This window comes from Cinclus cinclus, chromosome 13 (genome assembly GCF_963662255.1).
Source record: "Cinclus cinclus chromosome 13, bCinCin1.1, whole genome shotgun sequence".
Taxonomy (NCBI): Eukaryota; Metazoa; Chordata; class Aves; order Passeriformes; family Cinclidae; genus Cinclus; species Cinclus cinclus.
Window position 1 is genome coordinate 15903095 of NC_085058.1, and position 141619 is coordinate 16044713.

Genomic DNA, 141619 nt, shown 5'->3' on the forward strand with positions numbered 1-141619 from the left:
ATCTTCCCACGTGTGGTCCAAAATCCCTGGGATCCTGAAAACCTTAGGAGATCAGAGCAAAGCCCCAGCCGGTCCCCAGCCAGCGAGGCTGGTTTCCAGCACCACCAGTGCAGCGGGGTGTGGCTCCTCAACAGCAAGGTCCCTAACTAAAAGAGGCAATTTCCAACGACAAAATTAGAACAGTCTTTGAGGTCATTTTGTTTCAGGAAGGCAAGAAAATCAGAGAAAGAAAAAATGTGCTAGAAAGATACAAAACCCAGAGCACAGTCTTCTAACTTCTCTAGCTTTCAGCGATTTAAGCTTAGGGACCTGTGGCCATTTTGTGAATGAATTATCTGATTTCAAAGGTTTTTAAATGCCTTAAACTATATTCCTACTTTAGAAAATGAAATCCTTACTTTATGGAGATGCATAAGTATCAGTTTCAGTTATTTCTTTTATGTTTTCCAGATCGAAAAAAAATATAAAAGACTTCATACATAATTGTGCCATTTTCCTCGACTGCAATTTGACATCTAAACCTGATCTTTTTTTCCCATATATAATAGATGGTTTCATTCTTGGTTTTTTGGTTGGGTTTTTTTTGTGTTTTTTCTTTTTTTTTTCACTGTAGATCTGCAAGTTATTCCCAAAAGCCCAGTATTTATATTTATTCCATAGCAAGCATGTGACTGGTATGACTGCATAATTGTATCAAAATGAATTTGAGTTCCTTTTGTCACAAAATGTTCTGGGGCTACAGATATGTTTTGAATGCGTAATAAGCTCTGGGTATTGAGATTACAAGAGAAACTATCTGCAAAATCCTATGGATTAAGGTCATGCATGAGATATTTAATTCTCCCTCCTGTGAGGTTTGATTGCAAGATAGTGTGCTCCCACTGACTTCTTAAAATGAGAAAGCTTGAAAAATTGACCAGATTCTGTCAAATTTGCTTCACTGCTAGTGGAACTGGAGGTGTTGAAGAAACAAGGAACTGTGAGGAAAGGAAGAAGCAGAGACCAGGAGGGTCAAAATCCCTGCTGGTTCACAGCTTGGAAGTGAAGAAAGACACCAAGATGACATTTTCTTTTCCTGCCACAATCTGATCTACTATAGAATTCGATATATGAGAAGGGGCAGCTCTTCCCTCTGTTGCTGTGACTGCTGCAGTGTCTCAAGGCTGCAGTTGGGACCAAGGTTCAGTTGTGCTGGCCAAAGGATGTGTCCTTGAGGGTAAAGGATGCAAAGTGCGGATGGGAGAAATGCGAGGAGCCAAATGGAGGTCGGGGCGGAGCACCTCAGTCCTATGGAAACTGTCATATCTTCCCCCCCTGCCCCAAATGTGTGTATGATGAGTCAATACATCACAGAGACTACATGGAAGGTAAAACTGGGTACAACTCTCTGGGGTACAGCCAGTCCCAAGACCATTGCTCTCCTCCACATCTGCCAGGAGGTGGATTCAGTGAATTCTTTTTTTAATAGAGGCGGCTATTCTTCTGCCTTTTTTTTTTTTCCTTTTTTCTTCTCCTCCATAAATTATTGAAAATCATCTGATGGGAATAATTCCCAGTAACTAATTCTGTCATACAAATGGGGTGTATCCTTATAGAGAACAAACCACCCTGGGTTTCAGTTAAATATGGATCAGCAGCATGGACTCCCTCTCCAAAAAAGGTGCGGATGTAACAATTTCACCCTGTTGCAGACATGATTAGTCACTCGTGTCGTTCATGCCGTCTGTAACTAGGGCATCGCTGCTGCCTCACTGCCTGTCCCAAGGGACCTGGGTGGTGTTTGTGCAAACGCGATTGGGCTGAGGAAGGGGTGGAGAAATGCAGCTCTCAGCCCGGGATATATTTAGTGAATGCAGCTGTGGGAGGCAGCAGGAACAAGAGAGCTTTTGTATTGCCTGTGCTCTGACAGCTCACATGCCTAAATAATCTGCTAGTTACTTACCCATATGTTTCCTTCCCCTGGTTCCCAACGTTTTTAATTTGAATGTGAAGTTATACTTTTGTCAGGATCCTTCCTAGAGTTTAAAAGTGAGATGTGTTGTAGTGTCAGCCTTGGTACAGCACTTCAGACGGGGCGACCTGCAACTGTCACGGGCACTGGACTTTCTCCATGGCCACTAGGGAAATTTGACTTCATCTTTTAGGGAAGGCAGTGATGTTCGAATATGCCTTTCATGTGCACTGCAGAGCTTGCTTTGGGTGGGAGCAGACCTGCAGCGCTGCTGCGGCCCCTCCCAAAAGTCTGGTTCTTGCCAGGGCTGCTGAGCTGGGGTGCAAAGCTTGCTTTTGGCACCCTGGGCATTTCATTGAGCTGTAGAAACTCTGCTGGTCCTCCTGGCATCCCTGGGAGCCTGATCCAATATTCACTGGTATGTCATGGGACAAAAAAAAAAAAAAGGACAAAAACAGGTTTACTGACCCACTGGGTCAAGCAGGAGCAGGTTACTGTTGCTGTGCATTAGGACTAATTTGTCTTTGCTCTCTGGCAATGTTCAGACTTGTCCCCAGGGAAAAAGATAGAGGCTGAGAATTCCCTGTGCGTCTTTCCTCTTCCCTGGCTTCTTCGGTGGCACACAGGCCACGAGCTGGCTGGCCTCAAGCATTAAAGGTTTATAACAGAATATAAAAATAACTTTTTTTCTGGGGTCTTTTTCTGATGCAGTTAAGGGGTTGAAAAAACAGGACTAATGCAGGGTAGTGCTGTCTGGATGATGGAGACATCTCATTTAGAGGGAGACAGACTCTGCCATTGCTTTCCTAGATGTTGTCCCACCTTAGGGTGTTTTTTCCACCCGCAGCAGCACTGCTGGGACATGTTGTAGTGACACATCCGTTCTTTGGCACAGCAGCTTTTATCGTCCCACCACACTGATCCTGAAACGCTCCCTTAAAACTGTGTGGCGTACGTGTGCAGGATAGAGCTGCCTCACCTTTGCACGCTGTGCTCTAACGGAGTTGCAGTGGCCAGTTTGTCTATCGAAAGTATTTATTACTAAAGTATAGGGGGGGAAAAAATTCATCTGTGAAAAAATTTGTACGAACAGGATGCCTTGGGAGCCTACACCGTGTTTTCTGTCTGGAATGCCGCGGACTGCGTGCCCGGGACTGGCTTTGTTTCGGCAGTTAAATGGTTAACCGCAGCACTAATTGGCTCTGAGCGCTCCAGCCCTTTGCAGCAGATTATTGGCATGCTGGTAGGAGCAGCTCCCTTCCTTCCCTTCCCCCTTCATTATAAAAACATGTACTGTAGAGAAACCAAATACCACATGGCGCCCTGCGCCGAGCCCCGTCACCGTGTTCAGCACAAAAAGTCCTTTTATATTTGGGAAGCGGAGGGAGAAAATTCTGGAAAGGCAAGATCGTGGCGATAGCGGCTGAATCGGCACATTTATTTTATAGTGTGCAGGGGCTGGAGCCCACAGCCCCACAGCCGAGCGGACAGCAGCTCCGGGGGGCTCCCAAAGCGCAGGGAAAAGCCATTTTGTGAAGGAGAACTCCCCGCCACCTTTCGGCTTTGCGGAGGGCTCTCGGGAGGTACCGAGGGGCTGGATGCGAAGAGACAAAAATTAAAGCTTTGCGGGGAAAAACTAAACCAACAAACAAAAAGAAGTTTCGTTTCTGTTTTGCCGGGGAGCCGTGGGCGTTTTGAGGCAGCCGTCTGCAGAGGCAGGCGCCATTTCGTGAGGCGGCGTTAATGCAGCGGGAGGAGACGTGTTCCTGCAGTTCGGATTTTAAGGCTTTTCTCTTTGGTTTGAAGCAAGAGGCTTGTTCAACCCCCGTTCACCCTCGTTCAGTCCAAAGGGTTTCATTTGTTTTTTTAACTTGAAGGAAAAAAAGTAATGACAAGCGGGGAAAACATGGGGAAAGTTCTCCTGAGAGTTATCACAGTGTACAAGCAAAATCAGGTCTCTCTGCAGGAGACACAAAGTATTAGATCTGTACATGGTTCAAAAAATGCCACGAAGGGTGTAGGGAGGATAACCAGGATGACAACGTGGTTGTATACTCAGCCCAGGTGTGCTGGGAAAATGTGGTATATCAGACATGTTTTAAATAGAGGACTTTTTCCTGCTGCAAAGAAAGGTCTGACTGGTCTGTGCACACACGAAACTGGCCTGTTGTGATTTACACGAGCTGACTTACTTCCAGGTATCGAGATGCTAGTTTTGATCTAAAAACCCAGACTATTGCTAGTGGTGCAGAACTGCTCTTTTTGATCAAAGGAGAAAATAGGAATTGTGGCAGGAGTGAGCTCAGGCTGGTGCCCTTCAGTGCAGAACTCCTGGAGTAAGTGGTAGCATTTTCATTAAGGGCCTTTGGTATGGGAGTTGACTTTTTACCACTCTGAGGCCTTTCACTTGCAAAATGCATTATCAGGCTCATTTGTTTAACAAGTCTTTGGGAGCTGAGAGAGGGAGAATTAATGCTGGCATTTGGGAATACAGCTGATAGTGCTGCATTTGATTTTGGTTTCATGTCATTATTTTCTGGTTTCAGAGTCAGGAAAAGCTGCTCATTTATTTTTCATGTAGCTGTATTTTTTTTCCCCCTGGCTTCTTAAGGAGGCAGAGCTCATGAAATTTTGCTGTTGAGGCCTGGAGCTTTTTATCTGATGTACAGTTTCAACACATTTCTGTTCTAGAGGTTCTGCTCTTTGGGGAAGGCTGCATGTTATGGAGATGAATCAGTGTATCTGCTAAAGGAAGAACTACAAAATGAGTGCAGAGGGTCTCTGTTCCCTTTCCTTGCTGACCCATAATGAGCATGTCGTTGTTGGCTGACCGGTCCGTAGCGTGTAGCTCGGAAATGTTGCAGCCTCTGCAGGAATCGGGAATATGGCGTGGGATTGGGAATGCTGCAGCAGTGCAGCACGCTTGGGTGTGGGGCTGCTGACTCCCAGGAAAGCAGCCATCCTTATTTCAGCTGCTCACAAAAGACTTGAAAATTTCCAGCCACAGTATTCAAATCCCAACGAGGTTTGCAAGGAGTATTAGTCATATTTAAGACTCCTCCATGTTATGTGCAGCTGAATTTTGCAAGGTCTCCTCACTCTGGGTCTAAAGGTTCCTTTTCAAGCTTGTCACCTGCAAAGATTTCTTTGAGACAGTGATTCCTTTATTACAGAAAAGTCTCTTTGCCACCTTACGACCATTATTTTCTTGATTTCCCTTTTCAACTCTGCTAAGGTTCCCTTCCATCTGCAGTTCAAACATAACCTGGGTGTAATGCACCGATCACCAGCAATAAATGTAGTGAAGAGCTCTAGTGTGACATTCATGCATATCCTTGGTTTGTTTGTCTAAGACTATGCATTATAATGATAAGCATAAAATATTTTCCATACATAAAAATCCGTTTTCCAGCGTATACTAATGTGCCTTTTGAAACCTCTTAATTAGGTTATGTTTTCTCCTAAACTTAATTCCACATTATTAACAGCACTTGAGTAGACTTCAACATTCCAATTTTGGTTACAGTTTTCATTCTGTACAGTGTGTGTATATATATGTATATATAAGATAATCCTTTATTAATCTTTTGAGCAGAACAGTTTTTGTTTGTGCAGCAGAAGTCCTGTGCCTGAATGTTCATTATCAGCACCTGATTATGCTAGCCTGGAGCACAATAGCTTAATAATTGGAGTTTAAGAGGAGAAAAAAAAAGCTAGTTATTAAAGTCACAGTGTTTCATTTTCATGCATATTATGATTGTAAATTATTCAAGCATTTGCCTTTAGCTTCTACACATACGAACTCATGTTCCCCACAGATTTTTTCCCCCAAAGTGCTCTATGGTTTCCTTAGTCATACCCTAGGTTGGAGTATTCAGATGTATTGGTTAATACCAGTAGCATGTGTGGCTCGTTACAAGAAAATCTGAGATAGTTTCTCAATTAAAAGCATTTTATTTTGACCTATTTGCTTCTACTTCTGTCTAACATTTGGTCTCTTCATAGTCAATATTCTGTTTTATGGAAAGGTTTTAAAGGCGTACTGAAGGAGAGGAATAAGAGGAGAAGTACCTAGCACAATTTATATTCTTCCTTTTGCCATTATTAATAAAAATATGAAAGAAAAGTATTGGGGAAATTTAAAGGAATGGTAATGCAGTTATATCTGTATGTGCAAAGCTACAACATGCTTGCTCTTACTCTTGAAATTCAGATCTCTGCTTCAGGTTTTCTTTCCCTTCTACAGACTGGATTAGCTTGTCTCAGTTGCATTTTCCAAGTGCTACCATACATCCTCATCCCTAAATTCACTTCATGTGCTTCCCAATCCTTAGGACAACATTTAGTTTAGACACCAAGAAAAAATTGGAGTGATTCCACGGGCCTAAATGTGATTACTCAGCCCTGAATTAAAGGCACAGACACATAATTCATGCCCCATGTGTTTGGAGTAACAAGAAGAGATAAAAATCTCAGCTTTTGCAATTAAAATAAATGTTTCTACACTTAAGACACATTTGTAGAGAGAGGTGATAGATTCTGGTTAGATGCATGATTAAATCTTGAAGAAAATAAATCTTGTTTTGGGCACATAGAACCTTGTTGGGATCTTCCTCTGGGTGAAATGGCAACGAAGCTGGCAGTCAGATTTTTCAGGTGGTGATCAAGCACTGTGCACGTCTCAGCCAAGATATCTTGTATTTTCTCTGCTGCTTTAATTGCACAAAAAGCCGTTGACCTAATTTTGTGACAGGATGTACCAACAGTGTTTTCTAGGGCTGCTTACATTTTGGCGCAGCTCACCACTTAATACAAAACTTGGACTGTTAAAAAAGAAAGTGTATTGTGAGTGGTTTTAAGCTGAGACAAGATTGTCACCCTTAACGGCTTGGTTGGGGGTGGGGGGGGGTGTATATTTTTCAGCATGAAAATCTCTTGTCTGCAGCAGTTAAAGCTGGTTATTCCAGAGTTTATGTGCCTGACATGCCCAGAGCTGCTCTAGTCCCTGGGTTGAAGAGCTCTCTGAGTTGGGTAAAACTCTGGTAGGAGCCAGTTTATCATGAACTGACTGTAGGAAGAAAATATAAAAGCTCACAGGAAACATCAGCCTGACATAGGAGCTGTTTCTGTTCAGGTGACATTGTAATCCAAGTGTGTCGGTGCATCACTGCAGCAAAAATTGATTGGACTCCACATCTAGCAAGTATTGACAAATAGGAAGAAGTTTGTTTTGAGCTACTACCTAAGGGGTGTTTTATATATCTGGTGCATTACAACAGGGTGATTCAGTGCTTTGTCACACTGTCTATGAAATAAAAAAAAAGTATATGCTTGTAAGATTTCAGAAACAACAGGTACCGTTTCTTTTCCCTGCATGTGGCAATTTACTGATGTAATGCATAGTTTAGTCGACTTGTATATAGCAATCAATAAATGTCCTACAGTGCTACCTGCACACGGGAAACAAGAGTGAAGATCATTATGGAAACAGGCTTGAAACTTGCTTGAAATAAAAATCCCAGTTCTATACTTGCAGTTTTGGAGGCCTGGGCTCCTATTCTTTTCATTCTAGAGTAGCTGTAATTTATCTTGTTCAATCTGAGTGAAATTCCTCATGTTTTCAAGGCTGGTATGAAACCCTTCACCCCCAAAACTCCAAGGAGATTTACCAAGAAAATATAGTTGTTGTTATATTCATCATCATAACTTTCCAGTTTCACTAGAACTCAAATGGAGAGTGAGTAAAAAATTAGAGCTTAGAGTTGGAATTTTTTTCCCCTCGATTTTGACATGTAAACACATATATGTGCTAACCTGTTTTCCCTTTTCTGATCATATTCCTCAAACACTTAAACAATCAAGCTTTACTGGCTTTTGTTTGCAGGAAATAAGCTTCCAGGATGGTCAGGTAAATACCTTTGGAAAATGAGCTTTAAATGTGCATAAGGAAGTAATCATGCTAGAACTTCAAATTATTTGAGCTTACAAAAAAAAACTAATTTCATTGTCTATATCTTCTAAAAATATAATTTTGCAGCTACATTTAAAATAAAGGTATTCTGAAGATTTGACTTAAAAGTTGTAAAATGTCCTGACTCCTTATGTAACAATTCCATAACAAATTGGAAAATGGGAGAACAATATCTATTTTGAAATGTAAGATGGGATTAGGCTCCCTTAATTGTGCTGATTTTTTTTTTTTTAATGAACTCTTGATAAAACAATGACCACAAAACACTCCTCTGACTCTGCAGACTCTTATTTACAGCCAGAATGGTGAGATAAAGAACACTGCTTGCAGCTTCTACATTTTAAAGTGATTTTAAACCCTATCACCACATCTAATCCTTGTGTGGTCCCAGTCCTGCAAGTTTCCAGGCAGGGACCTTGATCAGTGCAGAGAAGTTCAAGTGTGTAAGCCAGGTCACAGCACCTGCCTTGGTGTGCTCTACCTCTGGCATTGCAGTCCCTGGGAAGGTGCACTTTAGTTTCTTATTTGCTTTCAAAGGTGGTGTCAACAGTAAGCAAAGTTGCGTCATAATTTTTTCATGTAAGGAGATATACAATACCTTGTTAACACTTTTATAAATTCCAGTATATAAGCGGAGGCAGGTAAAATGTTCAGTATTTTTCTTCCATGTCCCAGTCCTCTTATAAAAGTTTTCCGAGCCAAGCAGAGTAGTTTGTTACGTAAAAGGTGACCTTGAGAAAACAGAACATTGCATACAAGAAGAAGGGGCTAAAAAAAGGGGTAAAGAAACAGATTTGTTGTTCCAAGCTCCAGAGGTTTACTTTAAGAAGCAATTAAACATATTATTATCCAATCACCTACATATTTAAGTTTGAAACGGTCTAGAGTTTTAAATTCTCATAAGATTTTTTACAAAAATAAGGACTACTGCATCTTTCTGACTTTTCTGATACCTCAAAGGCTGCCATTTAAGGCAATAGCTGCGTGTTAGACCAAATACAGCCTAAATACCTTAACTGAGATGGTCTGTATTTCTTATATCCAGTTAAGATGGCAACAAGGGTTAGTTTGAAGATGATCTGTAACAAAAATGAGGAGCTTCAAGTCTCAAACCTCCTTAAGAAAAGTGGATTTGATTTCCCAAGAAAAATGTGTGTATATTCCCTAGTGGAGTTAATATAAAACATAATAATTAATCCTCTCACTAGACTATAGTTTCTGGTCTGTTATTTGCTTTATTGTATACAGGAACTCATGCAAAACTGAAACAGTGAGGTGTGTCGGTTGTTAAGGAGCTCTTTGATCTAAAATTTGAGCTCAGGCCACAAGATCACGTGTATAGTAACAGCACTGACTCTTTGATACATTGTGACCAACAAGTTAAAAAATTGCTTAGGAAAAACCATTAAATCCCACAAAATATGTTGAATCCATTTCTGACTTCCATTTTGTCTTTTTACTTTTTATTAATGACTTACTTTTCTTTGAAACCAGGAATAGAGAGAGCTGAATCTTGGTTAAAATGGCTTCATTCTGAATAAATTGAAAAAACACTGGGGTTTGGCTTATACTGAATTTTTTTTTCTTTACCGTATGTTTATAACACTGATAAGAATTTGTTTCTAATTATTTAGGCTAATAAATCTTTTTCTTGCTGCTCACAAGGTTCTTAATTTTGAACATGGGCCCCATAAAAGTGCCAGCAAACCCCCCACATTAACATAATCTCAGTTTTCAGTGTTAAAGCCTAGGAACAAAAAGGGCATATGTAAAAGTTTTCATTATGTGTGTCGATGTGTTTGCAATTACTCATTACCGGCTGGAGCAAAAGTCTGGATTGCAGTCCAGTTGGAGCAGAATGAACAGCACGAGTTCATTGCTAGAACTGAGTTTTATCCTTGCTGCTGCTGGGTTTATTGCTTGTCTTGTGACAGTAACAAAATGCTTTAGCTGAGACCAATCACCATCGTCATCTTCGCCAGTCACACAGGGAACGTGGTTCCATGCTTAGAGAGTGAATTTGTATCTACCTGAGCAGTTACTGTGATTTCAATAGTGAATTACTGAGGAAGGAAACAAAAGGAGGAAAAAAACCCAACAGATTGTTTGTTTGATCCAACATGTTATAGGTTATGTACAAAATATGAAAATAGAGCCCTTGCTTGATTCAGGACAAAGTGACAACTTCTATAAACACCCAGTTAACAGGAAGTTTAATTCCTCCCACAAGTAGCTCTCTGTGCTCAAAGGGCATTCCGTATCCTGTTTGAATATTCTCCGTCCAAGTAATCAAATCTATTCTGTTTGGCCTGAGAAATTTGCATTGATTTCTTCTGAAAAGTAAGAGTTTTGGAGAAAAGTTTGGTGATATCTCTCAGTCTTGTTCAGACTCCTGTTTTCTACTTCAGAAGGCGGAACCATTTTGTCCAATATTTGCCTTTCCAACAATTTTGTCCCAATATTTACCTTTCCATTACATTTGTGTCTCCAAAGATCTGTTGGCTACGCTGTATAACAAAGAATAACCTGCTTCACCAATCTTTTGGGCGTCCTCTGGTACAGAAGGCAGGTTGGGACAGGTGGGGAAGGGACACTGCCCTGTGGGATCACAGCATGCCTTTGTATGTTGTCCCTAAGGGATAATAACATGGGGCTGGGGGAAGAAAGAAAGGTACTAGAAGAAAATGGAGTACCAGAAAGTCAGGTTCTGTGCCTCCATCTGAAATTCCAGCCACAGATGCAATCTCAGAAAATAGTTCCCAAATTAGTAATGGAAACATTAACTTATGTCATTATTTTCAGACATGTGGTTCATAAAACATGGCTGAAGTGTTTCAAGTAATGATACACAAAGGAAGAGCGTGTGTCATCTGAAAGAAGAGGAAAGAACTTTCTAGAGGAAATTGCAGTATAGAAATACTGAATTTAGGAAGGAAAAAAAAATTGGGTAACTGCAGAGGCTGCAGGAATGAGAATTTTGTTCCAGTTTCATTAGGAAGAAGAATGCAAACAGTCTGTTCCTGGTAAGGAACAACAACACTGTGTGAGGGGAGCCATGGCTCTGCAGAGAGTGACTGTACTTGTGTTCACCTCCATGCAACTCGCTCAGGGCCAAGGAGCAGAGGAGGTCATGGATACTCATGTAAGGTTTTTTGGAGCTGCTTTGGGTCTTGGTGCCCAGGAAGCAAAAGAGCAGCGCTGCACCTATTTAATGAAGATACTAGACTTGGAGCAATTTTTTGGTTAAATGTAGCAGCAATAGAGTAAGGGGCTTCCAAAAACACTTGTCTATAAATGTACATAGAGTTTGTTGTTCATTTTTTAAGAGGAACAGTCTATTACACTAGACAGTCCAGTATAGTTCAAGAAAATCAGATAACAGTCTGAGCACAGGTTATATCTTGTTCAGGTATAAGCTTAAACTCTCCTGTCTGGAATCACACTACTTTTACAATGCACAATTATGTCTAGAAGTCCTGATCTCTTTTCTCCCTTTCATGTGGTTATTGCAAGTGATTACACATATATTCTTCCAGAAATGTACTTGTGTTTTTGGAAGAACCAAGAGAAAGGCTGGAAATTGTACATGGAATTTCTAATCTTGGTCCTTGCTATGAAGTTTTACCATGCAGGATCAGCTGAAAATGCTGACAAAAGAAGTGCTGTTGCTGCACCCTGCTTTCATCTGGATCCTGCCTCATGCTTCCCCTTTTTTTCACTGCTGCTGGTTTTCCAAGGAGGACAGCATCTGGGTTCTGTCCATGCAAGCACCTTTAGATACAGTGAGCAGTTCCACTGAGAGCAAGAGGATTGGCCTTTGCAGGAATGTAAATGGGAATGAAGCTGCAGAACAGACTTTCTGCTGTCCATAGTCTCAGTAGACCAGAACTTCAATAATTCTTGTGAGAGGGAAAAAAAAAAGGCCTTTTGCCCCTTTTCAGGAAGAAGCTGCATCAGCTCTTTCGTACCACTACTGATTCCTTGACTGGAGGTTCCTGTGCTGTAGCACCTTTATGTGGGTCACCACCATCCCTACTCTGAAGATGGTAACACCTTATCCCACTGTCTGCTAGTAGTAGATATACCCTGCTGTCCTATGCACAAGGTCAGCTTTTCTCTGTATTTTGAAAGGAAATGCATCTCTTGGCTTAAAATCATAGGGATTGATTCTTTTCAGCTGGCCACTTCCTTGTGATGTTTCCAGGACTCAGGAAAGAGCTACCAAAGTCCAACTGTGTGATCTCAAGTGCCAGACTGGATCCTGAGGCCTTCCATAATAATTTGAAGTATTGTTAGTTTAATTCTGTCATAATTACCCAGGTTCATTAATATGAAAAAGGGAGACTTAGACGATTTATTTCTGCTTTTAATGGAGTCACCTGGGCAAATGAAAGAAGGTGAAAGGTGCTCATACCATTCAAAGTGACTGCTGAAGTGTATAAATATCAGTTCTGTCATGTTTGCTGTGTGTGCTTCTTGCAGAGGAGCACCATAACGGGGGACAGGATTCATGACACTAACCAGGAATGTGAGGGATGCCTTTCTATCTTGGTTTCCATGGCTGTAGTCAAAATAGGAGACAGTGTCCTAGCGAGGCTGGCACACCAGAGAGTTTCTATGGTGTTGGCTGAAAAAAAGCAGGGTAATAGTTTTATTTGTGTGTCAGTGCTCTTTCTGAGCAGCAGTAACGGGGGATTGATGTGGCAGACAGGCAGGTGACTGGACTGTGCTGGCTCTGTGCTCCAGCCAGGCTCTGGAGCTGAGGGTGCACAACAGCGGTGTGAATAAGAATAGAGGGGTTCGTGGCCCCACTTCTCCGCGGGGACCCTGGCGGGTGAGCTGTACCTGGCTCGTGTAAGGGCTGGTAACAGAGGTGGCGTTTGTGGAATGGCGGCAAACGCGGCCGTGAGATGCGGGGCGCTAGCAGCCAACTCAAGGGGCTGAACCCCGCTGTTGGTCAGAGCAGGCAGGCAGAAGCATGAGGCGGTCTCTCGAGCAGGGTCAGGACTGCGCTGGGGCAGCACAGGTGGGACGGCCCGGCCAGGTGGGGCTGGGAGGGGGCGGTGGCCGCTCCAGCTCCCGCTCCCGCCTCCCCCTGAGGGGCGGCCGATGCGGCCGGCGCGCGAGGAGGCGGTGGGAGCCAATGGGGGGCGGCTGAGGCGGGGAGCGCGGGCCAATGGGAGGCCGCGGCGGCGGAGCGCGCGGGGCCCGGGCGGGGGAAGGCCAATGGGGAGCGGCGCGCGGCGCGCGCGCAGCCGAGGACGGGGAGGGGCGGCGTGGGGAGGGGCGGGGCGCGCTCGCGGTGCCGCCCCTTCCCCGCCGCAGTGAGGAGCGACCGGGCGGCCATGTTGTGCGGGGGGAGGGGAGCAAGGAGTTGAGAGGAGACGGCGGAGGCTCCCTCACACACACGGCATAAGATGGCCGGGGAGCAGGAGCAGCCGCTCGCCCGTCTCCCGGCGCTCTCCCCGCAGCTCGCACCGGGGACGCCCGGCGAGCGCTCTCGGTGCCGCTCCCGGGCGCCAAATCGGGCCCGGCGCCCTGAGGGCTCCGGGGCTTTGGAGGGCGGCGATCTGGGCTGCCGAACGGGGCTGCCGACGGTCGGGCAGCAATGGCGCCGGGCTGCGGAGCCCTGCCCGCGCCGCTCCCTCGCCGGGCGGGCGCGGGGCCGCCCTTGACCGCGGGCAGGGAGAGCCGGGAGCAGCGCCCCGTCCTCGGGGTCCCGGGTGCCTGCCAGCGGGGCTGCTCTTCGCCGGGTAAGTGCCGGAGTCTCCGGGCTCCTCATTGTCCTTTGTCCTTGAGAGGAAAAACAAAATGTCCTTGGAGCCGGGAGGGGGAGGGGGCGCTGCCTCCCCCTGCCCCCCCCTTCCACCCCCGCCGCTCGCTGTGGGGACCTGCGGATACACTCGGGGACCCCCGCCCGTGCCCCGGACCGGGCTGGGCTGAGGGGGAGCGGCGGGGCGAGGGGAGCCCCGGTGACCCTCGGCGGCTGCGGGCGCTCCCTTCCCTCTCCTGCAGCACCCGGGGAGCTCCGCGCGCCCCGTCCCCGACGCAGCCCCGGGGGCAGCAGCCGCGGGTTTTGGCTCCCTTGTGCAGCACCCAGCACGGGGGGGCGGGGGGCTGCAGACCGGTTCCCCCAGCGCAAGGGGGGTATCTGCAAACCAGCCTGGAACTCCAATGCAGCAGTGGAGGGAGGGGGGAGAGCTGAAAGCTGCACGACAGCATCCCTGAAATGTTTAGCCCCACGTCTGTGTAAAGAGCGTTTCTTGCCCGTCGCTGGTCGGATGGGGATTTGTTTTCGTAGTTTCTAAGAACAAAGACGCCATGTCCTTTTCTCTTAAAAATAAAACTTGGACTGTTTTTTTTGTGGGGTGTTGGCTTTTAACTCTTCGTAAACCAGTAAGAGAGAAACAGGCTGCGGATGAGACAGATTGGTACTTTATGAAACAATAGAGAGAAATTGACTTCACTGTGGAAACAGCAATTTAGGTGCAGAAGTTTAGAAGAAAACTCCTAGGAATTACGTGCAAAATTGATTTTGCAATTAGAATGGCAATGTAGAAACTTAAAAGCTTGAGAAAAACAAAGCTCGGTCATGCCAAGTCTACAGTTTAAAGTTGGCAAAATACTACAGTTGGGATTTAGACGACACTACAAAAAGAAAAGAGAGCTACTTAAATACGAATTACACAATAAGGAAAGGAATGAGTTTGAACTGACATTGAAAGCTTTTAACAGCATTTAATGGGTATCAGGTTTGATTTTATTATTCAGTTTGCAGGATTTTTAGAGACCTCACAGTTACTTCTCTTTACTAAACATTTTAATCGTTGTTTCGGTGTTCTGGTAATTTAGAAGTTGTACAACACCTATTGCGAGACTTTCTAAAAATGCAAGTTTAAATGTAATGGCTGACGTTTGTTTTGGGTAGTCTCGCGTTCAGCAAATAGCAATTTAAGGGTAAAATTGTAATTCTAAATGTATAAAAAAATCTCCGTAGCAGAGCAAGAGGTAAATACTAAAAACTTCGGTTTTAATTGGAGGTTGTGTATAGCTATATTTGTTGGAATTTAATGGTGTACAGTTCTGCAAGGTTATAAAACTCTGTGCCGATTTTAAATACTGCAGTTGGAGATAAATCTACGTTTTTCGGTACTTCCTCTGCAAATAAGAAACTGTCATTACAACAATCAAAGTTAGCCCTTTTTTTTTTTTGGAAATAGAAATACAAGTTTCAGCAACCATTGGACTTCTGTCACCTTTATGCAAAGTGTTCGGTGTCTTTATTTTAGATTTGGATTATGGTGGTTTTATAACCCCAGCAACAGTTCTGCAGTGTAGAACAGGTTCTGGCATACACACTTTGCCCTAAAGAAAGTTCTAGTTTTAGGTGGGTGTCTGCTGGATTTGTCTTAAGTATATTAGAGGATAATTTTTAAATAGTTTTGACTGGTTTGTTTCAGCAGCTGAATATAAAATATCAGGTAATGGTCTAGAAAATAAATCACTTGTAATTCATGTGTTTTATTTAATAGCTATGCGGTGGGTTTTTTGTTTTTAAGGTGTAGGGGTTTGAATTTTTATATATTTCAATCCAGCATTAAAATATTTTTTAAGTTGTATATTTACAGAATGGTTCTACACTTCTAGAGTATGAAGCAGTGCTGGTGATAAATATAATTGCTGTAAATAAAATGTTACGGCTTTTCACAAAAGGCAAGAAAAGTTGGCTAGAGGTAGTGCAAATATGGTGTTCCTTGTGTTAAAAGAGCATACTTTGAGATCTGATTAAAGGTTAAAGAAGCTGAAGGCTTTAAAACTGTATTCTAAAGGGCAAAAAAAGATGTTTTTTAGGAGATGAAGTAACTTGGGAGTTAAAATTCAGAGAAGCTGATGACAGAAGCCATTTTAAAATAACCTTGCTATCAGTAGAGATTTTATTTAATTTTGCATTGCATACTTCTGAAGACGTTAATGTGGAAAAAAAGTAAAAGGGCTGAGGGATATTTTGTGATAAATTACTCAGTTTAAAAAAAAACTAAAATTGTCATCTTAGCTTTAAGTCTTTCAAAATTAAAGTAGTGGGAGACAGAAGAGCAGACTGCAGTTATTCATGAAAAACAGAGCTCCTGCGTGTTGTATGTCAGTCACTCATCTCCAGTGGGTTTTTTTTCAGCCAGGAATGTACAGCCACTCATACTTTTATTTTTAGAGTTGATTTCAAAAGATAGTTACTGTGATCATAAGTTTTTCCTGACTTTATAATTATCTAAAGATTGATAGATTTCTGGCATATGACTTGAGCTGCCTTTCTAAAGCAAAATACTGAACATTTCCATACTTTGTTTTTTCAGGTAGACTTTTGTGAACAGAACTGTATTTCCTGACTGGCTTCCAGAGGATTTGTTCGTGCCTTATTTTTCTTAGGTAAGAACAGTTATGTCTTGCATTAATATGTTCATTTCCTTATTTTTTTGAAACTGGCATTTTTGGTTTTGCTACTGTGCAGATGGGAGGACAAAAAAATCTCATTGTTATATGGAAGGGGCACATTTGATAAATTGTCTGGACTTCTAAAAAGCTTTCCTTTGCAGTTACAGGTAGACTGTCTTCATAGAGTTCCATGTTTATGTGCTGTTTGGGTATAAATTTCAGCTTACAAAGACTATTTAATAGGTGGATTGTTTATTTTTATAATATATGGGTGTGTGTATATATATGCATACATTGTATTTGGTGGAAAAGGGCAGTATTTGCATGTAAACTGAAGTACTGTATGTCCCATTTAACCAGTAAAAATCTGCATTAAATTTTGAAAGTGATTGAGGTTTTTTACTTAATGAGTTTGTAGCCATTAATATGTGGGGAAATTGTAGAGTTTGTGTATGAAAGTATCAACCCAAGACTTCAGGGATTCATAGAGAAGGAGATTTGTGGGACCCATTTCTTGTTTTTGGGGACCTGGAGGCTAATGCTTAACAACGATAGAACATTGGTTTTGTACTGTTGGTAAAACTTTGGTTTATTCAAAAACATTTCTCTTGCGTATCTTCAGAAAGTTTGTCGGTCAAGAATGTTACGACTTAAAATGCTTGTCTGTACCTTGTTTTCAGACAAACCTGGTTTTGTTGTTTTTTCTTTCGTTTAAAGGGGTATTACTGGATATTGTTCTTCCAAAAATTCAGATGACTGGTTGGGCAAAAGACCTCGAGCAAAATTCTGCACTGTGCATACCAGGTATGTTACACTGTGTTGTGGTGGTTTTGTGTTTTTTAATTGATCCTGGAAACATTTTTCTTCAAAATAAAAATTAAACATTTAAGCTTCAGTGTTTACCTTGTTGAATTTATTTTCTTTCGAGCTTAGTGCATTTGGAAATTTTTCGTATGTACATACTGTAGGAATGGTAATATCTCTTGCATCTTTGAAGACTTTCATGGTCACTCACAAGTACAACTTTTTAACGATTTGTTATGACAGTGTTGACATGTGGTGAAGCCAAAGGATTGTCATCTCCTAAGGATACTGTCTAATCAAACTTCTGGAATGCCTTTCCTTAGTTCAAGGTATTGGTTCATTAGCAAGGAACACTTAAAAGCTTTTCCTTTTCAAGAAATTGTTTACACAATAAACTTAAAAATTCTGGTTTTGGTGTAAATTTTATTGTAAAAGCCTAAAGTGGTACCAACTTGTTATGAGGTATCTTGCTCTCCTCCTTGCAGCGTAAACAAAGCAGCTTTTTAATGTTTATTTTTTGATTCTGCATTTAGGATCAGAGTAACATGTTGCCTTTGAGTCAGGCTTTCACCACTCTGTAATTAAAAGTGGGGGATCCTGTTTCCCTGTCTTAACTAGCTCCTTTTCACAGCTTCCCATGCTCGTGTGCTTCAGTGCATACTCAGGACCTTGAAGCGTAAGGCGTCTTCATGAGGACACATGTATCAGGATTCCCAAAAATACTTTTGATGACTTGCTTTTTAAAGTTAGAGAACTCATCGTGATAACCAAAGAACACAATTGTGAATCTTCACCTGAGTGCAACCTTTTTTTGGCTTGGATGCAGCCTTCAGTCTGTTCACAGAAAAGAGATTGTATGCAATTTTCCATAAGCTTTACACAAATGTCTCTTCAGGTCGTAATAAACCTTTATCTGCAGTGAGTCACTGCTGATGTGCAAGGTAGAGTTCAAATTGTATTTATAGCTATTGGACATGTGCCACCATCATGGGTGTCCTGCAGCAAACACAGCTAACGAGCAAGGTGATACGTCAGTATGTTCCTGCAACTTCATCATGTGACTGTTTGATGGGAACTGTGAGAACGAGAACTTCGTGCTAGAAATTATCTCCTACCTTAAGAACAACAGGGCATATCTAAAATCCCACACCAACCTAAACTCTCAATTTAGAGGGTCAAAAATCCCAGATACTGCACAGTCTCTTTAAGGTGAAGGCAAGACCAGCCTGGGTCACACAAAAGTCTGATAATAGTGATGGGATTGTACCTGTCAGACTAGACTTACATTCCTGATACTAATTTCTGAAATGCTGGAATCTCCAATCTCTAACTGACCTGCTCTTAACAAAAGTTAGAAAAGTAAAAATCAAAAAACCACAGTGCTCAAGATCAGATCTTGGCTGACCTGAGCATTTTATGGTAACTATGAAATGGAGCACTTTGATATTAACGGTGTTGCATCTTTCCAGTATTGTCCTGATGTTGATTGTGCTGAATAGACATTACAATAAAAGCAGCTTTAACTGTCCCTTTGGTGAACTGTCCCCTCTTCAGCACTGCCTTTTCTTGCAAGATCAACTTGTTTTCATCTAATGGTGGCTTCACCTCTAGGTTAAGTAGACCTCAGTGGGTTAGATGCACACTACTGGGACTTGAGGGATGTTCCAAGCTCATGGCTACGCTACAGCGTGCTCATGAGGATTGAGGAGAATCAGGTTGGGTCCAAACCTTTTCAGAAGAAGCTGTTCCTCTGTGAGGATATGAACCCATGTCAAGTATTCTCATAGTATGCTGTCACTGCTACAAAAATCCATACATAGAGAAACATGGGTGAAGTGATATGCACATTGTCTTTGCCAAAATACTTTGTTAATTAAAAAACGAATACAGGAGAAAATGTGATAGTGTTTGGGTGTCTGACCTTGCCTCTTGCTGTAAAAGGAGATGCACTGTGCAATGGCTAGTGCCAGTCCCTGGGGGAAGGAGCCATGGACCTATGAGGCTGGGCATGTTTTGTGTGGCGTAGGCTGTTCAGAAGTTCAAGTAATTCTGAACTGTACTTGTGTAATTCTAAAACAAAAATAAGCCGCAGCTATTAGATTACTTAGAAAAAGTAAATTCATATTTATGTTTAAATAGGGGATGGATTTTTTTTGATCACCCAGGCTACAACAATTACAGCAAGTAGTCTGATTAAAATACTTAGATACAGGAAATGCAGTTGTTAACATGAGAGGTTAATTTTTTTTTCAGCCAAGAGTTGTATTTCCAAGCTCTGGTTTCTGTCTTGTGGCATAAACCTGTAGCTTTGGTGATTTATTCTGTAGTTTAAGAGAGAACATGTTTTGGATGTTAAAATAAAAATTCAAACTACGGGGGCATTTGAATGAAATGTAAAATCAACATCCCTGTGCTGCTTTTACAAAACTTCATTGTTTGGTTCATCCACTCACTTTGAAGAGAAGTGTCACTACTCTGTGATACCACTGTGACAGACAAAAGATGGCTTTTGCACAAGTGTGCCGAGGTCAAACAAAACTGGTGGAGTCTTCATAACACTGTCATTAGAGGAAGGTGCTTTGTGGTGACAGCTGTATTAAATACCCTCATTAAAGTTTCTCTCTAACTACTCCAGCTCTCTACTTGATGTAGAACCAAAGAAAACAGGAACGAGCTTGAAAAAAATGATGGATGTGTAGCTGTGCTGTAAATTATTAAAAATGGCTGAGAGCTGTAAACTGAGTCTTCCAGTCACTAACTTAGTACCTGTCTTCATATAGTAGCTTATAGTTTCTTAGTGGCCTTTTTGAGTGAAATGATTGAAAGGGCCTAAGTAACTCTGTTCCCCTGGTTCATTTTTCATGCCTTGGATGACTAGTGGATGCCTCCTGGCTGATCAGAGTTCAGCAGCCATGTTGTGTTTCTTCTGAAATGGTGGATGGGCACGTCACAGAAGTTCTGTGCTTCCATTTAATAGCAGCTGCTTGTGCACATTCACACAAATTTAAAAGCATTATTAATACAGTTTTAAACCTCTAAATTTCACATACATTAGGATATTCTACATGCTTCTGCCAGTCTACTGCTATGTTTTTTCCCCTTTTTAAAAGCTTTTTCCATAATAAGAGTTTCAAGTAAATTCCATCAACAGAGGAAATTACAGTCCTGGTCCCATCTTTCTTTCTACACGTTGGAGTAGCTGTCAAATGGAAGAGAAAAATTTACAGGATTGCACACTATGTTATCCCTGGAGAGGTTCATTAATTTTTATGTATTTTGGGCTATATTTCAATATAAGTAGATTCTGAGAGGTTACAAGAGAAGTGGTTTGCTTGTATGTGTGAGGAGGATAAACTTGAATGGAGAATTTCATGTAGTTGAAATTCACAGTAAAAAGGAGGTTCATGAGTTGTTTTAGGTTTTTAATCTTGCAACCTTTGCTTGAGGTAACTGCGGTTAAAGTTTATTGATACAGATTGCCAGTAGGCATTTTCAGAGTCAGAGTTCCACATTTGGACCTTGCCTCTATATGAGTAACTTTGAGATAGGGTAGATAATTTGTTCCACATAAGTGGGTTACAAAATTGCCCTGCATCTAGCTGATACCTTCTCTCAATAAAAAGAGCATTTTATTTTCTATTATGAAGGTCAAGTCAGTTTGCTTAAGCACACTTCCACTTCATGCCTGATTGTTCTTTTTCAAAAACTTCACAATTTTTTTTTCTTGTTTTTTTTTCTCAATGAATTTGTGGACTGGGTCTGAATTTCTTGGATTGTTTAAAGGTTCTTTAATAACAGATTTCTTAGTGATACTTTAAAATTTTTTCACAAAAATAATTTCTGTAGCACATGCTGTGAGCTGGGAATGCTTGGGGGGGGTTTGCATGATGTAATAAAAGCTAATGCTTGGTCTTGTAGGCCTTAAGGTCTAGATCATTTATTTTTAAATTTATTTTAATTGAAGTGTTTTAATATTCCCTTTTCCCTACAGATGTGTTGAGGAATTGATTTACTCACTGTAAGCAAAATAGCTGCTCTTGGTTGAAGTACTGGTAAGTTGTTATTCCTAATAACATTTACTTTTTAGCTTTAAAAAAAATAAACAGCAACCACACACAACTATAATGTTTAAGTGGCTGAAGGCTTTGGCTGAATACATTCTGAAGTTCATTAGTGTGTGGCCATGTGTGCATGTGTGTTTCAGAAAAGTTCAGTTAAAAGGGCCCCAGGATCATTCCTGCTGGGCTCTGGGTGAGTGAGCAGTACTTGGAGAGTGCTCTCTCCCTGTCTGGCTGCAGAACAGCTCTCAGATCTGATTCTAGTTCTGGGGGCTTCATGATTTGACCCCAGATTTCACTGAGAACTTTGATATCATAGTTCTGCTTGTTCAGAATGGTTTTTGGTATGCAGATGTCTGTCTCTAGAGAGATAATACACATAATTGGGATAACAAATGGTGTGGAAAGTATAGCAGGAAGAACTTGTTGTACAAGCATCTTGTGTTTGTCCTTATGCTTCTGTCAGGATCAGTGGGAACCTTTGAGCAGACAGTTACTGTCTCCTGCTCTACAATTGTTCTGTTCCTGTTCTTCACTCATAAAGCTCTGGCTTTGTACAAAGTGATAAATGCCAGTACAGTTTTCTGTTTATTTTTAAAAATTAAGCTGCTAGCTGATAGACTTTAAATCATTCCTCATACAAGCAAAACATAAAATTGGCAGGCTTGAGTAGGTAAATTAATTCAGTTCTATACTAGATGAATATAGGGACAGGATTTTTTCCCTTTTTCTTCTTTTCCAAAGGCATTTGGTCTTGACCTTTTGTTGTCTCTAGCACATTTTGTGAATTCCTTGAGAGTTCTCTGTGGAAAGACATAAGTCCTTTTCAGACTCCTTGATTTTGCATATTCAGTTAGGGCATCCATTGCATTTTGTGTACATGGATTAACTTTTTTTTTTTTTTTTTTTTTTTTTTTTTTGTTGGAAGGTCTATTCCTGTATTACTGTGTTTTGGAATATTTGCTTTTCTTTTAAGAGAGAGTTTCTTTTAGTCTGACATGCTACCTGATTGAGGAAGGCCTTCCTTAGGCTTCAGGTAGCTTGCGAAAATGTTGCTCCAAGATCAAATCCACTTATTTTAGTGGCTAGATGACAGTGAATTTTAGCTGTCCCATGGCTGTGTTTGTTAGCAGAGCTCTCCAGCAGCCACTGCCTTCTGCAGTGCCTCAGGTGCTGGGAGAGAAGCTGGTTGTGTACTCCAAAGTGCTGTGCTTCTCTTCACTCCATGGTGTGCAGACTAATGTAGAGCCCTTCTGTGGGGGTGAGGTGCCAACCTTGCCAGGCTGTCTCAGTTTGGCCTCCTGCTGCTTCTGAGTCCATTTCATTTTGGACCAATTTATCACTTTAAGTTTTCAGTCCTGAAGCATAAGAAGTAGAAAAAGATGTTGCAAAAGAGTTTATGGACTTCGAGGAATTAAGTTTTAATGTGTGTACACAAACTCAGTTTTAACAAGTATTTAATTTCTTTTACTACTGTCATCTGTAAGTTTTATTACTTTGTTCTTTCAGAAGTCTTAAGCTCAGGTGTGTGTCGAACAGCATGTTTCTTGGTATGTTTCTTCTCCAGCTGTTTCTCCAAACTCTTCCTATGCTATCCACTGGTGCCTTCCTAGAATCTCTAAACATGTTACTCATGTTCTGTTTTAATAGTAATCTTCATGTGATTCCTACATCTTCCTGTGTGCATTTTTGTTTTTTCATTGGGTTGTAAATTAGCTGTTGTCAGATGTGGCTTTGAGTAGAACTTTGGCTTTTCAGTTACACACTGAGTAATTCTTCCATCCTTTTCTGGTTTACAGTCCATCCTTAAAGAAAGACATTAATGTGAAATCCTTAAATAAATTACTTAATTGAAATAGTCTGCAAAGAAGTTCCTTCAAAAAGCAGTTGTGAAAACATTCAAATGGGTGGATCTTGAAAAATCTGGTGTTGCATTCTCTGGTTAACTTGGGGTTTAGTTGAAGCACTGACTTTTATTTTTAACTCTCTTTTAAGAAGAGAGAAAATACTGGAAAACACCAGGAGCTTTATTAAAGTTAGCATACTTTGCTTAATGCAATAAAATTTGTTATTTAAAAACAATACGCACAAGAGAGTGCATTTTAAGAGTTCCACATCTTACCTGGAATTAACCTTGAAATCAGTCAAACCTGGCAAATAGCCTTTCTTACCTAAAAATACCCAAACCTACATGAGTTGTGCTTTTACTGCTCTGCTTAAGGAATGTCTAATGGTGGCAAAAGCAGATTTAGGGCTGTCCAGAGCACTTAGATCCTGCTAAAGATGGTACAGAATAACCTAATGGACTTAACTGCCAATAAAGGACACTTCTTTCCTCCAGTGTGTAAGTTACCAGGGATGTTGTTGAGAATAAAATCTTGCTTTAATGAACTTTGAAATGTAGAACTTGAGGTTTGGTTTGCTCAGAACCTCATTCTGTCCATTCTGCTCCCTCTGTTGAATTCCCTTTCCCAAGTAGGTCACCTTGGTTAAAAGTTTAAGCCTCAGATTTCATTCTGGAATAGTTTGTAAATGTGGTGATGTCTTATGCATGGATGTTTTATGTGTTGGGCTTCGGTCTCACACTTGAAGGAATGCAGGGTTACAGTGGACCTGAAATAGCTGAAGCCATGGGTTTGGCCAAAAGGGATGTCTCTTACTCATGGCATCTTTTAATACAGCAACAACTAATTGCAAAAAGAGCTGAACAGAAAAACTTAGTGTAAACTCAGATGTTTTGTAATTGTTGCCTTGAACCTTTAGGCAGGTTGGGAATGGATGGCATGGAGTGTCAACATGTTACCAGTGGTTTGAGAGAAACTTTGTCAGTATTACAGGACTACCCAGGTCCCAGATTTATCCTGACCAAAGTACAATGCTTGGAAAACAAAACCAGTAACTGGTAGATGACAGAAGCTTGAAAAATGGGCAGATGCCCAATTCATTTTACAGAAGGAATGGTAGAATCATGTCATCTAGGAAAAGGGTTTTTTAATATCTACCTCAAGTGTAGGATCACTGCATATGTTTCCATGGAGGAGTGTATTTTTTTAACATTATTGAAATTTCTTAGTAAAATACGCCTTAATTCATAAGTAAACAAATGCTTTGAAATCTTTTAAAGCAAAATAAATTTCACAAGTGTAGAGGCTGCTATTAATATTTTGGCCATTCATGTGGCATCTTTTTGATGTATAATAACTTGGAGAACAAGAATGTTTTCTTAATTATAATAGCTCATCAGTTCTGTTTAGTGCTAATTATTTTGCAAGATTTAGAGAAGAGTTTAAGATGAACATCATGGGGTTACTTGCAAAGTTCTTGCTCCAACCCAGCATAGGTTAACCTAGCAGGGAAATTTGCCCTGAAATTGCTTTTAGCAGGTTCCGTCAGTGTGTGAGGCAGAGGGCTGATACCAACTGGAAAGAGCCTTTTAAGGGTGACTAATATGTAACTAAATTACCTTTTTTAGAGGTGGGGGAAGTTAATGTCAGTAACTGGATTTTTGTATGTCAAGCTTATTGAAAATAATTAAAAATTATTTTGATGGTCTTATTTATGGGGTTTCCCCTGTACATGTTAGTACTTCTGAGTGTTTGATTGTGTCAATAATGGACAACTTGGTGGTGCTTTTTTTCATGTTTTGATACTTCAGTCAAGGCATTACCATGAAAAAAAATTAATTCATCTTCAAATTCCTAAACAGACTTGAAATTAGTTTACTGAGAACTGGAAAAAATTCCAAAGCAACCCCAAGACCAGCTTAGTGTGAGGGAAAAGCACCTTTCAAAATATTTAATACATTGTCTTAAGTGAGGATGAGTTGAATGTTTGAAACAGAGCATTTCTTTATACCTGAAAGTTCTGTTTCTGAAAACATGAATGACCTGGGGTTGAATACTCCTGCAGCTATGCACATTTCACAGTGCACAGTGAAATTACCAGATCCCATATTCCACTTCCCTGTGCAGTACTTTGCCATTGTATTTTAAACAAGGAAGTCTATAGAACAGCATGAAACAGGACGCATGGGTACTTGTGAAAGTCAGACTGGGGCTTGTTGCACTGCTTCCAGTGCTCTTTGCTTTGCTGTAACTGGTTATTTTGAGATGAGACTGGGGAAGCTGGGATGCCGAGGCAGAGACCACTAGATGGCCCCACTGGTTTTTGCTGGACTGAGGGTAATTTCTGCATCCCTTGTCAGAATCTGCCCAGGACTATCAGGGAGCACACTGGTGGTGAAGTTGGCTTTCAGAGTAAAATGAGGTTAAACCTATACATATTCAAAAAAATAAATTGATGTTGGAGTGCAGATACTCAAAATCATGAGGACATTTTAAAACCTTTTTGCATGTCATCTTACAGTCAGCATTGGTTTCAAAATTATGTTTTTGACACTTAGTAACTTCCTGTACCTAAGTTTTCCATGTGAGGAGGAGTAAGATTTTACTTGAAGTAAATCGAGCTTATATTTCTTGGAAGATAGAAACGTTGGGTTTGTATTTATCCATGTGGATATTGCTTGCTCAGTTTGGTTTGTCACTCACCTTAGGGCTTGGTTGCTGTTCCATGAAACGTACAGTTGGAAAATGGCTCAGGAGCCTTGCTAAAGGCAGCTAGTGTGACTTGTGACCATTTTCATCTGATTTCTGACGTGTCCTTTCCCACCAGTAACTAAACCAGTCATTCCATTTGCTTGTGTGTTTGCTGTTACACTGTACATCTTTCATGAGCTGGAAAACTGGGTTAAGATGGTGGAATGTCTTGTGTCCAGTCACCATCTGTCTATAAGAAACCAGTTTCCATTGGTTTTGATGGATCTGTGTCTTCAATGAAAGGAGCTTGAACAGTACTTAGAAATTTTGGCTTGTTACAAGAACCTTGGTTCTACTAAGAAATATCAGCTTCAGGGGATGGGACAGTGCAATGAAAATGGTTGCAAGAGCAAATTCCTTAGATTGCCCACCACAGATTTCTCTGGTAGTTTAACACTGTGAAGAAATTTTGAATTCAATTCATGGATCCTGAAAGGATTCTTAGACTTCTAATAATTTCTCCCCTTTTTTAATAGTTTTGGTTAAACTTTCTGGTTTTGAGTCTTGAATTGATTATTTGACATCGTTTTTGATAAAAGTAGATATTGTGGACTGTGTAACATGGAATGAAGCATCAGTTACATGTTTAAATTATCTTCAAGGTACAGTAGTTGAATGTCTCAGTTTAAAGCAATGATGTGTATTCCAACAGCATTTTTCTTCTAATTTTTCATAAAGAATCCATTCAGATGAAGAGTGTCAAAAGGAGTCTACGAATGAGACACCAAGATGGCAGTTCCACTGGGGATTGAGAGGTTGAGGAAATGGACTAATGCTTGAGTGCTGGGATGTCTGTCCAAGAAAAGGATGTTAAAACGTGGACTCTCATGTTATTAAACCAGAGAAGATCTGGGTTGTGATCATCCTATCAAAGTGGACTTTGTGTTTGAATTAATCAGTCACTATCCAATGATGGATTTGTTTGAGGACTGGGTGGCAAAATTTTCCTTTTGGATTGTGCTTGCATGACAGGCAAATTAATTTGGTAAAAGATCTGTTGCTACCCCTTTTGAGAAAATGTAATTTATAAAGTGACTTTAAATAAAAGGTTTTGGTTTATTTCACACTTCGTGTTTGTCCTTTCTGGCTGAATATTTTTTATTGTGTTGATATTGAAGTGGTTTACCTTTTTGGTTGGTATTAAACTGAGAAATAATTTAGCTAAGTACTGAAGGCAAGGTAAAATTTTGTGCTATACTTGGTATCAAATGTGGTTTTCATTTGCAAATTATGTTCACTTTGCCATGACTTCCAATGAATTTTTATTCGCTGGCTTGTTCATTCAGGTGCTTAATATGAGGAGTTTTCAGTACTTGGCCTATTGTCAGGGCACTGCTGCTGAACTTTGTGAAGTTATTTTAAGATGGAATTGATACCAATTGAAGGCTGAGAAAATACGACAATAAAGGAGTACTTGAATGTTTTGTGTAACTTTTTAGGTATGTTCCTGGGTTGTGTGTGGGTACAGAAACTTTTCAACAGATTTCCTGGACTACAGACTTCCTGAACAGTTTCTTTGGTCTTAAAATTGTTCTGTGAAGTGTCCAATCTGCTTCACTGCTCTTGCATGTAGCTTTAGTGTCACGATACTGTGCCATGTGTTTGGTGAGAAAAAACGGAGTTATTTTTGATATTGCATATGATACAGATGACATATTAACCTTCGCAAATTAATTTTAAAGTGGTTCTCATATTCAAAGTCCTTATTTCCTTACAGGTTTCTAGTAATTTAACTGTAGGTATTTCTTCTCTGTATATTTCACCTGAAACTCAAAGCTGTCTTTGTTTTGTGCTGGAGGGCCAAGGTGATAAACCTGGTGCTAAGATAACCTTGAAATTATCTTTGAAAACCCCCCAAAAAAATCCTGTTCATTGTCTGTGTTTAACTTTGCCTTGCTCGGACTTTTTTGGAAATACCCATTTTTGCCATGATCAGTTGCTCATAGATGTTCCATCCAGCCATTTTGGTGGTACACGCTTGCCCCAGTTTGGTTTTGCCATGTATTTTAATGGTGGAATTGGATACTGGGACCAACCTGAAGGGTTTCTCATTCAAATGAGTGGATTTCTTGTGTGTTACCAAAAAATGCTTGGAATGGTCTTGCATTGGGTTTTTTTGGTTCTTGCAGTCAAGGTGCAAGGAGTCTTTTGTGAATAATTGGTAAAGTGGAAATTTTTTTCAATGGTTTGTGGCATTGGAGCGTTCCTAATGAAACCCCTTGTGGAAAGAGGCTGGATGGTTGTAGGAGATAAATGGCAGGTCTGTGGAGGAATTAAAGAGGATGGTGTTGGTTCTACTGGTGGAAGCCAATGATTTTGGGCTGTTGGGATGCTGTGCCGTGGATGTTCCCATGGAACCTTAAACTAGCCCATTGCCCCTTTGTCCTCCAGTGGTCCCCCAGCAGCTGATGCCTGTCCTCTTGTGATGCTTATGAATATGCTGAATGTCCTTGTGCTTTTAAGGCGTTGTTTTTGGTCATGGAAGACAACTGGCAGTCAGAACCAAGTGTTCAGGGAATACTTGGATCACATCCATTCCCTTGGTGATACATCCTCTCAATTCCAGGATGTTGTGTTGAAGATGTCCATTGATTGATTTGCAGTTCTGCAGCTTGGCTGTTGTGCAGCTTTAAAATTAATTTGTCGTGTTAAAATCTGTTAATGACCATGAATGGGTTAAGAAAGTGCATTAGAAATAAGCAGTTGGGTGGTGTTGGACTGGCTAGACCGTAGTGCCATGGTGTAGCTGATGGAAGTGGTGTGGCTGCTGGATTTGAGTTGTTGGGGAAGCCACTAGGGAGGCGCTGTGGAGCTGGAGGGCAATCTCAGCTCTGCAGGCTTGGCTTGGGAGCGGGTGATGCTCCTGTCCCCCCCTGCCAGTGCCAGCACTGGGGGGCAAAGGGGAGAGCTCTTGTCTGGGGATTCTGCCACCCAACTGGGGGGAAGCTGCCCCTTGGGTGGGGTGACCCCCAGGGTGGGCTGCTGCTGCCTGCATGGCTGTGAGCTCCACTTCCATGCCTTCAAAATGGCTTGTAACAGCACCACTTCCTGTCCAGGGAGGAAGTAATTTTAGCCCAGGCACTGAAATATTTAGCAAATCTTTAAAACAAAAGGCATAAATTCCATTTCTTTCTGGCTTCCAAAGGGTGCCTGAGCCACATTGGGTTAAGGTGCCCCTTGAGCTGGGGTAGTTGGAAGGAGCCAGGGCTGTGGGGTAGCGGGCACCCTTTAGGTGGAGGCTCTCTCTTTTTTTGGTAGAAATGAAGGGGTGGGTCTATGGTACATCACCTGAGTTGTGGGGTAAATGTAGAGAGTGTCAATCAAAGGCAGAGCTCAGAGCTGGGAAGGAGCTCTAGATGGCGGCTGTGCCTTAGAGAGAGCGCGCTCAGCTCCGTGCCTTCCCCAACACTTTACGCAACTTTCCCTAACTTTCAGGCAGCCTCAGGGGGCCCCCACAGCCCCTTGCCTCTCCTAGGCATTAATCGGGGGCCGAGCGGACCTTTTTCGGGCAGAAAAGCAGCTTTTGAGGGCTCCCTTTTCGTGCCTTGCTGGAAAGAAGAAGCCGTGGAGAGAGCCCAGGTCGTTGTTTTTCCAGCTTAGAAGCCATGGCGTACCTCCATTTTTGTGCGCTCTCCTAATGAGCTTTTTCCCCCGGACATTTTTGTACCAATTACCGCTTCTTTTGCTTTATCGGCAGCATATTTTTGGGATTAGTATATATATATTTTTTTCGTTTTCTGAAATTTGTATTTTATCGGTACAATTCTAAATATTTTGGATCTAATGTTTTTCCACTATCCGAAACTAATATCGACTTGGTCCTGGCGGCGGTGCATGGATCAGGTAGGTGAGCAATTAATAATAATAATTTTTAGATTTCTGCCCTTTTGAGTACTTTGATTTTCGACCGATTTGTGCTGTATTGGGATGACGCAATAAGATACAGAGAATATTTGCATCCAGTGTTACTTTGGGAAAGTTTGCAGGATGCTCCTCTCCTTGTTTATTCTCGGATTTTTCTTGTAAAAATGATTATTTGTTTTAAATCTCCGGTTTGCCGTGTTGATCAGTGCTGTGTATTGTTATAACAATATCATTGCAGCGTCAGGACTTTGTTCCTGATAATGAAAGCCAGTGAAACGAACTGGGACCTTACCTTTCTTTCAACTTTTGACAGTAAATACCTGGGCACAGGACTTCAAAGCAAACAGACACCCCTGACCCCCTTTTAATATTTAAGAATAAAAAGATGATGAGAAATAAGGACAAAAGCCAAGGAGAGGAGGGTTCAGTCCACAGCAATGCATCGAGGTATGACCTATCAACTTTCTTTTTTTTTTTTTTTTGTAAAACCTGTGAATACCCTGTTTACTTTGACAGCCTTGGGTTACTGTCAGTGCTTAATAGAAAACATTTTACTGATTTTGCTTCCTTTTTAAGGAATGACCTTGAGATTGTTAGCATGCCACACCCTAATTTTTTTTGGTAGCAATTTCTGAAACTTGTGTTGTGACTTAAGGGCCCATGTCCTAGGCAAAAGGTACTGTACCTTTATTCAGGGCAGCCCTTGCCCCTGTATGATGTTTTTCCAGCTTTTGAATTTCAGTTTTTAGGTTTTTTGTGCTGTGAAAAATGACCTTGTCGGTTAAGCCATTGCTGCATTGCACCATTTTACATACAAGGCAGATTTTTCTTTGAAGAATCTCAGAAGTCTAAACTTTAACTGAGGGCCATACAGAAGCCTGGTGTAGTAGTAAATTATAGTAAATAGGCACAAGAAAAAGTTACATGAATGAAAAAAAGCTTATTTTAAAATATAAACTGGAAAGTGCCTGTTTGTCAGATACCTCTTAACTTCAAATTTTATTTGAGCTTGTAGAACTTTGATTCTGTGGAGGTATTTTAGAACATTTTTATACAATTTAACCAGACTTTGCCCTGCTGGTGATGGCATTTTGTATCATAAAATATACACTGGGACTCTTAACAAGAGGCACCGAATTATTTGCTTGCTTTGTTTAGCGTATTTTTGCTCAGATTGTTTTTATTTACTTTTGTCAAGTAATGAGATTATTTACAGATTTTTAGAAACTTAACCTTGATGTGGGAAAAGTGTGAAATACTGAAAATGTTTGTTTGCTGGGAATGCAGAAGTGTGCAATTACCAAATTGCTCATTTTGTGTTTAAAAGGTCGGCTCTTCCAAAAATTGGAAATTAACCTATATGCGTTTTTGTTAGTTTGTAAATATCACTGAGTTTTTCATTCTGTTAATTTCAGTTGAATCTTGGCCTGTTTTTTTTCTTTTCTGGTGTTCTCTTCCTGCATTTTTAACCAACATTAATAAAAAAAGAACTCTGAACTGTCTGTTGTATCACATGTGCTCTATGTGATGTTCAGGTGTTTCAGTAGTATTTTTGATGTCCAGTATTTAGCCTTCTTAAGCACACGAACTTGAAATAGTGTGGCAATATATATATATTATCAAATTACTGTAACCTTCTAGTATTAACTTGGATGGTGTTCTGGGTGTATTAAAATGCAGTCAGTTTTCAAATTCTAAAATAAATATGGGTAAGATTGTTTAATTTGAAATTATTAATAACTAAATTAGCCTCAAGGATTGTTGAGACAGATCTTTTTAAACAGATCTTTTCTAATAATGCAGTCTAAAAACGCATCAGTTTTTCATACTGTGCTTTCTTTACTGTAAATGCACACAAAATAGGTAAAAAGTCACCGTTTATAAAAGTTATTTTTCAGGTTATATAAATTTTTATGCTTTGCTGAAGTGGAGATTATCAACAAGAGCAGCAGTAGACATTTGTTGAGGAAATTGAAAGTGTTTTATCAGTATTGGGAAGGAACAGGAGCTAAAATCTGAGCCATGTAGCAGGAGTCCCACAGGGGGTTTTGTCCTTAGGGGTATGAGATTTGCATAGTGTCTCGCGTGCTTTTGGGGTTTTCATTGAAAGGTTATTTATCATAATTGATCCATTTACGTATAACACCTGTTGTGTGAGGTTACCCTTTCCCCCCTTCACATCTTTTTTTTCTCAAAATAAACCTGCTGTGTGTGACACCAACACACCTGAAGTGTGGGAACAATCGAGCACAGGATATTTGCAAGTGAACCCTGTTGAGCTTATTTGTGAGTCAGCTCAATGTCATAAAATGGGCTTTACTTCCTGAGGTTGACCTGAAGTAGGGGAAATGATTTCTAGGAAGTCAAGCCACCACTTTGCTGTATTGTAACCCAGAAATGCCCCAGTGTCTGCACTTCACATGCTGCTGAGACCAGCTTGGCATCTGTGGAAGTACCTGAAGGAGGAAGTTTGCACAGTCCTGGTGGGAGCCCTGGGCGGTGGAGGAGGTGGATATGGCTGATGCCATTCACCTGGGCTGGAGAAGGGTGTTAAGAGTGGAACAAAATTACAGTTCTTGCATACCACTGTAGTGCCATAACTGAGGAACTGACTCCCACTTTCCCAGTTCTAAGGAAATGCTGAGGCCTGTGTGGAATAGACAGAAATGCCTGAGAATTGTCCCAAAGCAGATGACTGTTCCTGGGAATAGAGATGGTGTTAACTCTTTACAGTCTGTAGGCTGAGAGTTGTACTCCTGCCTTTCCAGGTGCCCAGCAACATCCGTCCTCTGTGCTTTGGCAGTAAACCGAACTTGGAGCTGAGTGATTATTTAATGTAATTTTGCCCAACAGGGAAAAGTTGCTCTGGGTCTGCTGCAGTTCCTGCTGACCCCCAGCTGCGTGCCTGGGATTTGCATAAGTAATTGAACACAATCTGCTGTATTTTGTAGCATCTTCAGTACTGTGTCCTTAAGGCAGGTGGTGTGGAGGTACATCCATGGTCGGCCCTCATGGGAAGTGCAGAGGCTGGAGGCAGGCTGGGGCCCCCCTGAAGCCCAAGAGCGAGTTCTGCGGGGATAGCAAGTAACAGGCGTGGGATACGTACTTTTCCCTTAACTGTATCTCCTGCAGTTGCTGTCCCACCTCTGAAGCACCCGGCATGGGAACGCTTTGAGCTTGCAGCCCCTGCAAGGCTGGACAAGCTCTTCTGTCTGTATCCAGCTCTGGGCTTCTCTAGCATTAAAACAGCTATTTTGAGGGAAAGAACAGCTTGCGGTGGGTTAGCTCCCAGGCCGTTTTCTGTGCAGAGCTGGAGCTCCGAGGTCTGAAATGGCGTGTTTTTGCTCGGCAGCCACCTCCCAGCGCAGGGCTTTGCGCAGCACAACACCCTCGCCTGACGCGGCAGCCATTTTACGGAGACGCCGGTGCACGCGAGCCAGCGCTCGGCGGAGCGGGGGAGAGGAGGGGAACGATCCCGTTAAGCACGAACGGCCCCCGGTGTGCGGCACCGGGGGCAGGGGGGGGCAGCCCGTTGTGGTTGCGGCAGCGGCGGGCCCGGCTCGGGGTGCCGCGGACGGCCGGCGCCGTCACAAAATGGCCGTTCTTTGTGCCGCACCGCTCGGGCGCCGCGGGAAGCGGCCGCGGGGTTCAAAGGCCGCCCTGCGCCGGCCGCGCCGCCATTGGCTGCGCGCGCCGCGCGGGCCCCCGGGAGCGGCAGCGCCGCCCCCCCCGCTTCCGCTCTCGGCCGGGCGGGGGCTCGCACGGCCCGCGCTGCAGCCGCCTTTGGTTTTCATACTGCGAGCTCTTCTGAGCGGTCACTTGGAAAGAAGCACGGCTACTTTTTGCTGCGGATTCCCACCCCCCCCTTTTTTTTTTTTTTTAAGGAGGGGTACTGTTTTCAGTATCCTGAAATCACCAAAATTCACTTGTTTGCTTTCAATGCACATTTTAAAACTGATTTTCTTTCAGCTGAGTGGGAATATTGAACACGCTTGTTAAAATGCCTCAAACTGTGGGTTTCAAGTTTTTATCCAGAAGACGAGTTATTTTTTAGCTGTTGTGGCCATGTGCATGTGCGAGGCTTTCAGTTTCATTTGCACCGCTTCATTCTTCAACGAGGACTTTCTTTCTCCCTTCCTTTTTAAGCTTTAACCCTTTGTGAAACTGTGCAGAACCTTTTTTGAAAAGGAAATATGCTTGATCAGTGCGGGACATAAAAGGAGTAATGTTCAAGGAATTCATATGAATCATGATGTAATCCGTGTGCAGCACAAAGGAGATTGTTCTTGTTTTGCTTTGTTACTGTTTCACATTACCCTCGTGAAGGAAGTGTCTCATCTAATTACGCATGCACAGTTCTGAGGCTTTCAACTCCTCTGTTCCTTGTTTCGTGATTGCTGCCAGAGATGGATACAGTATATACAGTGCTATAAAAAGGGCTCACCAACTGCAAGAAGCTACATTTAGCTGAAATTCATTGTCTTCTGGATTGTTCTTTTTTTAGTTCAACATCTTAAGCTAATTAATGAAGTTTTAGAGATTCTCTAAAATGCATGACTTTTGCTGAATAAAAATCGGAAAATGGGAATAAAGAGCTCACCTGGGTAATTCTGTAACCCAGTTTCTGTGCTGGGGCAGGGGCATTGCCACGGCTGAGTGCGCGTGTGTGCAGGCGTGTTCCCAACTGCATGAGCGCCTTCAGCCGAGGGAAGGTGACGTGGCTCAGATCGCAGATTGCAGCCTGTCCCCCGTTCTGTCCGGCGGGTTGATGTTTCACCTGCTGCTTTCTGAAGGCAGCAGTTGCTCTTATCTGCACCTTCCCCCACTTCCTCCAGCGCTGGAGCTGAGCCGTGGCTCCGCGGTGGCATTTCCAAGAATGCGGATCCTGGCTGTGCCTCGGGATCAGCGCTGGGGCTGCCATAACCACACTTCTACCTAAAAACAAACACTTCCACTGGGAGCTTTGACAGGGTTCAGAAGGAGGGCCGGGAAGGCACCGATGTTTCATTTTAATCTCTCCAACTCGGTAGAGGGATAAACCAATTCCTGTCTTTGTTTTCATATTCCACGCCTCAGAAAGTTGCACGTAGCATTAGCCGGTTACTGAACTGCCAAACTTGTCTCTGAGGAATTTTTATACTGGGACGTCTCTTAATTCAGGTTTGTCAGTGCTGGTTTTGAGGAGCAGGTGAGGGTACCTGGTCCTGATGTGAAGTGCCTGAGACAGTGAGCAGGAGTCTAGGGACTGAACTGAAGCTTCTGATCCATGGACTGGCTGCTCTTGAACTTGAGACAGCCCAAGTAAACCTACTTTCTGTGGGTTTGGCATCTTACACTGTAATTGCATCTCCCGATACATAACCTGGAGGTCTGTGTGTCCACTGTATCTTATTTCATGTTGGACACAGGGGTCCCAGCAGGAATTGCAATATTCAATTAGGCTTCTAAGTTCTGGATATGGAGAAAGCTTCTAAATCACTCCTTGCCCCTAGCTGAAATCGAGCTCAGGAAGGAGCTGATAACGGCTGGAGAAGGCTTCTGTTCTGCTTTCTCTCCTCTCCTTCAAAGAAAATAAATACAAACAGCACAGCACTGGGGGAGGGGACAGCCTGGATGACCACAGCTAGATAAAAGCAGCCTTCTAGCAAAGAATGTGCTGTTCTACTGACATGGTGTCTTACATCAATCTTTCTGGTGTGCTGAAATGCCACGTAAAGATGCTCTTTCAGTGTGTGCCGGTGTGTATGTGAAGCCCACCTTCACATCCCTTAGAGGGGCCTTGATATTAAAGAAAAAAAGCCCAGAGAAAAAGTTCACCCCTAGTACCTGGCAGTGAAGCTTTTCTGAGTCTGTCACACTGTTAATGCCTCATTTTCTTAGAGCAGGGAGTATCTTTTGGAAATAATGAGCCAAATGTTGCTGAGTCTTTCCAAATGTGCAGCAGCTCATTTTACATTACAGCTTGTGTAGCACTGCTGGTAAATGATAATTTTCAATCTCCACCTTCTTTTATATTTACCTGTGGACTAATCTGTACTACATGTGCTTTTCTTACATTGACTAATAAGGGTTAAAAATTAAAAAGTTTTTAACAGTGATCTCAAGATTCCTTTCTGGTATTGTGCTGGAAGTGCTGGCATGGCGTTTGATCTTGGCGGAGCTTAGTGGAGTGTGTCTGCCAAGCTCCACAGACGGGATGGGATGGGATGCTTAACACTTCACTGTTCACCAACCTTTACCCCAGCTATGAACAGGGGTGTTGCAATGTCAAAAATCCACTGACTCCAGAACACCCGACTCCTTAAGAAAAAGCCGTGTTGCAACTATTTCTGTTTCTTGCAAGTGTTATTGTTAGGTATAGATGACTTAATAGAATTGCTAATACTTTTAATTCTAGGAGTCGCTTGCCCCTCTCTCATGGGGAGGAATCTCTGTGCTTCACTACAGAGTTGTCACCAGTTGAGATTTGAATGCCATGTGTTGTCTGTAAAACTTAGGCTTAGTGATGAGCCTTAAATCTCTTGGTTAAAAACAGCTTTTAAGAGTCACTTTGAATAACCCCCTCTGACCAGATCAGCCTCCCTTTTTCTGAACTACAGGTCACCTGGAGCAATAAAGGAATTTCTGCACCATCATGTAGGGACAGCCCTGCCCGCTGTCCGAGGAAGGTGTGCACCCCCGGGCCTTGGGGTGAGGAGGAGCCCGGAGCTGCCAGGAGCCAGCGCGGGTCCTCCCCTGATGTGGGATGTGGGGCCTGGAAACGCTTCCCTGCCTCCTGGGAGGGAGAGATGGGCTCTTTCAAACCCTGAGAACTGCAATTGTTCTCCCCTTTCTGTGCAGGGAGAGGGAAGGATGCTGCCAGACAGGTTTTGACTCCTTTTGTTGTCGCTCTGCTTTTTTCTTTTCCCCCCTCTCTTTTCCCACTAAACATCCCAAGCATTTTCAGCCTCTGGCTTAAAGATCAGAGAGGAGAGAGCCAGCTCTCCCCATCATGAATGAATTGCTCCTTTTGCTTGCTTATGCAAGCACAACATAGCGTCTTCCTAGTGGAGGAAAAACCCTCACCAGCTTTTGGAAAGTCTGTCATTCCGGATAGCCCAATGTGCTTTGCTGAGCTGCAGCAGAGTAGCAAAGGGTATATTTAGCTCTGCCTTTGGCATTTGGGAGTCCTGTGCCAGGGTAAGTAGCATGGGCCAGAACAGGCTGGAAAGCCTCACAGCCTAGTTTGGGTGGGTATTTTGGATCCCTCTTGGCTGCATAATCCCTCAGCTGGTACTGCAGCACCATGGCCCAGCTGTGCCCAGAGCTTTGTGAATGTAATTAACACCCAAGCCTTGCAAGCCAAGTTTGCAGGCACAGGTGGGAGAAGTGTGGATTCTCCATGAGAACTTCTCACATGCTGAGAAAAAAACAGTAGTTGCTGATCATAAAGTTGAGGTTAGGGAAATTTTTTTATGCTTCTTTCAAGAACATGGTAATCTGGAAGGGGCAGCCCTGTCACCGTGGGAGTTTGTTGTGCCCTTTTAAAGCTGACCCAGATTTGGACAAATCATATTTTGAGTATTCAGAGTTGTTTGAGACTCACTCCCAAACAGTATGAGGAGCCTGATTGTGTTTAGAATATTGTAATTTAAGTTCCTGCTCCAAGACACATCGATGTGTAAAAGTACCATGCGTAGGTATGTAGAGTAGAGGAGTATTTTTCTTCCTTCCCCCCCCCCCATTTCTACTTTTCCCTGCAGGAAATAAACTGGGAAAAGCTCTTTCACTGAATGACCCTTCTCAAGGTTTCTCACTCAGAAAATCTTTGCTTTGGGAGACAGGCAAGGACCAATCACTTTTTAGTAGACTTCCAGAATAAAATCAAGGGAGCTGAAAAAGCTAGGAATTTGTTTATCTTCAGTGTCACAATCTGTCCTTCGCTTGGCTCTGCTGCACACTCCATGTGCTGTGTCTGTATGGCCTTGTCTATGATTACTGTGGTGTTTGCTCAGTCCTCTGTGGTACCCATGTTATCTTTATCCAGTGATCTACAGCAAGAACCTATCTTGCATTCCTCTCCCTAGCTTGTTTAGCCTAAAGGTTAAATTTAGTTTAGTGCCTTTTTACAGCTAGACCTGTGACTTGAGTACACATAACAGCATTGATGGTGCTTGTTTGTGTTTGCAGTATATATAGACATTACACGTATGTTTATATAGAAACACAGAATGGGTGTTGGAAGGCACCTCAAAGACCATCTCACTCCTGCCTCCCTGCCATAGGCAGGGACACCTTCCCCTAGACCAGGTTCCTCAGAACCCCATACATCCTGCCTCAAATGTTTCCAGGGAATGGGGCATTCACAAACTGGGCAGCCTACTCCAGTGTCTCAGAAAGCTCACAGTAAGGAATTTTTTCCTAATATTTAATCTAAACCTACTTCATTTCAGTTTGAAGCCATTCCCTTATCCTGTCTCTACATGCTCTTGTAAATAGTTTTTCTTCATAATGGGGAACATCACATTTATAGATCAGATATTCAAAGGAAATGTTTAACAGCAGCACAGTCCTCATCTCGGCGTGTTTGTCCTTTATGTGGTTTGTCACTGTGCTTGTGTATCCCACAGTTTGGGCAGGTCACTTTAGGAAGACAGACCTGTTTAAATACTTTTAAGTTGGTCACCTGCACTGGCTTTGCTGTTCTGTGCTTTGGAGTAAATCTCAGGTTGGTTCTGCTGGTGGATGGGAGTGGCTTGGAGCAGCTGTCAGCCTGGGCTGAAGAGCTGTGGGGGCCCAGGAGCTTCTGAGGTAGAGCTGGCTCTGCCAGACACCCCTGATCTGGATCCTGCCATGGTCCAGCCAAGGCTAGCGGGGCTGTGGGGACAGGACATAGAGTTGGGCTGACCCAGCAGCTGCCTTCAACCCTGGGCTGCTCACCCCTTTTCAGGATCTGTTAGATTGGAAAAGACCCCTGAGATCATCGAGTCCAAGCTGTTGTTGCATGGTCCACTCTGCAACTCTGTTTCCACTGTTCTGTTACTGTAAAGGCTGGGTCTGAGTTGGGCTGAAGCCATTGCTGACCTGCTGTTTCTCTGGGCTATCCAGGTGTGCCCTCAGGAAGCCCGGCCGGTCCAGCCAGTGCTGGGTGTGGGGTGCAGGGTGAGGAGGGATGGGAGCAGGGAGGGTTTGTGTCCCAGCCACCTGCTCAGGGCATTTTGGTGTCAGCAAGCCGTGGATGTGCACCTGGGTGTCAGTTACCCACAGCACTCGTGATGCTGTGACCAACAATGCGCAGGAGTTAAATACAATGGTTCCTGCTGTCATCCAGCCCCTGATGTGATCCAGCCATGGGACAATCTGCCAAGGTCCTTCTCCAGCCTTCACAGGGTGGTTTTGGTGCCGAATCCCTGTGGAGCTTGAGAAGCCCAGTGGAATGTTGCTGTTTGGATTCAAACTTGTTTAGATGCAAAACACTCACAACAGTTCTTAAAGCTGCGAGGAGCTTTGCTTGTGGGAGGATCTTGGATTATTCATCCTCTTTTAGTCCCCTGTCTGAATTGAAATTCTCTCCCTCAAAATCCATATTCTAAACACTGGGACAGAATGGTCCAGTTAGCCTAACTGGTCCCAGATAGAGCCATTCCCCGATCAGTTCTTGGTTTCACAAATGCATATTTGGGTCATTTTTTCAGCTGTCTCACACCTTCTGGAAGCATATCTACTGTTCTTACTGAGTGAGAGCATATGATTTGCTCTTTGCAAAGATGATCTCCTATAAAATAAAGTCATATACGAAATGTTAAATGCAAAGTCTGGAGGCTTCGGGCACGTGGTAATTGCCTTTTAAACTCAAGATGCCTCACTGTAAAGGGTCTTATCGCTGCCTTTCAGCTACTTATTTCTTGGAAAGAACCTGTCCTTCTTGGTAAGGAATGATTTAGTTGTGCTCCCCCTCAAGTCAGGAGCAGGATCTTAATTAAAACAGACTTACAGCCTGAAGTTTTTCTTAGAAACCAGAGGAATGTATTTGGCTGAGTCTTTGCAGATCTCATCATTTTTTAGGAGCTTCTCACTTCAAGGAAGTTACCAATGGTCCATCTGTTGCTTTCTTTTGATGTTCGTGGGTGTTTTTGGAGGAGGGTGGTCTGGCTGAATTGTGATTTTGGTGACAATTAATTATAGCTTATTCCTCACTTATAGTTTAATTGAAAGTAGGTCTTGTTTGGATGCTAACTCAGGGGCATTAAACCAGGACAAGTTCCAAAAATAACTTCTGAAAAGAGGACTTAGGTCTCCAGGTATATACAGTGTTAGGCGTGATTTGACATCTGATGTTGCTAATACATTCTATTCTGTTGGCAGGTAAAAATGCTTCCTCATTGTCCCAGTGACAGTTAGAAAGGATTATTTTATGAAAATAGGCCTTTCAGTTACCTTTTTTATCTGATCAACATAGAAGAGAAGACAAACACATATTCTGCCTCAATAACAGGTTGTTCATTAAAAAAAAAAGAAAAAATACTTTCAGCAGCCTTCAAAAGGGATAACAACTTCTTATCTGTGTTTCTTTCCTTAGTAGGGGAAGCAGGTGTGCAGGCAAATACCTGCACATACAGATGTATATGTCACCAGAGAAGTCTTCCTCTTTTCAGTTAACACAGTTCACAGCCTGAAAAAAAAAGAAATACAGTGTTCAGACAATGTTGTGGATAAAGCACATGAATTATGGCTATTGATGTGCAGAGAGCCTGTGTCCCTGTGTCCTTGAAATAAAGCTTAGGGCTTTGAGGAACAAAGAGCTCCAGAGGAGGACACTAATTACTGTTCTGACTCTAAACAAATACTGTCGGAGCTGTCTGGCCTCAGTCTTGCCTGGGCTGTTAAAATTCCTTCCAGCAATTGCTCAGAAATCAGATCAAAGGAAGAACTGTCTTCCTCTTCCGTAGTACATCCCTGTGGGACACAGAATGCCAACATGCCTCAAGCAGAGCCTGATGCTGCCACTTACTGTTGTGACAGCAGAGGTTTGGATGCTTCCAGATCCCTTCCTTTGCAGAGGCCCAGTGGGATGGTGTCCTGCCAAGCCCTGGCCATGGACACCATCCGTCCCCAGAGCTGCTAGAGTGCCATTCCCAGGATCAGTGTGGCAGCACCGTGGGCTGTGGCACCATCGCAGGTCACGTATGTTGGCACCACCAAGAATTATGGCTGTGGCCCCACAGGTTATGGCCGTGGCACCACCACAGGTCATGGCTGTGGCAGTGGAGGGCTGTGGTGGACAAGGGGGGGACTGTTGTAGAGCCTGCAGAACAAGGGGTGTAGCGGGACACAGTGCGTGAGGCTGCACCTTTGGTTCTCGTGGACAACCATCCATGGACAGGGACAGGTAGGAGGGACTGGGCAGCCTGCGAGGGCCGTGGTTCAACCTGAATTTCCAGCCCTGCTTGGAGGATGCAATGTGATAACCCCGCTCCCTCAAACCCAGGTTGGGACAGAGAAACAGCAGCCGCGGGTTATGGCTGCCCCCGCTCCTTGCGGAAGGGGCTCCGTTTGTGTCCCCTGAGGCTCGGAGGACCGCGCTCCCCGCGGTTCCCCTTCCCCGGGGATCCATGCGGGGATCGGGCACGGCCCCGCGGTCGCAAGATGGCGGCGGAGGGGCGGCCGCGAAATGGCGGCGGCGGCTGAGGCGCGCTGGTGCTGCCCCCTGCCCGCTTCCCGGCCCACAGCCGCCGATCCCGGGGCTTGTCCCGGGGTTTGTCCCGGCCCACAGCCGCCGATCCCGGGGCTTGTCCCGGGGTTTGTCCCGGCCCACAGCCGCCGATCCAGGGGCTTGTCCCGGGGTTTGTCCCGGCCCACAGCCGCCGATCCCGGGGCTTGTCCCGGCCCACAGCCGCCGATCCCGGGGCTTGTCCCGGGGTTGGTCCCGGGCCGGGCCGCGGCTCCGGCCGGCCTTCCCCGAGGGCGGTCCCTGCCGAGTCGGAGTAAGCGTACATGTGCCCACGCTTGTTTTTTGTTGTTGTTGTTTGGGTTGTTGGTTCGGTTTTCTTTTTGGTGGTTGTTGTTGTTTTTTTTTTTTTCCTTTTGTATTACTACTTCTGGAATCGTGAAATCTGATCAAAGCATTTGATGTACTTTGTTACTTTTGTACAAATGCAGAAATTAAAGATCTGTTTAATCCCTCTGAAGTTTTCCTGACTCTTCTTTCATAGTGTTCTACCTAAGTGAATCCTTAAATATCACAAACACATCCAGCTAGCAGTGCAAAGCTGACTGGGAAAAAGGTGCTCCTTGTTACAAAAGTTTATAGCATTGTGCTTATGTTTGTGGCACTGGGGTTTGAATGCTGCCTTGCCAGTCCACCTGTGATAAGGTGTACTGAGATTTCAGTTTGCTTTTTTGGTTCTAAAAATAAAAAAAAATATATGTATGTTTGGAGTGATTGGGCAAAGGTACTTGAATATTTTTGCCACCTAAAATCGTTTGGCCTCTCACTGTTTTCCTGAGGAGCCTTTATTTAAGGGGATACTCTGTGTGTTATCCCATTTTTATATAAAGATACACACACACACACAAAAAAAAGAGGGAACTACACCTCCTTAGTGTTCTGCTGTCCCATTACTGGCTTGAGAGATGCAGTGTGCACAGCACTGGTGTAATCCTTTAAAGAGGAGCTGCCCCAGCCACAAGCCCATATAAGTTTTAATCTGCCCTGTTGCTGACTTCATTATTTTTGCAAAAACCATTGTATATTAACATCATTTGTGGTGTTGTGGGTATAGTGATTGATACTGGCCTCTTCCAGAGAGTGGATATCAGATATATTTGGAACGACTGGCCACACTGGGATGCAGTGGAGAGCCATGCTGGAGCAACTTCTTATCTTTAATTCAGCAGGATGGTCTCCGGATGCTGCAGCTCCCACTGCACCTCACTCTTCCTCGCTCCAGGACGTCCGGATCCTCCCAGCAGTACCTGTGCTGCTGGCACTGCTAGTGCTTCTCTTCACCTACCACCACTGCTTTTGTGCTGGTGATGAGCAGGAGATCCTGGACAGGGATTTTTGGGGCTGTGCTCTCACCCGTGTTCATTGCCAGTCCTGGGAAGGAATTGTCTCTGCTGCAGAATGCCATTGTGGGGTGTCTGGGCCTGCAAGGTTCACATTTGCATTCAGGCTTTTCTAAGCCTGTTGTTGTGGCCCCCATGTCTCAGGTTTGTTGGCTGAGTATTTCACAGCTGTGTCAGTGCAGTTAAAATGTAACCTCTTCTTTCTCTACCATTAGTCACTCAGCATCTGAAGAAGCCTCTGGCTCTGACTCTGCAAGCCAGTCTGAAAGTGAGCAGGGAAGCGAGTCAAACAGCAGCTCCGAGTCCTCTGAGAGTCAGTCTGAATCTGAAAGTGAATCAACGGGTTCCAAATCCCAGCAGACCCCTCCTGAAACCAAAGAAAAACCAGCCTCTAAGAAGGAAAGGATAGCAGATGTTAAAAAGGTATTACCCCTGCTGCTCTGCACAGACACGTTACTTCTGTACCCACCACGGAAGGTCAGACAGCAGGACCTCAGTGAAGCTGTGCCCAAATTCCTGGCCACTTTGCACATGGACCAAACAACCTCTGACCTTCATTGTCCCCAGAGTCTGTTTGGTCTGTGTGCTGGAGCCCTGCTGGTGTCACCTTTGAGAGCAGGAGCTGCTGTGTTTGTGGAACGACGGCTGGGGCACCAAGCAGATGCTGGTGGGAACAAGGGGCAGGTGTCTGTCATCAGTACGTGATCCTGTCATTTCATCCTCTCCCTCTGTCTTTCCATTCCTCTCTCCTGTCTCTCTCTCAGAAGTAGTAATGCCTCCCCATGTAATAAATAATCAGGAAGAAGGTTTGTTAAGGGTTTGAAGTTTGAACCACTTCGGGTTTTTTTATATCACTCTTCCTCTCAAAAAAACCATAGGAAAAAAAAAAAGAAGAATGAAAAAGCTATTTAACTTCTCTTATTTATTAAGTCCAGAGCATTGCTTCTTTGTTGTGTTCTTTTTTTTCCTCTGCAGCTTCCCAGCTCCTCCCTAGCAATACCCCTCACATAGCCAGGTTTTCCCTCCATTTGCTGTCCAGCAGGAAAGGGGATTGTGGGTGTTACTGCACATGGTAATCCCTCTGCACCCCACCCAGGGCAGAAGCTGATCTCATGTACCTGCTTTACCTGAGAGATTGGAGACACTTGAGTAACACAGGGCAGTGTAAGGTGAGAAAGAGGAGCCTAAATACCATTTGGAGACAGGAACTCAATGAACTGAGTTTGCTTGGGAGGAGAATATTCTGGTTAGGTCAGCTTGTTTGTTTGTTCATGGTATGTAACTGTCCTGTTGTTCTTAGCTGTGAGTTGCCCTGGGCATAGCTTGCTCCTGAGAGGGAGTTTTATGGAGGAAGGTGCTATGTGTGGTAAGGATAAGGAGGAAGGACAGTGCTTCCAGCCTGTGCTCCCATGGACCTGCCAGGGAGAAGCGAAGGACTTTGTTACCACCTTCTCCCTCCCACAAAGCTCCAGTCTGCTGGCTCAGGTCATGGCTAAATCCTCTGGTGAGTGGACTGGCAACAGTCCTTATAAACAGAGTTTATAAGGCAGTTCTGTTAACACCATATTAAAATTTATGGTGTTTTGTTGATAAGTGGGCACCAAAGGAAGTCTTCTCTCCCTCTGAAGGATTCTAAGAGCACGTCCCTAACAATTAATGTTAACATAACCCTGTGAGGAAGCGCATCTGTACACAGGGTGATAATTAGCATGGATGAAACATGAAAAGGTCAGGACACCCTCTAATAAGAAAGCCTCTCCCTTCCTTAATCTGCCTGGTAATGGGTGTCTTCCTTAGCTAAGTGTAATCTAGACATGTTGATACCTCTTCCCCTTGAATAACCAATGCAATTAATTATTACATTATTGTTTATTTGGTATTTGTCCATATATACCCATGAAGGGGAGGTTAATTTGTGTTAGGTGCTATAACGATTTGCCATGGAAGATGGTCCCACATTCAACCCATGCCATTTAAGAGATGAAAAGACAAGTTCTGCAGATGGTTTGGGGAGCATTAAATTTGAGAGTTCACTCTTTCATGAGAATGTACTTCAGTACTTGCAGGCCCAACAGATATGCACTGTCACACTGTCCCTTATCCCGTTACTCCTTTAGCAGAGGCAGAACAATTGCTGGGCTGTAACCTTTATCCATCACTCTCTCAATCCAAATCACTGCTGCATCTGGCAGCGCATTTTGATTTCCTTTTCCTGCCAGTGGCTTGCAGAGATATTTGAGGATTGGAGGCAGAGAGAATCAGAAGGAAATGAATAGATATAGACAACTAAGAGCTCTGCTGAGGGAGAGGGGAATTGTTGGTGTAGGAATTTGAGGGGTGTGGTGGTGGTTTGTGTCTTCCTTGTAAGTCTTGTGTCCTGTGTCACCAACACAGCTCTGCATTCATCCCCCTCAGGGCATCCATTTTTGTGTCCCCTTCTCCTACCCATCCACAAGAACAATTGCATGCTCTTAAACACAGTGTATTGAACTGGTGAGGGCCTTGTTTTACAGCAAAGAGCACAACCATTCCCAACAGCCACCTCTGCATATCCATATGTCCTGTGCTGCCAAACCACATTCCCATCAGTGCATTTGGGAGAGGAACTAGCTGCTGCTGCCTTGCCTTGCCAAAGGACAGGGTATCTTGCTCCATTTGCCATCCATTGACTGGGCCACAGAATTCACCTTTGAAGCTGCAGCTGGCAACGTCTCCAGGCAGCTGGTGGGGCTTTCCACCAGGAAAGGAGTTGTTCTGGAAGCTATTAGTGACAGAGAATTGCCCTGTTGAGTTGGTAGATCTGTTCGTTTCACATCCAAGGTGTTGCCTCCATTCCTTTGGCTGCAGAGGACTGGTTACCTCAACACTCTGTCCTTCAGCCTGAGCGAGCTGGAGAGTGATTTGTGCCTTGGTTTCCTTGTGCCTTGGAAAGATGGACCACTGTAAAGATAACACTGAGATAAACACATGCTGCTTTAGAGAGGTGTCATATATCCCAAAATAATAATAATATTTTTCAGCCAGTTTTTTAAACTGTCCATCTACTGGTTGCTGACTCCCTAATGGTTTTTTGTTCATTTTTTAAAGCCACCATCAAACTTCTCTAAAATGTCAAAAATAATTGGGGTGAAGCAGGCCTTCTGATGGTCTGTTTATTTTGCAGATGTGGGAAGAATATCCTGATGTTTATGGGGTTAGGAGGTCAAACCGAAGCAGACAAGAACCGTCACGATTTAATATAAAAGATGAGGTAAGGATAAAAAAAAGGATGAGGGATTACTGAACATATAAAACCAGCCAAACCCAAAGAGGAAAGGGAAGTCTCAACTGCATTGTCTTGTAAACACTGAGTCCCAGCTTGGTGCATGGATGTTGGAGCTCACAGTCAAGGTCCCAGTCCTGTAACTGGATCCTTGGCCTGAGACCTCTGGAGTGAGCAGGACACTGCGTGGGCTGAGATCTGCATGCACTGCTCTGATTGCTGGAATGAGGCGTAATGCGAGTCATGCTCTGCTGTAGGAACATCCTGGAGAGGAATCTGTGTAATAAAAAACTCTAGAATGGAACCAAAATGCAACACAAATCCAACCAGGAATAAAGGAAAGTTCCCAGAAATACCTCATAGCTACAAAACAGTCATTGTTGTCCACCCTGGAATGGATCCCACTAATAAATGTATTTGTGTGTGTGCAGCTTTATGACCCATCACTTTTCTTTGGTTGAATATTGGTGACTCTTTTATGCTTCAATTGAAGGTGACAGTGGTCAGAGCCTGGCAGCCAAATCTTCTAATTGTTCCTGTTTCAGAACACTGTTTGGGTTTTTTCTGAAGATGTAGAAATTAGGTGCCACCTTCATTTGCATCTGACAGGTTTTCTGCCTGGAGAATTTCATCTACAGGTCTTCAGGAAGGTGGAGTAGTTATAGCAGAGGGGAAAGAGAACCAGAGAGAGGCATCTGTGGAGAGCCTGGGGCTTGGGGCTGGGAATGTGAAGATAAGCAGCAGACTTTGAGCAGAGCAGGAGCCCAGTGACTCAGGCTGTTTGTGCTTCACCACCAAGATGTGCGTTTGGATGCGCTGGGTGTCACACGCAGGTCTCCAGCTCCTTGCTCTGGTGCGTTATTGCTGAGCCTTGGTGGCACCCCAGTGCCACCAGCTGCCCCCCAGACTCCTGTGCTGGCTGTCCCGCAGAGCAGAGGTCAGGAAGGGGCTCAGGGTGCACCATTGACGTAGCTTTTGTTTTCCTTTTCAAGTTGGCAGAGGCTGGGCTGGCCGGCCGCCCCTCTGTGCGATGCCCCGGCATGCACTGTGCCGGCGACCTCACACCCACCCCAGAGCTCCGCTGCACACCCCCCTGCCCTCTTAGGGGCCCAGGTAAGTCCCTTCTTTTTTTGTTTTACAATATTACGTGGTTTTGCAAATGTTGTTTTCTTTTTCAATATCTTTATTTCCTACTACTTAAGGTAAAATAAAAAAAAAAATGAGATGCAAAAACTTTGCTATACCACAAAATATTGTAAAAAACAAAAAAAAACACAAACAAAAAAAACCCCAACAAACCAAAAACCCAAATGCCCTCCAGATGACCCCCACTGCAACTTCTGTGAAACAGCTGAAATTTAAAAAATTGGAGCATCCCTGCCCCCTCTCTCCCCAAAGCAACTCTGACTGCTTCCCACAGGGCAGCTCCCATCTGCAGCAGAGTCCAATGGAGGGTGTGACCTGTCAGGAGCACAGTGCTGGGGCCTTGCAGAGAGCAGGAGGAGATGGAAGGGCTTGCTCTCAGAAGACACCAAGAGAGAGGAAATAGCATGGTTCAAGCCTTTGTGGTGCAGAGCGCTCCTTGCTGCTGCTGGAAGGGGCAGAAACCCAAGGCACATCTGAAGATGCTTTTTGCCTTCGCAGGGTTAATCCTGTCGCCAGTGACCTGCACCTCTCCTTGCTGCTTGGGACTTCCAGCACAGTCTCTGGGGGCTTGTCATTGCCTTCTTCCCTAATGCTTCTCTGGAGATTAGCTAAGAGCATCGTGCAGGCAGTGTGGCAGGCTCAGAGACCAGAGCAAGGATGAGCCATGGCAGCTCCCAGTGCTGCCCAGTGACTCACCTGTGCGGGGGAGAAGGTGCCTAGGTGGAGGTGATTCAGGTTTTGGGGCCCTGCTCAATGACTGTGTCCTCTTAAAGCAGCACTCTGGGTAGGGTTATTTGTGTGTTAGAAATTGTTACCTTCTGGGGGTTTCTGGGCTCGTTGTGTAGGTGTCCGAAGTGTGATCAGGGAGGGTGATGACTTGTGATCAATACCCAGGCGTGGGCTGAGCAATCGGGGAAACGAAAGTACAGCTTTGCATAGGAGCACAGATCTGCTCAGAGGCCCAGAGCTGTCTCCAGGAACAAGAGAACGTGTGAGTTTTTTTAGTAAAAACACAGCTTCCCCAGGCATTTTCTTTGCAGTTGATTAATTAACTTTAGTTTTCAGTCAGGGGATGTGAGGCATGCAGAACCAGGTGTCTTTCAGAGTATTTAAATTGGTTAAATTTAAATTGGTTAATTAACCAATTTAGATACTCTGAAAAGGGGAAGATTTAGGTTAGATATATAAAGGAAATTCTTCCCTATGAGGGTGGTGAGGCCCCGGCACAGGGTGCCCAGAGAAGCTGTGGCTGCCCTATCCCTGGATGTGTCCAAGGCCAGGTTGGATGGGGCTCTGAGCAACCTGATCTAGTGGAAAGTGTCCCTGCCCATGGCAGGGGGTTGGAACTGGATGATCTTTAAGGTCCCTTCCAACCCATAATTTTTACCATTCCATCATTCTGTGATTCTGTGCCACTTGAGAAATAAATGTGTCCCAACCAGACACAATCTTTTTACTATAAAAAGAATAGTTTCATATTGAAATCGGTGACAAATGTCAGTGTAATTTTTCTGTCAGAGAGAGGCCAGAAGTCACACACCAGTGTGTTCTAAAAATACAGCTGGTTTTCTTATTGGAAAAAAAAAATCTGCTCATTTGCATTTTTGGTTAGTGATTTGCCTCATGTATTTGCTGAAAATTCTAACTCTGCTGGTCTCACTGGGAAAGAGAAGTTCAGCAGACATAAAACTAACCTGGTGAACTGAGATTCTGCTCCTTTTCTGGAACATTAGTTTGGCCTCTGTTAAGCCTGAAATGAGCAAGTCCTCACTTTGACTTTAGTCTGAAATACTTTTGGCTCTGTTTAAGCAAGTCATTAGCTCTCCTAATGCAAGCTCCAGAGGCTGATTTGGACTTCCTCTCCAATGGCCTGGAATCTCCTTTTCTCCTGGCCTGGGCTAGTGGCAAGGGCATTCATGGATAATGTAAAGGAGCAGAACTTTGAATTGCCCTGTGTTGTTCTGCTTGGTGCTACATGTGCAGCATCATCATGTTTGTTCAGTGTTGCTCCACAGCAAAATACAATACAATTAATCTAGTAAAAGTGTGTGCACTTTATGTGCTGGGAGAGGGAAAGAATTGATGGGAAGAGTCAGTGAGGCATGGAGAGGGAAGGTTGATCCCTTTAGCTGGAGATGGGGGAATTGTAAGAGGCCAGATCCTAGTCCAGCTGGAAGTAGTGGTGCAGGATTAAGTTGGGCACATTTTGATAAGGGGGAGCCAGGATTGTCTTTTCCCTTGGCAAAAGGGAAGGAGCAGCACCCCAACAGGGCAGCCTGAGCCCAGCACTGGCACTTGGGCTCTGGAGTGAGCAGTGTGACCCCAGCATCTCGTACTGGGCTGACAAAAATCCCATTGGGACTGGGATGGACTTTGCCGGTCTAGCTTGTGTCATTTGGGGAGGTGACATTATTAAAATTCAATCTGCGTGTGATTTCCCAACCAGTCTGTTCTGCTGGTGGTGGTGGCGGACGGACAGGGCCTCGGGTGCATGCTCTGGACCTGGCACACCCTGGATCTCTGGCTGTCCTCTGTGCTTCCTAAAACAGGGACTTCACCATCAGGAGACATGAGGGAATGGGAGGAGATGCTGAGGATCTGCAGCACGGTGCTTCCCAGCACTCCATATTGGGATGGGGAGGATGTGGGAGCACAAGGCAGGCACATGACTCGGGGTGGGGACTGCCTGTGTCAGGGGAGATAGGGCTGGGCTTGACACCATCCAAAACAGACAAGGCTGTCTTTGAAAAATGTAAGAGAAGGTGGCTGAGCTGCAGTCACAAGTTACATTTTTCAGGGTGGAAGAGGGGAGGAAGAGTCATTTAGAGATAATCATCAGCTTTGTAGAGGCAGTGACAGAGCAGGGGGAGAGTACAGGCATTAGGAAAATGGACACCAGAAACTTGGAAAATGGGATTTTGGCACAGAAGTGGTGTTAACTTCAAAGAGCTAAAGGTTGTATTTGGTTTTCTTCCAATGTGATCTCTGACGCAAGGCAGAAGAGAAATCCACCTCTCTTTACTTGCGGCTTGCCAAAAAGCCAGCAAGAGTAAACGTGCACTGTGAGGCAGCTGTTAAAATTATGCCCAATTGGAATGGAAGAGTTTCAGAAATGGATAAGAGATTAAAAGAGAAAAGGAAAGCTTGTAAATTTTGTGTGTCAAAACTGAAATCTGTGGAATGCTTGGCTTGTGTTGCAAGGGTGGGTAGGACTCTCCATGGTGTTTGCCAGGCACTTGCTTCATGGTTGGTAAATGAGACAGGGATTTCATGCAGGGCTGTGAAACAGGTGGATGAACATGTGTTTGTAGTGAGATATGGTGCAAAAGGTGTTATTGTGCCACATGCAAGTCTGACACCAAATCCAGGAAAGCTCATGGTCAGACATGGCATCCAATATTTTAGTGGATTTTAGTGGGTACAAGTGAGACACTGATACGAGTGAGACAGAAGTTTCTGTGGGTGGAAGGAAAGCTGGAAAAGGGAATGAAGGATGCACGTTGCAGCTTGCACCATTTCACAAGGTCCTCGTGTGCACTGCTGTGTGAGCTCTGTCCAGGAGGGCAGGGTTAAGGGATGCAAACATGGTGATGGACAGACAGTGCCTGGACCCAAAACTGAATACTGTGGCAAAAAGCAGCTAGAAGTGGAAGATTTCCCGTAAGTGTGTGGAGCAAGCAGTCTTGGAGGCTACTTCTCTCATTTTAATACTTCTTTAGAAATCTCACATGGGTTTCTTCAGTTTTGTTCCTGCCTATTTTTGTTTTCTGGGGGAGGCTAAGGAAAAGTCATGTTATCTGTGTGGTGATCTGTTTCCACGGCTGACTAGTTTTTATGAAAATGGGGTTGTGTGAAACCAGCATAAAGAGATTAGCTATCTTGGTCTGTGGGAATTCATGATGCCCGCTTTTAAAATAGTACAGCAAGTAGTTAAAATAGCTCTAGATATATTTAGCCAGAAAGACTTCACTGGTGGAGACTGTAGGACTAGGAGGAAGGAAAGCAGCAGGACTCGGCTCTGACCCAGTAAGGTCCTTGGTGACTTTTGCTGTGGGAGAAAAATCCCAACAGCAAGAGAAGGACACTTTTGATGAGAATACTGCCTTTTAATGACAGTATTTTAATTTAATTCCTTGTAGGAAGTTTGTGCAGTGAAGGCAGAGATCATATTGCATTTGTGGGGATAAATTCACCTATGGGTTTGCAGTCCCTGGGGTGTTGCACACACTGCAGGTCTGCCTGGCCACTGCTGCCATGGTGTCTGCTGGGCACTGGGGTTGGTGCTGAGGGGTGGATGGGTCCTGAGCTCAGGGACTTCAAGACAGGTGATGTTCTAGAGCTCTCCAGGCTTCCTGCAGAGTTTTCTTCTTCACACTGAGAGCAGAGCAGCTGGACTGAGGTGGCTGTGTTGGGAGGTGACTGCTCTGCACCAAAGTGTCCTTCAGGCTGCAGGGAAAGGACTCCAGCTCATCCCATGAGCTCGTGTTTCACTTGCACCCTCCAGGAGCCAGTCCACAACTGAAGCCTACAACTTGATTTTCTTTCTTTTCAATTAAAGGCAAGTAGTGAATCTGAAAATGAGAGCCCAAAAAGAAGACGCCAGAAGCAGTTGAAAAGAAAGTAAGTTTCTAAGGAAAGGGTTTTGAGTGGTGATGCCTTGGTTTATATCTCAGAACAGTAGTGCATTGGATTGCTTGGTAGGAGTTGTCAACATGATGAGCTTGTAAAATAAGTACTTTAATAATACTTGGGATTACTGAAATTGAAGTATGAATATGAGTCTATAGATGGATGCAATTTTCCAACTTTTGTCTTTATTTTCCTGCTGTGCCTGTGATGGAATCTGAATGAGTCAGGTTCACTTTCTGTTGTCAGTCTTTCACTTTTCCATCAGGTTACTGATTCTCCTTCAGAGATACTTAAAACAGTTTAATCCCTTCTCCTCCCACCTTTTTGATTAACTGAGAATAAAATGCCAAATTATTATCCTCTTATCTTTTATAACCCTCTGTTAAAACAAAATAACTTCCATAAAGAATGCTTTGGATGTCTAAGCGCCATAACTTGAGTTCACTAACAGTAGTATTTTACTGCCTTTTCCCATCTAAGAAGTACCTTCTAGTTTTCCCAAACACTGAAGTGAAGTAGGGAACTATGAGCTGCCTGATGAAGAAAATCTAAACACATTATCCTTCTTGCTTTCTCCTGCATCTTGTCTTTTAACTTTTCATTTAGTTGTACCTATCAGTGTGGAAGGGAAAGTGATAAAGCACAGGGAGGACTGTGGTAGTATGGACCTATCCTGGGCAAGGGCAATGATGCTTGTGGACCCTCTATGTTCTCTTGGAGAGAGGAGGGGCTCCTCCAAAAGGCATTTTGGAGCTGCAGTTTTGTTCCTAGTTGCCCCCAGAGAATGTGCTTCCTTCCACTAATGGTACAATGTGACTTGGCTTCACCCTTGGAAACTTGAATTGGCAGGAGAATTTCGATGGCAGGAGACTCGTTCCATTTTCTGGGCTCCAAGGAGCTCATGTAACTGTGAACGTTGTCGCTCATGCTCTGTGACAGTGAGCAGTTCTCTTCAGATCCTTCCAGCCCATCTCAGAAATGCAGAAATAGAGAAAAAAAAAAATCATCAGTCAAAGCCCTTGCCCACCCAAGTCTGAGCAGTACAGCTCTGCCACCAGCTCATGTGGTAAGAGCTGCTCTCACTCAAGGCAATCCTGCCACTGTGTGAACAAAACCCAGGTGACTGAGATCCCCCTCCTAAGAGCAGAGAATCACAGCACAGCATCCCCCCTGTATTGCACTAAACAGACAAGGATACAGTTTTGAACTTCTTTCCTGTAATTATGGCTCTGATGGTTTGTTCAGCCCATTTGTATTTGTGTAGAAATATATCATTGCCCTTCATGACCCACATTTTTGACTGCAGAATTAAATGGAAAAGAGAGGTCTCTGCTGGAGAAGAGGATGAAGATGGAGGGGAGCAAGGCACCAGTGGAGAGAGTGAGCCTGAACCGAAGAAAATTAAAGCAAGAAGACCTGTCCAAAGGAGGTAAGGAATGGTTGGTTCAGTCTCTTTTTCTGCCTGTGCTGTGTGGAGAGGAAATCCCTATTTGTCACTAATGAATGTGTATTTTTCCTGCAGTATTACCTTAGTTTATGATCTAGTAAACCTAGGATCTAGTTACTCCCTCATCTCCCCATCTCATGCTCCAGTGAGCACTAGAGTGGTTTCCATGAGAGAGCAGATTACATCCCTTAGGAGTCTAATATTTGAGATATGTGCTTCCTTAAAGACGTACTAAAGTAGATATTTACATAAACCATGCTGTATTATGGCTTTATTAACTCTTATTTTAGAACAGTGGCCAAAACTGGTGTTAAAAAGCCCCACAAAATCCAGCGTGGGAAGAGGAAGAAACCAGACTCATCTGAAGATGATGATGATGATGAAGACGACGAGACACCCAAGAGACAAACTCGGCGAAGAGCAGCCAAAAATGTCAGGTGTGAAGAAGTGTGGGGTTAGTTGGGGGAGAGAGCTGGCTGGGGAAGGGGGCACTGGGGGCCCTGACTCCACCTGTGGTCCTGCAGAGACCTGTGGCTGAGGTGTGGCTCTGTTGACAGGTTCTTGCTGAGCACACCCGGGGTTTACCTCATTTTGCCATTTGTGAAGGAGGGATTGTTTACCAGTCCCTCTTAGAGAAACGTGAGGGGGTTTGCATAATATTTCTAGAGCAATCTCAGATGAGTTTAATAATTGCAAGCAATAGATGAAAATGAGCAAAAGGGAGCAGCTGTGCTGGGCTGGACCAATTGTCTTGGTCTTTGTGTTGAGCCGGGGTGGAGGTAAAGCTTTATCCATTTCCCTATGTACCTTCTCACCTTTCAGGCAGTCCCAATAAGGAACTTGCAAAGAGCCATCCCAGTGATATTTTGTGGTGGTTGTACATTCATCAAGGATGAGAAGTGCAGTTCCTAGGGCAGCGTAGGCACCCATGGAGCCTCTCCATGCTCTGCGACCTCTATAGAATAATCTTTCCTTCAATAATGGAGACTTTCTCTGTTATGGCCTTGCTTTGGCTGCAGGGATTGTTCCACCTTATGAATCATCTGATGCTGGCCATGGTCAGAAAAACTGTATGGGCAAGATAGAGGATTAGTCTGATAAAGTGTAGCTATCTAAGTGTCATAGGGAAAACACTGAATGTGTGTGCTGAATGTGCACTGAAACACAGATAAATGCTGGAGAAGGTGCTCCAGTCTGAGCCTTTCTCAGTGTTGGTGGGCTGGGAAGAGTCAAGGGTTTTATATCAGTTTGGTTTTGATCTTACTCAGCTACAAAGAGGATGATGATTTTGAGACGGATTCTGATGACCTGATAGAGATGACTGGGGAAGGAGCTGATGAACAGCAAGACAACAGTGAAACTATTGAGAAAGTCTTGGACATCAGGCTTGGAAAAAAGGGAGGTGCGTGGCTCTGGAAGAAGCCTTTATTCCTGAGGGCAATCGCGCGCGCTCACGGTTTCTCTTGAGCTGGTGCAATGCTTTTGCAACTTTAAAGTGGGGCCAAGGGTTGTTTCATTGCTTTTCATCTTTTCCTCTATGCCTCTTATTTACATCTTGTAATATGTAATAGCTTTTGCAACATATAATATTTAAATCCAAAAATCTCTATAGTTCATGTGCTCGGCAGCTTCCATTTAGGCTGCACACATTTTAAAGATGCAGCCGTGGTTCTGCAATTCCTGCTTTTCTCTGCTTTGAAATACAAAACAGATCTAAGAGAGTCAGTTTTCATAGCCCCATTGACAAAGCCATAATGAAAATAAAGCCAGTGTTTTCTTCTCAAAGCCTTACAAAAGTGTTTTTGTAAAACTGAATGGTTGTGAACACTTTCAAGAGGCCTTTGAATTATACTTAAAGAAAAGCTGCTTATGACAGATTTAAGAACATTCTGTTGTGCGGGAAACTTCTATGTGCCTGCCTTATACGGTTGCAGAATCTTTTGGATGTTCTTCGTGGTGCCAAAAAAGATGTATTAGAAGAGGTAACTCACTGCTCTAATGCAGTTGCTGTGCATGGTTGATAAGGAGGGTACCAAATGCAGGCTGGTTTCTCTTGCAGCCATTGGAGCTTCCACCACAGTGTACGTGACCGAGGCCAACGGCAACCCCAGCGCCAACTTCGACCCCGAGAAGGATGAGGGAGAAGTTCAGTACCTGATCAAATGGAAAGGCTGGTCATACATCCACAGCACGTGGGAGAGCGAGGAGTCCTTGCAGCAGCAGAAAGTGAAGGGCCTGAAAAAGCTAGAAAACTTCAAGAAAAAAGAGGAGGAGATCAAGCAATGGTAGGCTTCACTTCAAGCAGTAATTTGGCTTTGAGGAGATTGTTTTTATCCAGAAGTTTGAGAAGTCATGACTGAAAATGTTTGATTTCTTCTTAAAAAGTTTGTTTCATGTATACTCTGGTCTCTCTTTGCCTGCTGAGGAACATCCCGCCCCCCTCCCCAGAAATCATATCTGTGGTGTGGATGGAAATGGAGAGGACAAGGCATGAAATCCACACTAGTGCCACTTCCTAGGCTTAAGAATTGGGAAGGTTGACAACAAATAAATGATGCACAGTCTCACCTGGCCCAGGAGGTGCTGTGACCCTTGTTAATTATGGGCTTCGCAGTGTGCAAGTTTTTGCATCAGTTTATGTCCAGCTTCCCCAGGAACTGTTAAGGGAGCTACAGTGTCTTTCCAAAGTGCTAAAGCTGGAGTAGCAGCTTCCATCTCTTTTTGGTTCCTGTTTTGAGACTGATTCTTGCATCAGAATAAGGCAGCATTTAACAGGGCTGCAATCTGAACATCTATGACATTTGCTTCTCAGCAATAACTTGTAATTTCAGGAAATCTAAGAAACATGTCATATAACAGCAGTTTGCCCCTGTGACTTGTCTAAATGACAGAACCATATAGGAAAGTAGATTTTCTATATGCAGCATTCCATGAGCACTGTGACAGAAGCATTATAGTGTGTTTTTTTGTTCTGTTTTGTTTTGTTCTTTTGTTTTGAATTATTTTGTATCTAGGTTGGGCAAGGTATCACCTGAAGATGTAGAATATTTCAACTGCCAACAAGAGCTGGCTTCAGAGCTGAACAAACAGTATCAAATAGTGGAGAGAGTAATTGGTAAGTGGAGCCAAGACTTTGGTAAAGGGGTGAAGTAGGAATGGAAATTTATTCCATGTGACAGCAGAATGAGTGTGCAGCTCTCTCTTCTTCCCTATCCTCCAGTATCCCTGAAGAAAACCCCATGGTGTTTACTGTATTTCATTGTGTGGAATTTAGGAATTTGGACAGTAGAAATCCAGGTTTACAGATTTGTATTTACAAGCAATACAAATCAGTGACTCTCCTTGCCTGGAGTACAGGATGACACACTAGTTTCCAACAGCTTGCTGAAATTGTTGCTACTGAAGTTCTTTGTCTTCAGTCCTTCGGATGCAAGGTGTTTGTTCCCAAAGCAGCAGCATGGGCCTGGCTTTTGTGAGGTCCATTTTCTGTTGCGTGGTTGAGGGTGTGGTAAGGCTGCAAGGCAGCTCAGGGGTGAGATTTTCGTGATTAATTAATAAAAATCAAAACAGAATTTACTGAGCACTTCGGTAATATCGCAGTCACGTCAGTCGAGGTGCCAGCACCCAGTTGCTTTGGGAATTGGCTTGGAGAGCTGTTTGACCTATTTCCAATACAATTCCTGTAAAAAACGTGGGTGTGAGGCAGTGATCGCCTGCCCTGCTCCCTCTGCTGGCTGCCAGCATTCCAACCCTCCCTTCCCTTCTCTCTCCAAACACAGCTGTGAAGACCAGCAAGTCTACCACGGGGCATTCAGATTTCCCAGGTAAAGGAACATTTTTTTGGTCTCTCTACACTTTTCCTGTGAGCCAAGACCTGTATTGTGGCTGTCTGGACAGTTCAGCCTGTGAACCATGCTTGTGGTTCAGCTGCTCAAGCACAGGTGCTGAACTTTGGGCTTCTTTGCATATTTTACAGCAAACAGTCGCAAAACATCCTCGAATGACCCCGAATACCTGTGTAAGTGGATGGGGCTGCCCTATGCTGAATGCAGCTGGGAAGATGAGGCTCTGATCAGCAAGAAATTTCAGCACTGCATCGACAGCTTCAACAGCCGTAACAACTCCAAGACGATTCCTACCCGGGACTGCAAGGTTTGCTGGCTTGGCTTCTCTTCTCTCCTCTCCTTTGCTGGGTTCCTTCAGGCTGGGGGAAGATGCAAGCAGTGGGAACATGAGATTTTGTCAGGATAAATGTCAGAGAACATTTTCCCATCCTCCCACCTGCGTGTGAAGAGTTGTTTGCTGTTCTTGTGTTGTACTTCAAGCAGAGACCTGAACCCCTATGAGTTTCATTTACTCTGTGCACAGTGAGAACGTTATGTCCCCCTGGGGAGTGGGAGGTTTAATTAATCCTTGCAAAATGCTTTCTCCTCAGAAGGAGCTGCAGCAGTTTTAATATCAGTTGGATGAAAAAACAGCACACCTGGGAAAAGAGGAAGGCTGCAAGATGCTGATACAGTGAAGGAGAGGGACAGAAATAATGGGAGAAAAATCAAAAGAGGACAAAGAAGGAAGTGGAACTTGTTCCAACTCCTGTGTATTTTATGCAGCTTACTACACTCCTGGGGGACTCAGAGCCCTGATCATAAACCAGAGGGCAGCAGGCAAATCACAAGAAATGCAGACACTGCACTGGCTAGGAAAATGTGGATGGACTTGAACCAGTGAAGAGATACACACTCTTTGCTAAAGTCATAGATTTCATTGCTGAATTTTTAGCCTTTCAGCCCCTGAGAGGTCTGCCTTTCTGTTCAGTGGACTTATGGCAGCATGTGTTTCAGGTGTTGAAGCAGAGGCCGAGGTTTGTTGCCTTGAAGAAGCAGCCCTCGTACATCGGTGGGGAGAACCTGGAGCTGCGGGATTACCAGCTGGAGGGCCTCAACTGGCTCGCTCACTCCTGGTGCAAGTATGTACACAGGCTGGCATGTTCATTCTGTACCTTTTTGTCCCAGAAGGGTTTTGCACTCCTCCTTTTCAGTGAGGTCTTTACCCGCCCTCCTTCTGCAGCTTGGAGAATTTCAAATGTTTTCATGCCCAGCTGTATTGCAGATATTGCAAACAGGAACTACCTAAAGCATCAATTTAAGAAACCTTGTGTGAAAACAAGAAAAGATTTTCCCTGTCTGGGCCTGTTCACATGATGAATTTGGCTGTTGTGTGAGCCTGGTGCATATCAGCCCAAGATTTCATTGACTTAATGGGAAAAGTGGTTTCTGGCTCGGTGTGCTTATTTACTCGTTGAAGTCTTTGAGAGATGTCCTTGTAAATTTTGGCCACTGATTCCCTCCTTTGCCTGTTTTCCTCCAGTTGGGAGTCATCATAGTTAATTTTTGTACATTATTGTTCCATGTTCAGACTGGCTCTTCTGGGATCCACTTGGAAGTGTTCAAATAGCTATTTTTTGCACTGCCCCTCTCTGTCCTTGTCGTGGATTGCTGTTCATGTGGAGCACAGTAAATTAGTAGCAGCAGAAACATGCACTCAGCATTTTTGTTTGTTCTCCTCTTTCTCAGGAACAACAGTGTGATCCTGGCTGATGAAATGGGGCTGGGCAAGACGATTCAGACAATATCATTCCTGTCCTACCTGTTCCATCAGCATCAGCTCTATGGCCCTTTCCTGGTGGTCGTGCCCCTGTCCACCCTCACCTCCTGGCAGAGGGAGTTTGAAGTGTGGGCCCCCGAGATAAACGTCGTGGTTTACATTGGAGACCTCATGAGCAGGAACATGGTGTGTAATCAGAGAGCAAAGGGTGAGGGCTCAGGAGAAGCACTGGGTGCAAGGCAGCAGCTTGTGTGTGATGTGTGTGACACATAGTCAGCTGGAGAGGCTGGTGGGGAATGCTGGCAGCACTGCAGGCAGCTGGAGCTGGTGTAGCTGAGTGTGTGGGTGTAACTCCCTGTTGCAGGGAATTTTCTGTTGGATTTTGCCTCTTGGAGTGACTACAGGAGTACTGGCTTCTCTCAGAGTCTGGAAGCCAGTATTGATCTGGACTGAAACATGCAGTGAGAAGTCCAGCAGTGTAAAAGTGCTTGTCTTCAGTGTTTGGAACTATTCAGACAATGGAACACACAAGTGTAGGGACTCTAGTGGTGTCCACAGTGAGGTGATGTGTTCATTAACGTCACAACAGCAGATTAACCTTATTTTGTTACCTGTGCAAGGGCAGTTGAACCATGTGTGCTCTAAAACAAATTGTTCCTTGGGCACCTTGAGCTCATCAAATGGCACCTTGGAACAACAGGGATTTGGACTTGGTTGGAGTCTCTGGCTTACAGCTGCACTAAAATAACAATTGTTAACTCTTCCCTTTTGATAACATGTGTTCAAGTTAACTTTTGTCTCCCCTCACAGATACGTGAATATGAGTGGATCCATTCTCAGTCTAAAAGATTGAAATTCAATGCACTTATCACAACGTATGAGATCCTCCTGAAGGATAAGGTGAGTAATGGTCCAAGAATGTTTTTACTTAGACTTTCTCTCATTTTCAAAGGGGAAAGTTCTCAGCTAGTGGGTTTCACCTTCACCTCTGTGGTGATGGGAACTACAGCCACTATTTGCTTTTCCTTCCCAATAGTGCAAGCAAACGTTGGAATGTGGGACACATTTTTCAGTGTCTTCACTCTTGTACTGTACAGTTGGGTTGGTTTTTTTTACATGCAAGGCATCTGGCAGGATCCAGCAGTACCTGGATTTTTACCTGGTTTAATTTAGGCTTGTTAAGAGGACAAAACATTGCACTGAACCTCTGGCCACAGTGTTAACAGTATTTACATTTTTACATCTACAAGAAATCTATCTGCTTATTCATCAGCCCTGTCAGTGTATCACCGAGTCCTAGCAGAAAACAAAAAGCTTAAAAAAAAAGAAAAAAAAATTAAATCAAAATTCTTGGTTTACTTGAACTTTTTGGGCTTGTTCATCTGCTCTCCCGTTCTTTCTCCAGTGGGATTAGTGCTACCAGGGCCCCAAAGGCATGGAGAAAAAGGGGAATAAAGAGCTGGGGAAGGACTGTGCTTTCTGGGTAAAGCAAAGGAGGATTAGGAGAGGAGTACTTGCTGCAGGACTATTGAGATAGAGCAGGAGTGTTGTACAGCATGGCTGAGTCTCACTTTTCCTTTCTGGGAAGGTACCCTGGTCCCCAAATTTTGTTAGCAAGAAAATCCTGTGAGGGTCCAGGTGCAGAGCTGGCTCAGGACACCCTGGGCAGCACACACTGCAGGGCTCCCTGCCCTTGGAGAGAGACATTTGTGCAAGGTGCTTGGGCCTGTCTGACCCAGCCTCTCCTCAGCACCTGTGTTTTTCCCTTCTCTTCCTCCAGGCTGTTTTGGGAAGCATTAACTGGGCCTTTCTAGGCGTGGATGAAGCCCATCGGTTGAAGAATGATGACTCCTTGCTGTACAAAACCTTGATTGATTTCAAGTCCAACCACAGGCTGCTGATCACTGGCACCCCGCTTCAAAACTCACTCAAGGAGCTCTGGTCCCTGCTGCACTTCATCATGCCAGAGAAGTGAGTCTCCTTTCAGGCCTTCCCAGAAATGTCTCTGTCCTTTCTTGTCTGTTAAGTAGGCTCAAGGGAGTGCAGAATGGCAGAAATCCCTGAATTAAATCCTTGAATTAAACTCTGTGGTGTGACAGCAATGATAGGAGAACAGACATTCGTGGGGAAAATCAAAGGTTAAATAACTAACACAGGGAGTATTTCTGGCAGCAAACTGAATGGGAAAACCTGATACATGCCTTACAAATCTGTCTGCTGTCTTCCAGCCATCTCTAAAAAGCTGAGCTTGTTTTAAGCAATAATTTCAGCCATTTCCAGTACACTGTGGTTCAGACACTTCTGCCAACCATTTCGTGGCAGCTCTGGAGATGCTGTCTGGCTGATTGTGTATCCACAGTGTAACAAATGTTTTGTTTTCTTTAAAATTAAATGAGCTATGGGCATCTCTAAGGCTAAGGCAGGCATGCCTCAAAGCTCACTGAAATTATGTTTGACTGCAAGAAGAGCTGTCCCCCAAATTCTTTTTGTTGGATCACAGAAAGAGTGAAGGAGAGGCTTGAGGTCTCCCAAGTGGAGAAGAGCGGATCTCCACATTTCAAAGGATCTGTCAGAGGAAGCAACAATCCCAAAAGAGCCTTCAGAGCAGGGTAAGCCAGTCAGTCCAGTTGTCAAAGCCGTGCCTGGGGGAGGCACTGAGGAAAGTTCAGAAACTGCTGCCAGGTAAATGCCAACAGAGTAAAATAGTGGGAAACTTGGGATTTTGGGTCCTGGGAGTCAGTGTGAAGCTCAAATGTAAGATGTTAGGAAGGTGTCTAAGCCCAGAGATCTAGCTTGGCCACCAATCTGTTCAGTTGACCAGAGCAGAGTGAATCTGTTATTTTCCACTCTGTTTCCATTAAACTGCTGGTCTCCTGTCTTGTGGTGCAGTGTATCCAATGGATGTTGCTTGGTTCCATAAGACAAGAGGTATTTTAACTCCTCCCTTCTCCTCCTTTCTGTTGCTAGGTTTGAGTTTTGGGAGGATTTTGAGGAGGATCACGGGAAAGGTAGAGAGAATGGCTACCAGAGCCTTCACAAAGTCCTGGAGCCGTTTCTCCTGCGCAGAGTGAAGAAGGATGTGGAGAAATCTTTGCCAGCCAAAGTGGAGCAGATCCTCCGGGTGGAAATGTCTGCTCTGCAGAAGCAGTATTACAAGTGAGTCACTGAATAAGTTACTGGGAGTGCCAGTAGAAATGGACACATCTTTCTGTGGGCCTTGGCAATGTGTTCCAGTATTCTGTGCGTGCTGTGGCCTTCAGAGTGCAATGTGACACTATTACCTGTAGTACTGGGAGCTTCCCAGTAGGAATATGAGATAGGGTAGTTGATATCTTTCCTTCTGGAAGATGTTTTTGTAGAGTGATACAGTTCAACTCTGTCTTTGCAAGACAGAGGTTATGTCTTTTCTGGGGGAATGACAATATGCACAAGGTTGGGATGCTGTTCAGTATTAAACTGTGATAATATCAATAGGAAAGTCAGGTCAGGATTTTTAGAGAGGAAAGAGCATCCTGTAAGAGAAGCAAGGAGAGATAAAAGGAGGGAAGTAGACTGATGGCTGAATGAGCTGTTCCTGATGGTTTTGTTCCTTCAAGACTCTGCTCTGCACCAAGTAATGATCTGGACTTTAATTTTCCTGCCTGCAGGTGGATTTTGACAAGAAACTACAAAGCTCTTTCAAAGGGAACAAGGGGAAGCACATCTGGTTTCCTGAATATTGTGATGGAATTGAAAAAGTGCTGCAACCATTGCTATCTTATCAAACCTCCCGAGGAAAATGAGAGAGAGAATGGCCTTGAGACCCTGCAGGTGAGTGGTGTCCTTGGTCACCACCTGTTTTCCTTAAATTTCCCAACAAAATAATATCTGGTGAAACTTCAGCTTCTTCTTTTAAAAATATTTCTCACAGCTAAGCCATTTGAACCCCCAGCCTTCCACTTCCACTGTAGTCAACAATTTATGGCCTTCTAGAGCAGGAGTTGTGGGCAGTGTAAGATCTGTCTTGTGTGATTCACTGTGTGTGTGGGCTCTGCTGTGTAAATCCAGATGATTAGATTAGAGATGTACAAGAGATGAATGACCCCAAAAGGAGCAACTCTGTGCTTGTCTCTGTGTGATATATATATAAGGGTAAGATTGGAAATGATGGTTATTTCTTCAGTCCTTGATCAGGAGCAGTGGAAAGCTGATTCTCTTGGACAAGCTGCTGACCAGGCTGCGGGAGAGAGGCAACAGAGTGCTGATCTTCTCCCAGATGGTGAGGATGCTGGACATCTTGGCAGAGTACCTGACTATCAAACACTACCCTTTTCAGGTGAGAAACATCAGTGTAGAAAACAGTGAGGTCCCCTTGAAAGTGTGAGAAAAAGTAGAGGGAGCTGGAGGAGTGGCAGTCACTGAGTTCCCCAGAGGTGGGTGGCTGGGATTTCAGGTGGCACTTACTGGAGGGAGCTGGGGGGTGTCCCCTCATTTCAGTGTGGCCCCAGCTCTGCCAAACTCCTCTGACAGGCCCCTGCTTTAGGCTGTGTCGTGTGATAAACCCTGAGAACAGTGGGCACAGAGAGCCTGGCTGGGAGCCTGTAACGGGAGCTGCGGTGTCACCCGCTGTGTGCCTGTTCCCCGAGCATCCCCCAGCCCTTGTGACACAGCTGAAGCCATGCAGTTATTTTTAATTGGTGGCTATTTTTAACAATGAAACGGGCAGGCAGCAAAGGGGGCTGTAGGGCTGGCAGCACTCGGGTGCAGCAGTCCCTCAGGGCTCCTTTACCTGCTTTCTTTTATCACTGTTGTTGGTTTTTGCAGCGCTTGGACGGCTCGATCAAGGGGGAGATCCGAAAGCAGGCGCTGGATCACTTCAACGCCGACGGCTCCGAGGTACTGCAGTCCTGGGCAGAGGGTTTGTGGCTGAGCCACAGGTTGTGACTGACACCAGGGGATTAGTTCAGTTCAGTTCAGCTCTTTTTACAGGACCCCAGGTACTTTCAAAGACACGGGTACGGCAGGTTTTGCAACCAGCCGTATTGATTATTTTAAATCTCTCACATCCCAGGAACAGGGCTGCAAGTCACATTTCCAGAAAGTCCTGAAGACGCTAGGAAGAGCCAAAATTTAGCAATTCTCTCCCTATTGGTCTGGAGAATGAGATGGTTGCTGTGTGATTCCAGTCTGAAACTGTTATTGAATATGACATAAGGCAAAAAATGACAGAGGCAAAAGAAGGATTTTGAGTGTTGGCAGGCAGTGGAGTCTGGTGCTTGAGGTGAAAGTCTCCAGTGTAATAGGAGAGGGCATCTGAAGCTTCTCATCTGGCTTGCTGACTCACAGTGACTGGTGCAAGACACTTGTTTTTGTGTTAGTCAGCCCAGCTGAGGAATACCTTTCCTTACTCCAGAAGCCTGGGCTGGAGCGGAATTCTTGGCTCACGCAGGAATTGTGAGAGATCGTGGTTGCAGGAAAGTTAACAAAAGGAAGGGTGAGGGGGGAAGGAGCAAGAATGCCTATAGAACTGCCCTTTTCCCTGGCCTGAGGACATCCATGGGGGCTCAGGCATCTTGGCTCTAACCTGGCACCGTCTGATCATTGCTGATGTCACTCCTAACAGGATTCAGGCAACAAAAAACAGGTGTTTGTTTGCCTGCTGCCTTTGTAGGAGTCTGGTGGGCAACGTGGTCTGATCTGCAGAAGTGACTCCAAGGTGCCCTTGCCTTGAGCTGCTTGTGTTTCTGTCCCATGTTGACTCGTGCACGGAGTAGCACACCCTTCACCTGGGCCAGCACTGCCTCACCTGGGTCTGGGCTTAAAGACTGGTGCTGCTCAGCCTGCATGAACAGGGTATATGGGAAGGAAATTATTTTTCTGCTTTAAGAAGAATACGTACAACAGAGCCTTCCCTCTATTTTCTTTTACAGCTTTTAAGTCACCATTGCTGTTTTATTCCCACAGTTACAAGCCAGTTAACTCATGGATGCTTTTTATTTTTTCATTCTCAGGACTTCTGTTTCTTGTTGTCAACACGAGCTGGAGGGTTGGGAATTAATTTGGCCTCTGCTGATACTGTGGTTATCTTTGACTCGGACTGGAATCCCCAAAATGATCTTCAGGCTCAGGCCCGAGCTCATCGGATTGGACAAAAGAAGCAGGTCAGAAGAGCTGCCTGGGTTGTTTTCACTGTGGCTTCAGTGTGTGCATCTAAACATCCTCTCACCTCACCAAGGCTTCTGAAAACATGGGCTTTTTGTCCCAGTCCTTGCTCCAGAGAGTGCTACCAGAGGGACTCTTATTTAAAAAGTAGGAGACAAAAAAACAGCCCAGATTTTCCAGGTGCCAAGTCTTTCTGTTGGTTTTGAGCAAACCCAGAACCCAACCTATGGCATTGCACTTCTCAGCCTAGTCCTAGTGGACTCTCTTCTTTCTTGCCCTGAAAAACTTAAGTAGAGCACCCACTTTTAACTCAGGGTTATTAGATATGTGAAAAGCTAGTTTGATGCTAATTTGAATTTAGAGTGATTGTTTCAGAAGATTTTTCCACTGTGCTTAGGCACACTACAGGATCTAGATTAACCATCTTGATTTTAACTGGATCTCCTGAGATACAGAGAGAATGTGCCTGTTTTTCTTCTGAAAAAGCACATCTGTACTTGAAGAGACAATGTCAGCAGCCCAGTAAAAACAGCTGAGGGATGCATTGCTGTGTCAGCAGAGCCTGTCCAGGAAATAGCTGTGTTCTCTTTTTGCTTCTCAGGTGAATATTTACCGCCTGGTCACAAAGGGGACAGTGGAGGAGGAGATCATTGAGAGAGCCAAGAAGAAAATGGTGCTGGATCATTTGGTCATCCAGCGTATGGACACCACTGGCCGGACTGTTCTGGACAACAACTCTGGGAGATCCAAGTATGTGACTGTGTCAGGAGGCAGAAATGTCTGGAACATGTTCAGGAGGGAGAAATGTCTGGAACATGAGGCATAACCAACTTTGCCTGCTGGCATTTCCCAGAATTTACTTGATAGGGTACAGGACAGAAGGCTAATAAATAATGGCAGCTTCCACTGATTTGGCTTCTGCAGCCATTAATTTGGACACACACTAAAAAAAGATGATCAGTAATTTAAAACTAGTTTTAGGGCACTACTTGGTTTTTGCTTCTGTCTTCCACCCAGAGATCATCCTGGTCTAAGGGAACCTGGCTGTGGAACAGCTGCATTTTGGCAGTGACCTCAGATTTTCTTCATTTCTCCCAGTAAATGGAGGTGGTTCCCATTGGAGTCTTTGTGCTAGAGCAGGAAAGAGATTAATAACAAAGCTTTTTATAGTGCTGGGTAGAAAACTTGCTCCATGCTTCAATTAGGAAAAACTTTGGTATGGTTTTGTGCTATAGCAATTCTGACTGAACAGCTCAAAACACCTTTTCCTTCCCTTGTTCTTGCAGCTCAAATCCCTTCAACAAAGAGGAGCTGACAGCTATTTTGAAGTTTGGAGCTGAAGATCTTTTCAAGGAGCTTGAAGGGGAAGAGTCAGAGCCTCAGGTAGTTTGAAATTGAAATCACAAAGCAGTCTATAGTGCTCTCCAGGTCTGCAAGAGGGACAGTGTGGTTGCTCCTGCTTTGTTCTTGCCCTGTGCATGAGAGCAGGCTGGTGAATAGGACATGTGGGAGTCTGGAGAAGCTGGAAGAAGAATCTGAGATTGGGGAATCGGGGATTGAGGAGAGCCTTGTTGTTGGGGATTAAATAGTAGTGATCACCAAGGGACCATTGTCTTGCTCACCAAGGCATGTCCCTTGTGTCTTGAGAATTACCAGCTAGTGACAGCACAACCTGCTGAAGGCTCCTCCTTGCCTCTTCTGAGCACTTTTCAGCATCCTCTCTTGGTGGTTCTGGGCGAGGCAGGAGTCAGCACAGTGCAGTGAACAGCTTGTTTTCTGCTGCCTCAGTGCAACATTGCTTGGACAGTTTAGGATTGAGTGTTTCGACCAATTCTCTTAATGGCCCAAACAGCAGAACTTCCCCTCGGGGAAACAGTCAACAGTTCATGCATCTCACTGCCTGGAAATTTTCCCCACTGTTCAGCCTTGATGGTCCTTTCCTTCTGTTCTGTCACCTTATTTGTACTTTGTTGTACCACTTGAGATAGTTCATCCCTGCCCTCTGGGGTGACACCCTGCAGATATTTGCACTTTATTTAGCTCATATCAGCACACAAGTATGTTCTCAAAGCCTCTTACTTCCCACTGTGCCTGGCACCCTCCACTTTATCCCTCCTTGTCCCTGGCTGGCAGGAGATGGACATCGATGAGATTCTGCGTCTGGCTGAAACACGGGAGAACGAAGTGTCCACCAGTGCCACTGATGAGCTGCTCTCACAGTTCAAGGTAGGGACCCCCAGGCTCTGCAGTGGGGTGTGGAAATGTGGCTCCCCACACCCTGCCATGGTGGTGAGGTCAGTAACAGGCAGGAACACCTCGGAGAGATCACAGAATCACAGAATGGTTTGGGTTGGAAGGGAACTTCAAGATCATCCAGTTCCAACCCCCCTGATGTAGGTATTCATTTAATTTCAAGAAAGTGGTTTTGAAGGCTGTGAATAAAATGCTGAATTTACCAAATTTGGAAACAAACCCAGTAATTTACAAATACTCAGCAGTACTTCTTAAACTGCACGTACTTCCTCAAAGGCTGTTAGTCCAAAGACGTGGAAAGGAGCCAGAAATGTAGTGACATAGGGATCAATTATGAAGGAGTTATGGAAATGTTGGCAAGATTCCTATGGAGAAGGAGTTGAGGCTTAGCAGACAGCTCTGGGGTGTTCCTGCCAGGGGAGGGAATTGCTAAAACTTCTCCTTTGCTTGTAAAAGGTTGCCAACTTTGCAACCATGGAAGAGGAAGAGACAGAGCTGGATGAGCGGTCCCAGAAGGACTGGGATGATATCATTCCAGAAGAGCAGAGGAAAAAGGTGGAGGAGGAAGAAAGGCAGAAAGAATTGGAGGAAATCTACATGCTGCCTCGAATCCGAAGCTCAACTAAAAAGGTACAGCCCATCTTGAGGGGATGAGAGGCTGGAGGAGAGAGCTGGCAAAGAGAACTGTTCAGAGGAAGCCTCCTTGCCGTCTAAGCATCTTTCCCTCCTCCGAAATTGATTGGGAATAAAACACAGAGGTAGCACAGTGACCCCTTGTTGGCACTGTGCATTGGATGCAGTGGTTTGGGATGCAGTGTGAGGGCCCAGACTGGACCTGGTGCGACTCATCTCACCTTAGCAAACAAAATAAAAAGAATCTGTAGTGACCACAAAGCAAAGTATCCAGTTGTATTGGATTTTGCTGCAGATTTTGCCATTTTTTGGCTGTCTCTTTTCCTTGGGCTCTCCTGCATCCTGGGTGGCTCTTGCATAAATCTGGATCCTGAGGAGCAAAAGAGATAGTGTGTTCCCTTTTAGGTTTAGGTTCTTTAGGTTATGGGATCTACCCCAGTCCAAAAGAAAGCTGACTGTGCAAGGATGCTCTGCTGGGACATGGGACTTCAACAGGTTAGAACTCTTCTCTGGGCTGAGCAGGGGAAAAACATTGACATGAAAAACACAGAGAAGGATATTTCGTATTGGATGAATCCAGATTAATTTTTGAGGTGTCCTGGTTTTCAAAACAGTCTAAGGGACTGTGGCACAAACCCATGGCAGTCAATATTTTAACATCTCTTAGTAGATCAAAATGCAATTGTGAAACTGGTGGCTGTTAAAGGAAGATGACCACCACAGCCTCAGCCAGCTGGGAACTGCAGGGATGTGCAGCCTCTCTGGGTTGGTCACATGGGCTCCTGCATCTTCAGGAATGGATGCTCAGGTGTTTTACAGTCCATTAAATAGTGCCAGTGCACAGAGTGACAGAAAAGGTTGATTAGATGAGCAGTTGCTAACTGTACTTCTGTTTCTCTGGTACATGCAGGCTCAGACAAATGACAGTGAATCTGATGCAGAGACCAAGAGAAGGCTTCAGAGGTCATCTGGGTCAGAAAGTGAGACTGACGATACGGACGACGAGAAGAGACCCAAGCGCAGGGGACGCCCTCGGAGTGTTAGAAAAGACACTGTGGAGGGATTTACTGATGCTGAAATCAGGAGGTCAGTGCTGGGCACAAGAGTCAGTTCAGAAAACAAAGACAGAAATCACATGCAGGTGCAGAAAAATCCCAGGTTAATCCAGGACATGTTCACCTGTAAGCACATCACTGGTGGTTCACTGGCACAGCTTCTGCACCTTTATATAATTCAGTTTTAACTCAGCTGATGACCTTAACATTCAGGTCAGTGCAAAATGGACTGGATTGTCTTTAGTCAGGTTACAGTGAAGCTCGTACCTTCCTAAAATCTGTGCTGTAACTGCCCTTTGTGGGCCAAGTGGATTGAGGTAATGGAATATAACATGTGAGGTCTTAGGTGCCATGAGCTGCAGAGCTGGAGAAGCCAAGGGCTCTGGCCTTCCTGACATTTTTGTGGCAGTCATCCTGCTGATTTAAGCTCTCAGTGAAAGGCAGGTTCTGGCAAAATGACCTAATGAGAAGCACTGGTCCTGTTGATCTGAGTGGCTGTGTGTCTGTCTCTGATGTCAGCTGGGGACTGAATTTCAGAACATTGTTTTCTTCTCCTATCTTCTAATTCTTGAGTCTTTCCCAGAGATCTTTGTCTTACAGTTCTATCCAGATGTTCAGCCAAAGATGGAAGAGAGGGAGTTATGAGTTTTCCTTAACTCTTTCTGTCTCTGAGCTGGTGTATTTTTTAAGCAGGAGATACAAGAGTTTTTGGGGCTATGATAGCTGTCCCATAACCATTTTGAAACCATGGAGCAGGAAGGACATATTACAATATGCAATATAGCATATTTAGGTTATTATATAATATAGCATTTAGGTTATTGTGATGTAGCAGAAAGAGGCTGAAAGAATACAAAACGAAAAAAAAGAAGGCAAAAAATTAACAAATTTTAAAAATAACCTGTAGTTGTATCCATTGTGTCTACTCCCAGCTGAAGGCAATGTTTGATTGCAGCAACTCTTGCCCTGAAGTTGTGTTAGCCACAGCAGGGATTTTCACAATAAAAATAAGACATGAAAATAAATAGCAAATCTCGTCTGCAATCGTCTGTGGTCGATTGAACCACATTTTGCTCTTTTGTGATGGGTTGCTACATTTACAGCCTGAGCTTTAAAATTACTAATGATGTTGATTTAATGCCTCTTTTCTTCCTGGAAAAATGAAGTTAATAATTACCAACATAGTGTGAGCCAATGCTTTCTTCTATGTTTTTTCCCCCTACAGTTACCACTCTCCTCTTTTTTTTTCCCTCATCAGTCAAACATTCAGCATTCATAATAATGTGGTGTTCTTCTTCAGGCAAGGTCACAAAATTCTTCGTGGGGGCTAATGGGTAAGGCTTCCCAGTGCTGAGGGATGCTGAGCTGATCAGTGAAGAGTGCAAGGGTGATAATGTGACAGGCTGTAATTAATATATTCAGGCATATTTGTGATACCGGACCTACTTTTTTATGGCTGTTATTTTAGGGTTTTTTGCATTTTTTTTTCTCCTTAGGTTTATCAAGGCTTACAAGAAGTTTGGATTGCCTCTTGAACGGTGAGTCCCAACCTGGCCCTGCTCCAGAGGGGAATCGTGGAGGCACATTGTACTCTGAGCACAGCCAGGAACACACTGCTCTGGGTGTTTGACACAACCTCCACAGACAGCACCAGCCTTTCTGTCCTGCCATCAGACCCCAAGCTCTGCTGTACAGTCCCTGGTGTCTCTGTTGATGGGCACTGATGAATGCTGGCTAAAAACCAGCTGGAGCAGTTGTGGCACCAGGCTGTGACACAGCAGTGTCCTGCTGGCACAGTCTGTCCCTTGGGGCATTCCCACTCTGCCCAGAAAAGAGAGGAAGCAGCTGTCAGAACAGCAAATGCTGCCAAAAACACTTCCCAAGTTTCTCTATGCATGTTAGCCTCAGGACTGAATTTGGAGCATCCTTTCATCCTCTATCCATCCTGAAGGAAAATGAAGAGAGGCACCATCCTTGAAAGTAGATCTGCAGAGCCCTGGCCCTGTGCTGGCTCTGGAAAGGTCTCAGGGCTGAGGCAGAGTTCCCTGAATGCATTTATTGTAGTTCAGTGCTTTTTCAGCTGGTTCTGCTCTTCTGGTCTGAAACACAAGGCTTGTGTGTGAGTCTTCATGTTACTGACTTCAGGCAGGCAAGAGGGACAGCAGATGGCAGCTTTGGACCATCAAATGGAGTTAATGTGGAACTGGAGAAGCCTGAGGGAATACTGGACAGTCATGGAGAGTCCCTGTTGTCCCCAAGACAGACAGTTCTCACCTTAGCTTTGGTACTAAAAATTCAGAGGATTGTATCAGTTTTTCTACATCTGCACTGCAGCTGTTAGACCAAAAAAAAAAAAGACAAAAACTGGGTTGTTTCCTGCAGGAACTCAACTCATGCATGTTTCATACATTCATATTTGTACAGCACTGAGCTTTGAAACAATTGAATAGGAAGTGACTGAGAGAAGATAATCTGTATCAAACACAAAACTCTCCCTGTTTCCCAGGCTGGAGTGCATTGCCCGGGATGCTGAGCTGGTGGATAAGTCTGTGGCTGACCTGAAGCGGTTAGGGGAGCTCATCCACAACAGCTGTGTGTCAGCAATGCAGGAATATGAGGAGCAACTGAAGGAAAATCCAGCAGAAGGTAGGCAAGGGGGTTGTGTGCTGCTGCAAGGATGCTTTTGGGAGTGTTCCATGGAGCTTGTTAGGAAACCATTCCCATGCTGGGCAGGGGGGCCACGTTGTGACTGAGAAGCAACGGACAAGAACACGCTCAAACCACCCCATCTCTGCCAGGCAGCTCTCACCCTCAGAGAGGAGCACCTGAGCCTTCTGTTCAGACTGGACAGTGCCACTTGGGTCTGTCAGCTTCTGCTGGACATGAGTTTTTGTGGGGAGAGGCTGAAGTGACCAGCTTATTGAATGCTGGGCCATGAAGCAAAGCAGATCTTATTTTAACTGCTCCTGGGACTAGAAATCAAACTGGTGCTGTGTACTCCATGGTAAAGCTGGATCCACAGTTAGCAATTCCCAGAGCTGGAATCACCACCCACTCTCTGTCTGGCTGTTCTTTGCTGTTTGTTTGGACATACAGAGTCAGGGATGGATTTCCTGCTGGGTCTCTGCCTGTTGCAGCTGACCAAGACTGCAGAATCAACAGCTCCAGCGTACTTAGAAATATTTTTAAGAAAATGATACTGGGAGGTGTTTAAATTGCAGATGTAATTGAGTTAGTGGAAGAAAACTTGTATTTTGGGCCATATGTTTAAATAAGAGGTTGCAGGCAAGGTCTTCATCAATGTCTGTGAAGCCATTTTACAGAGACACTGCCTTCTGTAAGAGTTCTCTTAATTGCTGTGTTTTATTGCTGAGCAGGGAAAGGACCTGGGAAGAGGCGAGGTCCTACCATCAAGATTTCTGGTGTCCAAGTCAATGTGAAATCCATCATCCAGCATGAAGAGGAGTTTGAAATGCTGCACAAATCCATTCCCTCGGACCCAGAGGAAAGGAAGAAGTGAGTTTGGCTAAGCAGGCAATGCAGAAAGAGGCTCAGGGAATTTGGATTTTGTAGTGGAAAGAGAATAGCCTGGATGTGTGGATTTGCTTTATCCTCCACAGCATTAAAAGTAGCTCGTGTTTGAAATGCCTTTAGGTACCGCCTGACGTGCCGTGTCAAAGCTGCTCATTTTGATGTAGACTGGGGAGTGGAGGAGGATTCTCGCTTGTTAGTGGGAATTTACGAGCATGGTTATGGAAACTGGGAGCTAATTAAAACAGATCCGGAGTTGAAGTTATCTGATAAGGTAGGTCGCTTTGCTTGGTGCTTCCATTGGGTCCATTGCAGTGCTCATGTGCATGAGCAAACATGCCTCATTTACTCCAGAGACAGATGTTTATGCTTGTAACTGCTCCAAAAATCATGATAAATAATAATGAGGAAAACAGTGACCTTCATGGAATGTTGCATGCTCGATGGTAAGCAGAGTTGTGTCATTTGGTGGGCAGCACCAGGTGAACCACACTGAAATGATGCAGGCAGGAAATGGCAGTGCTGAGATGTGTGGTTCCACGCACAGGATAGAAGAGGCTGTGACATGATGTTTCCTTGAGCATTTCACAAGAAGCTGAGTGTGAATTTCTGAGTGGAAATAATTTTTCACGGATTTGACACTGCTTATGTCAAGGCTGGTCCGTGTTAGCTTTGAGGGTATGGTTACAGGACTGGGAATGGCAGCAAAGCCAGCTGGAAAGCTTCCATCTAGTTCCTGTGTTCCTCAGTCATCCCCACAAGAACAGTTTGCAGGCACCATGTTGAAATGATCTGGGTTAAAAATAATCCACCATCCGTTGTGTCAGTGTGGTGGAAATAGTGTGGAAATGGCAGCACAGGGCTGAGGAGCACTGGGAATCTCCACACCAGCTTTGCTGCCAGCATGCAGCATTTCCATGACATCCCCACTGGTGCTTCTAGCAAAGATCAGCCTCTGCCTCAGAGCCCTGCATGTGTGGAGCTCAGAAAGGCATTTTGCAATGGAAAAAGCTGCCTGAGACACGCCACCCATTTTCCAGTGAAGTATGAAGCAAACCTAGCTGGCAAGCTGAGATATTTTCTCCACAAAGTGTCACCTTTCAGCCTTGTTTTCCACTAAAAATTGTGCATCTGTGCCCCTGCTGCAGCGATGTCTCGGGTTACCAGGGTGAATGGGCTGCTGTGACCAAGCTGTCACAAACAAATCTGATGTGTCGAGGCCAGTGGACTCAGTTTTGCAACTCAAGGTCTCAAATATAGCTTGTAAAGGATTTTTTTCCTTCAAGAGAACTCGGCAAGCTTACAAGGCTTAGCAGGTCTTGGGATCTTTTTAAGTTCTGCAGGATTCCAAGGGGAGGAATGCTTGCTTGCTGGGAGCTTTGCCTTTGGCCAGAAAGGGACAGTCTGAGAGGGAGAAGGAAGGCTTGAGCCTTCTTGCTCCCCCAGAAGGTGCAGCATCTGCTGCCCTTTTCTGGGCCTGGAAGGGCTGCTGCTAATGTGTAAATCTGTTGTCAAGCTTTGTGCATATGGGTATCTATATATATATTTTTTTTCTGCTTTATCAAAGATCCTACCTGTTGAGACAGATAAGAAACCTCAGGGAAAACAGCTTCAGACCCGAGTTGATTATCTACTGAAACTGCTGAAAAAAGATCTGGACAAGAAAGAAAACATGAAAGATGGGGAAGAGGTGAGATGTGGCTGCTTGATTCTGGGGGTTTCAGGGGGAGTGGTTGGCTGATGGCAGGAGACACACCCTGTGTTGCCCGGTCACCAGACATAATTTCTGTGAAGGAGTATGGACTTGTCTGTTGTCTGATTGCATTGTGATATTTCTCATTTAAATAATAATTAATAAGGGGCAGGTTATTACTGCACTTAATGAAGGATTTGGACTCATCAGACTTCCTGCCAGCCTGCAGGACCTGCAGCTGTTTTGCACAGTGTTCAGGAAATGGGAAATGTCCCCAGAAAGTAACTGTAGCTATTTGCTTTCCCTGACTTTCTTCTGTTTTTACCAGGGCAAGCTGAAGAAGAGGAAACCACGAGTAAAGAAAGAGAACAAGGCTCCCAAAGTCAAAGATGAGCATGGGAATGAACTCTCCTCTCCTCGGCACTCAGACAACCAGTCAGAAGAAGGTGAAGTCAAGGTGAGTCAGCCTTGGTGCACAGTGGCTTTTCCAGGTTTCCTTGGGCTGTGCTGTTACTGCCCAGTCTCACCTGTGGAAGCACTCCCAGCAAAGCCCCCAGGAGCCAAAGGCACTAAAAGCAAATTCCCACAGGTCTGGCAAACTCACAAAACCACCCATACAGCTATTGGTGTGAAAGAAGGACCTTTCCCACCTATTCTTTTAGGTCAGTGCTTTAAGGGATTTGGGACATCCCAGAATGGCCACAAACATCCACATATTGACTCAGGGGAAAGGTTGTCTCAGGACAAAGCCTGTTGCCCTTATAAAGGAGAGAAAGAAGAATTGTTTCCCTCTCCTTTTGGGCACATCAGCCTGTGGTGAAGCTGGAGTTTACCAAGGTCATGCTGTTACTTAGAAAATGTTCAGTCTTTGAGTGGTTTGGCTTGTAGTGTGAGGCTTTTTGTTCATGTGCTGATCAGTATCTACCTCAGGGCCTGAGTGTTCTGGAGCACAGCTGGCACAGGAGAGCAGGGCTGCTCTGCAGCTTGCCAGCTTGTCACAGAGTGGGGCTGGTCTGGTTTTCATACCCTTTTGTCGTTTGGGGGGATGGCAGCTGCTTGAGCAGGGCTCGCTGTCTGCTTAAAGAGGTGTGAGGGTAAATCTGGATGGACCTCAAAAGTTGCCTGTGTTTCAAGGATGTTTTATGGAAGAAAATGTACATGAGGTGAGGGACTCCAACTTTGTGCTGTGACTGATGTTCTAGGAGGATGGCTTGGACAAGAGCCCAGTAAAAAAGAAACAAAAGAAGAAAGAGAACAAAGAGAACAAGGAAAAACAGACATCCTCTAAGAAAGAAAAGGAAAGCGATAAAGAGAAAAAGAAGACAAAAGACAAGAAAGAGAAGGTATGTGGTACTTCCAGGAGCAGCTTGATAGGGAAGTCCCTGAGCAAGGGACTAAGACTAAGGCTTACTTAGGATTCATTAAAGGCCCTGTGTGAAGAGGCATCAGTGAAGCACCGTGGGGTGAGGGGGCTATCCCTTTTTCAGCCCTTCTGAATTGCCATAAAAAGTAGAAAAGGCGATATATGTCCTAAAGCCTCATGGAATGTGACCAAAACGGAAGAGATTTTGTCAGACTGCCTTTAAAGTACAGCTGTCCTTGTGACATGGATGTGGCCACAGAGCTGATGTTAAGGAAGATCAGGGAAAGAGCCTGGAGCACTCAGATCAAAGTTCTGTCCAGTTGTGATTTATCACAGGCTTGGCAGCTCCTTGTCTGTATTCCCCTTTAATTTAAACTCGCCCAAATGACCCAAGTGTCCACACCATCAAGACTGTAAGTTGTCATTGTCACTGTTCAGGACTCAACAGAATGAGTGTTTCAACATCACTGGTATGCTGGAGACTGAACTGTCTCTTGAATTTTGGGTACAACTGCCCTGAGGCTGGGTGCAAATTGGAAGGGGGGTAAAAGCTTCCATAATAATGACCTGAAGTACTTGTCCAAGGAACAGGTATGTACTGCATGCCCAGTGTGTTTTGACATTGAGGTCACAAGTGCAAGCTAAGAAGTTTTGTTGCCTGGGTAGGGGAAAGTTTGCTTTCCAGTGATTTTTGATATGGCTTTGACTGCAAGTAAGTCATATAGGTAAAAATATACATGAACAGGACATAATTTGAGAAGTAGTTATATCACATAAAATTGCAGATCCTTGTAGACATCAGCTCTGTCCTGTGCAAGGGAGAGATACTCTTTATTTTAACCTCTCTTCCAAGTCTTCAGCACTGGTTTCTCCCCATGAGTGTGAATATTGCATTCATGTCCAAACTGTTGGCTCCGACTTCTTGCTGCTCCCTCAGGGATGACATAAAGCTAAACAGAGCCATTGCAGCTCAACAGTTGGAGGTTTGGGGAGGAAAGTTGTAGGAACAGTGCCCAGGTTTAGCAACTGCCAGTAACAATAGTGTGGAGGTTGTTAGTTGGGTCACTTGGGATACTCCATTCTTGCTCATTGTGTGATGTGTGTAATTTGTCCTTGTAAAGCCTAAAGGTGGTGAGGCCAAATCTGGAAGTAAAGGGAAGAGATCTCAAGGTCCTGTCCACATTACTGCAGGGAGTGAGCCAATCCCCATTGGAGAAGATGAGGATGATGATCTGGACCAAGAAACATTCAGCATAGTGAGTATTTTCCTCGAGACGTGGGAGGGCAGTGCCCAGAGCCCAGCGAGGCAGCCAAGGTCTGCTCAGATGTCATCCAAAGATGTGTTTTAGGTGTTGGGGTGTGAACCCCCTCCTAGTGCCCCACAGGGGTTTCCTCTGGCTGATCTGAGAGCAGAGCAGGACAACCCTGGATAAGTGCTGCCCACCAGTGCTACCAGCCTGTCAGCAGAGCGTGCACAAGGGCTCTCTGCTTCAGCTGGTGACTTCCCACTGCTCAGCTGGCAACCCTGGGTTACAGAAGACCCTGCAGCCTTACATTCCCTCTCCTGTAGAAGCCAAGGAGCCACTGAAGCTCTTTCAGGCAAAGAAATGCAGGAGAGTTTTGAGGGTGATCTTGTAGGAGGTGCAGACCTGTGTAAATGCTCTCACAGCAAACATGCCCACAAGGCTCATTGTAAAAATTGCCTTTCAGTAAAAGTTGTCATGGCAGATTCTCCTTGGTTTCTTAAAAGCAGTTCTCTCAATGAAAATATCTGTATTTGCTGCAGGTCCTGTGGGGTGTTCTATCTTTTTCTTTAACTTTCCTTCTGTGATGCACAAAAGATCCAGGCAGGCAGTGAAAAACCTGTCTGATTTCCTATCTGTGCAGTGTTGATATGTCCAGGCCAAAAAACATGGTGCTTTCATCTCATGTCTGCTAGTTTTGGTAAAAGCAAGTATTAAAGTGACCAGAGATGGGATTAGACAGGATTGAGTTGAGCAGTCTTTTAGGTGGGGTGGCTGGTTCAGTGTGTGGAGGCTTGGATGCACTTCCCTGCCTGCTGTGGGATCCGTGCAGGGGCAGACCACGTGTGGTTGCTGATTACAAAGCAAATTGTTCCCCCCTAAAAGGCAGGGGCAGTGGAGGTGGGGAGACTCTTGTCTTTTACTGATTACCATCTGCAGCTTGTCTAACAATTTGCTGTTTAATCGCTGATTTCTCCTTGCCTAATGGGCAGATAAAGCTAAATGAGCTTCTTCTCAATTAACAGGGCAATGACGTAGAGCCCTGTGCCAAATTAATCACCTTCTCCTCTCTATTGCTCTTTCAAGTGCAAGGAAAGGATGAGACCAGTCAAAAAAGCACTGAAGCAACTTGATAAGCCTGACAAGGGATTGACAGTTCAAGAACAGCTGGAGCACACACGCAACTGCCTCCTAAAAATCGGTGATCGCATCTCTGAGTGCCTTAAAGCCTACACTGACCAGGATCACATCAAGCTATGGAGAAGGTGAGGGATCATTTTGTTTTCCTTAGCTGGTCTAGGACATTTTGAAATGGTAGTCAGAGGCTGCTGGTTTTTTTCTGTGGATGGATGTGCCATTTGCCTCTTACTTAACCTGTGAAATGTTGTGTTTTCTGGTCCACTCAGTCTACAGAATCATGGAATGGTTTGGGTTGGGAGGGACCTTAAAAATCACCCAGTTGCACCCCCCTGCCATGGTCAGGGACACAGTTCACTAAAACAGGTTGCTCAGAGCCTCATTCAGCCTGAACCTTGAACACTTCCAGGGATGGTCTTCCATGACCAGCCCCGGCAAGTGTTTTGTCTTCAAGTTGTCCTGGTTTAATTAAAATTGATTTCAAAGCTAAATCACATAAACCACTGCAAACCTCTTTATTTTACTTGGAAGAATGTGGTTCCAGCCCTCCTGATCATCCTGTCCTGAGCTGAGACTTTTTTCCAGAGAGGGTAGGATGAATTTGATGTTGGTTTTCAAGCCATTGGCAATTAAACTGCTGCTGTAACACTTAACAGAAAATGTTCATGTCCTTCTAGGAACCTATGGATATTTGTGTCAAAATTCACAGAATTTGATGCCAGAAAACTACACAAACTCTACAAGATGGCTCATAAAAAAAGATCACAGGAAGAGGAGGTGAGAGCTGAAGTGCTTTCCCTTTGATTTCTGTCCCTAAAAGTTGCTGCACTGGAAGTGCCAATTCTTTCTGCCTCTTACCATGGGTGTTCCTTGTTGTTGGCAGTGTGTGATTTTCTCAACATACAAACAGTCTGATTGCATTTGCCTTCTTTTTCATGTGGCATTTCTGGTCACTTTGTCCTGGCTGTTCTGACCAAGCAAAAGCATTGTTTGGTGTGGCATATGATGTTCAGTTGCCCTGTGGAGTGAAAAGCCTGGGCACGCTTCCCTGTAGAGATCAGGTGTAGAAACAGAGCTGCCAAATTGTGCCTGTTCTCCACCACGTTTGTGCCATTCTTGAGCACAGAGTTGGCTCACCAAGTCCTCAAAGAGGAAAATCCAGAGCCTGGCAGACAAGGCCATTGCTCACTGTCCTGATCTTTTGAGTCAGCAGCTGAGCTGTATCCCTCTGTTCACCTTGCAGGAGCAGAAGAAGAAGGAGGACATGTCCAGCATGAAGAAGCCGTTCCGCCCAGAGCCTTCAGGCTCCAGCCGTGATTCCGTGATGTCCCAGTCGCACGTGCCTCACAATCCTCATTCCCAGAAGATGCACATGCCCCCTTCCCACACCCAGCAGCCAATGCACGGGCACCCAAGGGACAACTACGGCCATCCAAACAAGAGACATTTCAGCAACACAGGTGAGTGCTGGCAAGCCAGGAGAAACCTTCCCTTCTGACCTAGTGCTTCTGGATACAAATCCTTCTGGGACTTGTTACTGGTCAGGTTTAAAGGTGGTGGTGATGCCTTGGGTTTTAGCTTTTGTATTTTTCAGAATCTCTCAAACCTCATATTAGGTGACAGCAAGTTCTCTTCACAGGGTAGTTAGACAAAACAGTTTCTTTCCAGCTAGAGAGTCACGGACAACTGGTACCCAAAAAAGCAGAAACAATGGCGAGGGAAAGGGGACAAACCAGGGGGGGCTGATACTTCATAGCCTGGGGCTGTAGTCAGATAATTGACCCCAATATGTAGATGAATGAAGACTTATAAAAGTGTAAAGACTTGTGACTGGGATCCATCTTGGATTTGATTTGGGTGTAGCCCTGGCTGGGCTCTTGCACTGCCCAAGGTGTGTCCTTTCAGTAAACACCTATTTTATTCCTTTTGCTCTGTCTAGTCTCTCTTCCAGGTCAGCCTTTCCAGGCAACAGTTTGATAGAATATACACTACCACTCTACTTACTGCTGGGCTAGGAAACATGGTGATGTAGTGAGGAAAAGAATGTAAGAATGGGACAGAATAACATTTGAGAGGATGATTAAAGAAACAGTGATAAAGATATTCAAAGGATAAAATCAGGCCCACATAGTTCAGGGAGGAGAATGTTAAAGGGGCATCAATAGCTATTATTTCTTGGAAAATTCAGGGAAGTAAATGGGCTTAAACCAAAGCATGAAAGAGACTCAGAGGCGCTCTTTGCTCGTGGCAGACCGAGGAGACTGGCAGAGGGATCGAAAGTTCAACTACGGTGGCAACAGCAACCAGATGTGGGGCGGGGAGCGGCACCACCAGTACGAGCAGCACTGGTACAAGGACCACCACTACGGGGACCGGCGGTCACGGGGAGATCCCCACCGGAGCTCCGGGAACTACAGACCAAACAACCTGTCCCGCAAGAGGCCCTACGAGCAGTACAACAGCGACCGGGACCACCGAGGCCACCGGGACTACTACGACAGGTGATGGATTGGCCTCGCTCAGGCGGGCTGGGGGTGTGGGTGAGCATCGCTGCTCACGGGGGCCGGGTCTGGGGAGCTGCTCTCCATCCGGTTTTCTCTCCGCAGGCACCACCACGATTCCAAACGTCGACGTTCCGATGACTTCAGGCCTCAGAACTACCACCAGCAGGATTTCCGGCGGATGTCTGACCACAGGCCGCCCATGGGGTACCATGGCCAAGGACCTTCGGACCACTACCGGTCCTTCCACACAGACAAACTGGGAGATTACAAGCAGCCCCTCCCTCCATCTCACCCTGCAGTGTCGGACCCTCGCTCGCCCCCCTCTCAGAAATCCCCCCACGATTCCAAGTCACCTCTTGATCACAGGTCACCTCTGGATAGGTCATTGGAACAGAAAAACAATCCAGATTATAACTGGAACATTCGGAAAGCATAAAGTGACTGAGAGGGGGAAGTGCACGTCTGAAATACTGGGCTTGATGCGACGGTGGCTGCTTTCTCCAAGCCAGCAACAAGAAACTCTGAACATGCTGCTATCATCTGGCTGGGTCAAGGAAGATTTTGGGGGAGTGGGTGGAAGAAGATTTTCCCTAGTTCTTGATTCTGGTTTAGATTCCCATTTCCTTTCCCCTTTTTTACCATTGAACTGTTCTGTCATGGAACCAGCCTTGCTGCCTTGTTCTTTGTTTTGTTTTTGTTTTCCTCAGTCCAGTGGACCCAAGGGAATTTTCCCCAGCCAGTGTTTCCTCAGAAGGAGAAGGCAGATTGATGCTGCTTAGGGTGGTGCAGAAGGCTGTGTGCCTGCTCTGACTTGATGTTATGTGACAGATGCTGCTTTGGGGTTGGGGATGGGATTTGTGTGTCACCAGCATGGGGCAATGGGAGGATGTATTCAAGGAGGGACAGGGAAGTCCCTCAGCAGCCAGACTTGGTTGAAAGAGGCACTTGATGTCCCTGCAGAATTGACTCCAAAGGAGCTGGAGCCATGCTGGTGACAATCCATCACTTTCCTGCCCACGTTATCATTTCCATGTCTTTATCCATTTCAAGAAGCTGACTCTGCTTTGATTGCTGTTGTGTCCCCTGCAACAGAAGAGGTGGGGGGATCTTCCTCCCATCTCCAGAGCTGGAAGGCAGATCTTGACTCTGGAGGTAAGAGGGAGCTGGGTTATGGTAAAAAGAGGCCAACTTCTTTAGCAAGGGCTTAGTTCACTTCTAGCCAGCAGGAAAGAAATTGGGATGAGAACAGTATTTCCCTGTGGACAGGGCTCAGAAATTCATAACAAAACACTTTTCTGGCATGGGTAGCTTGGGTGGTCCAGGAACTAATAGATGCTGGCTGGGAAGTGCAAGATCAAAAAGGTGGCTCTGAGGATCCTGGAACTCGTAATCTTCCTGTCACTAAAGTCTCTGGTCTTTGGGCAAATTACTTCTTTCTGTGCTTCACAAAGCAGTGATCACAAACCTTTAACTGTAACTGAAGGATAAGGGATGGTAGAACAAAGTGAAATAGGAGTCCAGTGGAGTGATCACTGTTCAGGGAATAGTCACCTTCTTGCCACCTTTCCAGCAGTCAGCAGTGACTAAATTGCTAAAAGTACCTGCATTTATAGACCTTTTGTTTGTCTAAATTGGAAATGAATCTTAGGACTTAGCACCTCAGTGAGCAGGGAGAGAATGAGGAATTCAGGACAGAGCTGTAAAGATCCTTGGAGCAAATGTCTTAGAGCCCAGCATGGCAGAGGGAAAAGCTGTGAAGCCCAGCTCAGTGGACTTCAGGGCAAACCCTCCAAGTATTCCAACCACATTTAACCATTTAATGTAAGCCAGCATCTGACCTGGACACTGGTGTGGTGAGAGGGGTTGGTTGTGCACATACTGCTGGTCAGAAAGCACTTTGGGTGATTATTTTCCAGGCTGGAGTTCCCTAGAGACCACAAAGCTCTCCCAAGAGCCAGGCTTCCCCCAGCATGGTGGCTGGGGCTGCATCACCACCCAGAGCTCAGTATTAAAGACCAGGCTGTTCCAGACTCCTGTTTGGTGGGGCACAGAAGCTGGGCCTCCTATTAAGATGCCAGTATTTGACCCTAATAAGCTGTGATATCCCTTCCCCAAAAGACTGAGGGCAGATGGTGTTCAGGGCTGGCTTCCTGACTCCAGCCAGTGCCTTGGAAGGTGCATGCAAACTGACACTAAAACTCCTCCATGCAGTGTATCCCTGGAAATCTACTGCCATCACTCTTCCAGATCCCACTGCTCTAACGGGACACATGGGAAGTGTTTTGTTCCCCTTTTGTTTTTTTGTTGCAAGATTTCCACCAAATTCAGGGCAGTTTTGTTTCCTTAGGGGCACTCGCTGCCCTGATCAAGTGTTACACTTGTGTTTACCTGTGCAGGGTGAGGTGAAGGCAAGTCTTCCACAGTCCCCCTGGGAGGGGTGGGAGGTGTGGAGAGAGCACCTTTCTGTGGTGTTTCCCACTAAGCTGTGACTGCAGGCTCTGGTATTCAACAAAGAGGTCCTTTCTTTTCAGAGGTATTAGCTTTTAATGTGCAAATGGAAGCAACCTCAGAGGGGCAAAGAGAATTTCTCTTTTTGCCACAGAAGTTTGTGCCATACTTGTGTAGCAAAGGCAATACTGGCCAACCAGTTCGAGGGTTGGTGCAGGAAAACTTTGGGTCCCAGCAAGAGGCATTTTCTGTGTCAAGGTGTGGGGGGTTCTGCTTATCCCAGGTTCCAGGCATGAGGTTGGTTGGGATTTCTTTCTTGTGGAACAGCAAAAGCTTTACCCATATCCAGTGGAGAGCTGTCCCCACTGGCACTTTAGCCTGATGGTGAAGTCACATCATGACCACTCATGGTGTGTGGGTCTTGGCTAGGTTTGGCTTTAATGAAGCTGGAGAAGGAGATTTGGGAGAAAGTCTTCCCTGAGCACACACAGACACACACATTTTATGTCCCCTCAGCATAGGGACCATAACCAAACACAATCATGGGGACGAGTGGGATCAGAGGGGACACATCCACAGCCATTAACTTCCCTGTGGTGTTTGTGTCAGTATCTGGTAATCTGGTACAGCTCTTCCTTCTGAACCAGCGGTGGGATTCCCTCCAGCCTCTTTGAAGGAAAAAGCAGTAACTTGCTGGGGTTCAATTAAAAAAAAAAAAAAAAAAAAAGAGTTTTTAAGCCTGACCTCTTTGGAAATGGTGTAAAGTTACGAGTTCACACAGTGGAAATCCTGCAGACCAAAACCTGCTGTGGGGACAGGCAATGTGGTCCCAACCAAAAAGGACACAGAACCAAGAGCTGAAGTCCTTGCCTGAATGGTTCGTGATCCACACAAAAATATTATTCTGCTTTCACCCATTTCCTCCCCACGTCTGCCTCCCCTCTGGGGAGAGAAGGACTCTTGCTGTAAAATTACGGACTTTTAAACCTGTTGACTAAAAACAGTAATTAATATTAATTTATATTTGTGAAAGAAATGCCACTGTCCTAGTGATTTCTGATGTAAATATGTTGTTTATATAGTATGTATGAAATTTTCCTACATTGTAAAACTGCTGTACTTTTGATTCTTGTATATTAAAAAGTGTTACTGAGATTTTCAGAAGGGCCCCAGCATGGTGTCTCTGTGGGGTCCTGTGGCAGGTCTGGGGGCTGGTTTGGGATGACAGGGCCCTTTCCTGCCAACCACAGGCAATATCCAAAATATCCACCGTGGATATTTTCGCTGTGCAGGAATAAGCATGTTCTGCTTGTCTGTTTTTACATAGTTTCACAGTCTGTGGTGATAGAGACTTGGAAGCCTCTTCAGATGGGAATTGCCACCTGATCAGAAGGAGCAGTATGTTATCTAACCCAGAGCCACCAGGATTTCACTGGGATGATACTGCTGATTATGTGTTTATCCCACCTCTACATTTTATGGATCTCTGAGGATGTATAAATTTCTTTTTTACTTTTTCTGGGGAAAATTCCCCTTTCTCTAGGAAAAGGGTTGCTCCTGCTGCATCAGTGAGTTGTCCTCTCTGTCTCCAGCCCCTCCTGGGCAGGATGTGCCTATCCCTAGCTGGGATGTGATGGCATCCAGTGACTGCTTTGGCCTTTACCTTCCACTGCTCACACTGAGGCCCACACGACAGGACATGGATCAGGGATTGGAGCTGTTTCTCCCAAGTTATAAAAGCTCATTGTAAAAAGCACTTTTCACACCTGTAGCCACTGGGTTCAGCCCTTCCCAGTCTCTCTGCTGCTGAGCCAAGTTTCAGCCAAGAGTGAAATTTCACAGCTGAGTTATATGCTCCTGAAAAATGGATTTCCTAATGGAAAGAGTGACTGGCTGTTAGCCATGGGGCTCAGCAGGGAGAGGGGCTCAGCTGCAGGGAGGCACAGGGACTGCAGGGAGCTGGGCTGGGTGTTACATGCCTGGGTGAATCTACCTGAGGGCAGTGAGTTTTGTTTGCTTTTTTGTTGTTTTTTTTTATTATTATTATTTAAGCAGGCAGGTAAGGATGTGGGCACCCTGACGCCCGGTTGTCTCCCCAGCACAGATCAGCCCAGCTTCTCCTGCCCACCCATGTCCACATCATCACACTGAGAACAGTTCACTCCTAAGGCCTTCTCAGAATGGATGAGGAAATTCCCCCTTCCCACCTGTCCATGCCAAGCAGGTCTGGTCTGTCCCACAGGAAGGTATCATCCATCAGGACATGATCCATGCAATGCTGTGTGCTGGCACAGGGAGCAGGACCCCCAGCCCTGCCTTGCACCTGCCCCAGTGAGGGGACAGGGCTGTGCTTTACAGTGGGACAGACCCTCCAGAGGGCAGCCAGTTCCCAGCAAAAAAACCACAGTTTTTGGTGAACAGCAACGTTCTGCAGTTGTGGCTGCTCCTGGACAGCTGATCTTAGCTCACCCGAGCAGTCAGGTGTGAAGCTCAGAGCCCAAGACAGCGGCCAAAGGCCAGGGGATGGCCAGGCACAGCCAAAGCGGGCTGGAAACCCACCCCAGGCCCCAGGTGGTGGCACTTGAGCTGTGATGGGATGGGACCCTGGATCCCCCAGGGGCTGCCCCCTCACCAGCCCTGAACGTGGTCTGGAGAGCAACTTGTAACTCTCCCAGGTGCCACAAGGCCACCACTGCCACCACCAGTGTCCCTGCACTGCCTGTGCCTTCCCCACTTAGCTCCTGGGGATGCTTTGCTGTCTTGTGTGGTTAATGGGGACAGGGCATCCTTGTGTCTCGGGGGTCACCATTCCCTCACATCAGGAATTTGTCCTACTGGAACATGCAGGTGCTGCCTGCTCACTGTCCCAGGCTGGACAGCAGGGGACCATTGGTGACCTCCTGGGAGAACAGTACTCAGTGAGGGACACCCCTGAACCTGCACTCTGTGCTCTTTCTAGATGAGTTTTTCAGGTTTAGCCATTTCATATGGCTGAACCTGAGCTCTGGTGCAAGGAGTGGCGGAGTGGATTTGGCTTTTCCATTTGCTGCCAGTTCTCTGGGCTTTGAAGGAGGGGAAAGCCAGATGTCAATCACATCTCTGGTGCTGGGCATCATTACATGGATTCACCCAAATAATGTGTTTGAGATGGTGTGAGTGTCCCACCTGCCGTCAGCATCTCCCTGTCCCAGCTGCTGTGACAATGAGTCCATTCAGACTTCAAAACCGGAAAATGTAACAGAAAAAAAAAAAAAAGCAATTTTGTTTTTCCTCATTAGAGGGCAGCAACAAACCCAGCTGGGACAGGAGAGCCGCCCAACAAAAGGGAGATGAGGAATTACCATTACCGGGATGTCCACCCCAATCTGCTGGGGTGAGGAGGGGAAGGGTGGTGGTACCCCCTTGGACTCCATTGCTGCACATCTCCTTTCCCGGCAAGGCAAGGCTCTAAAGGTTTATTATCTATATTTCCCTCCCCACCACCCCCCATCCCCTTTTTAATTTGCTCATTTGGCTGTAGAAAAATCGAATTCCAGAGTGAAATTCTCAGGAGAATTCAGGACAGAGATGATCTCTCAGAGGGTCCTTCAGGTGGAAGAAAGCTGCTCTGGAATGAGTGCAGAAATGGGGCAACACTTGCATCCTGAGTGGGGAACAGCATCAGGCAACACACAGGGAACAAAGTGAGACCCACTCATTTATTGTCAAAAAAACCTCAAACTTTACTTGCGTTTCTCTCAATAAATAATTTACAATATTTACACGTGGTGACACTCCCGTGGGTCTCAGCGCTGGGAGGAGGTGGGGGGGCCTTTTCAGAATGCCCCCCCTTTGCCTATGTTTTTTGTTTGTTTGTTTTGTTTGTTTCCAAGTATCAGGTCCTTCTTGGCCACACTTCACCTTTAACCAGAACTGGGTCAAACACAACCAAAATAAAGTGCTTCACTGTTTGCTTCTAAAATAGTGATACCCCAAGCACCTCGCCCCATCAGCCACCACTGGAGTGCCCACCTGGACAGAGGGAATGAGCCATGCCATAACCAGACTTTCCTTGGGTGGAAATTGTCCCTAAACCACAGCATGTCCTGACATGGGGTGACTGTTTTATAGGAAGGGGAGGCCTGAAGGGAATTATTGACCTGTTGGCACACTGTGGCTGGGCCAGCTCAGGCAGCTTTCAAGCACCACCATGTGCTCAGAGGGAGGCTGCACACAGCTGCATTTAGCTGTGGGATAAACAGCCTCTTTGCCCAGAGACAGATTTTGGCTTTAAAAAAGGTGTATTTTAAAATTCTAGGGAAGACAATTTTTTTGTCTCTAGAACAATAGGAAACAGAAAGTCCAAATCGGCCTGGCTGAGCATTAGTGCATTGGGAAAATTAAACTGTCCAGTGCAGTGGTCCAGTGGCTGCTCCCCTCAGCACCTCCAAACTGTGATATCCTTATTTCAGAATCTCCCTAAACAGACTATCTGGGGCATCAGCAAACAAAGCAAGGAGCAAAGTAGTAAACACATCTTTTTGTTTCTTTTCTTTCTTTAAACATTTAAAAACCAATTACATCTTTTCATCTGTACAGTCACACGAGATCAATGCCAGGGCTCTATATATTAAAGAGACAATATAAATTACATCAATTGACACAACTTTGCATTTCTCTGCTGCTTTACAAATGGAGCTCTACAGCTGTAAGGACACAATGAATAGTCATGTTCAGTATTTACACCAGGCTGCCTCTTGGCACCAGTTCAGACTGCCAAACCAAGCCTGTTCCCACCTCTTTTGGTGCTAGCTTGTCTCATCACGCCCAGAGACCTCCCTTTTGAGAGCAGGAGGTGCCCCCAAGTGTGACATGTGTTTTGGGGCTTGTTTGTGGGAACTTCCCCCTGAGGAAAGGTGGGGGAAACCCACCAGGAGGTCCTGAAGGCGCAGACCAAAGGTGGTCTTGATGTTTGTTCAGTGAGCGATGGGGTGAACCACAGAGGAACGTGGAGTGGAGGACATGGGCAGCATTACGTGGTGGGGGAAGGAGATTATTGATGGTTTTGAGGCAGGGAACAGACATCTGGAGGCAGCTGGGGGGTCCTCTGCTGCATCCCATCTCCTGGCTGAATTCTGATATTGCCCCATTTCTGATTCAAGCCCAAAAGGGCTTAAGGTGCAACTGGTCTGCAATGGGGTTGCAAGTCGCGGCCCCAGGACGGGGAGCAGAGCAGAGACCTAGCAGCAAAAAAAAGAGCACCACGCTCCTGCTCCATCCCAGGGCTGGGCCAGGGCAAGCCACAGGCAGGGAGGGGCTGGAGGGACGTGCAGGTCGGGTCTCCCACTGAGCAGCCACCCTGCTGCCAGTTTTAGGGGACCAGTGAGCGAATGGTGTGAGGAACTCATCCAATGCTGGGCAGAAGTTGCAGAAACCACTTGAATACTGGCCAGGTTTCTCCCGCTGCCATCAAGAGTCCATGGTGGGTCCAGGCAGAGACAAGGGAGACAGGACTAAAACTACTGAGTGAATCAGCCAGGTGAACTGGCTAAAATAGGGGATGCCTTTGAGCCACAAAAAATGCAGGCCAAGGTTTGAGGAACGTGTCCTCTATCCACCCAGAAGGTGCTTGGCACCAGCAGCCAAGCAAGTGTGGGATCATTGCCTACCACCTTCTGCAACAACAGGGCTGTGGGCAAAGCACGACGTGCCGAAAAGCAGAGCCCAGCTCCAGTGAGCAGGACATCCAGCCCTGCTGTGCTGACCAGGCTTGGTCCTGTCTCACTGCTCCGTGCCCTCCTCGTGGGCTCTGCTCTCCCAAGACAAAGCCATGTTCACACACGCCAGTGTCACAGTCACCACGAGCACGGCTGGGACCAGGGGAGTGCTACAAGGAGAGTAGCTACAAGGGTTCCCCAGCACCCACTCGACTGGGAGCAGGATGAGGTGCAAGTGAGGAAGGTCCAGACAAGGTACAGTCCAGCAAAAACTCCTGACTGGTCCCACTGGCAGCACGTTCCTCCCAGGCAAGAGCTGGGAAGGTGGAGGACTTGCACCAGGAGAGAGACTGAGGTCTGAGGACAACCCATGCGGCTCTGATGTCCAACCTCTTGTTTTCCAACACCTGCATCTCATCCCTGGTTGCCTCCTGTTCCCCTTTCCCTTCTCTCCAATGTGTGAAGGAGCAACCTCTATAACAAGGACAACCAACACAAACACAGCAGTGCTACCCAGAGGGTGGAATGCGTTCCTGTGGGAGCCGTGTTGCCCGGGGTCAGGACCCGTGTCCTTTCATAGAGGTGCAGCTTGTCTTTGTTGGAGTGAAGCATCTTCACGTCCTCAAAGGCATAGTAAGCAGCCAGCATGAAGTTCACATCCCCTGTGGTGAGGAGGTCAAAGACACAGGACTGGAAGTAGAGGTCCTCCACGGGCAGCTTTTCCCTGCACTTGGCCGTGGCCGTTTCGTAGGTGAAGGCCTCGGGGGGCGTTGGCAGGCTGGGCCCCTTCCTCCGGGCACGACCCTCCGTGGCCTGAGCCAAGCGGATGGTCTGGAAGTCAATCTGTTGGTTGAGTGGACAACCACGGAGGCACAGGTAGAGGCCCTGACTGTCCCGGTCCTCCACGGCGTTGACCACCTCCTCCGGCATGCGCACGGCGAAGGTGAGGTACCGGCCCACCTGCCTCACCACGATGGTGGTGCCGATGTACTTGGCCTGGATCTCGATGTGCTGGCCCGACACCTTCTCTGTGATCTTCAGGCTGTTGGCTCCGTGCTTGTCCCCTCCGTTCTTGGAGCCGTCCACAAAGGCAGCGGGGAGCTCGTCCATCTCTGCCTGGTACACTTTCTGATCCACGCACTCCTGGAAGCTCTTGAAGATGATGGTGAGCTGTGGGGGAGGAAAGGAGCGTGGTTACAGACAGTGACGACCACCCGAGAGCACACGGCCACCACTGGCAGTGGGGTGGGAGGTGGAAGGGCTGGATGCTCTGTCTGGACAGGAGTGTGACCTTCAGCTCATGGGCAGGTCCTTCATCCTAAGAAGTGGCCCTGACTTTTGCCCCCCAGACATGGTGATCCTGCTCCAGCAAAAGGGTGAGGACACTGTGTAGAGATCCAAGACCCAGCAGCTTGACTGAATGTACCACCTGGATCTGCCTGTTATCTCCAGGCCCAGCACAGGAGCTTCCTTGCAGCTGGAGCTGGGTGGAGTATCCCTACTCACAGGCCTGTGGCAGCATGCCCGTGCACGCAGCACTGCCTCGCCTCCAGGGCTGGCAAATGGCAGCAGGGACCAGCCCTGACTCCCTTGGAGGCAGTGGAGCTTCTCCTCTGACTCCCATGACATTTACATCCCAAGGGCTGGACCAATTTGTTTCCCTAACCAACTGCAGGCCGACAGGATTTCTCCCATGGGCCCTCAAACATGCCCTGCTCCATCTCAGCCCCACAGGCACATGTGTTCAGCCTGTTCCAATGGGATGGCCTTTCTATGGCGGCCTTGGCAGTGCTGGGTTCATAGCTGGACTCAATCTTAAGAGGTTTTTTCCCAACCTTCATAATTCTGTGGTTCTATGACACAAACATAGCCCAACATGCCTCCTCACCCCTGGCTGGCTCAAACACAGGTCCCTTGCCAGAGGAAGGACCTCACAGTGCTTGACCTTCCTTGCTGGCCTGGCTTTTTGAGGGAAGACCTGGGGAGGAAAATGAGTAGAATTTGCATGTACAAACAGTACAAACTACATTTCCTCTTTCAGCTCTTGCAGAGTTGCTTTTGCACCTCTCTGCCCATGAGGGAGAAGTGGCAAAGGGGACCTCCTGCCACGTGGACCCCATGAAGGAGCCAGAGACCTGGCCAGAGTGGAGTGGGGCTGGAGAAGAGAGCAGAGAATGAAGAGCCCCAAGGATGGAGCGTGCTCACAGCAGTGCTTCCCACAGCTCACGCTGCAGATCTCATGACTAATCCCTCCTCACCACAAGCCTCTGAGGCAGATAAGGAGAGAAAAGGCTCAATGAAGGTGGTGATCCTGCGATCCCAGCAGGTCCTAGGATCCTTAAGGACCACCTTCCTCAAGACTTCCTTGCAAGCTTCAGCAGGTTTTGATGTCTTTTACCAGACAAGGGCATCAGAGCATCATTAGGTATCTTTAGGGGGTTTATCTGCGACAGGTCAGAACCTCAATGCCAGTTTCAGCCCAGGATAAAGGGGTGACATCCAGAGCAGAGAAGCAGCCCCTTGTCCTGTATGTGCTTCCCTCCTCTCTCCACACACAGGAAGAAGCAGAACTCCCAGACAGGGTGGCACAGGACATTTTCCAAAAGCAAGAGGATGCCTCCTGCTGAGCCTCCCTTTTTCTTTGGCACAAGAAGTGCCCTGTTAGCTTTAGAGCTGCTGCACCAGGGGCAGCACACCAGGCCCCTCAGCTCCAGGTCTCTCCTGAAGCTGAGGCTGTGATACACAAGTCCTGCTGTATCACAGCAGCACATTTTCACTTGGACTCTCTGTGCTTGCCTCGTACCTTCAGGATGTTTATTTAGTCTGTCAAAGCACCTCCAGAACAGACTGTTCCCCACAAAATGGCTTGACTTGGCTGCAAACCACAGAGACAATTACAAGCCTGGGTAGAAGGGAAGGCAGTGTGAGGAGCTCAGCTCCCTCCAGGCTTTTCCTGCAAGTTGGAGCCGCCCTGGAGGGCATTCCTGGGTTTTCTTGGGCCTTGGGGGTCCCCCAAGAGATGCCAGCATCATCCCTGATCTGGCTGTTCACAACAATCTGGAGTGCCAAGGTAGGAGCCCTCCTAATTTGCAGTACCTGGCTTGGCCACGAAGGCCCCCTGAGGTGCAGCACCTCAGCCTGCTCACTGTGATGGGGCTGGACAAAATGGGGCTCAACAAGAAACCACAATTCAGTGAAGGCTGGGGACAAAAGTAGGATGCACATCTGATACTGAGGGCCAAACATTCAAATTCAGAGGAGCTCACACTCTTGTCTTACCCAACCCAAGGAGATGTGGAAACCGGGGAAGACACAGAGGAAAGAATGGCTGTTCTGAAGCCTCTCTGCCCTCGCCCACCTCTGTCCAGGGGGACAAAGCTCACCTTGCTGGTGGCAGTGGCCGAGGAGCCAGGCAGCACCGGCGTGTTGGTGACCTGCACGTTCAGGTAGTTATTGTCTATGAGCGGCCAAGCCCCCTGCACCTTGCAGGTCTGGAAAGTGTCCGTGAAAGTCCTGAGGTGGGGGTCCCCAAAGAGCCCACAGTGGGTGTAGTTGGGGGCGGCCGAGTGCTTGTGAAAGCTCTTCTCATAGTGGCAGATCTCGGGGCTGTCAGAGCGCTCCTGGCTGTCCCCGGGGGGCAACGTCCGGAGGCGGGGCTGGGACGTGGGGCCATCCTTGGAGCAGTTGTGCTGCACCATGAGATCGTCTATGCCATGCACGGCGGAGTGGTAGGCCAGGTCTCCCCTGCAGGTGCGGGCGGTGCGGCGCGTGCAGTGCGCGTAGGCGCGCAGCGCCGTGCAGAACTCCGGCGCCTCCTCCGCGCCCAGGTGGTGCGAGCCCGACGTGGCCGCCCAGAACTCAGAGTTGCACTTGAGGATCTTGCATGGAGATGTCACTGCGGTAAGGGAGCAGAGCATAAAGGGGTCAGTGCCGGCTTGCCCGCGGGTGGGATGCCCAAATCCATCCCCATCCAGAGGCAGCGTCCTCCTCCCGCTGCCCAAACTCATGACACCGGCCCGGCCGCGTGACGAGGCCTCGCTCACCAGACGTGACCCTCTCACATGGCCCAACTCCCATGCATCAAAGCCAAAGAAACCAACAGGATCTGCCCCAATTGAAGCCAAAAAGGGAAAGAGCATCCAGTCTTTAGATGAATGATCATGGGGGGAAACCATGGTGTGGAAGAATGGGACATATTCATAAGCAGTGATGAGGGAGGATCATTACTGTGGGGGGAGATGCAATGGGGTTTTTAATGCCCTTTTAGGGTTTGACATTGTAAGCCCTGTGCTGTGTGAGTTACTGGGTGCTGTGTCCAGACTGAACTCTACCAACGCAAAGCTCTCTTCCTTTTCCTCCTTTATGGGCTTGGGAAAACCGAGCAGCACCACAACCACTGTGCCCACCTTAGAACAGGACCAGCGCCACGTCCCACCCCCTGCAGCACAGCTAGAGGCCATCCACCATCACCAGTGCCACAGCAGTGACGGGTGCAGCAGCTGTCCCTGTGCCTCCGCAAAGAATAAGGAGCCAAAAATCCTCTTTCTTGACGTCTGTGCAGCTCTGCCCAGCCCTGGGAGCCCGTTCCCCACCACGGCCCGCTGAGAGAGAACAAGAGGTGGAGGAGAAAAACCGGCACAGCAGGTGCGGGGATGCCAGCGAGCCCCCGCCTCCCCTTCCCACCCGCCGTGGGTTGCCCAGGTGCAGGCGAAGCCAAGAGGCTGCAGGGCCTTTGCTGGGCTCAGCCACAGCCCTGGTGCTTCCTGGCAAGACAGAGGAAGGCAAAGAAAATTCAGATCCTGTTTCCCCCCCCCCCCCCCCCCCCCGCCCTCCACACACACACACACAACGTCTGCTCCCTAGGGCAGTGTGGCTTCCCTGAAGCAGACTTGAAAGCAGCTGTGCAAAAAAGCACATGGCCATTGCTGAATGTCACAGACACTGCTCTGCCCCTGCCAATTTGAGTCTTGCTGGGTGAACCCAGGCTCACACTACTTAAAATTCATGGCATTTTCCTTCCTCTCCTCTTAATCGACCCCCTCAGAGCAACTGGAAACAGGATGGGTTCAGGCAGAAAAGGCAGCAGGAGGAGGAGAAGACAAGCCCCACCATTTCCAGACACTTTCATGGTGCCTTTTGCAAGCGTATCTATATATTCCTGTCTCCGGGCTTGGTTAGAAGGAAGCCTGGCAGGGCATCTGTGCCAAAAGTATCTCAGATTTGTTTAGAAAGAAAGTTACAAAACCCAGTATTGTTTCAGGGAAAACAGTATGTTTGAGTTTTAAACATCACAGTGCTGGAAACCTAAACAGAGTTGGTGCTGGAAAATCAGAAAGGGAGACTTAGACTATAAAACACTTGAGCAGCTCGGCTGTGAGAAACAAGCCTGTCTCCTCTCTGTTTCCAAGAAAACTGAAGTGCAAATAGGAAATGGTGACAGGGTCCTCACAGTTTTAAAATTCATGTTTAATAAACTCAGATGTTAGCAACAGCACCGAGAATCCGTGAGCTGTTTGGTCTTGGCAGCATCCCACTTAAACCTGCAAGGAGCTCGGTGGAAAGCCTTTAACTCATCACTGGCCAGAGGTGACTCAACAACAAGGTTCTGACCTGGGACATGGGCTCACGTTTCTGTTAAGTCGTCTGAATGTACAGGTCAAATTTAAAGATATTTATTATTTCACATCCTTCTCTTGTTCATCCCAGGAGTGTGGTTTTCCAGAACTGTCATAATGGAAGGCAGGAATCAAAAGAGCACGCGGGAGTGTGACCAGCGCCACCACTGCTGGTTATCCCAAACCCTAGTGGCATCAGGCAATTAAAGTCATTGCTCTCCTAGCTGTTATGCTAATACACAGCTTGAGGATGCCTTGGGGTTTCACGTGGCAGAAGGTGCTGTCACTACAGCCCGACCTGCCTGCACAGCCCCAGGAGAAGCTGGAGGACACATCCCTGGACACGCAGGAGCCGCACACCCCACAGCTCTGTAAAGAATCAGGATGCACTACACAAAGCATCCCATCCAGCCAGCAGCTTGCAGAGTCCCGGCTGCAGCACTTTGCCTGCTCCAGCCCTTCAGCTGCTGCGTTGAGGGGATTTTTTTAGTAGGAATAAACCCACAGCCTCCTTCTTTAAGGACTTGCTTCGCTCGCTTGGATGAGGAGATGCAGGCGTGAGCTGTGGCTGCCTAGGGACAGAGAGGCTAAACAGCCCCAACACCCAGTGCTGGACACATCCTGGTGCTGAGCATCCCTCGCTGCTGCCCTGCCAGGGGTCACACATGACTTTATAAGGCACTGAATTAAAAAATCCCAACCGAAGGGAGGGCAGGGAAGCCCATCTCCTTCCTCCCTGCGCCTGAAGGGGGAGCGTTCTGCTCTCCGATGTTATCGCTCCACTTTTGGCACCCATCCCCTTCTGGCTGTTTCGCCCAGGGCCCCATATAAGGCCACATCTCCAAATCCAGGTGCCCCGGCGCTGTGTGAGCTCACGCCTGGCCTTGCCCACGGACATTTCCCCAGCTACCCTTGATGGCAAATCCCTCATGCTGCTGGGCAGGGACCACAGTGGACAAAGGCTGTGGAGGAAAGCAAACACGACCCTTACCCCTCCCAAGCAGCCTTGCCTCGTCCCCTCTGGCAGCAGCTTTGGCACAGTGGTGCAGGCTCATTTGTACCCTGGCCAAGAAACGATGTTTATTCAATTTCGCATAATCTATTTTCCATCGACTCACAATGGTTCTGTTTTTCAACCACAGATGACTTAGCATGGAAACAAATCCCTCTCAAGCAGGAACCCAGCAAGGCTCTCCTGGGATCCGTGAGACATCCCCAGGTCTGGGTGATTTCTTGCCCATGGCAAATAAGCCTTCATCCAACCCCTCCAAGCCACCTTCCAACCCTCCCCATGATCTTCTTTCAAGGCCTTGGTGCCACTCAAAACCGGGGAACAAAATTTCCTTTGTTATCTTGAAACCAACCGTTTCAGAAAGTTAAAGCCGGAAAAAAATCAGAAAACCACCTGGACTAGGACAACCCCCTCCCATATCCCCCATTTGTTCAGGGACACTTCCCATGAGGACTCCTGAGGTCTGTGCTGACTGAAAAGCCACCCCATTCTCCAGGCGGGCAGTTTCAGCTGTTTATCATCTTTACAAAACACGGGCCTTGGTTCTAAGTGGATTTTATCTGACTTCATTGTAAGGACATAAAAAGAACCAGCGATTTTCTCCAAAGCAGTAAAAGGTCAGTTAGTAAGGAGTATGCTTCCCACAAAGATATTCACACATTGCAATCAAGTCCCTTGTCAATCCTCCAGATAAGCTAAACGGTTTGCACTTTTAAGTTCTCGCTGGAAGGTGTTTGCCGGGTCCCACCATCAGATCTCCCTCCAGCAGCCTTGCTTCCCGCACAACCTACCAGGGGGATAAAGGACACGCTCACAACTGTCCCAAGGTCAGCCCTTTAACCAGGACATTGCAATGAATTGTGACCTTTTCCTGAGCTCCTCCCCGTTTGGAGAGCCCTGGTCCTCCATTCAACAACATCCCATGGACCACCCAAACACACGCTCAGGGTTCTGGGGTATCACGCAACCCCAGTCCCACCGCTCTGCCCTTGCCATCAGTACACTGCATTACTTGATGTCAAATTAAATGTTCAAACATATGCACGCACCTAACTTGAACAGCATTTAATTACCAGTGCCCCCCTATTCCCCCTTCACCAGGTATCAAGTAACCTGGATTTCATTTACCCAAATCAAGCTCTTTCAGAAAACTAGCACAAAACCAACATTTCATCTGTTCTCCTGTAATTCCTGTAACAAAGAGAATTACTGGAAATTAATTTCTGTAAGCAAAAGCCAATTCTTTTAAGAGTCTTGAATGCACATTCACCAGACCTGTTAATTTTAAAGTGTTCATTGCTAAGCAATGTTTTTTAATATCCTCTTGGTTCCTAACGGGCTGGAAAGTATTTCATCACCCAGATGTGATGCAAATACATCATCCTGCATTTTTCCAAATACATGGATTGAAGTGTAGATGTGCAAGTCTCACACATGCAGTAAAGGCCCTTTTTGGAGAACACAGTAAAATGTAATTACCTTTGGCCTCAGATCTGAGCACCCAGACTTAGGCTCCTAAACACATATTTATTTAAGTAATCTAAATAAACATATTTATGCTGACACCTCAATAGGAAAGGCACAATTCTCCAAGGTGCTAAATACCAGCAACATCTGCCAGCTTCAAGGAGATGTGGGCTGCTCTGTTCACAGGCAGCAGTCACCACCAACATGAAAATGACCCCAAAACAGTTTAAAAAAAAAAATCACATTGCTCCTTAAAAACACAGCACGGGGGGTTGCTTCCAGCAAGGTTTCACGAGTCCCAGGTTGAGGGAAATGAACACTGCTTTGCATCCACAGCCCCTTGTGCTGCTCCTGTCCCAGGGGGTGTCTCCATGAGCCATTCTTCATGGTGGCCATGCTGCTGCCCACCAGGGCCATGAGATTAGATATAAAGAAGGAATTTCTTTTTACAATTAGGGTGCTGAGACACTGACACAAATTGCCCAGAGAGGTGGTGGTGGGTTCCCCATCCTCGGGGACATTGAAGAGATCCCTGCCCATGGAAGGGGGGGGGGGGGGGGGGGGGGGAGGTTGGACGGGGTGACCTTTAAAGGCCCCTTCCAACCCCAATCATTCTGTGATTCTATTTTATGACACGGATCAGCCGGCGCCTTGTCACACCAGGGAGAGAAAGGAGTGGCTCGGTGCAGCCCTGATGGATGGGATGTCACGGGCAGGGACAGATCTCCCGCAGCCCCACGGGGCGAGCAAGAGCCAAGGGCCACCTGACCCAGGCTTGGGGAAAGGATTTGTGCGGGAAGGCAGCGCCGGGCTCTTCCAGCGACCTCCTTTGAACTGTTAATCAAGCACAATCTTGCAGAATAATAGCCTGGTTATTATTGCCTTGTTTGCATAACAAAGAGGCCCAATAAAACTGATTTGACTGTGCTCAGAGGGGGTGTGAAAGATCAGCCCTGAGAAAAGAGCTGCAGGAATGCAGCAAACTGCTCCAAAGCCTCAACCCAGGAAGAAAGACAATGCAATTTGCCATCAAGAAAAGCCCAATAGACCAATAAATTACCCATGTGCAAAGGGATTAGATCAGGTTTCAGTTGCACTGAAGTGGGGGGAGGACCGGCAGGAGGGAACTGAAGGAGAAAAATAAACCTGACTCTCTTAAAGAGCTGGGGCTCGTATTTTCAAGGGTGTGCGTGGGGAGGCTGGCTCGGAGGGGCCACCTTCCACGCTGGGGCCGGGGTTATGTGCTCATTTCCACCGGCAAAAGCAGCAGATGCATTAAATCCAGGCAAAGGCCCTACTTTGTGTACGATAAAGTAACTCTAGATCTACCACAGAGCGCACCTCAAACCACGCAGCTTCCTTTAACCCAGTCCTCGTCTTGCTCAAGAGGACGCTGGGGAAAGGAGAAACCAGTTCCTTGAAGTCAGAAGGACACAGAAGGATTTTTCTCATTTCAGCCCGTGTCAGTCGCTAAAGCGTCCGGAGGACCTGCCATGGCCAATTCCTTTCTGTCCTCAGTGCCGAGTTCACGGCCCCCCATCTCTCCTCCGCAGGCATCGCAGAGACGGGGGGCGAGTACAGGCAGGAAAGCAGCAGAGTCGATGTCCTCAGCAGCTACGGCACAAACTGCTGCACGCTGCCCAAGGAGCCCTCGATCGCTCCTGTCACTTAGTCAGCTCTTTTGGCTCCAGCCTCAGCTTACGGCTGATCCGGCATGCTCCGTGCCAGCCCGGGCAGCTCTCCCCAGCCCCCAGCCAGCACTGCTCCTCCAGGCTCACCTCGGCACCATGGGCAGGGAGAAGGGCGAGCAGCCACCATCCGACAGGGCACCAACCCTGGAGCTGCCAGCCAGGGCCGTGCTGCTCTGAGAACTACCAGCAAACCTTGGGGAGTTCAGGCATGATGGGCTGAGAGGGGGAACCAGCGCAACAGACAGTGCAGCAATGGAGTCACAGACGTGGTTCTTGAATGTTCCTCCTGGGATTTGGGCCTCGGCGCTGCCTTTGCTGCAGCTGCTGGGCTTCTGCCTGCTCAGAGGAAGCACTGCCAGTGGGTGGTTCAGGAGACGCAGGTTTTGCTCCTCCACGAGCTGGTGGACGGAGGATGCACAGGGAGGGAAGTGACAGGGCAGTGATCTCCTCTGACTCTTCATCTGCAGGATGGCACTAACAAAGCCGGCTTTCCAGCACAGTGCGCTGCAGGCTGGGAAGCTATCCTGGAGCTGCACAGCTAACTTTCCCCGTTGGGAGAGCACCTGACACTTTCACCAACAGCTCCCAAGAGCTGGCAAATCTCCTCAAGCAAATGGTCCGGTTTAGAGATGAGGACACTGAAGGATGTTAAGGCTTTCACCCAAGATGAGCACCTTGGGAAGAATTTGCACTTTCATGCCTTGCATGAAGCATCACCCTCACTTTCCTCCTCAGCCACCGCCACTCACGTCCCCATTGCTCTGGAGCAGCAGTCCCTGGGTAAGGTCACCGCTGCCAGCCATCCCCACCGCCGAGTGTTTCAGGTTTCCAGCAGACATCACTCTCCCCACGCCAAAGCTGTTTTCCCAGGGTGCCTTTGAAGGCAGCGCTGCCACCCACCAGTGCCCGGGGGCCCCCCAGGTGTGGCAGCGGGTCCCTCGCCTCCTCCCCCTCGCCCCGGCCGAGGCAGGGCTGGCAGTGAAACACTTTCTGCTCACAGGTGTGGATTCCCTCTAGGAATAATCAGCCCTGCTGTGCTCTTGTGAAATTTCAACCCTTCAAACGCAGAGGTAAATGAGATACAAAACGAGGAGATGGAGAGAAGCCCGGAGCACATAAATCTGGATGAGGCAAATTTATACAATTAGATGTCTGCCAAAAAATTGCAGCATCTCAATCGGAGGCGTTGGCTTGCACAGGGTGTGGGGTGGCAGCAACCCCACAAGCCCATCAAGACACCTGACTGATGCTGGAGTCCCACCTGGGGATGCAGGGGACCTTGTGGATCCCTTCCTGCAGTCTGGGCTCCCACCCAGCACCAGACTCCCTCCCCATTGTTCATACCCCATGGAAACCACAGTATCTCTGCTTATATTGCACAGCCACAGACTTTCAGAGATTTATTTTTAAATGCTGCCTCTCCTGGACCTAGGTTTTAAGACAAACAAAAGTAATTTTCTAACTGGAACCCAGTCCCCCAGTCCCACTGTTACCCCACTTGAATGCCAGCACAACGATGCTTTCTCATCACCATGGGCTGGTGAAGTTCGGAGTCATGTCCTGCCACATGCCCTTGTCATCTCAGAAAGGGCCAGCTGCAGTGTGTCACACAGCAAGAGAAAAAGGTAGCTTGTCCAAAACCCAAAATGCCATAGATCATTACTAAGGCCCTGGGGACCAAAGTCAACAGCTGTCCAGGAAGGAGAGGAAACCAAGGGAGGAGAAAATTCTTTGGCCTCAAGTGAAGCTTGCTCTCTGCCTGACCCATAAAACCTGTATGTCAGGGACAGCTCTGCTTGCTGGGAACTGAATGGCAAAACACTTCTGGAGGCTCATGCAGTGCAAAGCGGGACCTGACACCCTTCTGAAGGACCTGCTGTCCCTGCAGCTGTGGGGACATGAGACCCTGGCCACCCCACACACCACGGCCAGGCAGTCAGACAGAGTGGCTCAGTCTGCGCCTACCAGGGCTGCGTGTGTGTTGGAGCCAGCTTGTTCTCTGCAGTGAGAGCCTGATGACTTCATCAAGGGGATGGCATCTGGTTTTGCAGTTGGCTATAATTCAATTCTCCCCCTTGCTGCAGGAATTTCAGCTGGTGGAGCAGTGATTTACTCAGCCGGGGCTGCACTTGAGTGCAAAGCAATCTTGAGGCTACAGTCGAACGCACTGTTATTTTGAGAGCTCACAGACAAGGGAATAAATATCCTCTTTTCATCCCAGTAGCTGCCAAGTGCAGGCTACAGAGCTTTTTAAAGGCATTTAGGAGCTCTCCTCTTAACAAGTGCACTCTGGATGCTGTGCATGGTCAGGCAGGAAGGACCCTGCCTGCACAGCTCACTCCTGACCAGTGGCACCAGGATGGGATTTGCAAGGACAGCCAGACACAGGCCAGGGCACCCTTACCTGCCCACCACATCTGCATCTCCAATCAACCCCCATCCTGCCCAAAACCCCTTCCCCATCACCCCAGCACACATCACTCCTGGATTCCAGCAGCCCTGAGCTTACCCCAGCCCCCTTCAAACCACCTGGGATCCTGAGGCTCTTTTGGTCCTGGGTTCCTACATTCCCCCTTACTCCAAGTCTAGTATCTGCTCCAACAGGAAAAGCAAATCAGACCAAATCAAACTCATCCAGATGGATCAAAAGCCCTCATCCTTGACCTCTTCTGCTGTCTCACCAACACTTACCCCTTGGGAGCAGTAGGGCTTGGCTGTGGCATCCCCTGAAGGACTGACGGGCTGAGGAAGGGCTTGCTTGGGCCACACACTGCCATGCCAGAACTTATGGATGCTTTATGGAATGTGCCCATCAGGGAGCCAGAGGAGAGACCACAAAACTCATTGTCACTGGGGCCACAGCTTGGCTCTCCAGGGAGAGCAGGTCAGGGCAGAGCCCATAAAGAGCCCCCAGGTCAGGAAGTTTTTATGGTTGCCCAGCCCTGTAAGCACTTTCATGTGCACATCTGACTCAGCACAGCTGTCCAGGCCACAGAGAAGGAAACCTCCACTGCTCCCATGATAAACCCAAAGTCACTCAACACTGCCTTGTCCCCAGTAACCAAGGGCCAGGAATTCCACTATTTTCTGTGGAAAAAAAACCAACATATCCACCCCATCTACATTAAAAACAAGGCGCCTCCTTCCAGCCCCACAACGTGCCTTGCTGGCAATGGCAGAGAACTCCCTGTTCCAAGTACAAGACCAGCTCCAAGCTTACAACAAAACAGGGAAGCCAGAATATTTCCAGGTTTACGTTTGAATCCCTCCCTTCTTCTCTGCCCTGACAACATCCCGCACAGACACATTCCTCCCCTGCCTCCACCTTCCCTGGGATGGGCTCCCTGTTCACAGCACTGTGGGGGTTATTTTAGCCCCCCGTCTCAGTTTTGGATTAATGCTGCCATCACCTCCCTGCTGCTGAGAGAAAAGCTATTTATTGACTACTCTGATACACCTCCAATAGGTTTGGATCCTTATCTGGAATCCACTGTGCTGCCTGGATGGACCAGGAACAGAAAACTCCTAATTTTTATGGAGGCAGGAGTGTATTACAGCCAAAACAGCCAAAGATGGAAAAAAACAGGGAAAGCCAAAGCAAACCTGAGCCTGCCACACCTGGGGCAAAAACACCCAGGGCCAGATTTTGGAAGTACAAAAAGATTTGCAAGAAAACTAAGCACAGCCTGTACTGGGAGACACAGGTTTGGTTCACCCACATCAGGGTCTCAGCTGGGAGAGCACCCATGAGCATCCAACACTGGGACTTGGCACAAGCTCCAAGGAGAATTTCTGCCAAGGAAACCGAGCAGTGCTCTGCCCTGCCCAGAGCTCCTTCCCCAGCTGCCCCACGGTCACCCTGACCCACGGCCAAAGGACTCAGCCCAAGGGCACTGGATGGTGGGGGCTGCCCAGGAGGCAGCAGGGTGAAGCCACCGGTGCAAAAGCAGCACAAGAGGGAATCCAGCCCGGGCTGTGAGCGTAGGGGGGTTAAGCAAGTAAATAAATAGGGCAGGACTCTGATCTGACACGCCGAGCACCCGCTTGGGCAGCCTCCAGCAGCCCTGCTCACCTGGGGCTCCCAGGAGGGGTGCGAAGCCTCCTTGATGCTGGGAACCCACAAATTCCCAAGAAGCACCGGGAAAAAGGATATGGCAGGGAATAAATCCCCCCTTTTCCTACCTTCCCACCCACAAAGCTTTCCAAAAAGCCCCCAGCCTGCTGCCAGCCCAGGGCATGGGGAGCCCTGTCTCCGCCTGCGCCCCGCTCCCGCGGGCTCTGGATCGCCTCGTTCTGCCAGTTCCTTGCACCTTATTTGACTGCTGAAGGGAGAATCAAACAAAGCAGCCAGCCAGATCTCCTATCAAGTTCTTTCTTGCACCGTAAATCTCACAGCCTCGATGCTTTGCAACTCCGAAAAGGGCGTCAAGCAACACATATGGGAGCAGCTCCAGAGTTTCCAGAAAAAAAAACAACAGGGGGTTCAGCTTCCAGCCTGCTGGGAAGTCCCATGGGAAAAGTGGGGTCCAGAGAGACACCTCAGTGCTAAGGGCAGCGCTGAAAAGGTTTTCCTGGAAAAGGGCGAAGAGGGCAAAGATGGGAGGAAGGGCGTAAAGCACTTATTTATTTATTTCCTGCATGTGTGTGCAAGACTACTTCACCTACGGTTATGCAAAAGAAAGGCAGAGGAGATTTAAAAATTAATAAATTAAAATTTTTTAAAAAGAGTTTTACTAAACTAAGATGATAGATAGGGACATTTAAGCCTTAGAGCGTTTCTTTCTCCCTCCTGCTTTCTCTCCATTTTTCCCCCCTTGCAAGTGAGGGGGGAAAAAAAAAAAAAAAAAAAAAAAGAGGTAAAGAAACTGGAGAGTTTTGGAAGGAACAAATCCGCCTCTGTGGACTGGGTTTCCCCTCCCCCAACAAAAACAAGCACTCAGGGCTTGAAGGAATTTGCAGGCAGAGATCTGCCAAAAACATTGTGAAAAACTATGGGGGATTCATTGGAAACAGATGGCGTTTTCAGCTGTAATTCTAAAATTCTCCCCTTTTCTGACACAATACAAACATCGGGGCCGGGGGCGGCGGGGGGGGCCGAGCCCCGCGGCGGGTGCGAGCGGCCGGCCCGGGGGTGCCGATGCTCGCGGGACCATTTGGTTGCCATCCATCCCTCGGACAGCACAACAGCTCCATGCCCAGCCAGGGCAAGGTTTCCAAGCAAACGAAGGTGCTGAGCCCCCCCCCCCACACACACACACCCCCCGAGAGCGGCGGGGCCGTGAGGGAGAAGGGGCGGCCGCCCGGAGCGCCCGCGCATCCCCCGCCCGCCCAGGTGCGCCCCGCGCCCGCGCTCCCCGCGCCGGGGCCGTGCGGCCCCCGGACCCCCCGCACTCCCCAAATCACACCGCAATGACCCCCCCCGAGCCCCTCCGCCACCCTCCCCGGCTCTGCCCTCCGCCGGGCATCGCAGCGCGGATCCCCCCCCCCCCACCGCTCTCACGGCAGAAATTTAGGATGGGGGCGTTCATGTGTGGTTCCCCCCCACCACCAGTGTCCGCCCTGCCTTTGGCGGCACCCGGGAAGGGAAGGACAAGGTAACCTGGCGCTGTCAGGAACACCTCCCGGCTGCCTTCGCCGCTTTGATTTCCACCATCTCCTTCCTTGTGAGATGAGGAGCGGGGAGACAAAGAAGATGAGGTCAAGGAGAAACACCCACAGCAACTGCTCGGGGGACGGGGAATTGGGGGTGCACGCACCAAAACTGAGCCCCACTTGCTTATTTTAAACATGTGGCAAACTGCTGCGAGGAGAGGGAGAGAGAAAGAGGCCCATGGATAGGGGAACGGGGGCGGCGATCCAAGGGCTGCCAGAAACACAAGGAAAAAGTCTGCAAAATAAAGAGGCTGTTCCTTACCTGAAGGGAAGATGCAGAGAAAGACAGGGAGGATTTGGAAAAGTCCCAGGGCTGTGGATCCTGCCCCTCTCCCCATACCCATCCATCCAGCTCGAGCTTTAACCACTATCCTCTCCCTGGAAGAAGAGTTCAAAAAGGAGGAGGAGGAAAAAAAAAAAAAAAAAAAAAAAAAAAAAAAAAGGAGAAGGGAAGAGAGGAAGAGGGGGGGAAAAAAAAGGGAAAATAAATCAATCGAAGGAACTTGGGGGGAAAAAAAATGAAATCAAAAGCCCCACATGGCTCCGCAGAGCGCGGCAGGCACGGGCGGCCCCAGCTCCGGGCTCTGCGCTGAGAGATTACACAGACTTTTTCTCCTTCTCCTCCTCCTCTCCGTCCCCTCCCATTACAAGCCAGCCCCAACCATCAATCATCCCGCTGCCTCCCAATGCCTGCATCCTCCTCTGCGCCTCCTCCTCCGGGCGCGCCCGCCTCCCCGGCCATGCTGCGGGAAGGGGCGGGAGCGGCGCGGCCATGGGAGCCCGGCGGGGACGGAGCGCGGAGAAGGAGCCGGGCAGAGCCAGGCCGGGCGCTTGTAGCTGCGGATGGAGCCACTAAACTCTCCCGTGCCCCGGGGCAAGGGGGTCTTCCCACGGAGGATGGGAAATGGGAAGGGCTCTTGATGCCTGCTTGCCTTACTCATTAGAGCTCGGTGGTAGTTTTGGGAGGGGGAGTTTCTCCCACCCCATCGGGACTCAACCCCACCGTGCTTTCCCTGCCCCTCTCCTATGGGCCTACCAAGAGCGCTTTGCATCGCTCCAAAAAAAAAAAAAAAAAAAGGCAATTTGGGGTAAAGGGGCTGTCGTACAGCAGAGGAGGGAAAGTGAGGCTGGGAGGCTTCAGGCACCTGGTGCGGGGTAGGGGTTGTGACAGCGACACTGAGGTCTCCAGCTCGCTGGGGGATGGTGTCTCCTCCAGCACATGGAGCTCCTCCATGTCTTCCCAGCCTTGGCACCATGGTAGGTGAGAGTTTCACAACAGTTCCAGGTCATTCACCTGCACCAGTGCTGGCACTGGTATCAGTGAAGTAACCCCAGGTGACTCAGAAACAGAAAGTCTCATTCATAGATCCTTATCATTACCCTGGCACTCCTTACAGAGGGGCATGGCTATCTGGTACCCCAAGTCTAGCTGCCAGTCCACCAAGGACTGGTGGAGATTACTAACAAGACCTACACTCTCAGGACCTCCACCACTGCCTCTTCTGTGCCCCCAGCCCACATACAAACTTGGATGTTCAGCTTTCACTGGGGGAAAAGTCTCACCAGTGAGACCAGGGTCTCACTTTTAAGCCTCCCTCAGAGACCCTCTGTGCAGTCTCAGGCAGACACCAACCCTGGGAGAACCCTGCCTGCTCACAGACCATCAGATGGAGCAGCAGCTTGGATGCGTTTTCCTGCTGGGTTTCAAGATCCTGCTCTTTTCTTCCTCCTGCAATGCTACAGCGTGTGGAGGTGAGCAGATTGGATCTGCATCCTCACCATTCCAGGGGTCTGTACCACCCATGAGAGGGCTAGGCCAGGAGGAAGACATCCGCTTAGCTTGGATCTCTTAAAAATTTTCCTTGAGGGATGTTTTAGCCACAGTGAACTAACACCACTTCTGAATGAGGGTGCCCATGGGTGTAGGCTTTAATAACTTCCCTGTTTTGGATCATTAGCTCTCCTTTGATGGCATGTCCCTTGCCATCTTGATGTTTCATCTCATTTCTTTTGGATTTCTTATGCACAGAATAAAAGGATGCTGGCTGTTTTATACTGCCCTTCTCCCAACTCTGTAACACCATGCATCTTTCCTCCTGCAGGTTGGTATAGACTGGGATACTCCTTGACATTTCTTCTAATTATACTTGGAAACCTCCTCTTATAGCTCATAAACATCCTTCAGGATGCTTTTTTGAGTGACCGTGGCTTAAAGTCTCCAACAAGAGTTTGTGATCTCTTCCCTGCCACAGATTGAATCTGTGATCCAGGACAACAAATATCCCATAGAAAGAGGAAGAGGAGATGGGGATAAATACCCAAGAAGCAAAGATATCTTTTAACACCTATCTATTTCTCCATGAGGGGAGTGAGCCCCTATGCCTCCAGATGAAGGAGGAGCTTCTCTGGGGCTTTATCCAGGCTGCAACAGGAATTAAAACACTGCAGCTTTTCCATCTGGGACCCAGATGGGATCCAAAAATCCTGTGGCCTTTCCTGCCTAATGGAATATCTGTCTTGGTCCTGCTGGTCCTAGAGCTGCACCCAGACAGTGTCCACTGAAGTCAGAGGGAGCTCTGTGTGCAGAGGAGCTGCCAGAGTGGGCAGAGCTGGGCAGGAGATGAAAGCTGGCAGACCGGATCCAGACCTGTAGCAGAGGCAGTGTGGGAGGAACGCCGACTCGAAGCACCTCTTTGTGGGGGATGTCAAACAGGGGCAAATATGTCCAAACCCTGCCAGCTGCTCCTACCACCCAAGAAGAAATGCCTGCTGATGGGATGTGTAGGCAGCTGGAGCTGGAAGGGGCCTGGGGGGAGGAGAGAGGGTCTGTGAGCTGGGGAGAGCCCAGGGAAGCAGGGGGGGAGACCCAGGGGATGGAGTTCCAGACCTCAAATCCCTTCCTCCTGCCCCCACCCTCTCGTCTTGCAATGCAACTTTTGCTTTTATTTCAAAATGAAAAACATAATTTCTGCTGTTATCCTGACTGATGACATTTAACATGATCTGTTTAACTAAAAAAAAAAAAAAAAAAAAAAAAAAAAAAAAACTGTCTGAATTACGAACTTTTAAAACCCAGCTGTTAAATAGCTGCTGCTAGGCTGCTTTGATGGTTTGACCTAAAGCACCACTTTGGTATTGCCCTTTTGGGGCAGGCTGACACATTGCAACGATAGCCAGGAATCCAGTCTGAGGCATTATAGTTAAAATAAGACCCTTGATGGAAATTCTGCCTTTGGTGTAGGGAAAACTGTGCTGCCATAAAGCAACGGTCGGATGCCCCTGGCTCCAGTTTGTAAAAATTTCTCCTTGATTTTGCTCCGTTGCATCATGCATTGCAAATGGGATTGCTGTTCTTGGCATCCATCAAAGCAGCGGATTTCGCTGGAGAAAACAACAGATGTGTCCAAACCATAACTTCAGGGAGGAAAAGGCTCCAAATAAGGTGTGTTTCTGAAATCCTGCTCCCCCTTACACGTTTTTGAAATAAACTTCATCTTTCTGTTTAGCTGAATCTAAGATCTGGACTTTAAATTGCCTACTGAACCAGAGGCTGTGTGAAATTCGGATCTCTGCCCTGCTTAATGTGGATATCTAGGCTTGGAAATGTGGAATGACAGCTTTTCCCCCGATTTCTTTCCTTCTCAAAGCCCATCCAGGACTCCCTGTTCAGGCAGCATTGAGCCCGATGCTCCTTGCAAACAGAATGTGGGAAACCACCCACCACTGAAATGCAACCACGGCAGCGGCTCTGCTCCGGGGCACAGGCACCTCCGTGGTCATCTGCATCTCGATTGCAGTGTTTGGTGTCACTGTGGAGGGGTGACACACAAATCACAGCCGTCTCCGAGGTGTTTGCAGGATGCTGGAGGAGTCACAGTTCCCATGGGACGCTCAGCCGGGATGGCTGGGCTGAACTTTCCTTTTCTCTGCCCTGTGTGGCTGTGGGCTTCGGTGGGACTGAGTGAATGTGGCTGATTTGAACCCAGAGCTTTGCAGATGAGGGCTCCCCTTACAGCCTCCCTAATGGAATCATTCACTACCTGTAATTACATGGCTAAAATAGTAAACATGGGTATTTCTGAGGGCTGCAACTGGTAGTTAGAGGAAGGGATGTCGGGGCTCCTGGTCTTCTCCTGACTCTCCCATGAACTTTCTGTGTGGCCACTTTTCACACCGCTATCTCCACACTCGTGCCTTTGCCTGCTCTGCCTCAGGACACGGTGTTCAACTCGTTGCCTGTCTGGGATAAGCCATAATCACTCCTGTAGGAAGCTAATCCTGAAATGTTCTGCAGGGACATGTGTGTGTTTGGGGTGAGCAGCGAAAAGTAAGCTGCTCCTTAAAGGAGGAAGAAAGGAAGTGTGGAATAAAACCCCGCAAGTTGTTGTCTGGAGAGGTTTGACAACTGATTCCAAAATGTTCGTGGAAATAAAAGCAAACACTTGTGCACTGAACAATTCCCTTACTAAAGAAAAAAAACTCCTCTGAATAAGAACCAAAAATACCCAAATATCTTTATGCAGTAACAGCCACCTCTGATATCTGCAATTAATTTTAAAGACCTTCCGTTTACTCATAATTCCATTTTTTATCATTTTACAGTTTCCCTGATTGACCAAGAAGACACTATCCCTGAGCTGTGGACCCAAGGCTGCAGAATATGCATCTAAACCCCCTCCCCTACCAATGTTTCCTTGCAGATAGAGCAGGAAAATGTCCCCCCAAGATCCCCTTAGTGCCCTGCACTGAACTTTGGCGTTAACTGGACAGGGCAGGCAGAAGGGATGGCACAGACCTGGGCTTTGAAGAGCGACCCACTCCTGCATAATAAAGTGCAGAGAGGAGTTTGTTGATTTATCTAAATCCTCCTTCCTACAGCTGCCCCTGTGAACATCAGCCTCACCAACCTGGCTGTGTAACAAGAGGCCAGTTGTGAAAGGTGGAAGAAAATACAGCTTTGTGCCGCCAGTAAACGAAATGTAAGAACTCTTTGCTGACCTGCATCTTTGCATCTGCAGATTAACTGATTATCAGCAGCCCCCACTGAAGTCACAGTGGGTAATCTTCTCTCAAATTGCCTGCTCCAAACCCACAGCCATAAAAATCACCTCTAAATACTGAAAAACAGTCAGGCTGCACAAGGGGAAGATGGGCTGGTGGAAAACTTCCAGTCTTACCCATGACAGAAAGCAAAACAGGCAGAGATATTTTAAAGCAATTAGAATTCATCACATAAAGTTTTTTTTGTTTTGTTTTGTTTTGTTTTTTTTTTTTTAAATTGTAACATTCATTTCTGTCTCTCCTTTTCCCTTGCTTGCAAAGCCCTGGGGGGGTGAGGCCTAATTCCTACACATGGGAGTCTGTAACCATCCCTTGTTCAGCAGCGTTTGGAGGGCTGGCTGGAATTCACCATCTGTATATCTAATTCTCTGCAGGGAGCTGGTCTTCCTGGCCCAGTCTCTTCTTTGGGGTAGATACCAAGCAGTATCTCTGTAGTGTATCTTCTTCGCATTTGGGCTTCCCTCTAAGCAAAAATAGAAGATGGGCTGGGAGGTTCCCAAGAGCAAGTTCAAATGGCCAAATGTCAGCTCAGCAGAAAAGATGGATAAGTCTGAACTGCCAAAAAGTGACCAGAATCATAGAATCACAGAATGGTTGGAGTTGGAAGGGGCCTTAAAGATCATCTAGTTCTGATCCCCCTGCCATGGGCAGGGACACCGGAACAATTGCAGAGAACTGGGTGTTTATCAGCAAAGAGAGAAGCCAGTCTGTGTGATGGGACAGTCTTTCTCTGGTGCTTTTAAAAGCTCCTGACATCTCGAGAAAGCGCAAACATAGCTCACTAATTCCCCTCCTCTGACTGACAGGTCAGCTAAGGACATCTCCTCCATCCTATTTAAAGGTGGGAGATGGCATCGAGTGTTTTCAAATCTACATCTGCAGCCCTTTGAGCAAGGGGTGTTTGAAGGATCCTCTGGAAAAAGCTCTGTGAAACCCAATCACCTTCCCCAGGTCTCCTTCTGTCAATTCCTGACAGCAGTGGCCAGAAATGCAACCCAACACAGGATGCCTTTCCTGTGTTCTCAGTTGTGAAACACTGAGTGACAGTGACCTCAGCTGATTTAAAACTCCGTCCTGAATATCTGAGAAAGAGAAATTCCTTCTTATGGGGGAAAAAGCCCCAAATGCAAACAACTTTAATCCAGCACTTCTGTGGGCAAAAAAAAATGGGAGTTTTTGTGGAGGGGAAGCATCTTGGAGCTGGCACCAGGAGTCCTCCCAGGTGTGCCTAGCTCGGGGCTGGGCTGGGCTAGGGTTGGGCTGGGATTAAGGCTGGGGCTGGGACTAGAGCAGGGTTGGAGCTGAGCTGGGACTAGGGTGAACTGGGCTGGTACTGGGCTGGACTGGGGCTACGGCCCCACTGGGTGGTGCTGTTATCCCTGCGCCGCCTGCAAAAGTATCCAGTTTATAAAATAAATGCAATCCAACGCCGCCTTAAACCACATGACATAACAGCAGCCTGCGAGCTCCCATTAAAATCTCAATTTGGGGAAATTGATTCTACCTCTGAGCAATTGCGATGCAATTACTCCAACAGGCAGCAATCAAGAATCACATCAAAACAACACCAAACTTTCATCTCCTGCCTCGCAACCACCACCACAACAAAAAGCACCTGTCTTGCAAACGCAGCCCGGTTTCCATAAATATATGTAATTTTTAGGAAGGGCAACGTGCATGTCCCAGAGCGGAAGCTTGGATAGGGGCAGCTCTGGCTGGTGCGTCTGAGCTGTCCTGTCCGGGGCTATATTCTGTCCCCCCATCTCCTGGAAGAGTTTTTGGCTATTTACGGACCCAGGACATCAGGAACGAAGTCGCTGCCCCTGCCGTGCCACGCTCCAGCTGCCCATCCTTTCCCTGCGCACAGATGTGCACATCCCAGCCATGTTCCACATCTGTCCAGCTGTCACCCCCCGCCTTCCTTCCTTCCTTCCTTCCCTCGGAGCTCCTAAACCCCAGAAGCACTTTGCGACCAGGGGAGTTCAGGGAAAGCTTTGTGTCCCCGCTCCGGTATCGATAACCGCGATCAGCCCCGGGATGAGCTATCCAAGGAAAAGGGGGAAATACTGGGGAGGATGTTTACAGTTCTCATCAGTGGTCTGCAAGGAATTACTCGACTGACTTAGCGCAGCAGGGAGCAGCTTTAGTGGCAACCATCAGAAGGGAGGATAAATGAATAACCTCATGCATGCCAGCTAGCGCCGAGCCGGGCAGGGAGCGCTGGGCAGGGGAAGAATCGAGGTTCCTTATAAAAACGGGGAGGGTGGGGGGAACCAGGAGGAGACCGAGAGCCTCAACAGGTCCGGAGGAGGAAGGGCCATGCAGGGAGCAGGGGGACATGCGGCCGGGGGGGCCCCCAGCCCCCCGCCCCGCTTACCTTGGCGGCCGCATCAGCCTCTCCAGCCCCGCGGGGGTCGGTGCAGGCAGCGGCGGCTTTTATATATATAAATATATATATATATTTTATTTTTTTTTCCCAGGAGGGGTAAATGAAACAAAACAAAACAAACAAAACTAAATAAAATAAAAGAAAACCCAGACAAAATAAAATAGTAAAAGCCCCCAAGGGTCGAAGTGGGGGTGGCGGGGGGATGGAGGCCGAGGGGCGCGGGCAGCCCCCCGCCCTGCGGGCAGCCCCGGCGGGGTGCAGGCGGCCTCGCTCAGCGGGACGCGGGGAGCCGCATCGCCCTCCCGGAGCATGTGAGAGGCAGCGGAGGAGATAGAGCCAGATAGGGAGGTCCCCTCCCTCTTCCCTCCTTCTCTTCTCCCTCCTCCCTCCTTCCCTCCGCGCACACTGAGCAGCGCCGTTCGCAAGGAGCGGCGGAGGGAGGGAGGGAGGGAGGGAGCCAGGGAGGCGCAGCCCCGGCCCCGCGGAGGGGGCTGGGGGGTCTCCGCTGCAACACCCCGACCCCCAGCACCCCCTCTCCGCCTGCAGGCAGGCAGGGCTGGGGGACGTGGAGGAGGATTTCAGGGTTTTCCGGGAGAGGTGGGGATGCTCCACCTGCAGCAGGAGGGGATGAAGGGGAAGTGGGGTTTGGGGGGCACCCCCGTCTCCAGCCCCTGGGGTGTGTGTAGGTGCAGAGACCATTGATGGGGGATTGTGACTAAGAGTGGACTGGGGGCGGGAGGAGGATCCTCGCTAGAGGATCGGTAGGTGCTGGAGAAGGAATGGAGACCCCAGGCTGCTCTAAGAGCCCCCTCAGTGTAGTCGCCCACCCCAGATGCCCCAGCAGCCAGCATTGCCGAGGGCTGGGCAGTGTGGCAGCTCACCCCCAGGTCTCCCCACCCCTCCTGGGATCAGCACCCATCTCCGAGAGAGGCCTGTGGGGGCTGTTTTTGGCATGCACGGGTACCGAGGCGATGGGAAAGCTCTGAGTGCTGGGCTGTGCCAACCAAAGTGTCAGACACACAATTAATTACTGCAGCCCCAGAGCCACAAACACTAAATATGCTGTCGCCGTAGTGCGCGGATAATAGCAACCCTTTGCAAAGTGTTTCTCCCTTTTCTCCTCTGTGTGCAGGAGACAGCACTGCAGAGAGCACACATCAGCTTTCCACTGCTTGATTAAGTCAGCAATGAAGGCAAAATGTGCCTGTACAGCTCAGGCTTAAGGAGGGATTTGAGTGTGTGTAAGGTACAAATTAGAAAATGGATCACAACAAATCTAAACAGCCCTGCTACAGAAACCTTGCCATCAAAGAGGGCTTTCTCTTAAATGTGGACACAGTGAGTGTATATTCCTGACAAAGGAACAACGTGTTTGGGGATGAGTTATTAAAGCGGGAACAGAGAGAAGACTGGGGAAAGCCTGATGTATACCAGATAAGTTATCAGCTATAGAAGGAACGGCTTCCTTCCGTAATAATTATTTGCAAATCAGTCCTTAGTTCTGGATACTGTGGTGTCTGGACCCCACAGCAGAGACAGAGCAGCTTCTGTCAGGCTTGGGATGATGCACAGACAGGAAACCAGGCACAGACCCTGGCTGGGAGAAGGTAAACTGCTTGTTCAGAGGAGCCCAAGTGAATGAAGCAGACAAAGAGGAGGGGGGAGAAGTGATGGCAAACCCGGACTTTCCTGCAGGTGTGCACAGTGGGTGGGGCGCGAGTCGCAGGCTGTAAAATTCTGTACAGTGGAGTGTTACTAATCCCAGCTCTTGGGGACTGTGCCCCTGCTGGCCGGGGAGGCATTGCCACCACAACCACAGCAGCCTCGGCTGTGCTGGGGAAGGGTTTCCCTGAGAAGACAAAGCACAGGATGGAAGAATGCTAATGCACAGGGCACTGAGGTGCCTTGGTAACAGCAGCAGAGCATTGCGGCGGCAGCAAGTTGGTGCTGAGCCCGGTCCCTGTTGGGAACCAGGAGCCCTGAAGAGGGGAGGCTCCAGCAAAACACAGCTGCATTCGTGGGAACTCTCAGAAGTCTCCGCTGGCCACTTCCCCCAGCTCTTATCAGCGTGCCTGTTAATCTCTGGCATCACAACAGGAGTTGGCACCTCCAGTTCCAGGTGCAAGGTGCGTGTCTTTGACCTTGCCATTTCCTCCATAAACACCCTGCAAGGCGTAGGAGCAACAACGGCCCTCCATGGGCACCTTGGTGAGCTTCACCCCCGTGGTGAGAGCAGCACCCAGCCAGCAGGGCACTGGTGGGGATGACTGTGGGTCCTGGGGCAAGAGAAGGACTCCTTGGAGGGAGACTCCAAGAGTAATGATGTAAATTTGGTCTCCATGTGTAAAGTACAGCCAGGTTAAAATTAAATTCAGCATATTCAGATTTCTCTTTTCTTAGCTTGTTTGGTGAATCCCCAGCTTAGTGCTTGTGACCAGTTTCTTAGTGCTGGAGATGAATTTGCCATTCTGCCTATGCAGGGACCTTCCTGGCCACAAACCAAACAAAGCAAATAGTGCCAGTAGAGTTTGTCCTTCCAGATATGATAAAGACAGCACAAGTGAACAGGCAGTTAAAGGAGGAGCTTGGCCATGGGAAAAGAGGAACAGTAGCACGAGACCCATTATCAGGAGGCAGGTGGCTGTCCTGAGAAGCAGGAGGGCTCAGGTGACCAGGAGAATATTGATGGGTTGGGACATGCTGTAGAATCATAGAATAATTTGGGCTGGAAGGGACCTTAAAGATCATCCAATTCCAGTCCCCCTGCCATGGGATATGTGGCAGAGATCATAGCTCACTGATGCTGATGGAAATCGTCTTCAAGAGTTTGTGGGCATCACCAGGCTGACATGCAGGTGCAACCGAGAGCGTGAGACACACGAGCTTTTCACCTGCCATTTCCATCCATGCATGAGGATTGCTAAACCTATTATTTTGAAGGCATTTTCCATGCTGCAGCTATCTTCCTTGACCTCTAAAAGATCTGGCTGATCCTGATCTCGAGATGAAAGATTGCCACCTCATGGGCTGTGAACACCCGTCTGTGAGATTAGGCCCTGAATTATTAATACAATCAATGACTACCTCTTTTCATCCCTGAAGAGGCACAAAGGAAAGCTACGGGGGCCCTGAAAGGGAGGGAGGATTCTCAAGAAGTCACCAGTGGAAACTGGTTTTCTTTGGGTGGAAACGCCTCCTGTGTCTGTTTTATTTTGGAGGCAGGAACAATGGCACTATTCAGGAGGTGACAACCCAGCTGTGTTGGTAAGGCTGATGGTGGCACTGGGAAACCTCCCATGGGGACTGTGTCCCCAAGGGAGGGCATCCTCCCTTCCAGCCCCTTTCCTGCATTCAGTGCATCATGGGCTGCACTAAAATAGGGGCCCAAAAAGCCTGAAGTGCAGAGCTAAAGCATGTGGAGCCACCGAAGAGAGGAGGGGCTAGGGAGCAGAGGGATGTGTTCATCTTTCCAGTGTCACAAAACACCTACACTCACAGGTAAGACCTGACCTGCAGACAGGTGACAGAGCCTGTGTTTTGTGGGGTGCGTGGTGGGGTTTCTTCACCATGGGAAGGATGTGGATATCACCAGACTGGAGTGAGGGATGGGCTGCAAGGCCATGCTTTTGCTGGCTGGAGCACAGTAACCTTCCCTCTCCCCTCTTCCCTATGGAGGCTTCAGTGTGGAAGTGTCGTGAGCATGTGCTGCTGGGTCTCTATCCTGATCTTTACACTTTTCCTTGGCTTGAGCCTGACTGACCAATTTGGGACATTTTGGTGACATTGGTTCCTTTCCCCTTTCCCTGTTGCATTTGTGAGGAAGGTACCATGGCCCTGTCCTCATCAAGGACCAGAGAAAACTCCCCAGCTCTGAGCCCCACATAGAAAAAGCTAGTTGGAAACAAAAAATAAAATACTATCTTCACTCCATTTTTCAAGAGGTTAAAAAAAAAATTTATTGTGCTAGTGAAGCTATTTTTTGTGGGTAGATAATGTAAAGCATTGCTTCAGTGCTGGCCAAAATGTCTGAGAAACATTTTTTCCCCTCCTTTGCATTAAAGTTCATATTAACATTGCAAATAAGATAAGAAAAGAAATGTTCAGTTACAATTATGTAGCGCTTTGTGATCACAAACAGATTCTGTAGTCCCTACTCAGGGGGTTTCAGAGCTGAATTTAGCTTATTTCAGAGTACAAAGTTGAGCTCAGCCAAGACTGCTTTCCTACTCTGTATGGTCCTCATCTGTGCTCTGGTCACACAAGGGACTCATGGCAAGCCAGGCTGCACAGCCAACAACATCTCACAGATGCATCAGCTGCCCTGGCTGGGGACCAAACCTCCTTTTTGCCTATGCAGCTATTTATTAATATTCTTCTACCTATTAGTTTTAAACTGATGCTTGCTTCAAGCATCAAAACCTGGTACTGGTTCAGTTGCAGCTGCTGATGGGCTCATTCCCAGAGATTTGAAACTCTTCACTGTGGCTGAAAGTGAGCATTTATGGGCTCTGACCTGGTCAGAGTTGTCCTCTCCTAAGAAGGGCCATAACCTATGGGCAAAGGCAGAATCCTGAGTAGGTGGAAATTTTCCTCCTCCCTCATCTATGCTTCTAAACTGTCTGACCTTAAAGCATTTGCAGCAGGCATGGGAGTAGTCCCTTGGGTTCAGCATGGCCATACTGTGTTTAAATTTAGGCATGAGTTGAAATACCTGACTGAGAGACTTGGAGTGACATTTACAGTAGAGCAACCCCAGGCACTTAATAGAGCAACACAATCCACAGTGAATGTGAAATTCAGTGCCAGGCTGTGCATGGATAAAGCTACAGAGACAGAGAGATGGACAGGAGTCAAGTGCATCAGGGCTTCTGGAGAGCAGTCCCAGCTGCTCATGGCTTCTGGTGTCATTCCTTGACTTTATGTCACAAGATGGAAAGAGCAGAGGATGGAAGGTCAGCAGCAAGAGGATGCCCTCTCCACAAAAATAGTCCTTTGCTGTGCTATAGAGCTCTACCTCTATTTCCAGGCAGCTGTTAGGGAAACATTTTTACATCATTATGTCTCCTAGAGCGATCCATGAAGAGTAGCTTAGGGAGGCATTAGGGTTTTATGTGAGTTTAGGCTGCAGTTTGCAAAAGTGCTTTGTTCCTAAAATGCTGATTAGGTTTGCTGCAGACACTGCTGCCTTAGAGGCAAGTCTGGCTAGAAGGTGAGTAAAAAGTCACCCTGCCAAGCAATTTGGAGAGCTTAGGCCTCCCCAGATAATTCAGATCCATCAGGTGACTCATGCAGGACACCCCCAGAAGAGCCTCCAGTTCAGAAGGCTGCATCTGGAGAGTGAGTGGTGAGGTAAAATTAAATTAGATTGAAAAGTTCAGCTATGGATTTTTTTTTAAATTTTTTTTTTTTTTTTTGAGAGATAGTGTTAACTTCAACATCAATCACTAGAAGTAAAGACTAATGAAAGTCTGAGCTCCAAAAAGCAGAGGAGCAACGTGGAGGGTCTCAATATTAGCAAAATAGCATGAAGATCCCAAAGAAGCATTAAATAATTACAAATGTCTGAAGGCACCTTAGACCTTCCTCCCTGTTTCAGGCTATGCATTGCAGGGACATTAGCCAAGCATCCCAAACCTTTCTGCCCCACCGTGCAGGGCTGATGTCCCCCCTCCCCAGTAGCAGCACCCTCCCCTGACTCGCTATCCCTCCCTGCTCTGCTCCAGCGCCTCCTCACCCGGGGAATACAAATTGGGCAGCACTGAAGCATATGGAGGAGAAGAATGCTCAGCTGTGAATTTCGGGGATGGGTATTATACAAACCCAGCCACCAGCACGTCACCTTTTCAAAGGCTTCAAATCCGCTACAAATTGCTTCTGAATGACAATGGGAATTTCTCGCCCTTCACAAAGCCCCCCGTATTAGCATCTTTATTGGAATAAACTAGCTAATTTCTGCAGTCGAGGGCTGGTCTGGAGAATCCGTAATTCTAATTAGATGGATATTCATCAGCACCCTGGTGCTTGCGGGGTGTCTGGTCCAGCGAGGGGCTGCCACCTGCCCAAGTGTGGATCAGACAAAGGGAAGAGGAGCGTTCAGTCCCTGGGGCCAGCAGCAAAGCAGGACATTGCAGGGACCGAGGGGTCCTTGTAATCCTCAATTTGTTCTTTGTGCAGTTTTTTAATTCCCAGGCACGGGGTGGGGAGCCTGTACTTGCAGGGATAATGATAAATCTGTGCCCTTCACTGTCCGTCAGGTCCCTGTATGGCAAATAAACCTACAGCTAACCAGGCTGACTGACTGTGGCCTGAGTGAAACACTTCAGGAGTAGAAGGAGGTTCAGTCAATCTGCCTGTCCGTCCTGAAAAACTGCATAAGAAACTGCATTTGTCATTAAAATCAGCATTTATCTTGGAGAATGGTTGTGGGGTTTCTCCAAACCAAAGGCTGATGCCTTGCAGTTGGCAGCGATGCACAGATTAAAATTCTTCTTTGTTGCTACCAATAGATTCCATAAAGAAAGGAAAAAGAGAAGAGATAAGCAAAAGTCCATAAATATAAATACCCCAAAACTAAACCTTGATGATTTTGCAGGGCGACAGAGCTTATTTCTCACTATGCACTGAAAATGTGAAAACTTGGGAGGGCTTTTCCTGGACACATGCTCCCTGGAGCACTAATTAATTGGGCATTCACAAGGCAGCACTGGCCTGGCTCAGAGCCAGGATGGCTCAGGATTGTCCCCACAAAAAATCCTGATCTATAACCCAGGTGCCAGCCATGCTGTAGTAATTGCAGGGTTATCAAGAGGGAGAATGAGTGATGTGCCTTCCTGCCTGTAGCAGGTATTTTTAATCTCTGATCTGTTTGGCCAGAATTGGCTCCAATCAGTTGCATTCAGTGGCTCTGTGTCAGCAGGGCATTATTTTCCCTTTGTTTTTTATGTTAAATTCTTGGATTTAACCCATGAGGCATGGCTGTTCAGGAGCACTGGAGTCTCTGCCACGGTGTCATTTGTGGGGGACAGATCCTTCAGATTTTATTCTCTTACAAGGTCAGGCTTGGTGGAGGAATGCTGAAAATTTCTCATCTCTGTGCTGAATAAACACAGCCTGAGGGCAAAGCAGGGCTAGTTTTGACACTGTCTGTCTAATTGTCAGAACAGTGAAGCCCCCCAGATGTGCAGCATCAGAGGCAAAGCTGGTGGCTCCAGAGCCCTCGTAACTGCTGTGCCACTCCCAGTGTGCTGTGGACCAGGCAAAGCAGCAAGCCCATGCCAGGGATAAATCTGTGCCAGAGGTGTATCCTGAGAGCAGCTCACTGCCCTTCACACAGGGCACCAAGCACCCAGTGACCCAGTGTGCAAACCCATTCCTTTCTCTGCCTTCCACCTCTCCGAGGGTTAATGGAAACAGGAGATGGGCTGCCGAAATGCCAGTAAACAAGGCTCAGCTGCTGAGGGGGAGAAGGTCAAAGGACAAAAATGAGAACAAGTCTGTGCTCAGCCCTGCGGCTGCTGCTGCCACCTGCCCTGGCCCCAGGATGGAAATTGCTGCTTGACTCTCCCTTCCTCCTGTTGAAGGTGTCATCCTTCATCCAGGCTCTATTTGTATTTCAGTGGATTTGCCAGACGCTTTCTTCACCCCCAGACCAGTGGCTGAGTGTCCCATGGATGTAAATTCTCATTCCGGGTTTTTCTGAGATGGAGCAGAAGTGTTCCTGCTGAGGAGGGGATTTGACCCAAGATGTGCAGAGCAGTGAGGTTTGCTTCCCATCACCCAAAAACTGCCAGGCCAGCCCCTTCCTGATGCAACACCTTACACAGGCAGATTGCAGAGCCTGAACCGTGGTGCTGCCTGCTTTGTGATTGGGGGTGAGCCTTGCTGCAGACTTATTTTATATTTGAGAATATTTTCCCCAGCCACTGATAGGCAGCCACTGCTGGGGTGGGATGTGGAAGCCTTGATATATAAACTTTCCTATCCCTTGCCAGTGCTCCTATCCCAAGTATCGGCCATCTTTCAGCAGTGCTCTGGTGATGGGATTAACATGCATTAAGAGGTTTTGTTCTCATCTCTCCCTGGGAGGATCAGATGCAGTGAAATATCTCATTTTGCTGGTTGCTTTTTGAAAAATGTGTGGTATGTGTTAATGTTAGAAAGGCAAGGTCAAAGGAACAGGACCGCAGGACACAGGGCTGGAAAAACCCTTTTAGGGCAAGGATTTTGGTCCATGTTTTTGTAGCTCTGTTTGCAGTGTTTTAGAAGCAGTACAGTTGTTTACCCCCAACACATGTGCTGCAAAGCTGTTCCTGGGTCCCAACTGTTTTCTGAGAAGAAATGTGGAAGAAAAACTGTGGATCTTGTGTCACTTGTCCTTCAACAAGAGGGCAAGCCCTGTGCCAACTCAGCAAAAGCTCCATCTGCTGCACCTACAGGAATTATCCTGCCCTGGGAGGTTTCTGCTCTACCCAAGAAATACAAGTCGTTGCTGATATTTATTCCAAAGTTTTTCATTGGCCGTTTTGGCTACAGGAATGTGAATTTGAGTTTGAACAGTTTCAGCAGAAATCAGCCCTGAAAGGAGACTTTCTTCAGTTTGTAGAGAACACTGATGGCGTGGTTTAGGAAGGATGTTGAGAGTAATAAATCCAGCTGAAAGAAGCATCCATGTGAGCAAGTTTAAACACCAAGAGCCATTTAGGCAGCATTTTTACGTTGCTGCTGGCATCAGGTGCTGCTGTTAACTGAGGCCTTTGATGGACAAAGTATCAGTGCCATCCCCACCACATACCTCCTGCATGCTTGATCTGTGACCCATTTCTCTTGTGGGGCTAATGCCCCCAGCTTGACCTGCTTGAGTCAGAGTCATCTCAGCCTGAAACTGCTCCTGATGTGGAAGCAGAAGTGGTTTTAGATCAGCTGCTTGGGGATAATTTATACGTCTAGTACACTAGAAGTGTAGAAGTACACATCTGTATTTCTAGGCACTTCTAGTTTTGTGGGTCTGGTACCAAGAGCTCTGGAGAACTCTATAATGATGATGCCTCACATACTGCTTTTCATGGCTTTTCTCTCCTGAAGTTCATCCTCCTTCCTGGGTCACAGTAATGGATAGGTATCTGAAGAGGGTTGCACTTTCCTCCAAGCAGATGTGACACAGCAACAAACAGAGGTGACCACTGAGTGCACCTGGGCCACACACCTGCCCTGTGGCTTGGAATGAGTCCCACACGGAATGGTACAAGTGGTAGGGTTATGAACCCTTCCAGGAAACAGATTTACAAAGACAGGAGTGTTTTCCCGATACTGAAATAGCAGAAATATTGTTTTAATGGTGAAGAAGCGTTGTGTGACCAATGCCAGTACAGCATGACTGGCTTCCTGGAAAAGTCTTTGAGCAATTTGTTTCCCTTTGGCTGTTGGCATCCTTCTCCGTTCTGTTCCCTAGGGATTTTAGCTGAGCTGGTGTGTTTTCAAAAGCCAAAAGGTCTCCAAACCCAATGTAGTTGAATCAGAGGTAAATTTGCCAGAAATGCCTGGACTCAAAGCTGACTGTGAGCTCTGTCCAAGCCATCCTGGACCAGAGCTGTTGGCCCACCAGAGTCAGCAGCTGTGGATGGAGTGGGTGAGGTGCTGTGGTGGTATTGGCTGATATTTTGGCTGCCAGGCTGGAGTGGGAAGGCACAGGTTATGTTTAAGGAGGGATGAGTCTTCTCTCCCCAAGGCATGAGTATTGCTGGCTCCAGCTCCCTCATGCTGAAAGTTTTAAAGGTTTGACTGCACACAGACTATTAGAATATCCTGAGTTGGGAAGGACCCACAAAATCATTGAGTCCAGCTCCTGGGACATGGGATACTTGACAGGCACCCCTGGATATGAATATTGAACAGAGTCTTCTCCAGCATTTCTTATAAAAGGGACATACTTTGTGTGTCTTTTACGTTCTTCATCCCCATAGATCCCCAGCTACACCATGGTACCAAAAATTACCTAGGGTGAACAGTTCTTGAGGGGATGTGACTGGATCTGGAAGAACCCAGCAAACCACCCAGTGCTTTAGGGGATGAAAAGGAGCTGGTGTTCCTGTGGGGGTGGAGTACAGTTCCACCCCAAAACCCTCTAAAGGCAGATGGAGCAGTAAAGGGCATTTATCACAATGCTGTGGTTAGCAGCCATGACTCTGCTCATGAGAGATTTCCGTTTACAAAGTTAATAATGCACTGGTAGGAGGCAGAAGGCAACCAAAGGCTGATTTTTTCAGCTGCTAATTATCAAGGTCACACTGCATTTATGTTGGATTTTCCTGCTGTTGTGTTTTAATTCCATTACAGTTGGGTTTGTTAGGATAGAAGCACAGAATTATTTGAGTTGGAAGGGACCTAAAAGACCATCCAGCTCCAACTCCACCACCATGGGCAGGGCCACCTTCCACTAGATCAGGTTGCTCAGGATACAGCTGGGATGAGCATGGATGAGCATTGATAGAATTCCCCATGCAGAATATGATTTTTTTTTCTCCTTCCCCCAAACAGGCAGTTCATGCACTGCTTGTTCATATCAGGATATTTCTGGAAGACAAGTAATTTTCTTCCCTTTAAAAGGACTTGGGGAAAAAGGACCATCATTTCCAGGCAGAAATTCTTCTGAGGAGGATATTTTTGTGCCTGGCTAAGGAGAGACATAAAAAGGTCATAGAAAATTAAAATCACATGCTCAGAACATTTTGGGGCAGGTGTTTTTCCTAATCCAGAATTCAGCATTTGGAGGGTGTATCCCAAGATTTGCATTCCTCCTAACATTTCACCTGTTGCAGTAGTACAACTGGAGGGCTAATGACTTCATACCCCAAGCAGCCTGGTTTCTCTGGACCCAGCTCAACAGCAGTGCTGTAAAACACTGCAGTTTCTGCAGCTCTCACAACGCCTCCGACGAGCGCTCCGGTCTGGCCGCTCATCACTGCATTTCACTTGGTATGTAGGCTACAGATGAGGAATGCACAGAATTTCCTTTTCCACCCCGTCAGATCCTCTGTCTCGAGCCTGGCCCAGCCCCAAGAGCACAACGGATGCAGCTGGAGAAGGGCAGGTCCAATCTTGCTGCTAAGCCCCAGTGACACTTAACCTCCTCTGCTGTGTGATCTGCCAGCAGCTGGAGGTGGATGTGAGTGAGTGGCTGAGCATCAGCTGCTGCCTGTTGAAACAGCTCGTTTGTGAGGGAAGAGGAGTTTATTTCCCAGTCTGGAGGAGGTGATGGAGCCTAGGGCTCCTGTAGGAGGAGAAGGAGGTGGCCTTGAATCTGAATGAAGGTGTTTTCTTGATTCTGCATTTTGATTTCTCTGTTGGTGTTGGACTGTGTGAGCAGGTAATGGGACCACAGGCTCTGCCTGCTCAGGGTTGCTGCCAGCAGCTTTGTCCCAGCAGGAGAACCGACCACAACTAATTGTAATTCCTTAGTGTCAGCAGTAGTTGGGAATCAATAGGGAGCTTTGAGCTATCAAATAATGAGACCAGTTAATCCCTTGTGTGGCTCCAGAAAGGTGTTTGGGAGGAGCCTTTGCTCTTTGGGGCAAACACTTCTTGATGCCACTGATGCTCTGTGAGACAGAGAGGCTTTCCCACAGGTCTGTTGGCTTGGCCTTTATTGCAATGGGGGCTGTAAACATGGGATCAAATTCTGTCTTATCTCATCCTTGAAAATTATTTTTCTTGGCCTGGGATGGAGCATTAACTGGCTTCTTTCCTAAAGCAGCTGTGCAGCAAAAATGGGATTGAATGAACCTCTTTCCCTTGAGCTTAGGAACAAGTCAGGATGGGTAGAAAGCTGCTATTGCATCACTGGTACAGAAGTGACTATAATTCACACTGTATAAAAAGATGCCAGAGTCTATTACCAGCAATGGCTGTATTGGTTACAACTCTCTTTATTACATCAGGAAAGCAAGTTACAGCCCAAGGATGTTGCTGAGAAATGAAAATGGGGTTTTAGTTTTGTTGGTTTTTCCTTTTTTTTTTCCTTTTTTTTTTCCCCCCCCCCCAGTGGAATTATCCCAGCAAACCGTATAAATTGCTGGAAGAAAGTCAGACTTCAAAAGACATTAGAAAGTATTCCTCTTCCTCCCCAGACCATAGATTTCCTTTATTGGAAGAACAGTGCCTTGAAAATAGCCTGTAATAAAATTTGCTGCTTAATTAGACTTCATTTAATTTATGTATTTAATTTTGCTGGAATGGTTAAAGACTACTGATGTTGAGGGAATTTCCTTTCTGTATTTCCTATGTATTTCCTTACCTTAGAATTTTTAGGACTGTCAAATGTTCTCTTCTGGTTTTGCTAGGAGATCTTCCTTAGCTGTGTAGAGGCAAGTTTGCCTAATAATGTTTATTAACTTAATCAAAATATTAACAAAGACCTCTTTTAAACAAAGTGCTGGCTAGGCACTGGAATGAAATAACTGTTAACAAAACCTATGATCTTAAACTAGAAAGGAACTTTCTGCGTTCAGCTTTGTGTTCCTAATGGTGTCATTATTTTGCTATTTAGTAACCATATAAAGCTCAACTCTCCCATGAATTTTTCACAACAAAAATTACAGAGAAATGAAGGGCAATTTCTACAGAGATTTTTTTTCAGGCTTCTCTCACCAGCAAAAAGAAATCTAAGCTTAATCCTACATATTGATGTCTCTAGTCTCTTGGCCAATTGGGTTGGATTTAGTTTAACCCAAAGCAATCATCAGGTCCTGCTGACTCTGGAAGCAATTTTTTTTTTTTTTTCAACTGAACTACATTTTTCTTGTCTCTTCCCTCCAGTTGCTATGAGGCAAAAGGCTTCAGTTGTCTTTTCTCCAGAGATTTCAGCAGCAGCAGAACAAGTGCCGTGCTAATGAAATCCTGTCTTGGTTTAATCTAAGCAGGGATTTGGGATAAACTCTGTTTGTTCAGTGACCCCCAGCACAGAAGTGCCCTGGGGATGGCTCAGGCTGTGGGACGGACCTTGGGACAGTCAACCTGGGGGCTGGACCCAAGCAGTGCTTTGCAGTGCTGGTGTTATCCCCAGCTCCTGGTGCTCTGCTGGCTATCCCAGGGATAGAGCGTGGAGGGGGAAAGGTAACTCTGGTCTCCTCTGTAGCACTGGGAATTTCTTTGTAAGGTGATCAGCCACCAAAGCAGTGCCTTGTCACTCTTCTCACTGTGCTGGGGATGCTGAGCACTGAGGGTGAGGAGGAAGAATGGTCCCATCCTGCTGCTTGGCAGAGTATCCCAGGGCTCTGAGACACTTGTGCAGGTTGTACATTATGTACCAAATTGTCTGCAGCAGGCAGGTAAGGGCACCTGACCAATGTGTGGTGTGGAAAATTCCCTCCCAGTCTCTGAAGCATGTTGCAATGATGCAGGATGTTGAAAATGGACAGCATTTGAAGTGTTTCCTTATAGGATAATCGGAGGAAGTCATTGTATTAAATATCCATTTGTGTCATTAGCCTTTTATTTGGTGCTTTGTCCAGACATCCTGTTTGTTTCCCCTTTGAAGTAATGAATATATTTCCCGTGTGCCGGGTCCGATCCAAAGCTCTGATGTAGAAGCAAGGTGAGCTGAGACCAGTCGTGTCCTCTGTGGGGAAGGACATCTCCAGGCTCACCTCATGTGAGCAGGTTTGGAGAAATATAGAGCAGTGTTTACTGGTTGTCCTTAAGTTACACTCCTGCCTTGCCCAGAGGTCACAGTTACCTGCTCCCTGTGCTACAGGGAAGGAGTTCCTGGCGTTTGGGACCTCATGCTGCTGTGTTGGGACATTGCAGCAACATCACTGGGTCATCCTGACTGGTCCAGAGACCTGCTCCAGCTCCCAGAGTGCACAGAGCAAATGCTGAGCCATAATTCTGTTCATTAGGAGGTATCAGTGCACAGACGTTTGACCTCTCAGTCTGTAAACTTGGAAAGTCACAAAATTGCTCTACATCCCTCTCCCTGTCTCCTTCCTCTTCTTGCTGAGGAAGCTCCCACACCTTTCAGGCAGGCAGGATCAATGTCCAGCTACTTGTCTGCAGTAATTGCTTCATACTTGCTGCCTTAGCCATCCTCAGGGGTTGAACCTGGGATCTCCCCAGCTGGCAGCAAAAGCCACTGTTTCTAAATTCGTGTCTGGGGAAAGAGATGGAGGTTTTGTAGATGGGCCTGGAGGAGGGGGCATGGCATATGCTAATGGGTAGGGTACAGCCACATCCAAGGTGCACCTTTAATACCATTGAGAAACGTTGTGCCAGCGCATGGGATCCTGCCCAATAAACAGCTGGAGGAGCTGCAGAACCCCTTTGAAGGCCTGATCAGAGTGGAGAGTGCAAGAGGGAGGAAACCAACTCTTTGCGTCTATCAAACAAGTGCAAGCCTCTCTTGTGCCAGGTTGGGAAGGGTTAACCAGGGAAGCACAGCCCCTGAGGACCCGGGCTGCTGTTCTATGCAGATTGGCTTGTTCTTGTTTCTTCTATTGATCGCAATCACTCAGAGCTGTGCCTGTAACAAACTGCCTTAAATCATTGCAATCATAATAAGTACACCTTGGTAAATAATGCAGGAGATGGCTGTAAGCCTATATTCATTAGAAGGAAGGTGCATATGGACTTTGGTAATAGTCATGGCTTGAGATGGGGCTTTGCTGGTTGGATTGAGATGTAGTAGCTGCTAAGGATGAGCCCTGAACTGAGCTGGGTTTCAGGAAGGCTCCCCAACCCCTCAAGATATTGGAAACATAGGCTCCTTTTCACATTCATGAATTTTGCACGAGATGTTTAAAATGCTCCAAGGTTCACAGCATAATACAGGTTGGGTGGAAGTGGGCTTGTGGCAAGTCTCCAAATAGCATAATAGCAAGGCATCACAATTAATAGTGTTTAATATACCTTAGTGATAACAAAACACACAGTGGGTAACAAGTTTTGCTCTGAAAGCCTCATAGCCAAGTTAATGGTCTGGGTATTAGAAGCCTTTGTTTTAAAATGCAAATTAAAAATGCTTAGTTTTCCATTTGTCTTGGGGAGTGGAGCTTCTTTAGGGCAATTTTGTTTGGGCTGGGGGTTAGTGTGATGCTTTGGCCAAACCCTAAAGCAGGGCAGGCTCGGGTGCTGTCACCTTTATTAGAAGGCTCACAGGGCAGCTTGCAGGAGAAATTGTTTGCAGGTTGGTTTCCACCTCCTTTTCATTCTGGGGAGATGACTTTTTTTTGTTTGTGTTAAATGGCAATGATAAGTTTGATTTTTGTATGGTGAAAGGAGGCTGAGGAGGAGGCAGAAACATTCCTGGTTGTATCAGACAGCTGCGGATGGTGATGGGTCATTTCACTCCATTATGGTTCCTGGCAAGTGAGTATTAAAGGGGGTGTGAGGGCATCGTGTCTCAGCGATGACTTCATTTGGCTGTCTAAACAAACAGCCGTTCCTCACCAGGTGCAAAAGGTCTGGTATTTGTTTTTTTCCTCCATGAAGGGAAAAGAAATACCTAAAGTTAAAATAGCACCAGTGGGTTGTGTCTGCTGGACAGCCATGGTGGTCTCTGCTTCCTGCAAAGCACCAGGGAAAACTCACTCATCTGTGCTGAGCCCTCGTGGGGTGCCTGCATGGACAGATGGGTGGGTTCAAAAGCCCAGAGCCCCCAGTTCAGACCTTGTGCTCACACTGGATGGCCCTGGGCTGTCTGTATCCAACATGCAGGTCTGCTGGGCTGTGTAAGGTCGGAGCTTGCACAGGACACGAAGGGCAGTGGTCACTAAGCCCCTGGAGGTTTGTGCTGCTGGAGGGATGAGCCCCTGGTGGGCTTGATCTACCTGAGATTAACTGGCTTCTCCTGGAACACAAGTGTGGGGACTGATCTAGTGCATGTCTGGCCTTGAAAATGGGTGAACCTGTCTGGTAACTCAAATGCAGCCCACTTCCAGCTGTCCTGCCCCATCCTTCACTGCTACTTGCACCAGTGAATAAATCACAGCGTGGTTTCAGTTGGAAGGGACCTTAAAATTCACCTATTTCCACTATCCTGCCATGGGCAGGGATACCTCCCACTAGACCAGGGTTCTTAATGCCCCATCTAACCTGGTCTTGAAAGCATCTGGATGTTTACCTCACCATGAATCAAACCTCAGCAATCCCACTTTTCTTTAAGTCAGGAAGCAGGAAATTTAAAAGTCTACTGTCCCTGTAAAATGTCCTCTTTGAGAGTGCCAGGAGATCAGCTGGAAGAACACCTCAGCTTTACTTCTTCCTAAACCAAGCAAGAGTACTTTCTAGATGCAAATAATTTAAACTTATGTCAGACCCCTAAGTAGGCTGCATCTCAGATAAAATTAAAACCCCATCTCTCCTGTAGGCAGTAACTTCTTAAACTGTCATTAAACTGCTCTACCTTTATCTCCAAAGCTGTGTTTTTGTCCTCGATGCTGTTCCCAGAAGGCTGTTGCAAAAATTCACTGCTGGTGACTATGGTTAAATATAAGGAGGAAGAATAGCAAAAATTCTCCTCTCTGAAAGTACATTTCTGAGTGCCATGCTCAGCCTTATCTCCAGGAACAGTCAGAGGAGCTTGACACAATTTTTTGAGTTAGGGTTTTTTTTTTTTCCCCAGAATCAATTCTTTTTGCTTCTTTCTGATGTAATTAAAGAAATAAATCCCCCAGCAGCTCAGCCCACGTAAAGCAGAGTTCCCCACAGAAAAGTGATCATCCTAGCTAGTTTGTAGTTAAACTATATTTTTTGCTATATTTTTAGCAGCCCCATTTGTCACAGAGTTTTAGAATGACAGAGAGAGAAAGGCTCAGTAAATTTTCAGCTGGTCCAGTTGGGCTGGAGAAGAAAATAAGCAAACCCGAGGAAAATAAATGGGGAAATACTTCCCAGTCTGCCTTAACCTTCACAGCCTTGGGTGCTGCTGGCCTTTGCTCTGGTTATTTGTGGCTGTGGATCTGTCAGTCTGGCCGAGTTCCCCGGGAAGTGGAGCCCCCAGCATGGACAGGGATGCAGAGGTGTGGGATGCTGGACAGGGTGTGGTGAGCAGCACATCTGCTTGGCTTGGCTGCTGTGGAGGGAGGAGCACATCAGAGTCCCTTTCTTTGGTAACCTGAGCCAGGGTTTGAGCCACGGCCTCCAGAGGTGAAAGGCTAATACTCTGGCTTCCCTCCCTGCCACTGAGCCCCCCTTCTGCTTTGTTAAAGCGATGCTCTGACTTTGGGAAATCACTGCTGTATCCCACAGCAGATGGCTGAAGGGAGAGCGCCCTGCTCGGCGTGCCCAGGACAAAGGAGAGGATAATCAACTGGAAAACTTGCTGGGTTCAATCATGGGCTGGCTGCCCTCACCCCTAACCATTCCCACCCACCCCCTCCCCACCGAATTCTGTCTCACAAGTCGTTTTCTCTAAGGCCTCAGCACAGCATGCAGAGGCATTGGGCTCATAAAGGGTTTCTCATTCACACAAAGTCCTGGGGATACCACGGAAGCTTGCACAGATTGCTTCTGGGTGATGGAAGCAATGCTGGAAGTGGAAGGGATGTTCTTAAGGCTGGGAAATCCAGGCTGCAAAGAACAGAGGAGTAGTAAAAGCCCATAAATAGTTCTCGGCTAATGAAATTGCTGGGTGGGGAAAAGGGGAAAATAGCTCTTTTTAAAAGCAGATGAGGCAAACATGCCTCCCAACATATTTTCTGCTAATAAAACTCAGCCTGGGTTTCTAGGTAACTACTGGAGATACCCCAGGGAGAAGTCTCTGAGGATTTCCTACAGTTGCCAGCTTTGAATAACCAAATGCTGGCTACCAAGCTAATTTGGTCCAGAGCTTGGCTCACCCCATCCCACCTCTCCTGAGACTCACTTGTTTGTGGAGCAAACCTGAAAGTCTGGGAGTTCCTCACCCACTGTTGGGATCCAACATTCACTGAGGTGCAAGAGTAAGAGAGGTAATTTTTATATGTCCCAATCTGACTTCCTGGCTAGCTCTGCTGAAATTAATTTTGTTCTCTGTCTGAGCATTGTCCTGGCTCGTGGGACTGCTCATCTTCTCCCAGAGCCACGTCCCTTGGATGGCTCATTCACCTGCTGCATCAGGATTCATGATCTGATGGACATTCAAAAGAGTCTGATCCCACTCTGAATCTTACAGTTTCTTTCTTTATGTTGTTTGACTTCTAAATTACTTTATTTCATTTTACTTCTAAATTGCTTTATTTCTAAGCAGCTGTTACTTTCTGGAGCTCAAATTCTCTGCTGATCTCAGACTCCCCTTCAGTTTTGCCTAGAGTCTCGCTGTGCTTTGTAATGAGGCAGTGAGTCAAGTCAGCTATCAAAGGCATGGAGAGGGTCAGATGTTGGGATGGATATTTTTTCCTTTCTGGCCATGCTTTTCTTGCAGGACCGGGTTGCAAACAGTGTGAGATAAGCAAGGAAAAGAGTTCCTTCCTTCCAGTGTGAGCAGTGGAGCTGGGAGTGACCAGCCCTCTTATTAAAATTATTTTGAATGTTTCTCCCTGACTCTTTGAGATATTTAGGTTTGCCCCAGTCAGTGGAAATAAGCTGTCAGATCCCAGCTGAGACTTGACGTGAGCTGAGGCATTAAAAACAAATCAAACTGGATGAACATTTGGCTTACATGGGGCTTTTTACGTACTGGTTCCTCATTTTCACTGGGATTCAGACAAGTTCATTCAGTGTGTGAATGATTATCTGGTACTTTGCTGCAGTGCAAAACAGTTTAGGGCTCCTGCCTGTCATACACTGAGTCTTGAGTCCAGGGAAGCCTCAAATGGCAAAGAGGGGAATCCAGGTGGGGCAAATGCACCAGTGCTGCTTTGTGCACAGGGACAATTTAAATCTGGCTAACGTGTTTTATGTGTTAGAAAGCAGCTATAGAGAAAGTAAAGAGTCAGCTTTATCACCACTGTGATATAAGAGGGTCTTGGGCTGCAAAAGACACAGATACTTTTCCTGTGAGTCGGCAGGGATGCTGGCAGGCACAGACAGAGATCCTTTACCCTTGTGCTTGAATTTAGTATTACTCATGTGCCCAGGCAAACGGGTGGCCACACAGTGAAGGTGCCAGGCAGTGGCTGTATCCTTCCCCTCACGTGGAGAAAGGTGAGCTGCTGATGTGTGTGGGTAGGTGAGGAGGGCAGAGGTGGCATGTGCCTGCTTCCAGAGGGCCAAGCCAGAGACAGGATGGCTGAATATGACTGCAGTGAAATCTGGTGGTAAGTGCATTAAAATGATTTTCTGCAGATGCAGAGGTCAGGTGTGACTACAAAGGCTGAGAAAAATTCTCAGTGTCTCAGGATTAATTAACACATTCTGCCAGACTCTGAAAACACAAGCTGCTCTTGTCTTTGCAGAGTAGAAGGAGCTGTAAATGAAACAACAAACTCGTGCACTGACAAGTGAAGAGATTCTTGTCTTAGTGAATCTCAGAAAGATTGTCTGGTGAATGAGTTCCAGACCAATCTTGCCAGGGCTGGCACTGGCCAGTCCCTGTGGCTGGCATAGGTCCCTGCAATACCACCAGCTGCTCTCACCTCCTACACGTGCCCTGTGCTGTAGCTGTCCTTCTGGGTCTTGTTCCTGCTCCTTTTGCCCTAATGGCCAGGTTCTGCTTCCTGACACAGCTGTCCTTGTCCCTGCTCCCAGACAACCCACTGTTCCAGGCCAGGACATCTTCATTGTTCAGGACTTGTCATTGCTGTGACTGAGCCTGTCTCTGACCTCTCTCTTGCTTTGCCACACCTGCTCTCTCTCTTCTTCCTTGACTCTTGGTTTGCTCGAGCATCCCTTTAGCACAGGCTTGTAGTTTAGTACAATTCCAGATGATTGTTTACTGATATCTGCTCCAAAACCAGTTCTAGTTGGGCTCTAACCACTTAAGCATAATTTTCTAGCTCACATGGTAGTCTGAAGCCCACAGGAGCTGTTAATGTCTGTTCAGGTGTTCAGCAGAGGCTGACATGTGTGGGGAGTGGAGAACTGTATGTCCTGTACATCCCTCCCGCCCCAAAGCTATTGTTTTTATCCTCACATCTGTTTTATTCTTCCCACTAGACACTTTGGGAGGACAGATATAAATTAAAAGCAAATTATGCAACCTGATACCATCAGTCAACAGACACCTATCTCTGCCCACATACCCCAAATAAATGAAACAAGCATCATATCTGACTGCAGACTGTGGAAAAGCTGAGGGAGAGGTTTGAAGGTCAAAACACTCAGACACTGTATCCATCATGTGTTTGGGCATATTTTGAATAGTGCTGCATCAAGCAAGTCTCTCTCTTTGTGGTTGTGCTTGGAAGCACTGGCTGTTTCAGGTGACAGCTACTGGATCAAAAAGCAGAAGCGGTGGCATGAAATTCCCTTCAGAGGGAAGATGGATGGTGTGCATTTCTGTTCAAGGTATGGAGTAGCTGATGCAGTCTGGGATCTGCTTTTGCTCTGGGGAATTTTCTCTGCAGGTGCACAGAGCTGTGGAGAGTGCTGACAGCCAGGTGAGGGGGTACAGGACACCCAGCACTCCTTTATTGTAGGAAGGGGGTGCCACTTTTCTTTACACTGGAGCCCTCCTGCTCTCCAGGAGCTCAGTTCTACCTGTGCTAGCAATCAAGGTTAGCAGCATTTTGACCAGTGAGAGATCCAGTGTCTCTGGATCCATCCCACAGCATGCACTCCATCCATCCAGGCATCCACCACTTCCTCCCAGCTGCAGCTCAGCTTCACCTGTGGAAATGTGTTTCCCCATTAAATCCGTGCTTGCAAAGCCTGCAGAGACTCCAGACACGGAAACCCAAGTGCTCTGGGCTGTGCTGCAACCAGCTGGGTGCTGTTTATTGCCCCCAAAGCTCTCTGTAATTGCAGGAGCTGAGCAGGGCTGGGCTGCAGGCTCCTGTTTCATGGGAGGCAGATGAGCACTGCAGTTACTCTCTCACGCTTTCTTCCACACGAGGATTTTGTGTGTCTGCATGAGATACAGGTCTGGCTGCTCAGTGTGTGTTCACAGAGCTTGGCAAGAGCCCCTGACCCACTTCATCTCTGTCCAGCCTTTCCTCATGGGTAGTAAGGGGGTAACTCTGCATTGGAGTGAGGCTCCAGCTGGTGTCCATAAAAGAGATCCCATATTTTGTGTTTGTCCCGTTCTCTGCAGAGCTGAAGAGGTAAATTTTCCTCTGCAAACCCAATGTTCTGCTAGAGAAGGGTAAGGCCAGTCCTGTCCTGATTGACTGCTCTGCCATGGTGGAGGGTAAGCCATAAAATCAGGCATTTGGAAGGGGCTAATGGAAGATGAGAGTGAACCCAGAAGTGCAGCTTGAGGGGCCCATGGAGCAGAGACCTTGAAAACTGTGCCCTTGGCACTGAGGACAGCCTTCTCCATGGTCTGCTCTCCCTTGGTAACTGCCAAACTTCTCCATTCCTGATTTAGCTGATTACACAAGAAGCTGTCATTGTCACCATTTCTGGAGATGGCATTCCCTTCCTCACATTTGCTCCCGTGGCTGTGCAGTGTGAGCAGGATGGTATTTCTTCTGCTTGGTTGAGAAAAGCATCCAAGCTGTCTCCTTGCTATTACTGCATTTCCCTGGAGCATCCAGCTTTTGAAATGCCATTTCCTCTGGTGTTAGGAGTTCTGGAAGGTGCAGGCAGCCAGAAGATCAGTATCTTTAACCCTATCGTGAGGACTTCTTTAGGGAAAAGGCAACTGTACATGGAATTGTCATGGCTGCATGAATGAAGTGTTGAAAATCAGACGAGGGGCAGAGTTTACAGGGAAAGGTGTGTCGCTGGGTGTGCTGAAAGGAAATGTTATCTCCAAAATTACAACACATCTTAATGTACTGATTCAGATCCTGTTTATTCCAGTGCAGTCAAGATGAGCAAATCTGGTGCCAGGGATGTGGCAGTACCCAGGTGGTGCAGCAGGAGGAATTTGGGAGCAGAGGCAACCCCTGCATCTTGGAGACTCCTTACTGTGCTCGAGCTGTAACTCGACCTCAAAATCCTCCCCATTCGAGGGAGTTTTGCTGTCAATATTGAACACAACTTACAGCTGCTGAATCTTTGGTCTACCTGGCTCTGTCCACTGGTGAGTCAGTCCTTGGTCTGCTGCTCTGGAGATCCAGTGGTGCTGTGTTGGCAGATTTTCAAGGTGGCTCACACGTGGTCATTCAGACACTGTTCAAAACCCTCATGTTATTAAGTTAGTAGCAAGGCAGCTTCCAGAGCTGTGCTCTATTCCAGCCAGCTAGAAATTACACTATTTTCCAACTTCATTATTACCTCTGTTTTTTATTATAGCATCATTATAGTGAGAAAACTGGAAAGGAAGTGGGGATTGTATAATGCAGGAAATAGTGAATTAATACCTCTACCATATGATGAAACGGTGCAGAGCTGTGACTGTGTCAGGAAAATATAAAGCAAATAAAGATCATGCTGGCTGGGTGAGGATGGAACTTTTCCACTTGCTCAGAGGAGTATTAAGTTGCAAAATGAATTATTTCTCAGAAATGCAAGATCTGCATTTTCTCTTCTCATGCACGTGCTCTTGCTTTTGATTAAAGCCATCATAGGGATGTTGAATGTGGAGAGGAAAGAGAAGCTTTTATGGTATGTAGATGGGCTTTAGCACATCAGCAAAAGAAAGCTGATTTATTGCCTGAGAAATCGTGTCAGGGCATTTTAAGGAGCGGGCTACGTATGGTAATAACAAAGAATTGTCTATTCCTTATCATGTGCTTCTCCAGGGCTAAATCCTGAGGAGTGTTTATTGGCTCTTGAGCATTTATAACTACTGGCTTTGGTGGGCTGGGATCTGAATAGGAAAGTGCAGCCTGTGACAGCCAGGAATGTGGAAGGGTTTGTCTTTTTTATTCTGAAAGACTAGGCAGCACTAAATAGTGCAAAATATCTTTTTATTCTTTTCCCTGCCACTTTTCGAATCACATTTATATTTTCAACTTGCTGACCTTACACTGACATAGACAAATCAGACAACCTGCTATTTGCTGTGTCCCCCTGAAATTTCTGTCAGAACATGGAAATTCCACTGCTATAATGCATGGAAATGGCTTTGCCTGCAGTTTCTGCGGAAGCTTGGCTAAAAGCCTTCATAAAATGTATCCCTTAAAAACCCCATTTTGTTTATAGCAACACCAGCAGGTAATTAAATGTGTACACGTATCATTTTTATTTTGACACCGTCTTTGGAGAAGTGCAGGGATTACTCGGGGGTAACCAGCTCTGCACACAACTCGTGTGCATTCTGTGCTGCGGTTGTCAGACCTCGACCTCGGCAAATGTGCTTTTATAACAGCTTGTTACTCCGGCCTGCAAAGAGATGCAGCTTTTAGAGACAATTTCTTATTTAAGTATCCTATGATCATTCCAAACGCCTGACAGCGCCGGGATGAAGATGCCGCTTAGCTGAGTAAACTCCTTCGCCTTGGGAAGAGCTGCAGGCAAAGAGATAGCGGAGGGGAGAGCACAAGCATCAATTGGGAAGCATCAGAGGGTGAGGAAACGTGAATTTTAAAGGATAAAATCCGGATTATACGTTTCTAGAGGCTCTTGAAGGTTTAAACTCTTTACAGCCTGTTGAGAGCAGAATGATCTCTGACTTCCTGCGGGGAGGCCAGCGCAGGGGTGGAGGGATGCAGCTGTGTTACCGGCATGGAGCAGCTGGACCAGGCTGCGAGGGATGCAAAGAGGAATTTTACATCACCTGAAAACGCAGGGAGGAGCTGCAAAGGAGTGACCTGACCTGCAATGAGTCCCTGGAAAGGCAGCAGCTCTCGGGCATGTTCCTGCTGAGAACGGGACCAGCGTGGAGAGCTGGGGCAACCCCCGGCGATGCTTTCCAAGTCCAAGAGTTATACAGGAAAATTATGGGATGTGAAATAAAATACTAGGTGATCGATGAAAAACATACGTTTATTGAGATGTAACAGTCAATTGCATGGCTGTTAAAACAGCTATAACTGCGTATTAAATAATCAGTTCAGCTGGTATTTATTTAATATAATCGCAGCCTATTAAACCTGAATTAAATACAGAGTTAAGTGTCTCTGGGACACACAGCTGAAAATGGTGCCAGGAACATTTTATGTTGCCTGAAACCCTTTGTGGAAAACTCCCACAAACACGGACTCTGCTGAAATATCCTTTGCTTGATGGGGGGAAATAAAAGATGAGATTTTTAATTTTGACCTGGACTGTAGAAATATCTGCAACTGTCACCTAGACCCAGACTTAATGTAGATGCTTCATTTCTTCAGATCAAAAATATTTGAATGGCTTTTTGGAACTGTTCCTTTCCGGATTTTTGTATGGTTTATTTTGCTTTGCTCGCACATCTTTGCTCTCCTGACTGCCCGATACTTATGCAGTTATTCACACCAGCACAAAGTGAGTCCAAAGCAAATGTGAAGTGCTGCTCAATCAACACGGGGCTTGCTCTGACCTGGCTGGACTTACAAATGGGAGATGTGGATAATGAGCAGCTCACACCCTGGAAATACGAGGTGGGAGGGAATGTAGAATCCTCAACTCCCAACAACTTCCCTTTTTGTTTCCATCAGCTCCCGGGGATTTGTGTCTATCTCACAGGCTCGGATTTGCTCCATGAGTGGTCAAGTGCTGCTCCGGGGTCAGCTGGTGCCAAACACCTCGGAGCAAGCACACAGCAATACCTGGAATGAAACACATCTGTTGCTTTGTGGAATTGCTGCTATAGGTATCTTGGCCTTGGGTCAAAGTTTTTCCACTTTTACTTATTTTGTGCTTCTTCTTTCTCTTTTTAGTGGCAAATGAAACCAAGTGAAGACTCTTGTCTTTCAAAATAAATGTCCAGACCCGATGCCATGTAAATTGCACATGGTGTGCATTATAGATTTATTTTCATGAGAGCTTGCAAAGAAAAACTGCTGAAGTCAGGGCAGACCCTCACTCATTAACCCTCGATGCCAGGGCTGTCTGTGGTGTTTTATGTGCAGGTTATTTGTGTTTCTTTTACAGGACTTTGTCTTTCCCCCGCTTCCTGACCCAATATGTCATTTCACCATTCCCGGTCTGTGGAAGAGCTATGGAGAGCTGATGGCACTTTATTCTTCCCGTCAGAGGTGCCTTCCCTGATGGTGGCAAACACAAGCGGAGAGGAGGTGAGTGAACCCAGGTCGGGGGTGATCCTTGCCTCCCAAAATCTCTGCTGGTTGGGGCAGAAAGAAGCGGGCAGACTAAGCGGGCAGAGCCCGGTTCCTGCGGATCCCGAATGTCTCTGTGCAATGAATGCTCATGCCGCAATGCTCGTTCCTCTCCCTCCGGCTAATTACCCCGTGTTTAACACCCGGACAAAACCCGGCTGCACCTGCACAGCCTCGGCAAGCACAATGCCCGCACAGCCAACAAAGCGGCGTGGCAGGGACCCCACCGCACTCAAAGCCTCGCCATCCTTTGCAAACACTACTTAGAAAAAAAGATGAGAGAAAAGGGAGGAGGAAAAAAAAAAGGAAAAAAAAAAGAGAGAGAAGGAGGAGATTCGCTCGCTTGGACTTTTTCACTGTTGGAGAGAATAGGTGAAAGCCCAACAAAAGCGGCTTAATAAAGAGGAGAGGGAGAACAAGGCGAGAGGGGAAGTGCAGGACAGGCTGAAAGGAAGGAGGGCTTTCAGGTTGTATTGTTCCCTGCGCAGATCCTTAGTCAGCGTCTCAAAGGCCGTCGATGACATAAAGTTGATTGGTTTTGCCGCAGCGTTAAAAGCAGGCTGGAGAATCAATGTGTCCCTTTTCCACACGGGACCCCCTCGTTAGGAGGACAAAACGGGTCTCATTCATGGCGCTACAAAGGGGGGAGCTCTGCTTTGATGTGGTGCTGGATGGCCCCTTCACCTGTTCCTTTCCTTGGGAGGAACTGGCTGAGGTATTTTTGTCTGCCTCTTTGGTCAAGTTCTTCCTAAAAATCGCTGCAATAGGTGAAGCTATTATTCTATTTTTTTTAAAATACAGACTATTATATAATGAGAAGAATATAATTTTTTTTTTTTTTTTACTTTCCATCCAAAAGTGTAGACTTGTTCCTCCCTGGTGCATATGCATACGAAAGGGAACCTTGTGTAGAACCTGTGTGTTTTTACGGATGAGCTGGATGACTATTTGGCTCAGTTTTAGGACACAACTCTTAGAAAATATTGCTGCCTTGCCATAAATAGTGGTTAAATCACAGATGTGCCACGTGGGGAGATTCAGGCTCTCACGCTGATGCAAGGCAGCTCAGGAGAGAGCAAAGTGGGGTGCACTGCTCCCTGTCACCTGAGGGACAACCTGGACTGCCACGACTTTTTGTGTGATAAATGAGCTGTGCTGCAGGAAGGAAACCAGAGAGCACATGGTTAAATGTCTTTCCTGAGATTGCTGAAAGAGCGAGTGTTGAGGGTGGCCACAGATCTCAGGAGATTCTTGCTTCCAGGCCAGTGTGGCCATGTTTTTAGTCATTTTTTCTTGTTAATATCTGTATGGGATGGAAATAATGGAGCCTGCACAGCCCAGACGAGTTCCCAGATCTGTTGTGCGAGGCATTTCTCCTCGGCTCAGTTAGCACCCCCTGACCCACAGTTTGATGCAGAATTCCTGAGAGAGATCTTCCAGGGGAAGAGTCTGTTCCCTGTGAATGAGCTCAGTGATGTAAGGATTCACTGCTGTTTGTGCTGGGGAGGTCTGGGACACCCATAGCACACCCACATCACCTTCACAGCATGAACGTGACCCCAGGAGTGCCAGGCATGGTGGACACAGGTGGGCTCTGTGTGACTGACCAGTCGGGGTGATGCTGTGGGTGGGCTCTGGCATCTGGGACTGCAGGGCAGTCAATTAGGAAATTGTTCATAAGAGCAGCAGTACAGTCATTAAGGGCTTCAGGCATAACATGGCTGATCTCAAAACACGAGCAGAATACAATCAGCCTTAAATAGGAGAGTGATCAGAAGGTCAGTCCCGACAAGAATCCCTAGGAGTCTAATATGCTGGACATAAATTAGTATCATTAGCTCAAACACCTCAAAAATGGGAAGTAAATTACTTGAGACACTCAAGACAGATGGTATCCATGCACCAGGCAGAGGCAGAGAGCCCAGCTCTCTGAGCAATGCCAGTTCCTCCCTCTCCTGTGGGCTGGGTAGCAGCAGGGACATGGGACTATTGCTTGATGCTGATGTGAATTCCCTGAACCTCCTGGAAAGTAGAGAAGGGAAGGGGCAAAGAAAAGCAATTTTCACCTGGGAACAGGTAATTTTTCTGTAAGTACTGCTTCAATTCATCCAGAACATGAGCAGCAGAGAGAAAAACTTGTTCACCAACCCAGTCTCCTGCTGCGTCCTCCTACAGTGATAAAAATATGGCTGGAAAATGTCTGTACTGTTTATTACTTTGAAGTCAAATGTGCACCGGTTATTTTCAGAAACAAGAGAGAAGAAATGCTCTCTGGCTGGCTCTGAGCTGCAAGGTCATGTGACAAATTTCCCTTTCCCTGTCCCCCTGCTTTTATACACACATGGAAATGCCAACATGGATATTTTCACGTGTAGATTAAAAGTAGACCAGACCTTGGTGTGTTATTTGGAGATGTGTGGCACGGGAATAAATCACAGAGGAGAGCAAGGGAGGAACACGTGCTGCTGCCTGGCAGCTTGGGTTTGCTCAGGGCTGCACAACTGAGCGAGGCACAGCTCTGGAAGAGTCAGGTGGATGCAGACAGGGCCATGGGAGCCTGTGGTTTGAGAGGAGATTTAAAGGGTGTTTAGGGAGTAGCTGGAGGGGTTCAGCACAATGCTGACACCTTCAAGTGGGGATTGGGTTTATGGCAAGAAGAGGGGAGAAGAAAGCTGTTTTCTCTGGTTTTCATGGGTACAAGATTTAAGAGGGGCTGCAGCCTTGGGGGACTCTATGGAAGTGGTGGAGAGGACACAGAAAACAACAGGGCCAGCCCTCTGCCTCGTACAACCACTTGAAAGTGTCCCAGGACATCAGGTCCAAACGCCCAAGCAAAGTAAATCCAGACTTTAAAGAAAGCACACGGTTAAAGAAGATTATGGATCTCATTTGTTTCCTGTCGGGTAGCTGCTATTTGCTTTCTGACCCTTGTGATTAGATAAAAGGAAAAAAGCCCTTGAAAAGGTGACTTAGGTATACTCAGGGCCATGAAAATTAGAGCTGCTGTTCTGACAAGCATGAGATACTGGACCTAGTGCTTAGCAGAGGGCACCAGGAACTAATCCCACACCTGATGCCACCAAGAGCAAGGCAGCTCTGCCTGGGGCACCCCGCAATTCCCAGATCCCCACCTTCCCCTCCAAAAGCTGGTGCTGTCCTATCTGTGACATGGGGGCAAGGCTAATTGCGTGGCTCCAGTGCTGGAGAACAGCAGAGCTCTCGGAGAGCACTGCCTGCTCATTACACTCATTATCATTATCCCTGCCTTCCCAGACGGGATGGATGGACAGTCTCAGTGCCTCGAGAGGATTTTGTGCATAGACCCGAGCACTGATAGAGAGGGGAGCTGTTATGGGGAGGAAGGCAGGGCCTGGGGTTGTCTTGATGAGTGTTAATGGGTCCCATCTGGGAGACAGGCTCAGCTGGGTGCCAATTACCCTAATTGATAAGAAACTCTGATGGGAGCCTTGGAGGAAGCTTGCTCCTCACCGAACTTACTAAAGGGAGGCTGGAAGAAGAAATAGCTGTTGTTAGAAAGGGAGAAGGCTTTGGTTATTGATTTCTTCCTTCTGTTGTTGTTGCTGCTTGCTTGGTGTTGTTTGTTTTGGGTTTTCTAGTCGCGATTTGGAAATGTGCTATGAGGTAAGTGGAAGAATTGAAAAACAGAATCAAGAGAGACGTGTTGTGGGTTGAAGTCACAATGAAACAAGCAAAAATACCCAGAAGAAGGTTTCCCAGAATCAGATAAGGGAGCCTTGGCAGGGTTTCCTGATGGGTGCCTGCTTGTTCAAGGAAAAAACAGAGCTACATCTTTCTTCTTGTGCTCTGGTTCTTTCCCAACACGCGAGTGGGGCTGAGGGAGGAGTGTATGGAATCTCAGGCTGGGAGGAGATGGTTCTGTGGCCCTGGCTCCCCCCTTGCTGGGTCGCAGCTGTGAGATGCAGAGCTGTCTGCAGGGGTTGCAGGGGCTGGTGTGATGGAAGGTGAGGTCTCTGGGGGCCTGCAGGAGGATATGGCTCATCCCTGTGCCAGGATGAGGGTGTCTCTGAGCTTGGGGTAGCTCTGTACTCACTGCTCTATCAGCCTCTGTATCAGCCTTGAGTGGGGAAAAGGGGTCAGGGAGAGCAGCTTTGTGTTCTGTGTCTCTGGGCCTGCTGGCAGTTCTGATGTGAGTGATGGCTTTTGCCTGATGGTTTCCTTCCTCCTGGGACCTGGTTATTACCATTGGAATAGATGGAAATAGGAGGAAATAGGAACTTCTGGTTGTCTTGGAGTCAGAGTTAACCCTTTGTAAATAAGAAGGAAACTGAGGCATGGAGAGGCTCTGCACCAAATGCAGTCCAACAAGCCTAAATTAGCTCTGCCAGGTAAATTTAGACTGTGAACACATAAGCACATTTGGTGCTGAAGACTCTTTGCTGTTTATTTTGCTGCTGGTTTGCTGAAACTACCTGAAACTTTTCCTTTGCCTGCTAAGCTGCTCCATGGCCCTGACTCTGAGAGATGGTACCTTTGGTGTAAAGGTACCTTTAAAGTCAGAGCCCTTTAAATCCTTCCCACAAAGGGTTTTCCTTTCCTGCAGGAGGAAGGAGTGCAGCAGGCATTGTACAGCTGTGCTGCAGTGCCAGACATTGGTAATAACCTCATTAGAGGATCCCCTCTTCCTCTTTCTTCTTCCCTAGGACCATAAAGCACTTGCAGATGTGAAGGCAGCTTCTAAGCCTGGCTCACCTGCTCTTTGCAGTGTTTGGGCTTGATGCAGCTCCAGGGAGCTCTTTAGAAAGCCCTGTAAAAGTATCAAAGGGATGACTGCATGTTTTAAAACCCTTGGATAGGGTTTTCTGGCCCAGGCTTTGTGAAAACTTTGTTTTTCTATGATCAGCCAAGGTCCCTGGGCAGACTGAAGGTGTGGTTTGCCCAGCACTCTGTCTCTGAGGCTGTGTTTTGTACTCATTAGTACTGGCTTCATGCACTGCACTGGTCAGCGATGCACCAGATCTGTGTCACCTTTGCCA

General features: G+C 46.8%; 2 protein-coding genes and 1 long non-coding RNA gene across 5 annotated transcripts; 2 read left to right on the top strand and 1 right to left on the bottom strand.

Annotated features, from left to right (window-relative positions):
• Positions 1–13256: 13256 nt before the first annotated feature.
• On the top strand, positions 13257–26875 carry LOC134048996 (uncharacterized). The gene is made up of 5 exons (XR_009933585.1): positions 13257–13675; positions 16274–16346; positions 17070–17156; positions 21148–21208; positions 26488–26875. It is a non-coding gene; the product is annotated as an uncharacterized LOC134048996 (long non-coding RNA).
• A 2164-nt stretch (positions 26876–29039) lies between these two features.
• Positions 29040–83543, top strand: CHD2 (chromodomain helicase DNA binding protein 2). Of its 3 annotated transcripts, XM_062501137.1 has the most exons (39): positions 29040–29652; positions 29987–30120; positions 42936–43143; positions 45884–45970; positions 51687–51748; positions 53064–53186; positions 53495–53641; positions 54473–54606; positions 55264–55489; positions 56219–56319; positions 56984–57028; positions 57181–57356; positions 58046–58170; positions 58778–58994; positions 59619–59708; positions 60589–60779; positions 61776–61964; positions 62456–62618; positions 62971–63123; positions 63612–63683; positions 64799–64948; positions 65551–65699; positions 66236–66332; positions 67083–67175; positions 67659–67832; positions 68746–68921; positions 70387–70428; positions 71397–71536; positions 72268–72406; positions 72545–72695; positions 73989–74111; positions 74443–74571; positions 75317–75457; positions 76599–76733; positions 77808–77986; positions 78536–78635; positions 79102–79318; positions 80110–80359; positions 80465–83543. In XM_062501137.1, exons 2-39 carry the CDS (start codon positions 30059–30061, stop codon positions 80796–80798), a joined length of 5490 nt encoding a protein of 1829 aa, XP_062357121.1. In that variant the 5' UTR covers positions 29040–29652; positions 29987–30058; the 3' UTR covers positions 80799–83543. The 3 variants fall into 3 exon arrangements, with proteins under 3 accessions (XP_062357121.1, XP_062357122.1, XP_062357123.1); XM_062501138.1 differs by lacking the exon at positions 45884–45970; XM_062501139.1 differs by lacking the exons at positions 29040–29652; positions 29987–30120 and adding an exon at positions 46975–47095 and having other exon boundaries at positions 43123–43143.
• A 5437-nt stretch (positions 83544–88980) lies between these two features.
• On the bottom strand, positions 88981–111404 carry RGMA (repulsive guidance molecule BMP co-receptor a). Its single transcript, XM_062501420.1, has 4 exons — positions 111382–111404; positions 104206–104321; positions 91890–92401; positions 88981–89676 (listed from the first exon to the last, which is right to left on the bottom strand). Exons 1-4 carry the CDS (start codon positions 111393–111395, stop codon positions 88981–88983), a joined length of 1338 nt encoding a protein of 445 aa, XP_062357404.1. The 5' UTR covers positions 111396–111404.
• Positions 111405–141619: the final 30215 nt, after the last annotated feature.

Excerpts from the sequence above, each read along its gene's own strand:
- CHD2 (XM_062501137.1), top strand. The coding sequence starts at position 30,059 with ATGATGAGAAATAAGGACAAAAGCCAAGGAGAGGAGGGTTCAGTCCAC. Across the intron at positions 45,971-51,686 it reads GATTTAATATAAAAGATGAG|GCAAGTAGTGAATCTGAAAA; the intron begins GTAAGGATAAAA and ends TTTCAATTAAAG. Across the intron at positions 80,360-80,464 it reads CACCGGGACTACTACGACAG|GCACCACCACGATTCCAAAC; the intron begins GTGATGGATTGG and ends TTCTCTCCGCAG.
- RGMA (XM_062501420.1), bottom strand. Across the intron at positions 92,402-104,205 it reads TCTCTGCATCTTCCCTTCAG|TGACATCTCCATGCAAGATC; the intron begins GTAAGGAACAGC and ends CCCTTACCGCAG. Across the intron at positions 89,677-91,889 it reads CGGCCACTGCCACCAGCAAG|CTCACCATCATCTTCAAGAG; the intron begins GTGAGCTTTGTC and ends CCTCCCCCACAG.